At 40.2% G+C, this 144,179-nt stretch overlaps 14 gene segments (V, D, J or C); all 14 read left to right on the top strand.

The window, feature by feature from the left end:
- The window catches only part of LOC124508189 (T cell receptor alpha variable 8-6-like), a 1,303-nt gene extending 263 nt beyond the window's left edge, over positions 1 to 1,040 (top strand). The window contains 2 exon segments of the V gene segment in view: positions 1 to 38; positions 170 to 1,040. The exon segment at positions 1 to 38 is cut by the window's left edge and continues 263 nt beyond it. Coding sequence covers positions 1 to 38; positions 170 to 561 — 430 coding nt within the window.
- A 3,535-nt stretch (positions 1,041 to 4,575) lies between these two features.
- Positions 4,576 to 6,892, top strand: LOC124508190 (T cell receptor alpha variable 4-like). The segment is given in 3 exon segments: positions 4,576 to 4,753; positions 5,212 to 5,503; positions 6,689 to 6,892. Coding segments are annotated over 3 exon segments (435 nt in total).
- Positions 6,893 to 6,901: 9 nt separating this feature from the next.
- Positions 6,902 to 8,062, top strand: LOC124508289 (T cell receptor alpha variable 22-like). The segment is given in 3 exon segments: positions 6,902 to 6,983; positions 7,170 to 7,511; positions 8,004 to 8,062. Coding segments are annotated over 3 exon segments (453 nt in total).
- Positions 8,063 to 12,232: 4,170 nt separating this feature from the next.
- Positions 12,233 to 13,755, top strand: LOC124508782 (T cell receptor alpha variable 5-like). The segment is given in 2 exon segments: positions 12,233 to 12,853; positions 13,240 to 13,755. Coding segments are annotated over 2 exon segments (513 nt in total).
- A 5,796-nt stretch (positions 13,756 to 19,551) lies between these two features.
- LOC124508291 (T cell receptor alpha variable 6-like) lies at positions 19,552 to 20,239 on the top strand. The segment is given in 2 exon segments: positions 19,552 to 19,677; positions 19,869 to 20,239. Coding segments are annotated over 2 exon segments (423 nt in total).
- A 13,073-nt stretch (positions 20,240 to 33,312) lies between these two features.
- On the top strand, positions 33,313 to 34,206 carry LOC124508788 (T cell receptor alpha variable 8-3-like). The segment is given in 2 exon segments: positions 33,313 to 33,543; positions 33,670 to 34,206. Coding segments are annotated over 2 exon segments (441 nt in total).
- Positions 34,207 to 38,079: 3,873 nt separating this feature from the next.
- Positions 38,080 to 38,678, top strand: LOC124508292 (T cell receptor alpha variable 9-2-like). The segment is given in 2 exon segments: positions 38,080 to 38,204; positions 38,344 to 38,678. Coding segments are annotated over 2 exon segments (381 nt in total).
- Positions 38,679 to 44,632: 5,954 nt separating this feature from the next.
- LOC124508800 (T cell receptor alpha variable 8-3-like) lies at positions 44,633 to 45,577 on the top strand. The segment is given in 2 exon segments: positions 44,633 to 44,931; positions 45,040 to 45,577. Coding segments are annotated over 2 exon segments (387 nt in total).
- Positions 45,578 to 58,781: 13,204 nt separating this feature from the next.
- Positions 58,782 to 59,622, top strand: LOC124508785 (T cell receptor alpha variable 22-like). The segment is given in 2 exon segments: positions 58,782 to 58,937; positions 59,125 to 59,622. Coding segments are annotated over 2 exon segments (489 nt in total).
- A 5,050-nt stretch (positions 59,623 to 64,672) lies between these two features.
- On the top strand, positions 64,673 to 66,401 carry LOC124508794 (T cell receptor alpha variable 13-1-like). The segment is given in 2 exon segments: positions 64,673 to 64,898; positions 65,061 to 66,401. Coding segments are annotated over 2 exon segments (387 nt in total).
- A 24,664-nt stretch (positions 66,402 to 91,065) lies between these two features.
- On the top strand, positions 91,066 to 91,645 carry LOC124508791 (T cell receptor alpha variable 9-2-like). The segment is given in 2 exon segments: positions 91,066 to 91,185; positions 91,309 to 91,645. Coding segments are annotated over 2 exon segments (432 nt in total).
- A 15,045-nt stretch (positions 91,646 to 106,690) lies between these two features.
- LOC124508293 (T cell receptor alpha variable 9-2-like) lies at positions 106,691 to 134,411 on the top strand. The segment is given in 2 exon segments: positions 106,691 to 106,759; positions 134,077 to 134,411. Coding segments are annotated over 2 exon segments (381 nt in total).
- Positions 115,618 to 117,268, top strand: LOC124508784 (T cell receptor alpha variable 22-like). The segment is given in 2 exon segments: positions 115,618 to 115,811; positions 115,998 to 117,268. Coding segments are annotated over 2 exon segments (489 nt in total).
- Positions 134,412 to 139,831: 5,420 nt separating the features above from the next.
- Positions 139,832 to 144,179, top strand: part of LOC124508792 (T cell receptor alpha variable 8-3-like) — a 5,264-nt gene continuing 916 nt past the window's right edge. The window contains 3 exon segments of the V gene segment in view: positions 139,832 to 140,134; positions 140,243 to 140,582; positions 143,776 to 144,179. The exon segment at positions 143,776 to 144,179 is cut by the window's right edge and continues 916 nt beyond it. Of these exon segments, the coding sequence occupies positions 140,092 to 140,134; positions 140,243 to 140,582; positions 143,776 to 143,779 (387 nt within the window).

Consider the following 144,179-nt stretch of genomic DNA (forward strand, 5'->3'; position numbering starts at 1 on the left):
TGTCCCCATGCTTGTGTTTATGATACTTTTTGCCCCGAGTGAGTAAAATTCTATTTCATCTTCTTGTTCCCTACCGGTACAGTATTACAACTGGACTCTGAGGAGAGACACCTCTTCTTAATCGGTAAGTCTTTCCTGGTCTCACTGACTCAGCATATCGATGTTTCAGGAGGAACCGGAGCCCAGTCAGTGACCCAGCCTGATGTCCACATCACTGTCTCTGAAGGAGCCCCTCTGGAGCTGAGGTGCAACTACTCGTCTTCTGTTCAGGTGTATCTCTTCTGGTACGTGCAGCACCCCAACCAAGGACTCCGGCTTCTCTTGAAGTACATATCAGGGGACATCCTGGTGAAAGGCACCAAAGGTTTCGAGGCTGAATTTAGGAAGAGTGAAAAGGCCTTCCACCTGAGGAAACCCGCAGTCCAGTGGAGCGACACGGCCAAGTACTTCTGTGCTGTGAGTGACACAGTGCCTGGGACTGCAGGGGGAGCTGAACACCAACTTCTGGTGAATGTGAGGCTTCCAGTGACTCAAGGGATCAACCTGGGGCACTTTCAGTGAGACCTTATGTTCTATGGTGACAAGATGGACAGAGGGGACTAAACTGCTTAGTTCTTGTGCAGACATGGTTCTAATCTTCCAAGAGTCAGGATTCATGAGGAAAGGACAACTTATGAAAAAAACAAACAAACACAATGTCGCCAACAGACTGGAGACTGGAACTTGCTCAGAGAATCACTTTCGATGGGACAGTGGCAGGGATGGGTTTTGTGCTGCGATTGCCATTTGACTTGTGACCAGAGAGGAGAGTACTATGACAGTCTACGCTGATGGTTGTAATCCACTAGGGACACTCTAAGCTTCCCCCTAACTGAGGAACTTTCCTTAAGATCCTAGATAATTCCATCTGTGTGTGTGCCTATTTGAAAAACTGAATGGAAAGAGGAAGGTTAATATTAGAGGAAGCGACTGAGGAAAATGTGATAAAATAAAATCACCAAGCACAGGGAGAATTTTTAGTGAATGCTTCTGTCATTTACTCAGCTCTTTCATTTTAACATCATCTCAAAAAGATGGAGTTGAGATTTCCATCAATCCATCACGGGATGAGGTTGAGGAAGGTCGGGGCTATGCTAATATGACAGAGATGATTACTAGAGTGGAGTGAGAGTAGGAATCTGTTAGGGTCTAGTCAGCTGGAGGCTCCAGTAGTGAATATTTATATTTTCCTTTACCTAACTTTTGTAACTAAGAATTCCCACTCTCCTTCTTCTTCTTCTTCTTCTTCTTCTTCTTCTTCTTCTTCTTCTGGAGAGATAGAGATGGAGAGGAGGGGGGTGGCAGAGAGAGAGGCAGAGAGAATTCCAAGAAGGCTACATGTTATCAGTGCAGATTCTGGTGCAGGGCTTGATCTGAAGGCCATGAGATTATGATTTGAGCCGAAATGGAGAGTCAGACACTGAACTACCTGAGCCACCCTGGAGTCCCCAAATTTCCCTTTGTAAAAAGATACTAATCATGTTGAATTAAATTCCATTCAAATAACCTCATATAACTTCATTATTTCTGTAAAGACAATTTTTCTGAGTAAGGTCATATTCTAATTTGCTAGAGATTAAGACTCCAAGTACCCCCCCTCCTCCGTTGGTGCATGTTGGGGGGGGGGCACAGTTCAACCCATAACACCACAACCATTAACAATTACTTTCATTCTAAAGACTGATACATGGGAAAACTAGTGTTTCTTTCTCTACTTGCTTGATATCCAGTAACGTTCTCCCGAACAAGGTAATAGATAGCAACACAGAGATATCAAGTTACATTTGTTGACCTGAACAGTAAGATCATTTTTCTTGTGATTTCCTATGTTAAACATAGTTTGCATTTGTAGAACATTAAGGCTTAGAGAGAATTTTCTTATGCATACTTAATTAATCTTTTAATCTCTCTCATAGAGATGAAGAGAATAAATGCTTTGCACTAAATGCACGACTAGCAAGTCCTGAGAATCACTTACAATCCTCTTTGTCTAAATCCTCATTCGGGGTCTTTTTTTCCTTTGCATAAAATGTACTCCATAGTCCATGTGACCAAGCCCAACCACTTGCTACTCTGTTTAACAAAGATTATAATTTCCATAAATTGCTGGGTCTGAGACATACTGACTTTTGAGAAACATTTCTTCTGTCCAGGTATAGTGACCACTTGGGGTCGCTGTTGTAATTAGTTGACTCTATTTTTTACAAGGTGTTCTAGAGTCTTTAGCTTCCCCTGAAATACTTCTTTTCTCCTCCATTTGCTACTGCGGGCAAGTTGGTTATTTATTCATGACTTGTGATATCTAAAATGTTACTAGAAGTCATCCGCATTCACTAATGTTTACTTAAGGAAATGGAAAAATTGTTCACTCAGAATAAATTGGACAATTCTAGACCTAAAAGTCACCTCCTAAATATTTTCTAGTGATTTTCCATTCGCATATTATATGAGCCAAGGAATCACACCACATTAATGTGAGTATCTAGTATGTTTTGATTATTGTAGTTGGCAGATTCCATTAACATTAGGTGTTTTGGGGATTTGTCTCTTTTCCTAAATGGTGTTTGTTGTTGTTGGGTTGTATGTGCATGAGTTATTACTATTATTGAATTTATATTGGATATGTCTTGATGGAAGAGTGAATGGCATTATTTTAAAAAATCATGTGTAATAAAAGCAAAAATGAAGTCTTGGGACCTCATGAAGATAAAAAGCTTCTGCACAGCAGAGGAAATAATCAACAAAACTGAAAGGCAAGCGATGGAATGGGAGAGGATATTTGCACTGACATAGCAGATAAAGGTTAGTATCCAAAATCTATAAAGAACTTATCAAACTCAACGCCCCCCCCCCAAATAATCCAGTGTAGAAATGGGGGAAACACGTGGACAGACACTTCTCCAAAGAGGACATGCAGATGGCTAACAGACACATGAAAAGATGCTCGACATCACTCATCATCAGCGAAATACAAATCACAACCACAATGAGCTCTCACCTCACATCTGTCAGAATGGCTAAAATTAACAACGCAGGAAACAACAGATGTTGGCAAGGATGTGGAGAAAGGGGAGCACTTGGGCACTATTGGCGGGGATGCAAACTGGCGCAGCCACTCTGAACAACAGCGTGGAGATTCCTCAAAAAATTAAAAATGAAGCTGCCTTACAACCCAGCGATTGTGCTATTAGGTATTTATTCAAAAGATACAAAAATGCTGATTCGAAGGGGTGCATGCACCCCAATGTTGATAGCAGCACTGTCAGCAATAGCTAACATGTGGAAAGAGACCCAGTGTCCATTGACTGATGAATGGATAAAGATTTGATATATGTGAAAAAGTTAGTCAGAGAAAGACAAATACCATATGATTTCACTCATATGTGGAATTTAAGAAATAAAACAGATGAACATAGGGGAAGGGAAGGAAAAGTAAGATAAAAACAGAGGGAGGCAAACCAATAAGAGATTTTTAGATACAGAGAGCAAACTGAGGGTTGCTGGAGGGGTGTTGGGTGGGAGGGATGCATTAAATGGGTGACGGGTATTAAGGAGGACACTTGTTGGGATGAGCACTGGATGTTATATGTAAGTAATGAATCACTGGGTTCTACTCCTGAAACCATTCTTACACTATAAGTTGACAAACTGGGATTTAAATAAAATTAAAAAAAACATATATATGTTTTATATATATATATTTATATATATTTATTATAAAAAAAACGTATATAATCCTGCACAACTACTTTCACTGATTCAGATGAGAAGGAAGGGCATGAAGAAATTGAAGTTCAGACCAGGGAAGTTGCTCAAGGTCAAAAGATGGCAGAACTAGGACTTGAAATTAAGTCTGTCTGACTCTGAATTTGAGTGCCTTTTCTTCTTCATCACCTCACTTCCTCTCTGGTTGGGTGAATGATTTGGCATCAAATGTCCTAGGCCAGCTGGTCAGTAGGGACCAGTGAGGGGTCTCCTCCTCTGTGCAACAATTGTTAAGTGAAGTCTGAGACGCAGTTGTTAGATGTGGACTTAGTGAGATTATAAAAGGACACCAGGGTGTCAGGAGAGGGAAAGGTCCAGTTCAGACAAGCTCATGGGCTCTTTTGTGGAATAAGATTAGCATTTCCTGTTCATCTGGTTGCATAAGACGAATGGGGAGGATTCCAGGCATATAGGACCAGGTCGGGGGTCATTCTCAGCTTTATGAGTATCACACTGACTACAATCAATGGCCGCCTTCTGGGACTGTGGGAAAGTGATGTGATGGGGAATAGGGAGCCTGGTGGAATCTACCCTCTGATATATTAGCTTCCTTCAGACCAAATCTGCAAGGGGTTATACCTTCGCAAAGAACGAAAAGGAAATCGGGGTTGCTGTGCTGTTGTGCTGGAAGCTTTTACCTTTTATTCTTCTTCCTGAGGGTTCAGTTGAACCTTAGGGGGAAGCTCATCTGGGGAGGTGCTGTCGGTGCTATTGGCTTATGCTGGAGACAGCCCCAGGTGACACCTGCTGGGTACAGCCCTAGATGACAGCTGCTGGGGACAGCCCTGGGTGACAGCTGCTAGTGTGGCTCTGGCTTTCCTGCTGTGCCTCTTTTCTGGTTTGTGTCCCAGGCCAGTCTCAGACTCTGCAACAGGACCGTGACCCCAGGGCCGGGTTTAGACCTAGGATATGAGGCAGGTGACAAGAGTGACTGTGCTCTTGCTCTTGGGTGAGTTATTTTGGGATTAAAAGGAATTAGGGTGTGGCTGGGACTAGACGCTGGACTCTTTCTTGCCTGTTATCATTGCTCTTTACCTAAGATGTCAAGGACTGGCTGTGGGGTCCTGTGTTTCTCTAGGTAGAACCTCACCATTCATGCAAGGGGTGACTCAGGGCAACAAAGATGTTCTGGGTTACTGAGCCCTGGGAGATATTACCCATCCATGGGTGGGAGATATTGCCCCTGTTACATTTGTACACATGTTCCTGGGGTTCTCAAAATAAATATTTTTAAAAAGTGTCCTAAAACACAAATGGGAAGGAAATTGCATGTGTCTGCATATGGGGGGGAAGGAGGATGTGGGGGTGGATTTGACTGTGAGAGAGAACCTAGAGGTGCCGAGTTGGACCTTCAATCCACCCAGTTTCAGGATAGGAGCTAGTATTGTGTGTTGACTCCTTTTACAGGTACTTTGAGCCTCGCTAAGACCACCCAGCCCGTATTCATCGAGTCCTACGAAGGACAAGAAGTGAACATACCCTGTAACCACACCAACATCGCTACAAATGAATATATCTACTGGTACCGACAGTTCCCCAACCAGGGACTACAATTTGTTATTCAAGGATTTAAGACAAACGTGGAAAATGAAGTGGCATCCCTGTTCATCTCTGCGGACAGGACGTCCAGCACCCTGAGCCTGCCCCGGGCTGCCCTGAGAGACACTGCTGTGTATTACTGCACCGTGAGTGACTCACAGTGAGTCAGATGGGGCTGCACCTGTACGATATCCCCTGTGGGGTGGGAGGCAGAGCCCAGGGGAAGCCCCAAAGAGTTGTGCCTTCTGAACTGTTTATTGTACTTTATTGTTTCCAGAAGGCATTAGCAAATCCATGTATCATTTTTGTATTTAAAAACATTTGAGGGGCGCCTGGGTGGCGCAGTCGGTTAAGCGTCCGACTTCAGCCAGGTCACGATCTCGCGGTCCGTGAGTTCGAGCCCCGCATCAGGCTCTGGGCTGATGGCTCAGAGCCTGGAGCCTGTTTCTGATTCTGTGTCTCCCTCTCTCTCTGCCCCTCCCCCGCTCATGCTCTGTCTCTCTCTGTCAAAAATAAATAAACATTGAAAAAAAATTAAAAAAAAAAACAAAAAACATTTGAACTTACTTTTTTTGTTAGGTTTATTTTTATTTATTTGGAGAGAGAGAAAGAGTAAGCAAGAGAGGGACAGAGAGAGAGGGAGGAAGAGAGAAAGAGAGTCCCAAGCAGGCTCTGGCTGTAATCATGAAGCTTGATGCAGGGCTTAAACTCACAGACTGTGAGATCATGACCTGAGCTGAAGTCGGACTCTCAACCGACTGAGTCACCCAGGTGCCCCAATTAATTTATTTTAAAAGAGAGAGAGAGAGAGTGCACACATGCCTGCCGAGGAAGGCCAGAGAGAGAGAGAGGGAGAGAGAGAATCCCAAGCAGGCTCAGATCTGTCTGCTCAGAGTCTGACGTGGGGCTCCATCCCATAACTCTGGGATCATGCCCTGAGCTGAGATCAAGAGTGGGATGCTAAACTGACTGAGCTACGCAGGTGCCCCATTTTTTTTTTCTTTTAGAGAGAGAGAAAGAGAGAGAGTGTGTGAGTGGGAGCGAGGGGCAGAAGGATACAGAGAGAATCCCAAGCAGGCTCCACCCTGCCAGCACGGAGCCTGACTTGGGGCTTGAACCCAAGTAGTGGGAGATCATGACCTGAGCCAAAATCAAGAGTAGGATGCTCAACGGACTGAGCCACCCAAGGGTCTGAAGTCCCTATTTCTGTCTGAGTTGTCATGTCACTTTCCTTACCCTCCATTCCAACTTTCCATCTTTCCTACCTAAAACAGTTTTGAAAAAAAGGACAAAAAGGTGGGGAACGTTGGATATCTCTCTTTACTGCTTCCTCTACCCCCTCCAGCCTGAATCCTCTCCCCCAACACATTGACACCCCTGAGAAACCTTACACACGCAGCCAAGGCGGGGCCATCATTGCTGGAGTTTCCTGTAAAGAAGCAAAATGAGAAGCTGAAGCATGAGTGTGATTGGTGCTCAGTGATTCTGGAGGGACGTCGTGACTGTTGACAACACAACTTCTCTGGACCCAAGACTCTACACTCTTCAGAGTAGGGGTGAAGGCACGTCAGTGACTAGACAAGGAGTCATGAAGAGACAGTGGGGAGCCCTGCTGGGGCTTCTGTGGCTGCAGGTTTGCTGTGAGTGGGGGCGTCCCAGACGGGGGCTGGGGAGGTTCACAGCCTGCAGTGGAGGGGGAGCTGCACAGAGCTCCTGCAGGGTCTACACCCTCAGCGGGTGTTCCCGGGAATACTCTGTGGGTTTGAAAACTGCCTCAGTGGCTCTGCAGTGACTTCTTTTGTGTTTGGTTTTGTCTTTCCAAGCAGGGGTGAGAGGGATGGACGTGGAGCAGACACCTGCAGCCCTGAGCCTCCAGGAGGGAGCCAGCTCTACCCTGAGGTGCAATTTTTCCAGCTCGGTGACCAATGTGCAGTGGTTCCGACAGAACCCCGGGGGCGGCGGCCTCACCCGGCTGTTTTACATCGCTTCAGGGATGAAGCAGGATGGGAGGCTGAACTGCACGGTGAACGCTAAGGACCGGCACAGCAGCCTGCACATCAGGGCCTCCCAGCAGGAAGACTCAGCCACCTATCTGTGTGCTGTGCAGGCACAGTGCTCCCTGCTGCTCTGCAGCCTGTCCCCAAACTGCAGCTGGGCTCCCAGCCCAGGCTCCTCCACCAGGAAGCCTTCCTGTCTCAGTTTCATTTGCACAGCCTTATGTTTCGTTATTCATTTTGTCAGTCTTTTAATTGTCTATAATTATAAACTTATAATGCTAACATGGAGCTGTTAGAGATGCTAAACACAGTGGCAAGGTTCAAAGCCACGTTTAAGTAAACAGTGGAATGTCCAACTCAGGGTCAAAGCTAGAGCTTCAATGAGCAGAGACTAAATAGATTACTATGGCGTGAAGCCCACACATGTTACGTGTTGCTGCTACAACTCACCTGTTAATGTGAACACGTAGCTCAGCTTTTAGGAAGGGTAAAAAAGTGCCTGGTCTTACTTGGTCATGCTTGTATTTATGACTTTTAGTGCCTAGAGGTCCCGAATAACAAATATAATAGCAAAGCAGCTAATGTTTAGGGAACATTATGTGCAATGAGCACCACACAAACACCTTTATTACCATGTCACCTCCATAACACCTTATGATGCAGGTACTGTGTTGTCCCCACCCCCACAGTTTTACAACGAGGGTAAGAAGCTTAAAAAGTAAAAAGGTAAATGACTTCGAAAGGCAAGTTGCTAATTGGCCGACCCACTATTGGAAGAGAAGCAATGTGACTTCATCCCCCGTTCTTTTTTTAAATGTTTAGTTATTTATTTTGAGAGAGACAGAGAGAGAGCGAACATGAGTGGGAGAGGGGCAGAGAGAGAGAGAGAGGGAGAGAGAGAATCCCAAGCAGCCTCCACACTGTCAGTGAGGAGAGGAGCCTGATGTGGGGCTCAATCCCACAAACTGCAAGATCATGACCTGAGCTGAAATCAAGAGTGTGACGCTTAACCGACCCAGCCACCCAGGTGCCCCTCAGATCCCATGTTCTTTTTTTTTTTCAGATCCCATGTTCTTAATCCCTACATTCTTACTACCTTTTCAAGAACCTGTAAATCAAATTATTTAATATGATTTTAATATTATTATTTAATATTGAATTATTAATATTGATAAATATGCAGAATGTTTTCATACATGTCAATGAATAAAGAAGCATATTTTGACAATTTCTAATTAGTGACATCTAAGGTAAAGTTAGTTGTTGAGGTCCTCTATGAAGTGATGACTCCCCTATTGTTATCTGTTCTACAAAAGCACCCACTGCCATTTCCAGCAAGTCTCAGTGACCCAGGCAGCAAAAGCCAGTAGACAAATGAGACCAGACTCATGCCATGAGTAAACCTTGGCCCTATCAGCCATCGGGAATCTGCTTTCTCCCAAGAGAGAAGTAGTCAAAATTATTTCATTTGGAGTTCATTCAAACATACATTCACTCTGGACGCCTGGGTGGCTCAGTTGGTTAAGCATCTGACTTCAGTCTGGGTCATAATCTAGCTGTTCCCTAGTTTGAGCCCCACATTGGGCTCTGTGTTGACAGCTCGGAGCCTGGAGCCTGTTTCAGATTCTGTGTCTCCTTCTCGCTCTCTGCCCCTTCCCCACTCATGCTCCGTCTCTCTCTCTCAAAAATAAATACACATTAAAAAAAATTTTAAAAAGCACAAAAATCATACATTCACCCAACAAGTATTTATTCTGTAGCATGATGTGACAGGCACTCATGTGGAGGTTGAAGATATCTGATTCCACATTACAGACAAGCCTCCCATACATATGGAATTTTTATTGTACGATGGGGAGATAGGGCAAGGAAACAATTGAACAAATGACTTCAAAATATAAGTGATATTAAGAAAATAAAATGTGAAGGAGAATCGCAGTGGTCATGGAGCTTTCTGGAGTGGTGACATTTGAACTGAACCTTCAGTAATGAAAATGACAAAACACAAGGTGTTAATACCTGGGGTAAGGAAGAGTTTTCAAATGCAACAGTCGCCATTAGGCAGAAGCAAATTTGGTATATTTGTGAAAGAAGGCTGATGTTCCCAGAAGGCAGTGAGAAGGAAAGTAGTGGGTGATGTGTCAAAGAGGGAGTTAGGGGTCCAGTCGTATGTGGCCTTATACCATTATGGTTAGGTTCACATATTATTTTATATGTAATGGGAAGCATTTGAAAGGTTTTATTTTATTTTTAAAAATTTTTAGGGGCGCCTGGGTGGCGCGGTCGGTTAAGCGTCCGACTTCAGCCAGGTCACGATCTCGCGGTCCGGGAGTTCGAGCCCCGCGTCGGGCTCTGGGCTGATGGCTCAGAGCCTGGAGCCTGTTTCCGATTCTGTGTCTCCCTCTCTCTCTGCCCCTCCCCCGTTCATGCTCTGTCTCTCTCTGTCCCAAAAAAAATAAATAAACGTTGAAAAAAAATAATAAAAAAAATTTTTTTAAACATTTATTTATTTTTTGAGAGACACAGAGAGACAGAGCACAAGTAGGGGAGGGGCAGAGAGAGGGAGACACAGATTCTGAATCAGGCTCCAGGCTCTGAGCTGTCAGCACAGAGCCTGATATGGGGCTCTGACTCACGAACCTTGAGATCATAACCTGAGCTGAAGTCGGACTAAACCACCCAGGCACCCCTGAAGGGTTTTAAATAGGTGTTCTAATTTATATTTCAGAAGGATCACAGTCCATGCTCTGAGGAGTGGCTCATGGGGAAGCGTGTGGCAAGACTATGGCACAAAGACAAAAAGAGCTTCCAAGACCCAATGCAACCTGGTGGAGGCCAAGTTCTGGGAGGGGTCCTATAATATAGTCACATTTTCCTTATGTGAAGATTTCAAAAGGGAGTTATTTTAATAGCAATTGGTTAAAACCAATTTCCCATGCTAACTACCCTTATATCAGGCCTTCCCTTGTTTTAGGTGGTGTTGGAGTGGCTTCAGACATTTTTGGGACTCTGGCTAAGGTGAGATGGAGTTGAGGACACATTTAGTTTACATTAGGTGAGATATATTTATGTGATTTGTAGTGATTTCTGTGTAGAGCTAAGTTTCTGCTAATCATTCCTAGTGTAAGAATTGCTTTCAGGAATATTTCTTCTGCCTACTGTGTCCACTCTCCAAGCATTAAGACGTGAAATGGCACAAAAGTGGCTTGGACATGGGCTATGGCCCTCAGTACTTAAGTATGTGGGTAGAAGAAGAGAATCAAGGTTTGAAATATACAGAGATGTACATTGTAACTTGCCTGTTCTAGGTACCTCCTGTAAGTGGAAGGAAGCCTACAATAATTATCCTTTTGTGTCTGGTTTATTTCACTGCAGCCTGTCTTCCAGGTTCATCCATGTTGTAGCATGTGTCAGAATTTCATTCCTTTTTAAGCCTCAGTAATGTTCCGTTACATAGGTATACCACATTTTTTTATCCATTTGTCAGTTGATAGGCATTTGGGTCATTTCTGCTATTGGGCTATTATGAATAACGCTGTTATGAACATTTGTGTACAAGTTTGTAAAAATATGATTTTTAATCAGAGCCTTGAAGAATAAGAAAGAATTAGGCAAAGCTAGTTAATTCATGGGAGTGAGGATCTGGAGTATAAGAAAAGATAGGAGAAGTAGTCTGGGGCCAGACTGTGCAGATCCTTCCTTATAAGGAGTGTAGATTTTATTCTAAGTGTAACGTCAAAGCCATTGACTGAATAAAAGCTCCATAATGACATGATCTAATTAGTGTTTTAGTGCTGTCACTCTTGCTGCTATGGAAGGAATGGGTTGTAGAGAGCAAAAACAGAAAGGAGGCTACTGAGAAGACTACTGCAGTGGTTCGGGTGAGGGGGGTAATAGCCTGGATTAAGGTTATGGTGGTGAGTATTGGAATTTGTGACTGCATTCAAGATGTATTTATCAAGGGGCACCTGGGTGGTGTAGCTGGTTGAGCATCTGACTCTTGACCTCGGCCCAGGTCATGATCTCACGCTTCACTGGGCTCTGCTCTGATGGTGCAGAGTGTGCTTGGGATTCTGTCTCTCCTTCTCTCTGCCCCTCTCGGGCTTGTGCATGCGTGCTCTCTCTCAAATAAATAAAAGCTTAAAAAAAAAAAGATGTATTTGCCAAATGTTGCCAGAGGGGTGGTGGGTGAGGAAGGGGCAACATGGCAGAAGGGTAGTGGGAGATACAGGATTCCAGTTATGGAATGAGTAAGTCACGGGAATAAAACATGGCACAACGAATATGTCAATGATACTGTAGTAGAGTTGCATGGTGACAGAGGGACCTACAGTCGTGGTGAGTGCAGCATAATGCTTAAACTTGCCAAATCACTATGTTGTACACCTGCAACTAATGTAACATTGTGTGTCAACTACACACAAATAAAAACAGTTAATAAAGAAGATGTATTTATTTCTTCCATCAGATTTTTTTAAAAAATTGAGATATAATTGACATATTGCATTGTGTAAGTTTAAGATGTACAAGAGTTTGGTTTGATATGTTTATATATTGCAAAGTGATTACCACCATGTCATGTCATGTATCATTTCTTTTTCTATGGTGAGAACAATGAAGATCTAGTCTCTTAGCAATTTTGAAGTTAATCATACTGTATTTTTTATTATCATCATTGTGCTGTGCATTAGATCTCCATGACTTACGTATCTACTAGTTCTAAGTTTGTACCCTTAAACAATCTCTCCCTAGCCCCCAGCTCCTGATAAGCACCATTCAACTGTCTTTTTATGAGTTTGGTTTTTTAAGATTCTACATATAAGTGATATTATACAGCATTTGTCTTTCTCTGACATATTGCACTTGGCATAATGCTTCAGGGTCCATCCATGTAGCAAATGGCAAGCTGTCCTTCCATCTCGTGAGTGAATGATATTCCATTATATAATATACACCACATCTTCCTTATGTGTTTATATGTTCACATGTGTCTGATTTCAAGTAGACTAAGCCTGTTGAAAAAACGTGGAAAACATGTAACTTCTTCAAATTTATTTAAAATGACTCAATGCTGTGCTGAGATGAGACGGAATTCTGAAATCTACATTTACACTACGTTTTCTTTCTGTGAATCCAGTAACTTCTGACTGGAGACACACTAAGAACTTAATTTATTCAACCTATTGTTTTGTGTGTCAGTCTCCCATAGATACAGGATGAGAGGATTTGACCAGCTGGTTTAGCAGATGGGGACCCGACCACAAGATGGCAGAGCATCTCTGCTAATGTAGATATTTGAAAGGGTCCTTTTGGTTGACTCTGTAAGAGTTGGCTAAAGACAGAAGCAGATGCCTCTGTAGACAGTTTAAGAAACCACTGTGCTTTGGAGGAAATCAAGAGATAACTTGGTAACAGAAGTAGCTCTCCTGGCCGGAGACTGCCGGTCCCAATTGGAAGAAGCATGAAGACACTCATTGGACCTTTGTTCCTGTTCTTGTGGCTGCAGCTGGACTGTGAGTGGAAAGCTTTTGGGAACAGGGTGTCTTAGTAAATATTCGTTAGAAGTCTGTATGGGAGACTGGCCTCTTCCAGATTTCCTGAAGTTGCTGCAGCAAAAAAGAAATGCAGGGGCACCTGGGGTGGCTCAGTTGGTTAAGCGTCCGACCCTTGGTTTCATCTCATGGTTTGTGAATTTGAGTCTGTGTCGGGCTCTGCAATGACAGTGTGGAGCCTGCTTGGGATTCTCTCTCTCTCTCTCTCTCTCTCTCTCTCTGCGTGTCCCCACACCCCTCCGCTATCTTTCTGTCTCAAAATAAATAAATAAACATTAAAAAAAAAAAAAGGCAAACTCTGGAGAATGGCGACCTGATGCTCTTGCCTGGCTTTTCTTTTTGCACAGGTATGAGTAGAGGAGAAGAGGTAAAGCAGCACCCTTCTTTCCTGAGTGTCTGGGAGGGAGACAGCTTTGTTATCAACTGCACTTACACTGACAGTGCCTCCACCTACTTCTTTTGGTATAAACAACAGCCTGGAAAAGTCCTCCAGTTGCTTATATATACTCTTTCAAGTATGGACAAGAAACAAGAACAAAGGCTCACTGTCCTATTGAATAAGAAGGACAAACATCTCTCCCTGCAAGTCACACGCACCCATCCTGGAGACTCAGCCACCTACTTCTGTGCAGTAAGAGCACAGTGGTCCCCAAGCACCTACAGCCTGTCTCCAAACCTAAAACTGGGGTGGAAGCCTCACTCTTTTTATTTTGCCACAAGCCTTCAAGTTAGAGATTTTGCTGTATTGAATTTTAAACATATAAACATTCTAAATGATTTGAAGAGTCAGTTTCAAGTGACCCAATAAGTGTCAGAACATTGGGAATGAATACTGAAGGGAGTTAGTGATTTCTTAGTTAAATATCTTGGGGCGCGTGGGTGGCGCAGTCGGTTAAGCGTCCGACTTCAGCCAGGTCAGGATCTCGCGGTCCGTGAGTTCGAGCCCCGCGTCAGGCTCTGGGCTGATGGCTCAGAACCTGGAGCCTGTTTCTGATTCTTTGTCTCCCTCTCTCTCTGCCCCTCCCCCTGTTCATGCTCTGTCTCTCTCTGTCTCAAAAATAAATAAACGTTAAAAAAAAATTAAAAAAAATATCTAGACTTTAAGATTGACTTTATGAGTATCATTCAGAGTTCTCCTTTACCAAGGACATCTTGGTGTCAATGTCAGAGAGTGTTCTTTTTGATGGGAAGATTTTTGTCTTTTAATAATAGCACTTATTAACTTTTTGTTATTACAAAAACATTAACTCTATGTTATAAGAAGAAAATCAAAAAGATATATAAAATATAGAGTCAAAATATAATGCTATTATACAGATAAATCACGGCTAACATCTGGTATACTTTCTTCATTAAACTCTTGTTAAAAATTAGAAGCACACTAGGGGCACCTCGGTGGCTCAGTTGGTTGAGCATGTCACAGTTTTGTGGGTTCAAGCCCTGCATTGGGCTCTGTGGTGGCAGCGTGGAGCCTGCTTGGGGTTTTCTCTCTCTCTGCCCCTCCCCTGCTCACGCTGTCTCTCTCAAAAATAAATAAAAAGAAACTTAAAAAAAAACTAGAAACACACAGACTACTATTTTGACTTACTTCCACTCAATGTTATATCATAATCTGAGCATTTCACATTTGCCAAATCTTATGAAATTGAACTTTTAATGCTTTTATTAGTGATTTTATGTCATCATTTTCTTTCTTTTTTAAAATGTTTATTTATTTTTTATAGACAGAAATATTTTGATAGATAAATAATGTTTATTTATTTTTGTTTAAATTTTTATTTATTTTGAGCAGGAGAGAGAGAGGGAGAAAGGGACACACAGAATCTGAAGCAGGCTCCAGACTCTGAGCTGTCAGCACAGATCCTGATGCTCACAAACCACGAGATCACGACCTGAGCCAAAGCTGGACGCTCAACCAACTGAGCCACCCAGGTGCCCCAGTGTCACCATTGTTTCTGTAATCATTCCCTTATATTTTTGGTGAAAAATAATATTTTTCTTAACTCAGACATTACCCTTAAAACAGTTTTTTTTAAGTGTAATAGCTAACAATAACAACAACAATAATAGTAATAATTAGTATAAAGACAATGGAAAAACAAGAAATGGACTAGAATATGAAAGACTTTGAATAAAACTAAAGGGGACTTTTAAATTAATGGGGAAGAACAGGATTATCCTCAAATTATGTTGTATCAATTGTTCAGGTCAGAGGTTCTCAGACCTTCCCCAAAGCATCCCTATAGAGCAGGGAGAACAAACGTGACTTTCCTTTTTGAAATATGGATGTGAGGTGAGGGCACCGTAGCCCAAAGCAGTCTGGTGAAAGTGCAGACAGTCTCATGTTTACTTTAAAATTTATGGGTGATCATTTTTATTTTAATGCATTATGTACCCATATTAATTTTAGAGCTTAATAATTGTAAATCACTTACCAGTTTACCTATTCTCCAATTTTTCAGTAATATTAGTGCTCCCAGATGATGCATTATATTTACTACATGTTTTATCTTGAGGACAAGAGTCCTCTAATTTGAGAAGCACAGAGGTGACTATTTGAAAACAAAAGTGTTGCAAAATCATGAGGCAATCAGTAAGTGTTCGTTGAACAAATAAATGAAGTACCTCACATGATGAAATAAATTCCAGAAGTATTAAGAATTAAGTCACAGTTATTAGTAAAAAATGCAAATGCATTTGTTAATCAAGAAACTGAAGGGAGAAGAATTCTCTAAACTTAAGAGCAATGGAAGAAATCAAGGGAAAAATAGATTTGATTTGATTACATAAATATTAAAAGCTAATTTATTATATGAAAAACATGACAGAAATTATATTAAAACCACAGCTTACTATTACTTTGCTGCTAATGTGACAATAGATTAATAATATCTCTGAATAATTTCTATATGCGTAAGAAGGAACACATTGATATCGAAATAGGTAAATATTCAGCAGGTACGCTGAGGGAGCTTACACAGGAAAAAATACCATGCTTCACAAACACATGGAAAATGTTTAAGCTCACTGGTATTCACAGAAATGTAGAAAAATAACTTAAAAAAACCATTAGGGAGTTGTAGGAATAATTTAATAGCGATTTAAAGAATAGAGAACTTGAGGAGGATGCTGTGAAATAAACAGACTAGTGGGATAGTAACTTTGTAAGCTATTTCGGAAAGTAATTAAAAAAGCATGACTTCCTGGTCTAAAAACAGATTAATATCCTTGTAATTTTTTTCCTAGAAAATTTGTCTTCCGGAAAACCCTCCATGCATATGAAAATTATTATTTACAAAACTATTTGGGAAATTATTTATAGTACCCCAAAATTGAAACCCAAGATGTCTAATCTTAAAGGGAAGGGCTTAACCACCCAAATGGAATATTAGATAGTGAATAAATGGTATTTATGAAAGAGAATCTATAATGGTTATTTAAAAGTGATCACTGAAAAGAATCAAGATATAACTGGTGTGATTATTACTTAATATTGCTACTTAGTGAAAATCTGAGCAGCACAAAGGTTGGAAAGTAAGACACCAAGATATTGGTAATGTATATCCTTGCTTAATAGGATAAGTAGTGATTCTTCTCTTTTCCATATTTTCTAAAGTATAAGTCTTATTTGATTTAAGGTATCTCTAATCCATCATTTTCTGCAAATTCTCTAAAATTCCTCCCAGCTCTGAAGTGCAGTGAACCCTGGTTCAGTCACTATACCTCACAGCGAGAAGGCTGGTTGTGCAGCCTGCATTGTATTCATTCTCTTAAAAAATTTTTTTAAATGTTTATTTATTTTTTGGGGTGGAGAGGGGCAGAGAGAGAGAAGGAAACAGAATCTGAAGCAGGCTCCAGGCTCTGAGCTGTCACCACAGAGCCCGATGTGGGGCTCGAATTCATGAGCCAAGAGATCATGACTTGAGCCAAAATCAGATGCTTAAGGGACTGAGCCACCCAGGCATCCCTGAGTTCCTTCTCTTAGAGTTAAGAGTTCACATTTACTGAGTTCTCATTGTGCATGATGTATGTACAAAGTGTTTTATGGACGTCAGTTCATCTATGTCTCCTCATAACATCCTGATGATATTCTTGTTTCAAAGATAAAGAAATTGGTGCTTGAAGATGTTAAGTAGCTTGCTCAAGCTCCGTCAGAGATTAAATGTAAGGGTAGGTTTCAAAGCTGGGATGGCTTGAGTTTGGAACATACTCCACAATGCCTATCAACCTCAGTCTCCAAATTACTCTTGTGGGCAAGCAGCCAGGTTAAATGTACAGAATTTCCATAATATTACTTACTTGGCGAAAAGCCTCAGTAGGTTTTTTGCTAATAAATAACCTACAAACAAATCCAAACATTCAAAATCTTCTGTCTTCTCGACCTAAATTTTCCTTCCAGCTTCATTTCTCAGCATCCCCTAGTCCATTTTCTTCTTTCTTCTTTCCATGCATTCATTTGCCTATCTGGCTGTCCATTTATCTATCCATCATTTAGGCTACAGAATGGCCTAAATGTATCTGAGAAAGTGACTACAATATGCCCACCTTAGCATTAGCAAAGTAGAAAAGAAAGAAATTCTGATGTATGCAATCAGAGGACTGTTGTATTTAAAAATAACAATTTACCTTTCAGAGAGCTTGGTTCTGCATGAACCAGGAAACTTCCCTGATTTGAATTCCTGTTGGGTTAAAAATTTTTTTTTAATGTTTATTTATTTTTGAGACAGAGACAGAGCGTGAACAGGGGAGGGGCAGAGAGAGAGAGAGGGAGACACAGAATCCAAAACAGGCTCTAGGCTCTGAGCTGTCAGCACAGAACCCAAAATGGGGCTTGAACCCATGAACTGTGAGATCATGACCTGACCTGAGCCAAAGTCAGACACTTAACTGACTGACTGACCCAGGCACCCTGAGTTCCTGTTGGGTTTAAAGTGAGTGTTTACTTACATTAGCCCAACAAGATCAAGAAGAAAACCTTTTGAAGTCAAAGCAATAATTTTCCTGCCTGAGGGAGGCCAGTTAGGATGAAGAGAGGAGGTTCACTCCCGGATCTGAGAAAGTTCCCTAGAATTCAGCCATGCATTGTCCTGTGCCTTACATTATCTACAGCTGGTGGCAGCCTCTGGCAATTGTGGGAACATCAGAATAGCCTGACTGGGCAGTGGAATGGACACCTGGGGAAACGTGATCATTTGTCCTGTATCAAACCTTAATGCTCAAATTCCCTTTTCTGGATTGAGACTCAAAAAGCATTCTTCTAGACTTATGACTTAAAGTGTGAGCTGAGAATGAGCGGCATCGACATCGCCAGGAAACCTGTTAGAAATATAGACTATCCAGGGGTGCCTGGGTGGCTCAGTTGGTTGGGCGTCCAACTTTGGCTCAGGTCACGATCTCACAGTTTGTGGGTTCAAGCCCTGTGTAGGGCTCAGTGCTGATGGCTCAGAGCCTGGAGCCTGCTTCGGATTCTGTGTTTCCCTCTCTGTTCTTCCCCCGCTCACGCTCTGTCTCTCTCTGTCTCAAAAATAAATAAAAATTAAAAAAAAAAAAAAAAGAAATATAGACTATCCAGTCCTACCAGGGACCTAATGGTAGAGATCCTGGGCTGGCTGCCCCAAGACAGGCCACTTTGGCACCAAGATTATTTTGAGTTAAAAGGCAATCAAAACCCAGCAGATTCAGGAAAAGCTTTTTACCTCCGCCCCTACCCAATAATTGCTTAAAAAGAATTTAGATAGAGCACCTGCTCCAGGAAGAGAGTTTCCACCATAAATAACTATATTATACTATGAACTAAGTGTGATAGATGGGGAGAAACTTAACAAAGCCTGTTTGTCAAAGTCCTCTGTGTCCATTGTGGCTCAAATTGCTTACTAAATATGTACCTTTCCATCTTCCTGTGAGTTGCTTTCCTTCCCTTTGAAGTTCTGGACCCCTGCCTCTTTCTCCTTAGTTCAGAATGAGATATACACCTCATTTTGCCTGTCTTTGGAATTTCCATGTCTGTGTGGATTCCCCTTAAGTACAAAATCATATTTGATTTTCTCCTGTGAATCTGTTTCATCACCATTTGATTCCTAGTCTGGCTAGAAAGACCTTGAAGGGAACAGGATATTCTTGCTCCCCTACATAATGAAAAAGAATCTGTAGTTTAGCAAAATCCCTAGGTAATTGGTAAGCACGTGAGAAGCACTTGTCTGGAGCACATTTTATTATTGTCAAAAAGCTTCTGAACACGAGATGGCGGTGTTTACTATCTTATTGGGATCCTTTCTCAGATTTGAAACAAGTTCTCTATTTATTTATTTATTTATTTATTTATTTATTTATTTATTTTTAACGTTTATTTATTTTTGAGACAGAGAGACAGAGCATGAACAGGGGGAGGGGCAGAGAGAGAGGGAGACACAGAATCTGAAACAGGCTCCAGGCTCTGAGCTGTCAGCACAGAGCCTGACGCAGGGCTCGAAATCAAAGACCCTGAGATCATGACCTGCGCCGAAGTCAGACCCTTAACTGACCAAGCCACCCAGGCGCCCCATGAAACAAGTTCTCTTTAAAGTTGGATTAGACCAGTGTGTGTCTGCAGAGGGCTGAACAAGCTTGTCACTGATTGGGTAGGAAAGAGACTTCCTCCCATAGAAGAACCCCAGTAACACCCACCTAACTAAAGAGAATGGCTTTTTGATTGAGGAGACTGAGTCCACATATCAAGCTATAGTTGGGGAGAAGAATGGAGCTGTTCTTGGGAGCTATTTTGGTGATTTTGTGGCTTCCAGTGGACTGTGAGTTGGAGGCTTCCTGGTGATGAGAACAAAGAGATCCAGAGATCCAGGCCATGGGATGGAGAGGGAAGAGCTAGGATCCATTCTGCTTCATCTTTGGTTATATCTGGGGTTGTGGAAAGAAAATATGACTCTTAAGAGTGTAGTGTAGTGACTAAACCTCCTGTTTCTGGTATTGTGTTTCTGCCTAGGGGTAAGCAGCCAAAAGATGGAACAGAGTCCTCAGTCCCTGAACATCCAGGAGGGTGAGAAGGCCGTTCTGACCTGTAACTGCACAAATTTTTCTCCAGTGGTCTTCCAGTGGTACCGACAAGATCCGGGAAGAGGCCTTGTCTTCTTGCTACTAATACGTGAAAATGAGAGTAAAAAACAGACAGGAAGACTGAAGGCCACCTTTGATAAGACCATCAAACAGAGTTCCTTTTACATAACAGAACCCCAGCCTTCAGACTCAGCCACCTACCTCTGTGCTGCAAACACACAGCAGGGTCCTATCACCTGCTTCCTGTACCCAAACTCTGCTAACAACTCTCGCAGTCAACAGAGCTGCTGGCTGCACTGACCCCAAGGGTTTAATATGCTCCTGGCATATTAAATGGGGGTACTTGAAAAGATTAAAGGGTGTGAGAAGGAGCACTGGACTGACCATGAGGGAGTGGGGGATCCATCTCCCAGCCTGAGCACTGCTGATACCACTGTGTGACTTTAAGCAACTGGTGAGATTTGCAGGTCTCAGTTTCCTCATCGGACCATGAAGGGCTTACTTACCACAGGATTCCCAAGTCTGTCTCAGTTCTGAAATTCAGAGCCTAATTTTTCAGGAAAAATGAATATGCCCTGAAGAGTGCCAGAGAGCAAGAAAAGAGAATTTGCATGCATGCGTGTGCACACACACGTGTGTGTGTGTGTGTGTGTGTGTGTGTGTGTGTGTGTGTGTATGAGCTTAAGGACAATTAATTCTGCCCAATTTTTGTGACTAGGCCAGAACAGCATGAGACATAGAGAGGGTTAAACACATTCCTTTTAAACAGAGAATGTAGTTTCCTCTACATAAAGAACAAAAACAAACAAAATGCCCCTGTCTAAATATTTCTGAGACCCTTCTAAACTGAACTCCAAGTGATGATGATGATGACGGTAAGGATAAAAAAATTGACCTGTGTTAAATAACAAAACTGAGCCAAGTAAAATTGAAGATCTAACTGGCTTTATTAAATGATTTGTGAATCCAGAGAAGCATTCCATCCAGCATGCAGAGGAGAAAGCTCCACAGAGCTGCAGGAATGGAAAGGGTTTTAAAGGCAGAGAGAAGGCATTAAAAAAAAAAAAAAAAGAATTTATTAGCAAGGAATGCGATGTTTAGGTAAGGTCCCCTCCTAAGGGGTAAGGGGTCTTCCAGAGGATTGCCTGAAATTCCAGTTTGGCTGGTTAAAGGTACATTCCTGAAGGGGTTGAAACTGCAGTTAGGTTAGTTATTAAATCTTGATTTATTGATTTAGAGCCACAAGTAGCTCCATTATGGTCATGCAGTTTTCTTTTTCATACCTATGTTGTTTGTTATTCATTTTGTGAATGGAGGACCATACTATATTGGGCAATAGGCCATAAGTCATGAGTCTTGTAAAGATGGGTTTAGAACCTTTGTTTACTGTGTGTGTGGTATCAGTGAGTGTGTCTATGTATAACTTTTTTCTTATATAAAGAATTTTTTTCATGTTTATTTATTTTCATTTTTGAGAGAGGGAGAGAGAGCTGGGGAGGGGCAGCGAGTGAGGGAGACAGAGAATCCTAAGCAGGCTTTGCACTGTCAGCACAGAACCTGATGCATGGCTTGAACTCACAACTGTGAGGTCATGACGTGAGCCAAAATCAAGAGTTGGATACTTAACTAACTGAGCCACCCAGGCGCCCCTATGTATAACTTTTTAATAGAAGTAACTTGCACCTTATCATGCTAGGCACGGGTTCTGAGTTGAGGACTTCTCTATTTTTTTTGAACGCTGCACTTTCATTTCTATTGAAAGGGAGCAGAAAAACGTTCTAGATTTTTTTTTAAGTTTATTTATTTTGAGAGACAGAGAAAGAGAGAGAGAGGGAGAGAGTACGAGTGGGGGAGGGACAGAGACAGAGGGAGAGAGAGAATCCCAAACAGGCTCTGAGCTGTCAGCACAGAGCCTGATTTGGGGCTTGAACTCATGAACTGTGAGTTCATGACTGAGTTGAAATCAAGAGTTGGATGCCTAACCGACTGAGCCCCCCAGGGGGCCCAAGAAGATAGCACCTTAAATATGGACAACCACCATACCCTTTGTTTACTGTGCTTTGGCTGAAAACCTTCCATAATTGGCATATCCCTCACCCCCCAACATCTTTCTTTGGTCTTTAGCTGAAGATGGTATTGAAGGTGATGGTTTGGGTCTTTTCTGGGAGTTACTCAGTTTTTCTGGGTCTCTCTCACAAATACGGGAAACGTACATACCATCAAACTTCTGTTTGTTTTTCTTCTGTTGATCTGTCTTTTGTTACAGGGAAGTGGGGGGGAGGTTGTCTCAGTCAAGAACCTAGAAGATTAGAAGGAAAATTATTTTTCCTCCCCCCCTTTCATCCATATATTACCTCCTTTCTTGATCCATTTTCAGTTTATTAATTAGCAAAAGGACAGACTCTAGATGTCATGGCATATTCAGTTACTAATATTAAATAAAGAAAATTCAACCAAGTAACTTTAAAGATCTAGTGGGCTTTATGAAGTGATTCATGAATCTGGCAGCATTCCATCTAGCAAGTAAAGGAGACTTCCCAGGAATTGTATACAATGGAATGTTTTAAGAGGAAGGAGGGTGGGGCAGAAAGTTATTAGCATAAGAAAAGGATAGTTTCAGGCAAAATCACCTACTCTGGGGGGGGGGCAGGGGTTTTACGCAGATTACGTCATCTTTCTTGAGGGGACAGGTGGGGGGGGGATAAAGAGGGTCCACGTGACAGATTATCTCATTGGTGCTGACCACAAAATTCCAGATTGATTGGCTTAAAATTCCACCCATGGAGAGGTTGAAACTGCAGTTAAGTCTTAAGTTTGCTGTCCTGGATGCAGCTGACTCCACCTTGGGCCTGTGACTCTTTTTAATACTAATGATGGCAGAATTGTGGGTTTTTTGGCTGACTCAGTTTGGGGTTATGGTTGATATCTCAGTCTACTCGGAGCCACATGGAGCATTGCCATCATGGTACTATCATTATGTTGTTTGCGTGTGAGTGTAGGGAAGAGACGCTAAAAGAACAGAGGAAGAAAATGATAAAATGAGAAAAGTAGAATCTGAGAGTTAGAATGTACATTAGTAGTCATACTGTCCAAATTCTTAATTTTAATCACAATCAATATAATAGAAATAGCTAGGAACATTAGGAAGCTAGGAAATAATTGGATCTGAGTGCTGGCATCCGGGATTTTTTAGAGAGAAGAGACCTAACACAGGATTGTTAACCATGGTTAGACTTATTGAAGATTCATGAGCCTCCTGAAATTGAACATAGGTGTTGTGTTATTGAGGCATAAGTGTTATTTGGGAGGAATTTTCACTGCATTTTTAAAAGGTGTTGATGAGCCACAAAAGATCCAGAGAATTTGGATAAGAGTAAGAGTCATGTGAGGAAAGGAGGTTGAGAGAAGGATGGAGAATCAGCCAGCAGCTCAGGACAGGGATGGGGAGGGAACTAAGAAATTATTGAATGTAAAAGAATTACATTAGAATTGAGTAAATTGTTTTCTCCCACGAGGAACTGGCATACTTTCTAGTTTGTAATACATGGGAGGTTAAGTTATAATTGGCAGTACAGTATTTAAAAAGATGGGCACGGTTGGGGTGCCTGGGTGGCTCAGTTGGTTAAGTGCCAACTTCCGCTCAGGTCACGATCTCACAGCTTGTGAATTCAAGCCCCTCATTGGGCTCTGTGCTGACAGCTCTGAGCCTGGAGCTCACTTTGATTCTGTGTCTCAGTCTCTCTGTCCCTCCCCTGATCACGCTCTGTTTCTCTCTCTCTCTCAAAAATAAAATAAACATTAAAAAAAAAAAAAAAAGATGGGCACGGGAGTCTAACACATCACCGTTCAAATCCTAATGGACCAGCTATGTAGTTAGTCTTGGACAAGTGTCTCAAGCTTTCTGAGCATCAATGTCCTCTTCTGTAAAAAGCTAGTAATTAGAAGGACTTCATAAGATTATTGTTAGGATTTAGCAAAATTCCAAAAATACAGACATTTATTAAGGTCCTGATTTATTGCTTAATTTATGTTCCAATCGACTCTGATAGTAGCAAGTACACTAGTAGATTAGGTATTCAACAGATACTCGTTTTTATGGTTGTTTTTCTCATTTCCTCCAGGAAGTCCAGACTTAAACTCTCTGCTATGGGTGTTAAATTTACCCTTTCGTATTTCTATTTCATTAATCTTATTGCAAATCACCTCAAAATCTATTTAAAATAAGCCAGTATGTAAATCTGTATTTCATGACCTAGAATCTTTAACAAATATTATTGAGTACGTGCTATGTCCCATGCATATACAATATAGATATCTATACACAATAAATATTCACCAGTGAATAAATCAGGTAAAAATTTCTGCCCTAGTGGACTTGACATTCTATCAAGGCAGACAGATAATTTTTAAAAAGTGATAAATAATAAATCACATAGTATATTAGAAGATACTAAGTGCTATGGAAAGAATAATGCAGGGAATTGGAAATTGGCAACATTGAGCTGGAGTTGACTCTGGTTGTAATTTTAAATAGGAAGAAGGGACCATTGTTGTCCTCTCTGAATAAATATATGAAGGAAGTGAGGAAGGAAGCCATACAATCATTCAGGAGAGCAGCTCAGGCAGATGAAACAACTAGTGTGAAGCACTTGAGGCAGGAGCTGTCCCAGACATAGCAAGGGGGCCAGTGTGGCTGGAGGGAGGGCCACCAGTGGGAGAGGAATAAGAGATTGGATCACAAAAGTAACAAGGGCCAGACCAGGTAGGGCTTCAGGCTATGCTGTGCTGAGAATAAACTCTTGGGAGTTCAGAGCAAAAGTTACCCTATTGCCATAATCTAGGCCAGATGATGGTGGTTTGGACCAACGTGGTAGCAGTAGTGGTGCTGAGAAGTCAACAAACTCTGACTATGTTTTGAAGGTGGACCCAACAACATTTGCGGACATATTGCATGGGTATGTGAAAAAAAAAATCAAGGATGCCTCCAAAGTTTTTGACCTAAACAAATAGAAAGAAGGGCTTGCCATTAAGAGAGATGAGGAAGATTGAGTAGGCTTGTGGGCACTAGACCACAGGGAGAGGAAGATCAGTTCAGCTGTGACGTGCGAAGTTTGAGTAGTTGCCTTTTGGAAATACAAGTCTCGACCTCGGGAGAGAGGGCCAGGCTAAAGATACAAAATTGAAAGTCATCAGTCTACAAGTGGTAGCAGACACGAGCCTATGGGTATCAGAGTTCTATAAACACTGAAACATTTCTGTTTTGATTGGGATAACACTTGACAAAAAATATTTTATTTTCAGAGACAGAGAGCACAAGCAAGGGAGACAGAGAGAGAGAGAGGATCTCAAGCAGGCTCCATGCCCAGCGCAGAGACCTATTTGGGGCTTGATCTCATGACTGTGAGATCATGACCTGAGTTGAAATCAAGAGTTGCACACTTAACTGACTGAGCCACCCAGGCATCCTGAAAAATATCATTTTGAACTACTCTATGAACCAGCAATTGCACTACTAGGTATTTATCCAAAGGATATAAAAATGCTGATTTGAAGGGACACTTGTACCCCAATGTTTATAGCAGCACTATCCACAATTATATATAGCAGCTGAATTATGGAAATAGCTCAAATGTCTGTCAATTGATGAATGGATTAAGAAGATATTGTATGTATACACAATGGAATACTACTGGGAGATAGAAAAGAATGAAATCTTGCCATTTGCTACAAGGTGGATGGAACTGGAAGTTATTATGCTAAGCAAAATAAGTCAGTAAGAGAAAGACAGATATCATATGATTTTACTCATATGTGGAATTTGAGAAACTTAACAGATGATCATAAGGGAAGGGAAGGAAAAATAAGATAAAAACAGAGAGGGAGGCAAACCATAAGAAACTCTTAAATACAGAGAACAAACTGAGGGTTGCTGGGGGTAAGGTGGGAGGGGCTGGGTAAATGGGTGATAGGCATTAGGAGGGTGTTTTTTGAGATGAGCACTGGGTGTTATATATAAGTGATGAATCACTGGGTTCTAATCCTGAAGCCAAGACTACACTGTATGTTAACTAACTTGCAAATTAAAAAGAATAATAAAATTAAAGATAAATAAGTAAATAAGTAAGTAAGTAAATAAATAAATAAATAAAGCTTTATTGGAACACACACACACACACACACACACACACGCACACACAAGGAGGATATTTTGGATCATTTGAATGACTGTGATGTACTAGGGTACCGTCATGCAATTTCAATACCCTAAAGTGGGTATAATTGTGTGATGTCAACTGAGGGCCAAATATTATCATACTGCATCATACAGATGTTCTGCAGTAGTAAGAACAGAGAAAAATGGTACGAAAGTTGAGGTATTATATGTTATATGATAGTAAAGGCAAATCACATTCGGAAAAAATCAAGTAGTTGTAGCTCCAATGGCCATAAGCAGTTTTAGCATATATATAATATATTATTATGACATATATTCTAGTAACTACCTGCAATGGTTTATTATCAGAAAGAGAACTTTCTGCATCTGAAGTCTGAAGTCTGAAGACTTTAGCATTTAGTTAATCTTAAAAAATTTTTTAGTATGGTGTTTTGGAGGTGCTTCATTGCCTGGAACGAGCCATCTTGATAAGGGCTCCAAAATTAAAAATGAATTTATTTTTAAAATGGAAAAATATGACAAAATTAATGACCATGAGTCAAACAATTTTCTATCATGCTCAAAATTAAAATTAGTAAGTTAAATATAAACATCAATACAAATTTTATACTGTAAATACCCAACATTAATGACATCACTTTAATGTCCAGGGAAAACCACAAGGAGGCACTCTTTTCCTCAGATGTTTATTCCCACAGTCAGATGGTGGTTTGACACTCCTCAGCCCTACTTCTCTGGGCATATTCTGTTCTCTTTCCAGTTGGCAAGTTGCTGTAGGGCAAGAAGGTGCTCTTTCCAAAGGAGGAAGGACTCTCCAGAAGATCCCATTCAGAATCCAGAATCAGAATAGAGCAGCACCTTATGAGCTTTGGTATATTTAGGGGTACAGAGCCATTTTCTCTTCCCACAGCTCAAACAGCCATGTTTTCTGCTTTTTGCTCAATGCATGTGGTGGTCCTGCTAGTAATTCTCAGTGAGTAAGATTTCATATTTTTAAATCTATTTTTATTGTTTTTAAGTTTAATTCCAGTGTAGTTAACGTAATGTGACATTCGTTTCTGGTGTACAACATAGGGATTCAACAGTTGTATACATTACTCAGTGCTCCTGATGATGAGTGTATTCTTAATCCCCTTACCTGTTTCTCCCACTCACCTCCCCTCTGGGATTCCTTTGTTTGTTCTCTATAGTTAAGAGTCCGTTTTTCGGTTTGTCTCTCTCACTTTTTTCCCTTTGTTCATTTGTTTTTTTCTTCAATTCCACATATGAGTGAAATCATACGGTATTTGTCTGTCTCTAACTGGTTTCACTTAGCATTATACACTCTAGATCCATCCACGTTCTTTCAAATGACAAGGTTTCATTCTTTAGGGCTGAGTTATATTCCTTTGTGTACATGTACCACATCTTCCTTATCCACTCATCTATCAATGGACAATTAGGCTGTTTCCATAATTTGGCTATTGTAAATAATGCTACAATAATCATAGAGGTGCATATGTCCTTTTCAATTAGTGTTTTCATTACCTTTGGGTTACTCCCCAGTAGTGTAATTACTGGGTCATAGGGTAGTTCTATTTTAATTTTTTGAGGAATCTCCATACTGTAGTAATGACCAAAGGCACATGTGCAGGACTTGTTGGGATCTCCAGAGGATGTGGGCTGCTCTTTATGCCATCGAACCTTAGACTGCAATCATTAGATTTTGACAAACGCTCATCTCAATTCAAATTGCTGCCTATTGCTCAGAGAAGTGCAGTGTCAGGGTTAGAAGGTGGCTTATGGAGTATATCGATACTTTTTATTCCCCAGTGGAGACTCAGGGACCCAGATGGAAAGACAAGTGACCCTCTCAGAAAAGGCTTTTCTTACCGTAAAGCACTCCTGTGCTGCCACAGTGTACGTATGGTTCCCTTCTCTGGTGCGTTCACTGTCCTAGTGAAATTGTGCAGTTTTCTTGAGAGCCACAAAGGAAAATGAGATGGAAGCAACAAAGATTTTGAAGCCACAAGTGAAGGAAAAAAAACCCCTTTCACTGGGAGAAACTTTCAGTCCACATGTCAGACAGGGTAGTGTGTGGCTGTGCTGAGTGATGCCACCGGGAGAGGCTGGGGGGTGGGGGTGGGGGCGCAGCAAGCGCAAGCCCTCAGAGGACCAGTCAGGACCCATCTGCTGAGGACTGGTGTTCATGACTCATTCTGGTTTCAGAAAATTCTACTATGGTTTGACCCTCAGGTACCCTGGCAGGTATGAAGATCACCCAGATTGACTTCAAGAACACAGTGGAAAAATAGGAACTGACCAGGTCCTGAACTTAACACCCCCTTGTAGAAATGAGAAACAGGGTCTGACATCTTCCATCAAGGATCAGTGGTGGACGGAGTTAGAGTATCATGCTAAGCGAAATAAGTCGGTTAGAGAAAGACAAATACGATATGATTTCCCTCAGATGTGGAATTTAAGGAACAAAACAGATGAACATGGGGGGAAAAAGAGGCAAACCAGGAAACAGACTCTTAATGATAAAGAACAAACAGGGTTGCTGGAGGGGAGGTGGGTGGGGATGGGCTAGATGGGTGATGGACATTAAGGATTGTATTTGTTGTGATGAGCACAGGGTGTTATAGGTACGTGATGAATCACTAAATTCTACACCTGAAACTAATATACACTCTATGTTAACTAACTGGAATTTTAATAAAAACTTGAAAAAGAAAAAAAAAATCAATGACGTGATCTCTGTCTCCTCCTTCCAGACAAAGTCCAACCCTGTGACTTTGGTCAAGGGTATCCCCCCAATTAGAGATGTATATGATTTTCTCTTTAGAGACACAGCGTGAGATAGATGGGGTTGCATCTGCATAACGTCCTCCTGACACAGAGAGGGTTATTTCCTAGGGAACAGAGGAAAATACCAAATACCAAAGCAACTGGCTCTTACGGAAAGAATGAAAGGGAGGAGGGAGAAACAGTTCCCACATGTACAAGAAGAATGGAAGGAAAATTATATTTATCATAGTTTCTTTTGGTGCAAACAAAATAGCAGTCATGGACTGCTGCTCTCCAAAGAAGTGGACACAAGCACATACTGGAAGAAATGGCTCATGTCCAAATCCTGTGCACACTCCCTGCCCTCTTTTTCTCCTCCCTACTATATCTTGATTAGTCGGCTTCTTAAAGCAACCCGAGACAGAGGGGGCAGTGTCTGTATCATCTGAAGAGAAAAAACGGTTAGGTTTACATTCTTCATCAGATCACAGTTCAGGAATGGTGGTTGGGGGAAATCACGTAGCTCCCTCGACTCTTTTCCTTATCCAGAAGAGGTTAACTCTTTTTGTTATCCTCAAGGAGACTAATGAAGAAGTGGAATGTAACAGGGTGGGTAGAGGAAGAGTGGAGAAGAAAGAAAAGGGAACTTTGGATTGTATTGCATCTAGTCCTGGGGGCTCCTCACATATGGGGATCGCTTCCCTCGTATATTGCAGTCACTGGGTGAATAGTTACTTATTTATTATTTTATTTTGAGCCATAAAAAGAATTTGATTTTCAGGGAGAAGGGGCCTTGTTAGAGAGAAGACTGACAGAGGCATTCAGTGTGTCTCAGTAACTCAGGAAGTGCAGTGGAAGGCAGCTGTGAAAGATACTGAAAATGTCAATTGCAGTGAAGGGTCCTTTCCCCTTTCACTTTCTCTTTTCCTCCATTCCCTTCCAGGAGTCTTTTCTAATGTTTCCTTTTCTCACTGGCCCTCTCTGTCAGTGTTATGAATGAGCTGAAGCAATAACCCTTCTCTCATTTGAATTCTAAAATTATTAGTTCTTCCTTCTTGGTTTACAAGTTTAAAATTCCTTTTTATAGAAAAAACAATCTATGTGCCTGGTAAACAAAAAACCTGAAAGACAGCAAGAAGATATACAATAAAAAAATAAGTAAGTTTCAGAGTTTTGGTTGAACACAGTTGATTGAATATTCACGTTTCTCTCTGCAGCCTCCTGAAAGTCTACTAAAATGTTAATAAAGAATTTCAAGGGGCGCCTGGGTGGCTCAGTTGGTTGAGTGCCTGACTCTTGATTTTGGTTCAGGTTATGATCCCAGAGTCGTGGGACTGAGCTCTGTGATGGTCTCATGATGGGCTCTGTGCTGAGCATGGAGCCTGATTAAGATTCTGTCTCTCTTCCCTGCTCTGCCCTTTTCCCCTGTTTGCATACTCTCTCTCTCTTTCTCTCTAAAATAAACAAATAAGTAAAAAATAATAAAAAAAAGAATTCACAAAATATATAAGCACACAAGCACAAAGCAACCAGGAAAGATGGTGACAGCACAGGAGACATCAAGATGATGTTTCAAGGATGGAAAGCAAGTGGAGAAGAGATAAGGGGTTTGGCAGAGAGAAAATATGTGGCTGCAGTAGGAAAGCCAACAGGAGGCAGTTCTATTTATGCTGCAGCATTCTGGGAATGCCCAACAAATTGAAGCACCAATTACACTCTGGGAAAATGGTACCAGGTGTAGAGGGCAGGTGGAAAAGAAACAGAAGGATTGGAAAGACTAGACTACAAGCTACCCTCAAACATAGAAAACAATTGAAGATAGTCTCTCTGGTTGCTTTGAACCAGATAGCTTTTGGGTTAGGGAATTTCAGAGACATCTGAAGGTGGAGTGGGGTGACAAAGAGAAGGCAGGGGGGTTTTGGTGCAATTCTGTATTTCTTTTCTTTTTTTTTTTTAAGTTTTTTTTTTAAGCTTATTTATTTTGAGAGAGAGAGAGAGAGCATGCACTCGAGTAGGGGAAGGGCAGAGAGAGAGGGAGAGAGATCCTAAGCAGACTCCTCACTATCAGTACAGAGCCCAACAGGGGGCTCGAACTCATGAATCGTGAGATCATGACCTGAGCAAAGATCAAGCGTCCAGCGCTTAACTGACTGAGCCACCCACGCACTTCTGATTTTTAAAAAGGGGTTGGCAACAATATTTTTAGTTTCCAGGAGCTCTTCCTGATTGTTGAAACTTTGCTGTTGAATTTTTTTCAAGAAAAGTTAATTTAGATATTTTTGAACAGTCTTTTTCATTCTTGGAATTTTGTTTCCTTATGTGTCAGGTTTTCTGACTTTTTGTTTGGTTTTGCTTTGATATTTATCATTTGTACTGTGAAGGAAGGAAAAATTCTTTCTCTCCCCTTGAAAGTCTTCCAGCTGGACCAAGAATTAAATTTACATGAGACAGATTAGCAGGAGAAAAACCCCAGAGTTTTATTATATGCATATGGAGGTCCAACAGTTACATTGAGACTGAAAGAAATGACCAAGGGAGGCATTTATATCCTTTTTAGACAAAGAGACAATAAATCTGTGAGGCATTGACAGCAAAGGAGAAACTCCTTACCTTAGGAGCTTCAATTAGTAAGGAATTCTAAATGGAATTTGGCCTGGGCAATAGATTAGTAAAAAGTAACAAGCGTTGTTTATACAGCATCCTTGTCCATTAATTTCCTATCTCTGGTGATAAGATGTCTCTTTACCTCCTGGTATAGGAAGGGCGCCTTTCACATGGGAGATTTATTTCCAGCTTTCAGGGGGACAGAGGAGGGTCTGAGTGTCCTTTGTTTTTTTCTGTTTTCTTTTTTTAAAAGATATTATTTTTAAATAATCTCTATACCCAATGTGGGGCTCGAACTCAACCCCAAGATCAAGAGTAGCACGTTCCTCCAACTGAGGCAGCCAGGTACCCCAAGAGTGTCCTTCTTGCACAGGCTGTCTCTTCAGTAATCTTTATTTAAAATAATCAACATGCTCAAATGGTACATTTTGAGGCAGCTTACCCTTGGTGGCCCCTACATCTACTTATGGCTAATCCTCTTTGCTGTCCCTTCATACCATATGAGTGAAGGATTGTGCACCTATTAGGTACCGTTTGTGTCATTGTTTAAGTTGGTCTGGTTTTTTTTTAAGTTTATTTTTATTTATTTTGAGAGAGAGATAGAGAGCAAGAGGGCGAGGCTCAGAGAGAGGGAGACAGAATCCCAGCAGGCTTACAGCTGTCCACGCAGAGCCTGATGCGGGGCTCGAACTCACAAACTGTGAGATCATGACCTGAGCCCAAAGCAAGAGTTGGAAGCTTAACAGACTGAGCCACTCAGGAGCCCCTAAATTGGTCTGTTTTTTAATCAATTGCTTTGCAGAGAGGGTTCGGTTAAGGACTTTGAGATAGGAATATCACTCTGGATTATTCAGGTAGATCCAGTCTAATCACATGGGTAGTTAAAATCGGAGAAACTTCCCTGTACTGGTTAGAGGGAAATGGGACTCTGGAAGAATAATCAAAGATGAAGCACTGCTGGCTTTGAAGATGGAAAAAGGGACCATGAGTGAAGGAATGTGGGCAGCCTTTAGAACCTGGGAAATGTAAAAAACCAATTTTACCCCCAGAGGTTTCAGAAAAGAAGCAGTCCTGCGGATGTCTTGATTCCAGCATCCTACTATATCGGCTTCTCAGCCTGAGGCTTACTGCCAGTAAGGCTATCCAAAGCTCAGCCTGGGGACACTAATCTGATTATCTCTGCTTACAGAATGTCTCCAGGGCGCCTGGGTGACTCAGTCAGTTACTCAGACTCAGGTCATGATCTCACAGTTGGTGAGTTCCAGCCCAGCGTCAGGCTCTGTGCTGACAGCTCCAGCTCCCAGCCTGGAGCCTGCTTTGGATTCTGTGTCTCCTTCTCTCTCTGCAGCCCCCGCCCCCCCCAACTCATGCTCTGTCTCTCTCTCTCTCAAAAATAAATAAACATTAAAAAATTAAAAAAAAAAATGACTCCACAGCTACTACTGAAAGCTCTGATGCATTCTGAAGTCTGATAGTCTTACTGTATAATCAGTTTCTCTGTAAATTACTCCTCTATTTTACAGGCCCTATTATTCACAGAGACAAGGATTAATATTACCAACTACAGAAGACAATATATTATATGTTAGGGAAGAAAGAAAATCTGTTCAGTGGAAGTTTTTGATGTGTCTCTAAACAGAAGGGAAGCACAGATTAGCTTCGCAGGCTGTCTGGAGCCTCTGTCCTGTGTCTGGCCTCCAGTGGGCGATGTTGCACAAACTAGAGGTGCTGAAGCTCTCAGCACCTTCCCCTCTGCTCCTCCTCCTTGGAGCTAGGGGGCTGAAGCCTGCTTTTTGAGTTCTTTGAGGTTAAGACAAGTGAGATATTCAGAGGTCAGAAAATACTCAAGATCATCTAAGCAGTTCTTGTATTTTTACCTAAACAAGGGACTTATCTAGTTCAACCTTACTCACATCTCCTATTTCCAAGAGCTGGGTTCCACGGCCGCTTTCCTGCTTGCTCAGGGGAGATCTTCCAGAAAGAAGCCTGCCGTGTCTTCACTGCTCAGCCATGCTTCTGTTGCTCATCCCAGTACTGGGGATGCTTTTTTCCCTGAGTGAGTAATATCCTATTATGGTCCCTTGTTCTACCATAAGTAACTTTTCTTAGTCAAATTTTAGTAGAAATACTTTTCTTAGACCGAGCCTGCACTGCTTTCACTGATACAGCATTGACTTTGCAGGAGACACCAGTGCCCAGACAGTGACCCAGCTTGATGGCCATGTCACTGTCTCTGAAAAAGCTCATCTGGAGCTGAGGTGCAACTACTCCTATGGGGCAACTCCTAATCTCTTCTGGTACGTGCAGTACCCCAACCAAGGACTCCAGCTTCTCCTCAAGTACTTTTCAGGGCCACCAAATGTTCTGGTTCAAGGCATCAAAGGTTTTCAGGCTGAATTTAGGAAGAATGAAACCTCCTTCCACCTGAGGAAACACTCGGCCCACTGGAGCGACTCGGCCAAGTACTTTTGTGCTGCAAGTGACACAGTACCTTGGACTGCAGGGGGAGCTGAACACAAACCTCTTGAGGCACTAAGGAGGCTAAGTGCATCTGAAAGGTTTTGGATTCTGACATAGTAGGACACACAGTACAGAGGCCTTCAGGGACTGGCTGAGCAAGTGTGGGGCAGATCTGCTCCAACCGGTTGGATATGGGAGTTGGGACACAGCACGGGAGCATTTTACTTTTCATTCATAATTGTATCTTTCAATAAACTGAACAAGGTGAACTCCTTTCGTAGCTTATTTCCTTCTTACAAACTTACTGCCTTCCCAACTTGGTAATTTTAAGATCATTTTGTTGGAATCTTTCTTCCTGGATCCACTCTGCGCTGGTATTTCCCCTCATTTTTAGGCACCCATCTAGGAGGGAGGAGTTGATTGGGGTGGTGAGTAGCTCAGAATACAGTGTACTTATGGAGATTTTTAGCAACTTACCAGGAATGTTGCAGAAAGAATGGTGAATAACGCATATTTTTTTAGCATTTCTTCAAGGACTGTTAAGGGTACAGGAGACAATCTAGATGCCAGATTCTACTTATTTTAAAGTTAAGATCGTTTATTTTTACCAATTATAACGACAGGTTTCCATTGTTTTGATATCTTAAATTCTACAAATCTCTATCAGAAATCTTCAAAATTGGTGGGATAGTAACTTTGGCCAATTTTCTGACAAATGATGTCATTGTTTTCTTTTTTTTTTTTTTACTGTTGTTCTATTTTCAAATGGGTTTACCGTTAGAATGTTAAAAATTGTTTCTTACCGTTTGGCATTTGAAGGGGAGGAAGAAATTTTCCTGGTCCAAGCTTCTTCCAGCTGGACAGATAATTAAATTTACATGAGACATTAACAGGAGAAAAAAATCCAGAATTTTATTACTTGCCCATGGAGGCCTACTAATGAAATTGAAATCTAAAGAAATGACCAAGGCAGGCAACATTTAGAGTTTTTAGCAAATAGACAATAAATCTGTGAGGAATTGACAGGACAAGAAAAACTTAACTTCAGGAGCTTCAATTAGTGAAGAATTCTAAACTCACTGTGAGGTTTTTTAAATAAAGGCTTAAGACTTTCATGTAATAATAGAAGGCAATGTATTTATCATTAGCTTAACTCCTGCTCTTCATGTGTGGTGGTTCTTTTCATGTTCAGCCCCCTATTTTGAAAAAAGTGACAAAAATTCTAAATGACAATTATGAAATGTTATAGGGGTCATACTCCACATTCAGCTGCTATCTGGTCTAATTACTGCAGAGTTCTGATTACAAAACACAGTTCAGCTAGTGCCTCTAGGTTTACATAAGGACTGAGTTAACAGAAGTACTGCTCTGTATGCTGTCCATCAGATCTTTCTCATCCCTTTATTTTTATTTTATCTTTTTAAAGTTTATTTATTTTGAGAGAGTGAAAGAGAGAGAGAGAGAGAGCATGAGCAGGGAAGGGGCAGAGACACACAGAGAGAGAGAGAGGGAGAGACAGAGAATCCCAAGCAGGCTCTGCACTGTCAGCACAAAGTCTGACGTGGGGCTCGATCCCATGAATGATGAGATCATGACCTGAGCTGAAATCAAGAGTTTGTCACTTAACTGACCAAGCCACCCAGGTGCCCCTTCCTTATCCCTTTATAATACACTTCCCCACTTTGCTGAGGAGAAACCCAAACTACATTTCCCACAATCCCTTTCTTTTATCATCTAGTTTAAGTTCTGTAATTGAGAAGCATTTCTGCAATACTATACTTCAGAGTTTCAGGTCATCAGTCTTGCCATCTTTGCTTCATCAGATCTTCCAATATCTATATGTCTAATTCACTGTGTTAAATTTCTTTCTACTTAAAATATTTGGATTTGTTTCTGTTTTGCTGACTGACTTTTGACTAATACATTTGGGTAAATCTAGGTTACTTAAGCAGAGCTTGTGCTCTTGAAGTCAGGACGTCTGAATAAAATCTATTATTAGCTAGTAGTTAGCTTTCAGCAATTTTCATTATGATCACACAGTTCTGACACATTCCACTCAAATCTACTGCTACAATTCCTCTACGACATTCCTCTACTTATGAACTCATGGTATGGATGATAGATTTCCTCATTTTGCGACACAACAAAAGCAAGGGGCAAGGTTGACTTGAATAAGTGAAGGAAATGATGGAAGCCGAGACTGTTCGTGGGTTATTTCTACTTTGACTCCAGCTGGAGTAGGGTAGAGGCATGAGACAAAGGGCTAGGGACAAAGGAGGGAGACACTGCTTGCTCACAGAGATGTGACATGGAGTAGATGGGAAAAGGAAGAGAGAGAAGAAATTATGAACTGAAACAATATCCAGATCTAAATTTTCTACCCGAATCTGAAGCTTGTTACTACATATAGCTTGATACAGGACCATGTAGCTGCCTTCTCTGAATTCATGGAGGGGAAGTTTTCCAGGAAGTACACTGAAATAGGCTTCCATGTTCAAAGATAAATATTAATGGGACTTGACGGATAGAAGGCATCCTTTTCTCTAAGTTTGTCCTGGGAACATCTGGAGTTTTTGTTCTAAGTTGAATGGGCAATAATAGTGAGAGTAAGCAGTAATTGTTTTTGCAGCTGCGACATCAATACTACCATGAAAAGAGAACAGTTTTAAAATTCTGTGAAGAATGGAGGCGTTTTTTCCTGCTGACCCCAGAAATGCTTCACAGAGACCTCAAATGTCCTCTTAGTTCAGGGTTCCTAAAGGTTATGTTGTCAATTTGTTTGATATTGGCTCCATCACAAACCACTTGAGATTTTTAACTTCCTCAAGTCTAACTTCTAGAGATTGTGATTTTTTTAAGTGGAGAGCTCTCCAAATTTGTACTTTTGAGTTGACGACCAACTGTTTTTTTTTAATTTTAATTTAATTTTTATTTTTTAAATGTTTATTTTTGAGAGAGAGAGAAAGAGAGAGAGGGAATTCTGAGCAGGCTCCATGCTGTCAGCAAGAGTTCAACTTGTGGCTTAAACTCAGGAACCATGAGTATGACCTGAGCTGAAATCAAGAGTCGGCCGCTTAACTGACTGAGCCCCTCAGATGCCCCCTAACTGACTTGTATTTACAGAGAAGTCTCATCCTTGCTATAAAGTGTTTCTGTATATCATCAGACATGTCCCTACCAACACTAGAAGCTGAGATTGAGCTCATCCTTTTGTTTTCTGAGGCAAATCCATATTATCTGCATATCCTATCCTGTGGTAAAAGCAATTTTGTTGAACTTATATATATTATATTGGCCAATAATGTTGGTAGATGGACATATGCAGAGAGCATGCTTGAGGCAAAATTTCCACTTAAAGTTTAGTGTCAGAGCATTTCTCCTGATGTACACAGACCAATCAGATTATCTGAGAATCCTTAAAATCCCAAGGGAGAAGAAAATAATGCCAGATAGTTTTATGGATATTCAATAACTTTAATAATCATATTTCTCCAATTCAGAGTTATATATTTTTTTACTTTTTAATGTATATAAATATAAAATTTACCTTTTCCTTTTGAAAGCTTTTATTAAATTGTGTGTCTCATAATTGATGTCTTAGATGTGAAGCAATATTGTAATTCGGGTAGCAGGAATTCCTCAACCATTCATCTATTCATTTATTTGTGCACTTAAGAAATTTGTTGGCCACCTGCTAAGTGTCCAACATTGTTTTAGGTGTGAGAATAGAGTAGTGAAAAAAAGTTTAAGTTCTTCCATCCCAAATCTATTAACGACTGAATATGTGTTATTGACATTCCTCTGACTTTAACCTAAAACTTACATAATATTTCAGTGTATCACTAAGAGGCTTAAAATGGCTAAAAGAGAAAAAGTAAAATAGGATTTTTCTTGGAAACGTCTCAGTTTGGAGCTTCCATGTTAGGCAGTGTGCTGGGAAAAAACAGATTTATGAAAAATACCAACTATTCTTTAGATTTACAAAGGACCATCTTGACAGCTAACAGGTGTCATAAAAATAGAGTCAGAGGCAAAGATATAAGACTCTTGAAAGGAGAACAAGTTCATAGGTTAACATGGCTCTGAGTTTATTATCTTCCTCAGACACACACACACACACACACACACACACACACACTCATCCTCCTCCGTGAACTTAACTTTTTCTCCCACTAAGCAGTCAAGACGCAAGGACACCACAGATCTTAAAAATGAGCTCTTCTCCAGGATCACTGCTTGTGCTGTTATTAATGTTTGGTAGGTAAGATGGCACATAAAGCCTAAAAGCTTTTTCGTTCCATTATATTGGTGTCATCTTTAACTACAATTTTCTGTAAGAGGTAGAACCCAGATCATGCCTGAGGTGACCAGAACTACTATTTTGTTTTTGTTTCAGGAGGAAGCAAGGGAGATTCAGTGACCCAGATGGAAGGCCAAATGACCCTCTCAGAGCGGGCTTCTCTGACTGTGAACTGCTCTTATGAAACCACACAGTACCCTGCCCTTTTCTGGTATGTCCAGTATCCCGGAGAAGGTCCACAGCTCCTCCTGAAAGCCTCGAAAGCCAACGAGAAGGGAAGCAGCAAAGGTTTTGAAGCCACCTACCACAAAGAACCAAATTCTTTCCACTTGAAGAAATCCTCAGTGCAAGTGTCAGATTCGGCTGTGTACTACTGTGCCCTGAGGGACACAGTGACAGGGACTGCAGAGGGAGCTAAGCGTAAACTCTGAGCAAAACAGGGGCCCAGATGCTGAGCGTCTGAGCTTATCATCCACTCTGGTTTAGGAAACAGGAGAGAGTCTACTGTGTTGTCACCCACTGTTCACCCCAGGTGCTTTTGTTGGTGTGACAGTCATCCAAATTAACTCCGAGAACACAGCGGAAAAACAAGAAGTGAACAGGCCTTCAATGGTGAGAGCCAAAACCAAGTCTGTCACCATAGTTCTTCAATCATGGCTGAAATTTGTGCTTTTGAAAGTATAAAATTAGGATCAATGTAATGGTCTATGTGTTCATCCTTGCATGAAATTCTAGCCCTTCGACCTTGTTCCAGGTCATCCAGGGAATTATATTTAAAGACACACCCATAACAGATGAGGTTGCAAATGCCTTAAGTCTCCCCGACAAGCTGGGGCAAAAAAGAATGATTTCTAGGGAAGCTGCAGCCCAAGAAACAATAGATTCTTTTCCCCCCTTTTATTTATTGTTTAATTTACATCCAAGTTAGTTAGCATATGGTGCAACAATGATTTCAGAAGTAGATTCCTTAATGCCCCTTACCCATTTACACCATCCTCCCTCCCACAACCCCTCCAGCAACCCACTGTTTGTTCTCTAGATTTAAGAGTCTTTTATGAGAAACAATAGATTCTTAAAGGAATAAAGAAAAATAAGAAATAAAGGAGGAGCAGAGAGTCCTACATGTGACCCCCACATGTGGAAAGAGAAGTTGTAACATTTCTTACATTATCTTTTCAGGAAATTCACATGGCAGACTTAAACTGATGTTCTCCATGCAGATTAAAGTCAAATTGTTATATTTGTTGCAATTGGAATAGTGCCTGCACCATAGTAAAACCTCTTCAAATATTTGCTAAATTAACAAATGAGTAAGAAAACTCATTACTGCTACCACAAAAAAACTACTGATTTTTTTCATTAATCAATCTATTCAACAAAGAATAATACATAGAACAGACAAAATTTGCTGCCCTTTGTTAGGTTATATCCTGAGGGATCACTCCTTTTACCGTTATTTTAAGCCCTTTATGTGCATCATACCATGTAATTCTCTCAGAAATTGTTATATCTATAACTATGCTCCTTGTATACATGAGGATCCTGAGGCACAAAGAATTTAAGTCACTTATCCATAATCTCAAAGGTTGTTAGTAGCAAAGCCAGAACTCAAATGCAGGTTCTCCAAGCATATGTCTTAAGTTTTAATATAAAATACTTATGTACTCTATATTATATATATATACATATATATTATATCTAAATACACATATATATGTATATATATAGTACTCTGTATTACATACATAGTACTCTATATATTATATATATGTACTCTATATTATATATACACTATATTATATATAGTAGTACATATATATGTACTACTATGTTATATATATATATATATCATAGATCACTCTATATTATATAAAGATGTACATAGATCACATTGCCAGTTGTAAGGAGAAGATTGAACAAGAAGTTAATCAGAAGTTTTGAGCAACTGTAGATCTGACTGAAGAAGGTCTTGTTGGCTTTTCTCCTCACACATGCATCCTGACTCTTTGAGTAGATATAATATATGCAGCAGAGCCAAGTCTGGTCTCTGATGAGCAGGGCAGTGGTAGACTGGAGTCTCCCTATCATGTGGCAGAAAAGGATGGAGGGTAGAGAAGCTAGATTTGGAGGCAGGCTTGGGCAGTATACTTGGAGGAAAGATGGAGACACATCTGAGCACCTCCTGAGTGTTTTCTGGCTTCATTTTTGTTGCAAAATAGTAGAGAGTTTTAATGAGTTTAATACAAAAGGGTCCAAGACACATTTTCCTTAGGATTTGGGACATTGGAGTAGGAAGAAGGAGGAAAAGTTTTTTTTTTCCTTTAAAAAATGTATTTAAATTCTAGTTAGTTAACCTACAGTGTGATATAGGTTTCAGGAGTAGAACAATGATTCATCTTACATACAACGCCCAGTGATCATCACAAGTGTCCTCCTAGAGTTAATTTTTAGTTCATCGGGATTCGTGTTGGGAATTGTAGAAGGGACACAAATCGGTAAGCGTAAAGGCTAGATGACCAATCTCTTAGGTACGGCATTTATCTTTTGCTAATCTAGAATTGAAGTACAATAAACTGTACATATATGAAGTGTACAATTTGATCAGTTTCAATTTATGTATATGCCACAATCAAGGTAATGAACCTTTCCATCATCCCCAATGGGTGTCTCTCTCCCTCTACCTGTGACCTCAGAAAATCATCTTCTCTCTGTTGCTGTGCATTACTTTCATAGATTTAGGTACTGCATGCATACTATTTTATTACTGTTTTTCTGTTTTATTATTGTTTTTCATGACCTATCTTTATTTTTTGGTTCTCTCTTCTCTTTTTTTTCCTCTTTTGGATTACTTGAATACTTTCTAATATTCCGTTTTATATATTGGCTGTTAGCTATATCTCTTTGCATGTTTTGAGTGTTTGTTCTAGAGATTACAATGTATATACCTATTATTCAGAGACTACTGAGAGTTAATAATATACTGTTTCATGTAAAATGTTGAAATCTTGCACTATATAGCTCTTTATCCACCAGTGTTGAAGTTTGTTATAGTTGTTCATACTTATCACATTTATACACATTGAAAACCTTACCACTGAATGTTATAATATTTGCTTGAAATAGCTGTATGCATTTTAAAACTTAAAGAAAAATAAATCTATATTTTTTGGTTGTTCTTCAACTGAAACCATCTTTATTTCACCTTTATTTCAGAAAGGTTTTTCCACCAGATCTGTAATTTTGTGTTGATAGTTGTTGTTGTTCTGTGCCTTCAAGATGCTGTTTCACTGTCTGCGTGTTTTGTGATGAGAAATCCATGGTCATTAAAATAATTGCTCTCTAATATAATGTACAATGTCTTGCTTCCTTTTCTAGCTGCAATATATATATACATATATACATAAAGACTGGATGACCAATCTTAGGTATGGCATTTGCCTTTTGCTAATCTATAATTGAAGTTCAATAAAATGCACATACTTGAAGTATATATAAATATAATATATATGTATATGTATTCTCTAGCCAATGTTATATGTATGTTATTTCACATATATTATACACATTATTATATAATTTTTGCTTGTCAATAGTTCAGTTATGATGTGTTTAGGTGCAATTTTCTTTGGTTTTATCCTGTTCAGAGTTTGCCAAGATTCTTGAATTTTTATATTTATGTTCTTCATCAAATTTGGCAAGTTTTTGGCGATTCCCTTTTCAAGCATGTTTTCTGCTCTAATCTCTTTATCCTCTCCTTCTGGGGCTCTACTGACGTATATTTTAGACTTTTTGATATTGTTGCACAGGTCTTCAGGGTTGTGTCCATTTTTATTTCAATTTTTTTTTCTTGTTCTGAAGTTTTGATCAGGGTTTCTTGACTTTGGCACTATTAACATTTTAGGTCAAATAACTTTTTATTGTGGGAGGAGGCTGTCCTCCCTAATTGTCGGATTTCTAGAAATATGCCTAGCTTCCACCCACTAGGTGCCACTAGTACTCTACCCCCCCCCCCCAAATTGTGGCAACCAAAAGTGTGCCCAGATTTAAGGAATGTCTCCTTCGGGGAGGAAGAGTCATCCTTCATTGGTAGTCATTGAGTTAGATAATTTCTACTGATCTGTTTTCAAGTTCACTTACTCTTTCACTGTCCTCTTCATTTTGCTATTGAGCCCTTACTGTGGGATTTTATTTCATGTATTGTATTTTCCAGTCCTAAAATTCCCATTTGCTTCTTTTTGTCATTTCTGTTTCTTTGTTGAGAATGCCCATTTTATCATTCATTTCAAATGTGTTTCCTTTTACTTCAGGGAATACAGTTTAAAAAGTTGCTTTCACTTCTTTGTCTACTGGTTCCAGCATCTTAGTCATCTTGACATTTGCAGTTGTAGATTATCTTTCACTTAGATATTGGTCAATGTTTCTGGTTCTTTGTATGCTGAATAATTTTGGAATGCATCTTTTTTCACCCTTTTTTTAAATTTAAATTTTAGTTAACATACAGTGCAATATTGCTTTCAGGAGTAGAATTCAGTGATTCATCACTTACATACAACACCCAGTGCTCATCACAAGTGCCCTCCTTAAATACCCATCACCCATTTAGCCTACTCCCCACCTCCCTCCCTCCATCAACCCTTTGTGCTCTAACCTTAAGAGTCTCTTGTGGTTTGTTTTCCTCTCTTCTCTTCCCCTCCTCCCATATGTTCGTCTGTTTGTTTCTTAAAATCCACATATGAGTGAAATCATATGGTATTTATCTTTCTTTGATGGACTTATTTCACTTAGCATAATGCATTCTAGCTCCATCCATGTCATTGCAAATGACAAGATTTCATTCTTTTTTTATGGCTGAGTAATATTCCATTGTGTGTGTGTGTGTGTGTGTGTGTGTGTGTGTGTGTGTGTATCACGTCTTCTTTATCCACTCCTTAGAGGATAGACATTTGGGCTGTCTCCAGAATTTGGTTATTGTTGATAGTGCTGCTATAAATATTTGGGTGCATGTGAACCCTCCCCCCAGCAAAACAACATTTTTGTATCCTTTGGATAAATTCCTAGTAGTGCAATTGCTGGGTCATAGGGTAGTTCTATTTTTAATTTTTTTGAGGAAACTCCATACTGTTCTTCAGAGTGGCTATACCAGTTTGTGTTCCCACCAACAGTGCAAAAGCGTTCCTCTTTCTCCATATCCTAGCCAACATCTGCTGTCTCCTGAGCTGTTCATTTTAGCCATCTGACAGATATGAAGTGATGTCTCACAGTGGTTTTGGTTTCTATTTCTCTGATGATGAGTGATGTTGAGCATCTTTTCACGTATCTGTTAGCCAATTGGATGTCTTCTTTGGAAACATGTCTATTCATGTCTTTGACCCATTTAACTGGGTTATTGTTTATTGGGTGTTAAGTTTCATAAATTCTTTATAGATTTTGGATACTAACCCTTTATCAGATATGTTGTTTGCAAATATCTTCTTCCATTCTGTAGGCTTTTAGTTTTGTTGATTGTTTCCTTTGCTGTGCAGAAGGTTTTTATCTTGATGAGGTCCCAATAGTTCACGTTTGTTTTTGTTTCCCTTGCCTTTGGCAATGTGTCTAGTAAGAAGTTGCTGTTGCTGAGGTCAGAGAGATGCTGCCTGTGTTGTCCTCTAGAATTTTGATGGTTTCCTGTCTCACATTTAGGTCTTTCACCCATTTTGAATTTATTTTTGTGTGTAGTGTAAGAAAGTGGTCTATTTCGTTCCTCTGCATGTCGCCATTCAGTTTTCCCAACATCATATGTTGAAGAGATTGTCTTTTTTTCCCGTTGGATATTATTTCCTGCTTTGTTGAAGATGAGTTGACCATATAGTTGTGAGTCCATTTCTGGGTTTTCTATTGTGTTCCATTGATCTGCATGTTGGTTTTTGTACCAATACCAATACCAAGCTGTCTTGGTGACTATAGCTTTGTAACATAGCTTGAAATCCCAAATAGTGATGCCTCCAGTTTTGTTCTTCTTTTTCCAGGGTTGCTTGGGCCATTTGGGGTCTTTTGTGGTTCCATACAAATTTCAGGATTTTTTGTTCCAGATCTGTGAAAAATGCTGGTGGTATTTTGATAAGGGTTGAATGCATCTTAAACATTTTAAAAGTTGGGTTGCAACTTGAATTCCGAGTCTGATATATTTAAAAAAAACCCTGATTTTTCAGTGAAATTACTTGTTAGTCTACTTTTATATGACACCTCATTTCTAACAGACTCCAGGAAGAATACACCATGATAGGTTTGGGAAGGAAGAAATATATTGTGCAGAACTTTTCATACCTCAGAAAACAGAAGGAACACATAAACTAGTTCTTGGAGGGGCCTCCAGGGGACGATGCTGCACAAACTAGAGATCTTGTTGTCAACATCATCTGCTCACGCCCTCCCCCCTGCAGCTGGCTGAGCTCTTTGCAGACAGAGACAGGGACAAGAATCATCCGTCAGAAAGCTCCAGGCTCATCTCAGCAGCTTTTGCATTTTTATCTCAGCAAGGAACCTGTCCAAATTTACTTTCTCCACCCTTCTTATGTCCGAGGGCTTGGTTTCCTCAGCCAGTTTCCTGTCTGCTCAGGGGAGATTTTCCTGAGAAGAGCCCACTGCCTTTCTACTGCTCGGCCATGTTCCTGTTGCTCATCTTAACACTGGGGATATTTGCCCCGCGTGAGTAAAATTTCATATTAGTCTATAGTTCTACAGATTCAGCTGGAAATACTGACTTTTCATTGTGAAGTGTGCACTGCTTTCACTGACACAACACTGATTTTGCAGGAGACACTGGAGCCCAGTCAGTGACGCAGCCTGATGTCCATGTCACTGTCTCTGAAGGAGCCCCTCTGGAGCTGAGGTGCAACTATTCCTCAAGTGGAACTCCTTATCTCTTCTGGTACATGCAGCACCCCAACCAAGGACTCCAGTTTCTACTGAAGTACTTTTCAGGGGACACCCTGGTTAAAGGCATCAAAGGTTTTGAGGCTGAATTTAAGAACCATGAAACCACCTTCCACCTGAGGAAATCCCGAGCCCTTGGCAGCGATGCGGCCAAGTACTTCTGTGCTGTGCGTGACACAGTGTCTGGGACTGCAGGGGGAGCTGAACACAAACCACCATGGTAGGGGAGTTTTTGGAGACTGACGGTCTCTTCCTGTGGTATTATCAGAGATCTCTTGCTGTATGATGCCAAATGAGGCAAATAGAGCTGAGCAGACTCAGATATTTCTATATAATTCTACAACTCCATGTCTGATAAACTTAATTTAGCAGGTTTTTGGTCTTTGTAGAAACTACATGATAATAAATAGTATTACAGAATGATGGAGGAGATAGTGTTCTGATCATACAATACCAAGATGCTCAAAGACTGGCCTTGAGGTTGACTGCCTACAAGGTTAACTATATGAGTTTTCATTTATCATTTCTTCTGTCAGCCAACCCAGAAAACAAAACATGAACTCCGCAAGTTCTTTCCCTGAAAAGTTTGCCTGCTTGTTTCTCTATTCATTCACAGATCATTTTCTTGGAATTCGCACCCCCCCCAACCTCTTCCCCCCACCCCCACCCCACAGATCTCACTGTGCTGGTCAGAATGTGTCAGAATATTTTGAGTGTCAGTTCCTCATTTAAAAGGGATTCTGGAAAATTATTGGTCAGTTTTTGGAGATTGATTAGAATTGTGAAAGGTTTAGAAAACTGTCATGGTCATGTTAACTTTGGGAACTATTTAAAATAGTGCAGGAACCTGAAGATTTTAGCCCATCAGTGTTTATCCAAAGATTTTGTCACACTTGTAAAAGTAGCCTCCTATTCATTTGGTTATTTATTTACTTACTTACTTATTTATTTATTTAATTTTATTTATTTATTCATTCATTTATTTTAATTTATTTTTTATTTTTTAATTTTTTAATGTTTATTTTTGAGACAGAGAGAGACAGAGCACAAGAGAGGGAGGTCAGAGAGAGAGGGAGTCACAGAATCTGAAACAGGCTCCAGGCTCTGAGCTGTCAGCACAGAACCCGATGTGGGACTCAAACCAACGAACCGTGAAATCATGACTGTTAGGATGTCCTTGGAACCACAGTAGAGGGGACGGCCATCTTGCCAGCGCAACCCAATGAAAAGCCCCTAGTAGCTGCCAGAACGAATTGGAGGTCACGACCGGACACGGAAAAGGCCCACCCGGACCTAAACCTGGAACCACTGCAGCTTAAAAACCCCACCCCACCACACCTGGGGGAGACTTCCCTGACTCCTCTCTCTCTCTCTCTGAGTCACGGAACCTCGCCCAAGACCTTAGTTCCCAAATAAAGCCTTTGACTGCTAAAATTTTTTAGCCTCTCACTCCTATCTTTACCCTGACTTACGCCTGACCCTAACATTTGGTGCCAAAACCCGGGGGCAGGTAGTAGCTCGCCTCCCTTTGCTGAGCTCCCTCCTTGCCAAGCCAGAGGCCAACCACCCTACTCTCAAGCGCCTACAGGAGCCAGTAAGTAGGACAGACCCCTCCTTCCCTCCTCCAACTATGGCTGACACCCACAAGAGACATCTGGCAAGTCAGTCTCCTTTCCTCTGCATGCCACAAGGCCCACATGCCACAAGGCCCGCACGGGGAAAGGCCCCTTATTGCAGCGCGAGGGACACGCCAATGGCAAGTAACCAGTCTAAACCTCCTCGATCTCTTACCCTCCCCCAATGTCTGTTAAAAAACTTCCGGCTCCTGGGCTTACAAGGCGAACTTCTGGTTGTAACCGACTCATCCGCCTTTGCACTGTAGTCTGGCCTCAGTACAAATTAGATAATGATCCTCAATGGCCTCCCGAGGGGTCTTTACAATACCAAATCTTAACTGATCTGGACAATTTCTGCTATTGGCTGGGAAAATGGGGAGAAATACCCTACCTCATGGCCTTTTGGGACCTCAGGTCTAGCCCCAACCTATGTTCCTCCTGCCCCTTTGCATGCATGCTCCTTGCCCGCCCACACCCCACCCCCCCACGACCCCACCTCACCAACTTCCCGATCTCCGAGGAGATCTCCGACCTCGACCTCCGACCCGTTAGAGGATCTAGCCACGCTGCCCACCGGGCCTCGCCCCCCTCCATACTCCCAACCCCCAGCCGCCCCGCCCTCCCCTCCCATATCATCCCAAACTCGTGCTCACGCCCCTCCCAGCGAACAGACCCCAGCGGCCATCTTTTCTCTCCGTGAGGTGGCAGGACCTGAAGGCCTAGTTCGCGTTCACGTCCCCTTCTCCCTCCAAGACTTAACCGCCATTGAAAAGCGGCTAGGGTCATTCTCGGCTGACCCCACCCAATACACTAAGGAATTCCAATACCTTGCCCAAGCCTACAGTCTCACATGGCATGACATCCATGTAATCCTCACCTCTACCCTCACCCCTGAGGAGAGGGAGCACATCCAGGCCGCAGCCAGGGAACATGCAGACCAAACCCACATGACCGACCCCACTGTGCCTGTAGGGGCCGATGCTGTCCCGGCGGCCGACCCCAACTGGAACTACCAACGTGCAGGCAATGGTCACCGGCACTGGGACCAGATGATCCAGTGCCTACTAGCAGGCATGAGGGCAACCTCAAACAAATCAGTAAATTTTAACAAACTTCAAGAAATATGCAGGACCCCGATGAAAACCCCGCAGCCTTCCTTAGCCGGCTCACAGAGGCACTTACCCAGTATACCAGACTAGACCCTACCACCCCCGCTGGGGCCACAGTATTGGCCACCTATTTTATTTCCCAATCAGCCCCTGATATTCAAAAAAAAACTAAAAAAGGCCGAAGATGGTCCTCAAACCCCTATGGCTGACCTGGTAAAGATGGCTTTTAAAGTTTTTAATGGCCGAGAGGAAGCTCAAGAACAACGGCGACAGGCCGGTCTCCAACAAAAGGTACAATTACAGACCCAAGCCTTGGTCTTGGGTGACCAAGAGGCTGACCCTGAGGCCAGCCACAATAAAGCCCTCCGGACCACGGCCCCCTCCGGGGCCATGCTTTAAATGTGGCCAAGAAGGCCATTGGTCTCGTCAGTGTCCCCATCCCAAAAAGCCTACTAGTCCATGCCCATTGTGCCAGCAAATGGGCCATTGGAAATCCGATTGTCCTCACCCAGGGGACGACAGACTCGCAACGCCCCCACGTGGCGAGGCTTCACCCCGATTGAACTCTGCCTTCCAACTGCTGGAGATGGAGGATGACGAGTGACGAGGCCCAGACTCAGTAACTCCAGTGACCCATGCTGAGCCCAGGGTAAAACTCCAGGTAGCGGGTAAGTCCATCTCCTTTCTGTTGGACTCGGGGGCTACCTATTCCGTCCTGCCGAGCTATTCCAGCCCCACCACGCCGTCCTCCGTTTCGGTCATGGGCATAAATGTCACCCCCTCCGTTCACCCATGCACACCGGTACTCACCTGCTGCCTGGAAGGCTTCCACTTCTCCCACTCCTTCCTAGTCATCCCCTCCTGCCCCGTCCCCCGTTGGGCCGAGACATCCTCAATAAATTAGAAGCCTCAGCCACCTCCCTATCCGCCTTACAAAGGCAGATCAACTCCCTAGCACAGGTCACTCTACAAAACCGACGAGCCCTAGATCTCCTGACAGCAGAAAAAGGGGGAACATGCCTGTTCCTGAGGGAGGAATGTTGCTACTACCTCAATGAATCAGGCCTTAGTTGAAACCAATATAGAACACCTAAAGGAAATCCAAAAACCTCTATCCGCCCGCCCAGGATCCTCAGACCCCCTAACCTCCTGGTGGCAATCACCCCTCCTAACTTGGCTCCTCACCGTAGTCACCCCACTAGTTGCTATCTGTATACTTATGCTCTTACCTTGTTTTCTCCGTTTCGTACAAAAACAAATTCATGAAGTTTCCCAGGTGGTCCAGCCATATTCCCACATTCCAACCTCAGACCCCACATACCATGACGTCGCCCTTACACCCGCAGGAAGCAACCAGATCAGATCCGTCGCCCATTATCACCAATAAGAGGTTGGAATGTTAGGATGTCCTTGGAACCACAGTAGAGGGGACGGCCATCTTGCCAGCGCAACGCAATGAAAAGCCCCCAGCAGCGCACCAGAATGAATTGGAGGTCAACCAATCACCGAGCGACAGCACGACCTGACGTGAAAAAGGCCCACCTGGACCTAAACCCGGAACCACTGCAGCTTAAAAACCCCACCCCACCACACCTGGGGGAGACTTCCCTGACTTCTCTCTCTCTCTCTCTCTCTCTCTCTCTCTCTCTCTCTCTCGATGAGTCACGGAACCTCGCCCAAGACCTTAGTTCCCAAATAAAGCCTTTGACTGCTAAAATTTTTTAGCCTCTGACTCCTATCTTTACCCTGCCTTACGCCTGACTCTAACAATGACCTGAGCCGAACTCAGACACTCAACTGCCTGAGCCATCCAGGTGCTCCTATTTTTATTTTTGAAAGAGAGAGAGCATGAGCAGGGAAGGTGCTGAGAGAGAGGAGAGAATGAATCTTAAGTAGGCTCTGCACTGTCAGCGTGGAGCCAGACATGGGGCTACAATCTGTGAATCGTGAGATCATGACTTGAGTGGAAAACAAGAGTTGGATGCTCTACCAACTGAGCCACCCAGACACCTCAACTTTTGTAAGTTAAATTCTACAAATTTACAACCAGAATGGTGTGGATATAATCTCTTTTGCTGTGTCCAGCAATGGACCTTTTTTTTTCCTCAATGCTTTCAGCCTGTTCTTGTTTGATTTCATTGTTGGAATATGAGAAAGTGATTCTTTTTAAAAAATTTTAATTAATTCCTTTTTAACTCTTTTTTAATGTTTATTTATTTTTGAGAGAGAGAGACAGAGTGAGAGCAGGGGAGGGTCAGAGAGAGAGGGAGACAGAGAATCCGAAGCAGACTCCAGGCTCTGAGCTGTCAGCACAGAGCCCAATGCAGAGCTTGAACTCATGAACTGTGAGATCATGACCTGAGCTAAAGTCGAACACTTAACTGACTGAAGCCACCCAGGCGCCCCTACAGATTGATTCTTACATGTTAACATCATTCTAATTAATTATGTAGTAAATTTAGCAATGCCAACTCTGCTACAAATATTGATAAGAATTGCAGAGAAGATAGGGGTCGCTGGACCCAGGATAAACTTATAACTCAGTATAAGCCTGTTTTGTGTAGGATGGAAAGAGTTGTGTAAGAAGGGTTTACGGTCCTTGTGTTCTTGAAGTCTTGGAGATAACAAATACTCTGCAGAGAGGGGAGAAGGAGAAAGAGGGAGCTTTCAGACTGCTTCTTGGCTTACTCTGTCATGTAGAAAAAGATAAGTGCCCAGGAGCCCTCAAAATATAGACAGACTAAGTAGATGGTCACCAAGGGTACATCAGGAGATCAACAGTAATTTTTAGGACTTGGTGATATGGTTATATGTAATAAATGTGTTTGAGTGATTGCTTGAAGGCATAAGGAATGTAAATGGAGGTGTTAGCGACAAAACCTGGAATAAAAAAAGTGTATTCATTTAATGGCCTTCTCTCTGTCCCTTTTTATTTTTGGACCGTAATCTCTCCTACCTCTATTTTCAGGTGACTCGCTGTTATCAGCTCAACTACATTGCCCAAAGGGACTGTGGTGGGCACTTTATGCAGATTAGTAGGAGAAGAATTACCTATTTCTTTTGATTCTGAATTCAAGCTGAGTTTGAAAAGAAAAATAGGGGCGCCTGGGTGGCTCAGTCGGTTAAGCGTCCGACTTCAGCTCAGGTCACGATCTCACGGTCTGTGAGTTCGAGCCCCGCATCGGGCTCTGGGCTGATGATGGCCCAGAGCCTGGAGCCTGCTTCCGATTCTGTGTCTCCCTCTCTCTCTGCCCCTCCCCTGTTCATGCTCTGCCTCTCTCTGTCTCAAAAATAAATAAACGTTAAAAAAAAAAAAAAAGAAAAGAAAAATAGGTTTCACACCAAGGACCCTGAGCAGTTGGGAGATCATACCCCCACCTCCCCAACCCTAATTCTGCCTGAAAAATCAAAGCCTGCCTCTCTCCCTCCCTCCTTCCCTTTTTCCCTTTTATTAATAGTTTGTTATTTATTTATATGAGTGTATGTGATACTTATGAGGAACTTTCTACAATAAAGAATTATATTAAGAATAAAGTGGGAATGCTGAGGTATTTTAGCAATCAAGCTAATAATTCTGACTTTTCATGTAATTAGCTAGTCTTACCACATACCTCACCACTCAGAAGTGGCTGGCCTAATTGAAAGACAGAATATCTTACTGAAGACTGAGTTACAATGCCAGTTGGGAGATACACCCTGACTGATGAGACTTTGTTAGTAGAAATTAACATGTGCTTCAAATCAGAGAAGTTTGTGTTACTTTATGTGTTACTGTCTTTCACATAGCCAGAATCCATGGGTCCTGGAATCAAAAGGTAGATGTGGGAGTGGCTTTTGTCACTATTGCAGCTAACAACCCACTATCAGACTTTGATATTCCCATCTTGGCAAGTTTATGCTATGTATATTTGGAGAACTTAGTCTTTTTTTTTTTTTTTAATTTTTTTTTTTCAACGTTTATTTATTTTTGGGACAGAGAGAGACAGAGCATGAACGGGGGAGGGGCAGAGAGAGAGGGAGACACAGAATCGGAAACAGGCTCCAGGCTCTGAGCCATCAGCCCAGAGCCCGACGCGGGGCTCGAACTCACGGACCGCGAGATCGTGACCTGGCTGAAGTCGGACGCTTAACCGACTGCGCCACCCAGGCGCCCCTGGAGAACTTAGTCTTAAGAGATGAATTCTTCTGCCAGGAGACAAAAAAATTGCTCTACTCAATGGATGATAAAAGTAACTTCTGGACATTTTGAGCTCAGTCATTGAACCAACATGAAGAAAAGTATCTCTTGGCTGAAGTGGTTTATCCTGATTAAGAAGATATTGGGTTGCTTCTACACAACGGAAGCAAGAAAAACTATGTTTGAAGCCTCTTAGTAATTTCATGCCCCATGGTAAAGTTTAATGGAAAACTACAGCCACCCAAACCAAATTGGCTGAGGTGGGGGAAATATAGGGTAGAGATTCATGAAGGAAGCCACAGATATCAATTATAGCCTTGTAGCTAATTACAGAAGCAAAGTTCTAGTACTTTGAAAAATGGAAGTATAATTAACATGTCAGATTAGTTTCATATGTACAACATATGGATTCAACAATTCTATACATCATTCAAAGCTCACCATGTGAAGTGTAGTCAAAGTCATAGTATTTTCCATATTTTGTATTTGCTTGTTGTCTATGTGGGCTTATTTGTATGTGTGACACCTTTCCTTCTACTCTCCTTCTCACTTTCATTTTAATATACAAGTTATTGGAAATTAACTTCACATTTTAGCGTATCGGTAACAGAATATTTTAGAGGGGCTCTAAATCTGAAGTTATTAATATCATCAGTGGTGGCACAATTGTAACCAGGCATCTCATTTCGAGGAAGGGGTGAGAAATTATCACTTGCTAAGAAGGATAGCAGTATCTTGAAGGAGGTAAAAATATTGAGTTGTTTTCTTGTTATATGTGTTTCAAATATGTGTAGAAGGTTACATATAGAAGCTGAGTAGTCAAAGGGGTGAGATCGATTTATTGACTCTCAGCTTCAATTCATCTTTTGGTTGCTCTTAAAAATAGAGTTGGGCCCTTCAAATATTTTCTTTGCCAGTTGGCACAACGTTAGATTTTTTTTTCAGTAGAGAGTGCAGGGAAAGAGATTTGCCTCCTGGTCTGTGTTCCCTCTGGCAAGCTCCTGCAGCATGGGGGCGTCTCCAGGGACCAGCCCATGCCAGCACCCGCACCAGCTTCCTGCAGGGAAGTCAGTGTTCATCAGCACCCAGGGGATAGCAGCTTCCCTTAGCACCCCCATTTTTAGGTGGGTTTGTAGAAGAGTGCCTCCCATAAGACATGTTCTTGTGAACGTCTTTTCCCAGCATTCCAAAGGATGGCTTTCTGGCATGTCCTAAAGGGTAGATATCCAGCAAGTTCCACTGTTACAGCACCATAATGACTTCTCTGCCATCCAGTGAGCCACAAGTGTGTCTTCTCCAAAGTTTGAGTCTCAGCCCTGGAGTGGATGGGAACCTCTTTCTGCATATTGTATCCCAGTCGTGGGAGCAGTGGCTACACTTTATATCCCCTATTCCTGTAGGATTCCTCTTTCCTTCCTACTAGCCATTCCCTTTTTACTCCAATATTCCGTTGTAGTTAATAATTCTTTTAAGTTTCCCCTAGTCAATTTATTGTGCAGTTTCTCTCTCCTGAATGGACCACTTTTGTTCATTCACCAGGACACTCAAGCAGCTGGAGAGCATCCCCCATTTTCTCTTCCCCAACTCTGCCTGAGACGTCAAAGCAGATTTGACTTCTTTATTGTTTTATATGATTATTATGTAAATATGAGAAACTTTCTATGATAAAGGATTATATAAAGAGGAGTTTGGAAATACCATATGAGTTATGTGAGTTATCAGTGAACGTAATTTCAGTTTTTCACATTTTGTCCATATTTGACACAAAATTTCATTATACCACAGAAGTGAATTCTAATCAACTTTTGACAACGTTTTACTTTAGCTTAAAACACAAATGGGTATTCATTCACTAATGAGAATGTGTCTGCAGATTGTAATTCCAAATCACCTTCTTCTGTGTAATTTCCTTATTACATCCTTATTTCTGATTTTTTTCTGTCTTTAAAATAGGATGGGAAGGCAAAGATAGTTTTAAAACAGTCTGAAGACAGAATACTCCATTTACCTGAGCAGGATTTCATGTGTCCCTTTCCAGTCACCACCCCCCCCCGAATACAATGATTACTATTGGTATCACCATAGATTAATTTACCTGTTTAGAACTTTAAATCAGGGAAATCATATGGTAGGGACTCTTTTATACCTGGTTTCTTTCATTAAACATGATTCACCCATGTTCTTGTGTGTATCATTCATAGTCATTCTATACTTTCTACTCTGAGTATCCTATTATATGAATATATCACAATTTGTTTATCCATTCATCTGTATCCACCACTGGCTGGACACAAGATCTATTAAGGATGAAATCTTTAATTCCATTCATAAAGTTTCAAGGAACAGACTACCCTCACATTTTATATTCTGTTGGTGAAAGAGTAGGATGTGTCTCTAAAATATTTTAGCCAATGGAGCACCTGGGTGGCTCAGTCGGTTAAGCATCAGCTTTGGCTCAGGTCATGATCTTGTGGTCTGTGGGTTCGGGTCGGGCTCTGTGCTGACAGCTCAGAGCCTGGAGCCTGCTTTGGATTCTGTGTCCCTGTCCCCCTCTCTGCCAGCCCCCATTCGTGCTCTGACTCACTCTGTCTCTCAAAAATAAATAAATGTTAAAAAATTTAAAAAAAAATTCTAGCCAAAACATATATCTTACATACCTTTATTTAAAGACCCGTGTCTGGGCACCTGGCAGATTCAGTTGGTGGAGTATGCAACTCTTGATCGTGGGGCTGTAAGTTCAAGGCCTGTGTTAGGGGTACAGATTACTTAAAAAAAAAGACCCATGTCTAACATTCATTTTGGTATTTAATATGCCACTACTTTTGCCAATAAAAACCTAATATCCATCATGCTCTGTTATTTAGCAATGTTTCAGGTATTGCTCAAGACATGGATAGCTGAATCGTAGTTTCCTGTGCCATGGCTTTCCATCACAATGCAAGCTGATACCCCCTCTGCAAATTGTTTTCTTGATGAGGGCCATTGCCTCTCTGTAGAGTTGAAGCTTAATTTAAGTGGCACACATATATGATATCTTATTGTCTGTGTTGAAAAAGTTTTAAGGTAAATGGTACATCCTAACACTTTGATATACATTTGACCCTTAAGCAACGTGGGGAAGAAGGGAGTGTGTGGCTGCTGTCCCCGTGCACAGCATCCCTGCCCTTCCCTCTGCCTGGAGTCATTTTCATTTACTAGCCTCACGGCTTATTCCTTCACTTTTCCTAGTTTCAGCACCTTGAGAAACATGTAAATAAAGAAGAATGTTCAGAAGGGCTTATTGTTGTATTATATTTCATAATAAAAAAGTCAACACTTAACACTTCATCAATAGAAGAAGGGATGTATAAATGGTGGTATATTCATAACATGGAAAACAACGCGACAGAAGGATGTATGTGTGTTAACATAATAAGACATCCAAGATTTATTATTGAGTTTAGTTTCCTTCTTTCTTTTTGAAAAAATGTTTATTTATTTTTGAGAGAGTGCAAGTGGGAGAGGGGCAGAGGATCTGAAGTGGGCTCTGCACTGATAGCAGTGAGCCCAAGGTGGGGCTTGAACTCATGAATTGAAGATCATGACTTGAGCCGAAGCTGGATGCTCTACCAACTGAGACACCCAGTACCCAAGGTTCTTTCTGTTTATTTTTTATTTATTTTTTACTTTTTAAAAAGTTTTTTAAATGTTTTATTTATTTTTGAGACAGAGAGAGACAGAGCATGAACAGGGGAGGGGCAGAGAGAGAGGGAGACACAGAATCCGAAGCAGGCTCCAGGCTCCAAGCTGTCAGCACAGAGCCTGATGCGGGACTGGAACTCACAGACTGCGAGATCCTGACCTGAGCCAAAGTTGGATGCTTAACTGACTGAGCCACCCAGGCGCCCCAGTTCTTTCTGTTTTTAAGAGAGAGCAAGAAAGTGGGGGAGAAGGGCAGAGTGTGTGTGTGAGAGAGAAAGTCTTAGGCAGACTCCATGCTCAGCATGGAGCTTGAAATGGGGATGGGTCCTAAGATCATGACCTGAGCTGAAATAAAGAGTTGGACGCTCAATCGACTGAGCCATCCAGACACCCCTATTATTGAGGTTATAAAGTTACAGAAAGATATGCACAATATATGTCATTTTGTATTAAAAGCCTGTAAATAAAACTACACTTATAGTTTCTGTGGATTCATGTATTGGTACATGTGTGTAAATCTACAGTAAAACACCTGGAAGCATCAAGTCAAATTGGTGAATAATAAAAAGGTAAGAATTGAGAGTTGTAGTCAAAGGGGATTTTAGTCCTTATGTAATGTTTCATTCCTGTAGTAATTCACATATTCATGAAATCTCTTTTTTGAGAGAGGGAGAGGGTGCAAGTGAGCTGGGGGCAGAAAGAGAGAGAGAGAGACAGAGACAGAGACAGAAGGAGAGAGAGAGGAGGGAGACAGGGAGAGAGAAGCAGAGCCTGCTCAAAGTGGGGCAAATGCTACCTGATGCGGGGCTGGAACTCAGAAACTGTGAGATCATGACCTGAGCCAGAGTCAGATGCTTAATGACTGAGCCACCCAGGTGCCCATGAATTCTTGTTCTTAATATTAATAACAATAAGGTAACAACTAATAACCTATAAAGGTTTATATTTTCCTCCATTCCTCTCATCAAAAAGGAGGAAAATAGAGAATAATCGCCTTCTTCATAAACTTTGTCCAACCACCCCACATGTAAGTATTTCTTTTTAGTTCATACTCCTCTTAGGGTCCTATTCTTTGACTCTACTCTAGTTATGTGTATTTTGTCTTCCCCAGTAGATTGGAATCTACTGTCTCATCCCTTTTACATATTCCTAACACCTGGTGAATTCCCTCATTTATGGTAAAACTTCAGCAAATGTTTATGCAAGTCTTTTGAGCCATGTAAAACAAATCAAATAACAGAAGATGAGAATTGCCAAATTATTTTATGACATTGACCTCCATTAAATTCCATTTTAAAAGTAGGATTTGGGGGCGCCTGGGTGGCTCAGTCGGTTAAGCGGCCGACTTCGGCTCAGGTCATGATCTCGCGGATCGTGAGTTCAAGCCCCGCGTCGGGCTCTGTGCTGACAACTCAGAGCCTGGAGCCTGTTTCAGGTTCTGTGTCTCCCTCTCTCTGACCCTCCCCCGTTCATGCTCTGTCTCTGTCTCAAAAATAAATAAACGTTAAAAAAAAAATTAAAAAAAAAAAAGTAGGATTTGGTTCACTTTTAATAGCCAGTCAGTCTAAGCAGTTACTTTGTTTTCTGATCATCTGCTTCATCAGGAAGCATAGAATGAATGGGGCTGGAGGTGGGTGCCTGCTGAATTGCGTGGTCTGAAGTGGTCTTTGTGGACTGTGTTGGGCCACTAGGGGGCACTCTAGGCTTTACAAAAAAAAACAACAAGATTTTTTTTTTTTTTTTTCTGATGGTAGAAGAGACAAGAACAGAAAACATGTAAGTCAATCAAATTATAGATAGCAAAGGTGGGGAGGGGGAAGGCGCAAACGTGCTTGTGTAAAGTTGACCTCAGGTGTTCAGTTCTGCTATTCCATATAAACTTCAAGAGGTTGTAGGCTATATCTCTATACACCACTGTGGGGGTGATTCTCTGAGCATAGTATGGAAATAATATTTCTGGGCACGCATGAGGTAGCTCAACAGAAAATGTCCCATGATGTGTTTACAATTTTCAAATTGTTTTGAGTAAAATCCTCCCAAACCACTGACTTAGAAATTATTTCAGTATTATACCTTTTCATATATCTTGGCTGGGAATGGAAGGAAGAAGAATGGAGAGAAGAAAACAGAATAAAAATAAGGAGAAAAATCAAAGGAAAGGGAGATGACAGAATTTACTCTGACCAGTACTGTTTGGCCTGCCCAGAATCAGCTTTGTGGGTAAGCAAGGTGCCCATGATTTGCACAGGAAAGGTAGAGAGGTGGAAATTAAATCAGGGTAGACATTATGCAGACATCCTATTTTTTACCAACCAAATTCTGGTTGGAATCATTGTCTTTTTTTAAAAAAGGTTATTTACTTATTTTGAGAGAGAGAGAGAGAGAGAGAGAGAGAGAGAGAGGAAACAGGACAGGGGCAGAGGAAGAGGGAGAGAAAGAATCCCAACCAAGCAGGCTCCACGCTCAGTGAGAAGCCCCACACTGGTCTTGAGCTCACAAATCATGAGATCATGACCTGACTCAAAATCAAGAGTCAGATGCTTAACCGACTGAGCCACCCAGTGCCCCTTGGAATCATTTTCCGTGGAGGTGGTGACTATATGTCTTGGATTCTAGATCTCTCTGATTTCAAGAAATTGTATTTGCTTCTGCAATACAAAATGCATGCTATCAGCTAGTTTTCCTTTGTCAGATTTTTCTTATAACTGAATTCTCACATTGTCCAACTATGCAATTTGGGAAATGGGGTCACTCTTCTCTATGATTTCCAAGGTTCTGTGTAACTCACTGAGACACTGACTCTTCTAGAAATATCATTCACCTTTCCTCAGTCACTAACCTACAAATTTCTCACATAACATGTTTTAAGAAAAAAAAAAGCCCTTATGAGTGCATATATTGGAAATACCGTCCCTACCTCCCTGCAACGTTGACAAGCACAGTTTTGGACAGATTACTCTGCAGTCTCCCTGGGCCGCTGTGGGTGGAGTCTCAGTCCCGGGACTGACAGGGTTCAGGTGTGATTGGTGCTCAGTGATTCTGGAGGGACGTGGTGACTGTTGACAATACAAACTTCTGCGGACCCAAGACTCTACACTCTTCAGAGTAGGGGTGAAGGCACATCAGCGACCAGACAAGGAGTCATGAAGAGACAGCGGGGAGCCCTGCTGGGGCTTCTGTGGCTGCAGGTTTGCTGTGAGTGGGGGCGTCCCAGACGGGGGCTGGGGAGGTTCACAGCCCGCAGTGGAGGGGGAGCTGGCACAGAGCTCCTGCAGGGTCTACACCCTCAGCAGGTGTTCCCAGGAATACTTTATGGGTTTGAAAACTGCCTCAGTGGCTCTGCAGTGACTTCTTTTGTGTTTGGTTTTGTCTTTCCAAGCAGGGGTGAGAGGGATGGACGTGGAGCAGACACCTGCAGCCCTGAGCCTCCAGGAGGAAGCCAGCTCTACCCTGAGGTGCAATTTTTCCAGCTCGGTGACCAATGTGCAGTGGTTCCGACAGAACCCCGGGGGCGGCGGCCTCACCCGGCTGTTTTACATCGCTTCAGGGATGAAGCAGGATGGGAGGTTGAACTGCACGGTGAACACTAAGGACCGGCACAGCAGCCTGCACATCAGGGCCTCCCAGCAGGAAGACTCAGCCACCTATCTGTGTGCGGTGGAGGCACAGTGCTCCCTGCTGCTCTGCAGCCTGTCCCCAAACTGCAGCTGGGCTCCCAGCCCAGCCTCCTCCACCAGGAAGCCTTCCTTGTGCAGCTGCATTTGCACAGCGTGCTTGGGACCATCTGGGGCTTTGCAGGCTCAAAGCTGGTGGCGGTAAATCTTGCCAATAAATTGTTTCAAAATGAAAGTGTGTGTGTGCACATTGCATAAAGCATATCGGAGGGATGTTAGTTCTTAAAATGTTTAGAATCTCTGGTTTTGGAACTTGCTGCCACATGGGAAAGCAAAGATCCGTAGGCTTTGAAATAGAAATTTAAGATAAAGATAAGAGCTTCAATGGAGAAGAATAACATTTTCATATGAAGTTTGAACTTATCCAATGAACCCATTATTAACACAGAAGATAATTTGAAATTAATTTTCTTGTAACTTAAGATGTAGTAAGATGCATAGACCAGCATTCTGAATTATATACAAATCATGAAGTCACTTTTTAGTTTCATACACACCTTTCAAAAGTTACAGAAAACGTTAGAGAAAACAATAAAATTCTGCTGTGTAAATTTACATTTAAAATTAAATTCAGATTTACATGAAACTGAATGGTATTCAGAGTTAAATAATATATAGAGAAATTTTTCCCCTAGAAGCATCAGCTCTAGATTTACGTTATTTATATTTCAACTAATTTATCATATATCTATGCTTTTTTGTCATAGCATGTAAAATACTTTTTAAGGTCTGTAATATCAGTTGCAACGACAGAAATATTCTTCTCAAAATTAAAAATTATCAGAAATTCTGTCTGTAGCATTATAGTTACCAACAATGATACTGCTTTCAATTATATTGATTAAAGTGAAGTTACTAAGAGTATAAATTTTGAGAACCTAATAAATTAATTTGGAGTAAAGCAAGGCAGAAAAATATTATTATTGTCAAGATATTACACTACCAAAGTATTATTCTATTTTTAGTGTTTGATATATTTAATAGTTTTGATATATTTATTATATTAACCTATTTTAATAGATTAATATACATTGGATTCTTTTTTTAATGTTTATATTGAGAGAGAGAGAGTGAATGGGAGATGGATAAAAGGATAGAGAGAGAGAGAAAGAATGAGAGAGAATCCCAGGCAGGCTCCACGCTCAATTTTGAGCCTAACTTGGGGCTCAATCTCACCACTGTGAGATCATGACTTGAGCCAAAATCAGAGACAGAGGCTTAACCAACTGAGCCACCCAGGCTCCCCATGCATTTGAGTCTTAAGAAATAGAAATATTTTTGGTTTTTGGGTATCTTACAATACACTTTCATACATTTTATATTATAAGAGACAAAATAACTTTATAGCAATATGTAGCTACCATTTACTGTGTTTTTAAATATCAATTAAGAGTAGTTTCATTGGGGAAGAAAAAGTATTGGGATACCATCCCACTACACAGATCCACTTCCAAGATGTGAAGATAATGCTGCAATATACTTTAACTGAAAATATTAATCTTGTGACAAATGTGATTGATATTATTTAAATTAAAAAAATATACTACCACAATATTATTGTATATTGTATTTGTATTATGGAAACTTTTTTTCTTTTTTTTTTTTAATTTTTTTTTTAACGTTTATTTATTTTTGAGACAGAGAGAGACAGAGCATGAACAGGGGAGGGGCAGAGAGAGAGGGAGACACAGAATCGGAAACAGGCTCCAGGCTCTGAGCCATCAGCCCAGAGCCCGACGCAGGGCTCGAACTCATGGACCGCGAGATCGTGACCTGAGCTGAAGTCAGACGCTTAACCCACTGAGCCACCCAGGCGCCCCTGGAAACTTTTTTTATTTAGCAGATTTTCTAACAATGTTTTTGCATATTGTAAATTTATGTTTTTGCTTATGTATTATTATAAGTTCTATTGTGTTTTATAAGTAGAAAGATTTTTAAAAATATTTACTTATTTTGGAAGAGAGTGAAAAAGAGAGCATAAGTGGGGGGAGGAGCAGAGGGAGAGGGAGAGAGAGAGAGAGAGGGAGAGAATCCCAAACAGGCTCCATGACCAGCACAGAGCCCAATCAGGGTGCAATTTGGGGCTGCATCCTTCAACCGTGAGGTCATGACCTGAGCCCAAATCAAGATGCTTAACTGACTCAGCTACCCAGGCACCCTTGAGCCACCAAGGCACCCTGATAAGCAAGAAGATTTTTTTAAAGAGAGCTTTCTTTATATTTTATTACATAATGTAATACTTTTTCCTGTTTTTGAAACATGGGGCCACAAATTTTCTGTTTCATTGTGTGCCACCAATTACATAGCCAGCTCTGCCTGGGAAGTTTGAACACCCAAGTTAAACTGGAATAAGGGAACTAGAAGCCAGAAAGCAATCAGGCTGTATGAGAAAGTATTTGTTGCTTTACATACGTGTGAGTAAGCTCATCCACTATGGAGCCAACCCCATCTCACTGCCTATGGTAAATTAAAGAAATATATTTTTTTAATGTTTATTATTTTTTAGAGAGAGAGAGAGAGGCAGAGAGCAAGCAGGGAAGGGGCAGAGAGAGAGGAAGACACAGAATCGGAAGCAGGCTCCAAGCTCTGAGCTGTCAGCACAGAGCCTGATGTGGGGCTCAAACTCACAGACTGCGAGATCATGACCTGAGCTGTAGTCGGCCGCCCAACTGACTGATCCACCCAGGCGCCCCTGCCTGTGGTAAATTTTATACAGAGTGAGTAAAGTTCCATTTTATTCCATTTTTTCCTACAGATTGAGATCCTCCCTGAACTGTCTTTGGTCTCCCAGAAGAAAAGAAAACCCAGAGAGGATCTTATCCTGAAGACTCTGTCTCTGTTTCTGATGAGGCCCTAGGATTGGTTAGGAGCAACCTCAGACCCACAAGATCACATGTGGTTGTGGAAATGGGCTTGGGGTTCCACAACGTAGGCCATTTCTCCCCATTCTCACACCGGTCCACATGGCTCACAGCCAGTCCTCAAAATATTTGCTTTGTTACATAGTATAAAAGAAATTTAGAGCTGGCAGAGTCCTTAGAAAGGCTTTAGTCCACTTCATTTTACAAAACAGAGGCTGTATCCAAGATGACACTATGGAACAATTAGGTGGTCAATAAGCTGGGAAAGAAACTGGGTTTCCTCACTTCCTCTTTGGCATTCTCGCCCCTGCCTCCTTGCTGCAGGGCCATCCTGCTGGGTAAAGAGATTGTGTCTAATGCAAGCCCAGCCACTTAGATCTCTGCAGTTTGGGTCTGGGAGAGCCGTGGTCCAATCAGTTTAATCGCCTGAATGGAGAGTTGCAATTTGTATAAATGTCTGACACCTTGGGCAGGAAAGAGGACTCAGGCTGAACCACTGTTATTCTACCAGCAAACTCATCTCCCACTCACTGGTTTCCGGAAGAGGAAGCCAAAGGTGTTGGTGTCATGCTAACATCTACATGTAACTCTAAGGACTTTCCTAAAAATAGCAGATATATGTATATCCCAGGTGGACATCTCTTGAAGGCAAGAGGTGAATATAGAGCATTATTAATACATTGTTATGAAATGTAATCACTGCTATCGGGAGACTACGGGGGAACATTGTCCTCATGCAGCTGGCCATCCATGAAGGTATTAGAAAAAGCCTTTCCAGGTCAACACTTTTTGATGATGAGTCAGGCAATATTCAATGAAATAATCATGGGGCTATGAATTTTGCCCAGGGGATGATTATACTTGTGCTACAGCTCATATATAGGACATTATGCTAAATAGAGCATACTCATACTATAACGTTCAATTCTGGATAACATAACTCAAAAGGGAAAATATTGACTTAAAGTATATGTCTCCAAGAAGAGAGAAATTCACCCAAAGAAGGATTTGGGAATTCTTTCTATGGAGGATGGATGAGTAAATAGAGGAGGATTCTTAAAATAGAGAAAATTTACATATGAAAACACACACAAATATATTTACCAAGAAACTAACATGTTGATTTTGATTCTTCATGGGAGTTGTCCCTAAAGTTTTAAGGGTGTCAAATGTGGATGAGGATTATATTTATCCTGAAAAACTCCAGAGGACTAGTGAGTACAATTTCAGGAAAAGGGCTTCCACTTAATGTAGGTGAGGCAGTCTTGATTTCTCAGGGATCAGTTCTCAGGATCAGTAGGCTGATTGTACTCTGCCTCTGGGCAGCCATGACAATATTTAGGCTTCTGTAGATTGTCTTTCTTACAGAAAATCTACAGGACTAAAAACTTTACCAATATCTTGGGGGAAATTCTCCATGGCAGTGGAGTTTGAGAGAAAAATGACAGAGTATGGAATCTGAACCAGCAGTGGTTCAGCTTGGCCAAGGCAGCAGAAATCTATGCCAGCAGAGTTGGCTTACACTTTAGAGGAACCTCCACTAAGGATTTGAGTCACTTACTGCATTTAGGACCTGGAAACCCTTTTGATATCAGAAAATAAAAACATCTGTAGAATAAATTTACATATAGCTACATGTTTTGAAACTGAAGCCCCATGTATTGTGAGAATTTCTATTCTTTCCCCCAATACTTTGCAGTATATAATCCACGTAGCAATAGGAGTAGATTTCTTATGGCATGTCAGATTTCCCATGACAAATCAACCAAGTCTATGGGTCAAATTCCTTCCTAACTCATGGACTTGTCCCCCTGCTCTTTTATCATTGACATTTTTATGACAGTCATATTAACTGATGAAGATTCCGCATTTTGACTGCTGGTAATGTCACTTCCCTGGAGATTGCCAGGTCACAAGCAAGACCAGCTCAGAGGAGCAGAGTCTGAGATAAGAGAATTTGAAATATTTATTCTTTGGCTTACATGTTCCTTTTAGGAAGCTTTTTCTCCATAACAGACAAATGAGGCTGGTAGATTTGGCAGAAAGGGAAGGTTTTCTATGTTCTTTGTTTAAGAGAGTGAATCATGATTCCTTCCTCGTTTCAAACATGTACACGAGGCCCATCATTGAATAAACGGCAACAGGATCTACTCTTTTGAACTTAACAGTGACTCAGTAGTATGCAGAGGTATAAATCTTAATGTTTACATTCTTCCTGTGCGTCTAGTCTCTGGTCTAGGATGTAATTTGTTTGACGTATTGCTGCCATTATGCGTCTGAGTCCCTCAGAGGCTCGGGGTAGGGGAAGAAGGTTTTCCCCAGTGAGTTCAGTACAGACGTGACCACAGGAGGGTGCACCTGAGCTGCCGCAGACCAGGCGGAGGGTCCATGGTAGAGTATCTGCATGAGTAGGTCTGGCAGAAGCACAGTCGTCTTCTTATTGGCTGGTGGACACGTGGGAAACCACTCTGACTGATGCAGGAAAGAAGGGCGGGCCGGTACTAGAAGTAGCTGTGCTGGCTGGAGGTGGCAAGTCTGAAAGTGATCGTAATTGTAATTGGGAGGAACCATGAGGACATCCGAGGGGGCTTTCATCATGCTCTTGTGGCTGCCGCTGCACTGTGAGTTGAGTGTTTATGAGAAACAGAGTAATGAGTGGATAGTCTTCAGCAGTCAAGACTGGCTTTACTCAGGTTTCCTCCAGGTAGTGGAGAAAAGGGGAATTCTGAAGCATAATAACGCAAAAACTACTCTCCTTTCTCTGACCTTTTCTTTCTGCACAGGGCTCAGCCGAGGAGAGAATGTGGAGCAGAGTCCTTCCACACTGAGTGTCCAGGAGGGAAACAGCTGTGTTATCACCTGTAGTTACTCAGACAGTGCCTCATACTACTTCCCTTGGTATAAGCAAGAACTTGGAAAAGGTCCCCAGCTCATTATAGACATTCGTTCAAGTGTGGCCAAAAAAGAAGACCAAAGACTCACTGTGTTACTGAATAAGACGGCCAAGCATCTGTCCCTGCACATCGCAGCCGCCCAGCCTGCAGACTCAGCTGTCTACTTCTGTGCAGCAAGTGCACATTGCGTCCCAGACACCTGCTGCCTGCACCCAAACCTGTGACTGAGCAACCCCTGTCCTTTGACACAGAACTTCAAGTAGATCGTTTGTGCTATTGTTTGCCTGCAGGTGGAAGCAAATGTGTTAGACATTAAAGCATAACTGAAGACAACTGGGATCGAGATGACCCAGACAGGGTTAGAACATTTCGTTGAATCATTGCTGCTTATTGGATTTTTGAAGGGAGTTAGTAAGGTTTTATTTTGCAATTCAGGTTTAAAGCTGATTTACATTTGCTGTTCAGACTCCTGTCATACAAACAACTTCTTGGTAAATTGTCACATTCCTGTCATGCATTAGCTTTCAACTCTTATCTTTCCAGTACTGCAGATGTTGCTTTTGTTCTGTTTTAAAACATTGTGTGCTAAATATAGAAAATATGTAAAAAGCAAAGTGTGAAATTGATAATTGTGTACCCAGCTAATTTATTTTCAATGTTTCATTTACTCTCTTCTTAAATCCTAATGTAATTTGGATTCTGATTTTTTCCACTCAATGTTATATCCTGAATTGAGCATTCTCCTCTAACACCTGAGTTTTAATAGCTCCATGAGAGATTTTCAAGGGTCACAGTTATAATTTTAACTTCCTTACTCTTCTCTCTTTCTGGCATATTTGACAGTCCTTTCTGTGTGTTCTGATTATTTTCTTGTTGAGATAATGTGTCTTGGGATTTTCTTGAAAGCCCAGTGATGGTGTGTATTTTATGTGTGTTTGACGGAAATTAAAAGCAGAAGTGTTTTAGTCAAGAATTTGAGTGGAGAATTAGATTCTTCAAAATTTTGTTAGTATGTGTTTATATCTATACTCAAATAATTTAGAAGGGAAAGTTGTATCCTTTAATCATTTTTATATAGCACAAACTGTTTTACATAGTTGATCATCAGTAGATGTTTATTAATGAAAGAAGGAAAAGGTGAATTCTGCTATTTATTTAGAATTTTTATTTAAGCTTTGTGATTACATTAAATTTATAACTTGTGAAGAATAAACTCCTAAAAGTCTTTGGTTATTGAAGAATATAGTATTTACCTGTTTATCTATGTGTTTTTCAATAAAGCTCCATTGTTTTAAGGAAAAGAAACTTATTCCCAGACACTTAATTTTTATTGTTCCTCATGACTGAAATCTTTGTGAGATATGTGGGAATTTTTGTCATATACATTCATCATGCACCTTACTTAAGTCTTACTAGTGGATTGCAGAAGGCATTTATATTAACATTTATTGTGTAGATAACTTGCTTCATGTTTTGATGGAATTAAACATTATTTGTGCAGGTGTTTTTAAGGTAATTCTTTTAGTGTTGAGGATAGAATCAATGTAAGGAAAGAATTTGCATAAATAGTTAATTCCCTAATTCTCCCAACCCTGCTCAAGGGCAGGGTATTTTCAAGATATCTCATATTCTTCCTAAAGATGGATATAATTGGTGATTTGGTATGGTGAGAATGATCCCTCTTGGCTGAGTTATGGTGGTCCGTTATAAGCTAACTGGTTTGTTGTTGTAGGGAAAGTCATTAGGTTAAATTAGGTTTAAAATATCTGAATAAGAAAGGTCAGTATTGTAGCCCAACATCTCAGTCAGCTTGGATTATTTGATTATATGGTTATACACCAGCTCCTGTGCAGTAGAAGGAAGGCGACTCTCGATTGGTCCATTTCCTCCAAGCCTGATAAGGAGTCAGAGGGAAGGGCAGTTTATATTTTACTGTTTTCTTTCTTCTTAAACTGAGTTAGAAGAGAGAAAGGGTGCAGTTATTCTTAGCTCAACTGCTTTCTCATACTTAGGCGAGAATGTATTCAACAGAAGAAAAGAAAAAGCTAGTCAGAGTGCAGAGTCAGTTCATAACTTAGATTCAAACATATTCAGGCTTTAAACCTTCATCGTGGTTGGCGGATTTGTTTCGTACTGCTTCTGGACAATTATCACAGGCTCAGGGCCTAAAACAACAGAAATTCTTTCTGCCATTGTTCTGAAGACCAGAAGTTGAGTTAGTTTCTCCAGGATGATATCATGATGCCAATAAGCTGTACCCTCTCCAGACGCTCTAGGGGAGACATTTTTCCTTGCCTCTTACAGCTTTGGTTGCTGCCTGCATTTTTGGCCTGTGACCACTTCACTCTAACCTCTGCTTCCATGGTTTTGTTGATTTCTCTTTTTCCTGTCTTCAAGCCTCCCTCTGCTTCCTCTTAAAAGTACACGTGTGACTACATTTAAGCCATATAAACCAGGATTATCTCTTCATCTGTGGACTCTTAATCATATCTTCAAGGTTTTGATATATTTTTTGTTTTTGTCCCCTCCTTTTTCACCTGACATTGTTAAATTTATTGTTCCTTATTTTGCCTATCACAGTTGGCAAAGCTAGTGCTTTCTTTGCCAACTGAGAAAATAATTCACAAGTTAGGCAGACTCCAATCATGAAAATAGAAACCACTGCAGTTATTTTATTTTTTTAGTATTTAAAAATTTTATTATATAAATTATATAAAAAACTTACTCTGTGGGGTACAGTTATATCTGTGAATATTGAATTAAATGTTTTTTAAAGTTTGTTTACTGACTTTGAGAGATAGTGAGTACAAGTAGGGGAAGAGCAGTGAGAAGGAGAGACAGAATCCCAAGCAGGCTCTGCACCATCAGTGCTCAGCCCAATGCAGGGCTCAGACTCACACCGTGTGAGATCATGACCTGAGCCGAGATCAAGAGTCAGACATGTAACCGACTGTGCCACCCAGGTGCCTCCTAATTTTAAAGTATACTTTAGATTCATCTAAGCATCATACAATCATGATACAGAATGACTTCATTGCTCCAGCCAAATCCCTTGTTCTGTAACTTTCTAATCACACTCTCTCCCATCCATAACTTTTTGCACACCTAGTTTGTTCTTTCATATTTTTATCTTGTGAGAGTATCATATGAATGGAACCAGGCAATACATAGTCTTTTGATAATTCTGCGTCTTAATGGGAGGAAGTTCCTGCCACAGGCACCTGTATGATCTCTGCCTCTGAAGCCCCTCTGTTTTCTATCCCTGATTTTTTGAACTTGTAAGTTATTATAAGAAATAACTCATCATTTCAAGTGTTTGGACTCTTTTAGAAATTAAATTTCTAGTTCCAGAAAGGAAACAGTATAGCCATTAATAATAGAGAAGTTCAATGGAGTGTTGGACCAACTCATGTATTCAGGTTAATACATTGTTCTTTATAGAAGTCTAGTTATATGAACTCTATTCTAGAATTTTCTGACATTTTAAGACAAATTTTATTGATTAAAAATCATTTTAGTCATACTATTTTGGGCATTTTTTTTTTTTTTGGCTTTTCCAGGAGTTGACGTGAAGTAACATATCCAACAAATTTATTTACCTTTGTTGCACTGATTATGGCTTTGCAGAGCTGAACTATAGCATTAGGATGGGTATTGTCTCGAATAAAGGCCATATTCAAGTTATTTTATTAGTAAGAGAACAAAGTCAGGCAATTCTGAAATATAAAGTTTATCATTAAAGTGGGAATATATTTCTAAAAGGACAGAGACAAAAGAATGGAAAGAAGAGCATGAGAATCAGTGATGTCAAACATCAAAGAGAATTCTCTTCTAAATGGCCTTGGCTGGTGTTGTCTTCTTTGTGCGATAAAGTTTGTTTGAAGTTTCTTGGGTCGGCACTCAGTTCTGTGAATGGTCTGCTTCTGCTGATTCTCTCAAGAACCTCAGTTTAAGATTCCTAATATGAGCAACATTTTCCATTTCGTCTATGAAGGATCCATGAGGTCATAAGAGTTGGTAAATGTGTAACCAAGGATCCGTTTTTAGTAATTTATCTGCTGAACTGGTAATAAAAAGTGCCTAATAAGGTCATTTTATACATTTCATTGGGAGTCTTTCCTGAGATTTTTGTTCAGAACTGATTAAATTAAAGTCCAGAGAGCATCTGCCTGGGATGAAAGGAAGAGTGTGAAGGGTTTATTGATCGAGTTCTGTTTGTGAAGGTTGGACTATGTGTGGGTTGGGACATCTGAGCTACATGGGCTGCAGTGAGCAGTTTATGTAAAGACAGCACAGGACTTCGTGAGGGAAGGATGCAGGGCCTGAGGGCTAAGGCTAACATGTACCAGGCCACACTAGTTCCAGGGTGTCTGCTATAGTAACCCATCTCAGTTTTTTTTTTTTTAAATTTATGTATTTATTTTGAGACAGAGAGATAGAGGGTAAGCAAGCCAGCAGAGAGAGGGAGAGACAGAATCGCAAGCAGGCTCAGAGCTGTCACACAGAGCCCAAGGTGGGGGGGCGGTGGAAGGGGCTCAAACTCACAGACTGTGAGATCATGACCTGAGCGGAGATCAAGAGTTAGATGCTTAACTGACTGAACCACCCAGGCACTCCCCACCCCCCATTTCACTTTTAACATTCCATTTGTTGTTCCACTATAAGAGAAGATTGGAGGTGGGGATGATAGTAGAGGTGAATTTTCTGTGTGAGGGCAAACCTTACCTAATTGTCCCTGAGAAACTTGCTCTGCTATAGAGAAATTAACAGAAACGGCACAGGTAGTAAACACAAAGTCCACTTGATATTTAACCCTTTTTTTGTGATTGCTGTGATTTTCTGATAGGAGAGTGCTCAATCCATGTCATAAATGAAATGCTGTAACTAGTACACACTCATGGCTCCTGGAGGAAATGCAATTGTGTAAGTTCCTTATGGAGATACTCAAATGCTTCCTTGGGACAGAATTCCAGACCATATTCCAGCTTTCCAGATTTTATGGGATTTTTCTGGTTCCAAGACAGGCATGAACAGTCCCATGTTGATCGTCCTAGAGAGTTTCCGCAGCAGTGTTTGTTTTATGTTGCAACCAATTGTCCCTTCTGTGATGCGTGGTCTCTGCAGAGTTTTACAAGTGTTCGGTGGAGATCATTTGGCTCCACCACGCAGCTGTCCTGGCTTTGCTATATCTTGTTCTCATGGATCCAGCAAGTCAAACATTTTTAGATTCTTTACAAAATTGGTGCCAAGTTTTCTACATCTAAGATGGAATTGTTGAACTTTTCCATGGATTTGTCTTTTTGTGTTGTAAGAGGTGCTTGCATAAGAACCTTGGTTAGAAAAGTGTGTTCAGTACAATGACTGCATCAGTTTTCCTAGCTCCTACAGTGTGTTTTGATTAAAGACTTTGTCTTTATGACAAAATTATTTTAATGTTTATTTATTTTTGAGAGGAGAGAGAGACCGTGAGATAATGACCTGTGCCAAAGTTCAACGCTCAACCGACCAAGCCACCCAGGTGCCACTATGACAGTTTTTGAATAGCATGAAGACATCCAATACTTCATGTATTTGCTGTCCCTTTCTGAAGGTTGCATGAGAGGGTTAAGAAATGTTAAAAAGTTAAGAAACCTCATTGTCTTCATAGTATTTGGAAGCTGTGAAGGACATTAAAAGCATATTCACTGACACTGACTACATAAGTTTTTGTAAATTGACATGCCCTAGAAATATCTACTAGTTCAGCCACTAGAATTAATATCGCTTCTGCTAAATGATGGGATTTTATAAAGGAGTCTGGGGTGGTCATTGCATGACAAGTGTGGTATTGTCTCTTTCAATGTTTAAGATAAGATGATTAAAAATCTATTGATTCAGAATCTGGTCTAAGAGGCTGCAAAAGATTAAACCTGGACATGGACACTTCTTGGGTGACAGAAGCACAATCATGAGACTCCCTTCATTGGGAAATGTGTTAGAGTTGAATAATAGAAGGATTTCGAAATTAACAATATTTCACATTTACTCAGCCAGCTGGTAGAAAAATGTTAGGTGTTTTCAGAGAGTTATAGTCTATCTCTTAGCAGGACAGTTGTACTGTATGTGGTTCCATCATATTTCATGGAGACTGTAGTACAAACTCTGAAGATGCTTCAACCAACTTAGCTGAGGCAACAATGATTTTGAGATGAGGATGTTAAGCCTTGGCTACTCTTTCAGGAGACAGACAATGATGGGCAATAGATCTTTGCAGTTTGCCATGATGTTGAGGAATATCCCTAGGGCACACACTTCCTTTTTTTTTTTTTTTTTATTGCCGGAAGCCAAGCTATCCAACTAGCCTGATGGGAGGGCCAGGGCAGTGGACGGATCAGGACTGCATGGCTGCCCACCGAAAGTGAAGCTTCTTGTACTCCTGCTTTTATGTAATTTAGCCTTAGCATTGGTCAGGGCAGCCCCCCTACCAGTGAAAGTACCTGGGGATTTGTCGGTTGGGGAATTGCCCACGATAGGCCCCCTGGGTAAAGAACCATCGAGGAAAGAAATAAGATTCTGCAGAGAAATTATAAGGCCCTACATCTAGCCGCCACCCCCTACAAAGACTCCTCTACCTAACGGAAAGATAGCCCCATATATTTCCCAGCCAAGGAGGGGATAAATGCGTTCAAAATCCTCACTCCAGCAACAAAGGAATGTATCCATGGATACAAGTTACTCCAACCCCTAGGCCCACTTGGCCCCCCAGGAGGCATTCCAGATGATGATTGGACCTGGTGGGTTAAGGTACAGAATGGTTCATTAGTTCCTAGGTATACATTGTCTCTCTGGGAGCACATAAGGTGTGGGTTCCCAGGGCCCTCTTGGCTCCCTCCCGGCACCCCAGACCAAAGTGAATACTTTTGTTCCTTGTACTGCAAATGCTTCAAAGAAACATTTAAGAAGTCATGTCCTGGAGGGAGGAGCCAAGATGGCGGAAGAGCATGGAAGCTTTTTGTATGTCTCGTGTCCGTGAAATACAGCCAGACCAACACTAAACCATCCTACACACCTAGAAAACCGATTAGAAGATTAACACAACAATCTGCACAACCTGAACCACAGAATTCAGCAGGTACGTGACACAAAGAGCTGAACTTGGGGAGCAAGAAGCCCCAAAAGGTAGGGAACCACTTTTGCAGATGGAGAGAGGACAGAGACTGGGGAGGGGGGGAGAATACGGGAAAAGCACCCCTCCCCAAAAGCAGGTGGAGAGAAAGTGGACAATTGGAAACGGCCACAGGGACTAAACTAAAAAGGGAGAAAGGAGAAAGGAGAGGGTTTAAATTCCATTAAGAATGTAAACAAGGGGAGCACAAAGGCTGAAACTCCGTATCTCCATACCTGGTGGTGCTCTGGTGGGAAGGGCGAATCCCCAGGAACAGAGTGGGGTCTGGGAGGTTCTCGCGGGCCACACCGGGAAAAGCGGTTCCACTGCTGGAAGGACGTTTGGTAGAGACGGTTGAAGCCACCTGGTCTCAGCAGACCCCAGAAAACAGCCACATTCGCTGGTGCTGGAACAAGGTCGTTAAGGTGAAGCCTGGTGCCAGATGTGTGTTGCGATTTTCCATGGTCCCTGAAACGCTGAGGCTACACTGTCTCGCGAGTTTTGGGGGTGGCAGGCTGGCACCTGGCCCAGTCTTGGGGCACCGGCAACAGCAGGGTCCAGTGGGCATTCCTGGGTACAGCTGACGTTTGGCCATCACTCATTCGGCCATCTCTTGGTGAGACCCTCCTGCAGAGGGGCAGAGTGGGTCAAAGCCACAGTCCTTCAGAAGTAAGGGGCCACGGAAAACAGCCGCATCTGAGACAAAACTCGGGAGAGAGGTACTGCCTGGGGCCTGGTCACAGAGAGTGGAAAAGTGGGGAGTGGACGAGAGCTGAAGACAGAGGACCGGTGCGTGACTGCTGATCCGGGAGAACAGACTGGGTGGCTGGGTGGCGCCATTTTTCACCACTTCCGCGCGTGCACATGCGCACTGAACAGCACCGCAACAATCCACCCGCGTAGGCTAGCAGCTCCATCTAGGGGAGAACAGAGCTGTTATACCGAGCCCTGCCCAACTGGACCAACTTCGCTCTTCAAGAACACAAACCTCACCGCTGGCGTAATTTATGGACTATAAAGAGCTACATGGACTGACCTCTAGGGGAAAACGAAGCAATCTCAGTCCTACTTCAATCTGTTAGCAGGTCATCTATTCAAACTTTTTTTCTCTCTTTCTCCTTTTTCTCTTTTACAATTCTTTTCCTTTTCTTGAATACAGAAAGAGAAAAAACTCATTTTTATTTTCAATTTTTATTTAAAATATGTGTCTTTAATTTTTATTACTATATTTTTTACTTTTGTGTAAATTTTTTCAAATTCTACTTTACTTCCATCATTTAATTTTAGTCTACTTCAGTGTACTCACCTTTTCAAATTTTCAATTTCCTTTTTCTTTTTGTTTTTTCTTTTTAATTTCTTTTCTTTTACTTGAATGCAGAAAGAGAAAAATTTCATTTTTACTTTCAATTTCTTTTAAAAATATTTTTAATTTTTTTTACTATATTTTTGGCTTTTATGTAAATTTTTTCGAATTCTATCTTACTCCCATCATTTTATTCAGTCTACTACAGTGTACACATTTTTCAAATTTTCAAATGATTTCTTTCTTTTTGTCTTTTTTCTTTTTTAATCTTTTTTCTCTTTTTCATTTCTTTTTTCTTAAATACAGAAAAATAAAAATTTCATATTTCTTTTTAATTTTTATTAAAAATATTTTTGTATATTTTTCTACTACATTCTCTACTTTTGTGTATTTGAGTCTACTTTAGTGTATTCATTTTTTTCAAATTCTCAAACGATTTTTTTCTCTCCCCCCCTTTTTTTTGTTTCTTTTTATTTGTTTGTTTGTTTCTCTAATCTGTCAAACCACTTTCTACACCAAGATCAAAACAAACCTAGGATCTAGCATCATCTATTCAATTTTTGTGTGGGTGTGTTTTCAATTTTTAATTTTAATATTTTTTTAATTTTAATTTTCTTTTTAATTTCAATTTTTCTACCTCATTAATTCCTTTTCTCCCTTCAAAATGATGAAACGAAGGAATTCACCCCAAAAGAAAGAGCACAAAGAAACGACAGCCAGGGATTTAACCAACACAGATACAATAAGATGTCTGAACGAGAATTTAGAATCACGATAATAAGAATACTAGCTGGAGTCGAAAATAGATTAGAATCCCTTTCTGCAGAGATTAAAGAAGTAAAAAATAGCCATAATGAAATAAAAATGCTATAACTGAACTGCAATCATGGATGGATCCAGCAGCGGCAAGGATGGACAAGGCAGAACAGAAAATCAGTGATATAGAGGACAAACTTATTGAGAATAACAAAGCAGAAAAAAAGAGGGAGATGAAGGCAAAAGAGCATGATTTAAGATATAGAGAAATCATTGACTCATTAAAAAGGAACAACATCACAATCATAGGGGTCCCAGAGGAGGAAGAGAGAGAAATAGGGGTAGAAGGGTTATGTGAGCAAATCATAGCAGAAAACTTTCTAACCTGGGAAAAGACACAGACATCAAAATCCAGGAAGCACAGAGGACTGCCATTAGATTCAACAAAAACCGACCACCAACAAGGCATATCATAGTCAAATTCACAAAATACTCAGGCAAGGAAAGAATCATGAAAGCAGAAAGGGAAAAAAAGTCCCTAATCTACAAGGGAAGACAGATCATGTTTGCAGCAGACCTATCCACAGAAACCTGGCAGGCCAGAAAGGAGTGGCAGGATATATTCAGTGTGCTGAATCAGAAAAATATGCAGCCAAGAATTCTTTACCAGCAAGGCTGTCAATCAAAATAGAAGGAGAGATAAAAAGTTTCCCTGACAAACAAAAATTAAAGGAGTTTGTGACCACTAAACCAGCCCTGCAAGAAATATTAAAGGGGACTCTCTGAGGGGACAAAATATGAAAATATATATATATATATATATATATATATATATATATAATTAAATAAATACCAAAAGCAACAAAAGGTTAGAAAGGACCAGAGAATGCCACCAGAAACTCCAACTCTACAAGCATCATAATGGCAATAAATTCATATCTTTCAGTACTCACTCTAAACGTCAATGAACTCAATGCTCCAATCAAAAGACCGAGGGTAACAGAATGGATAAGAAAACAAGACCCATCGATATGCTGTTTACAAGAGACTCACTTGAGACCTAAAGACACCTACAGATTGAAAATAAGGGGATGGAGACCCATCTATCATGCTAATGGTCAACAAAAGAAAGCCGGAGTATCCATACTTATATCAGACAATCTAGACTTTAAAATAAAGATGGTATCGAGAGATGCAGAAGGGCATTATATCATAATCAAGGGGTCTATAGACCAAGAAGACATAACAATTGTAAACATTTATGCATCAAATGTGAAAGCACCAAAATATATAAATTGATTAATCACAAATATCAAGAAACTCATCGACAGTAATACCATAATAGTAGGAGACTTCAACACCCCACTCACAGCAATGGGCAGATCATCTAATCAAAAAATCAACAAGGAAACAATGGCTTTGAATGACACATTGGACCAGATGGACTGAACAGATATATTCAGAACATTTCATCCTGAAGCAGCAGAATATACATTCTTCTCCAGTGCACATGGAACGTTCTCCAGAATAGACCATACACTGGGACACAAATCAGCCCTAAGTAAGTACAAAAAGATCAAGATCATATGTACATATTTTCAGACCACAATGCTATGAAACTCAAAATCAACCACAAGAAAAAATTAGGAAAGGAAACAAATACTTGGAGACTGAAGAACATCCTACTAAAGAAGGAATGGGCTAAACAAGCAGTTAAAGAAGAAATTAAAAAGCATATGGAAGTCAATGAAAATGATAACACCACAACCCAAAACCTCTAGGATGCAGCAAAGGTGGTCAGAGGAGGAAAGTATATAGCAATCCAGGCCTTCCTAAAGAAGGAAGAAAGATCTCAGATACACAACCTAACCTTACACCTTAAGGAGCTGGAAAAAGAACAGCAAGTAAAACCCAAAACCAGCAGAAGACAGGAAATAATAAAGATTATTCTTCTTGGTCAAGAAGAAAAAGGAAAGGACCCCACCCCCCCCAAAAAAAATAAAGTCAAGAATGAAAGAGGAGAGATCACAACCAACACAACAGAAATAAAAACAATAATAAGAGAATATTATGAGCAATTATATGCTAATAAAATGGGCAATCTGGAAGACGTGGACAAATTCCTAGAAACATATACACTACCAAAACTGAAAGAGGAAGAAATAGAAAATTTGAACAGACCCATAACCAGTAAGGAAATCAAATTAGTCATCAAAAGTCTGCCAAAAAACAAGAGTCCAGGGCCAGATGGCTTTCCAGGGGAATTCTACCAAACATTTAAGGAGGAGTTAACACCTATTCTCTTGAAACTGTTCCAAAAAATAGAAATGGAAGGAAAACTTCCAAACTCTTTCTATGAAGCCAGCGTTACCCTGATTCCCAAAGCAGACAGAGACCCCACTAAAAGGGAGAACTATAGACCAATTTCCCTGATGAACATGGATGCAAAAATCCTCAACAAGATATTAGCCAACCGGATCCAACAATACATTAAAAAAATTATTCACCACGACCAAGCAGGATTTATACTTGGGATGCAGGCAGGGGTGGTTCAATATCCAGAAAATAACTAACGTGATTCATCACATCAATAAAAGAAAGGACAGGAACCATATGATCCTCTCAATAGATGCAGAGAAAGCATTTGACAAAATACAGCATCCTTTCTTGTTAAAAACCCTCAAGACAGTAGGGACAGAAGGATCATACCTCGAGATCATAAAAGCCACATATGAATGACCCAATGCTAATATCATCCTCAATGGGGAAAAACTGAGAGCTTTTCCCCCAAGGTCAGGAACAAGACAGGGATGTCCACTCTTGCCACTGTTATTCAACATAGTATTGGAAGTCTTAGCCTCTGCAATCCGACAACACAGAGAAATAAAAGGCATCCAAATCGGCCAGAAGGAGGTCAAACTGTCACTCTTTGCAGATGACATGACATGCTACATGGAAAACCCTAAAGTTTCCAGCAGAAAACTGCTAGAACTGATTCATGAATTCAGCAAAGTTGCAGGGTATAAAAGCAACGCAAAGAAATTGGTTGCTTTTCTATCCACCAACAAGCAACAGAAAGAGAAATCAAGGAATCGATCCCATTTACAGTTGCACAAAAAACCATAAAATAGCTAGGAATAAATCTAACCAAAGAGGTGAAATATGTATACACTGAAAACTATAGAAAGCTGATGAAAGAAATTGAAGAAGACACCAAAAAATGGAAAAACATTCCATGCTCCTGGATAAGAAGAACAAATATTGTTAAAATGTCGATACTACCCAAAGCAATCTTCATATTCAGTGCAATCCCTATCAAAATAACACCAGCATTCTTCACAGAGCTAGAACAAATAATCCTAAAATTTGTATGGAAACAGAAAAGACCCTGAATAGCCAAAGCAATCTTGAAAAAGAAAACCAAAGCAGGAGGCATCACAATCCCAGACTTCAAGCTATACTACAAAGTTGTAATCGTCAAGACAGTAAGGTACTGGCAGAAAAACAGACACTTAGATCAATGGAATAGAATAGAGAACCCAGAAATGGACCCACAAACGTATGGGCAACTAATCTTTGACAAAGCAGGAAAGGATATCCAATGGAATAAATGCAGTCTCTTCAGCATGTGGTGCTGGGAAAACAGGACAGCGACATGCAGAAGAATGAACCTGGACCATTTTCTTACACCAGACACAAAAATAAACTCAAAGTGGATGAAAGACCTCAATGTAAGACAGGAAGCCATCAAAATCCTCGAGGAGAAAGCAGGCAAAAACCTCTTTGATCTTGCCCGCAGCAACTTCTTACTCAACACGTCTCCAGAGGCAAGGGAAACAAAAGCAAAAATGAACTACTGGGACCTCATCAAAATATGAAGCTTCTGAACAGCGAAGGAAATGATCAGCAAAACTAAAAGGCAACCGACAGAATGGGAGAAGATATTTGCAAACGACATATCAGATAAAGGGTTAGTATCCAAAATCTATAAAGAACTGATCAAACTCAACACCCAAAAACCAAATAATCCCATGAAGAAATGGGCAAAAGACACGAATAGACACTTCTCAAAAGAAGACATCTATATGGCCAACCGACACATGAAAAAATGCTCCACATCACTCATCATCAGGGAAATACAAATTAAAACCACAAGGAGATACCACCTTACACCTGTCAGAATGGCTAACATCAACAACTCAGGCAACAACAGATGTTGGTGAGGATATGGAGAAAGATTATCTCTTTTGCATTGTTGGTGGGAATGTAAGCTAGGGCAGCCACTCTGGAAAACAGTATGGAGGTTCCTCAAAAAACTAAAAATAGAACTACCCTATGACCCAGCAATTGCACTACTAGGCATTTATCCACGGGATATAGGTGTGCTTTTTTGAAGGGACACATGCACCCCCATGTTTATAGCAGCACTATCGACAATAGCCAAAGTGTGGAAAGAGCCCAAATGTCCATCGATGGATGAATGGCTAAAGAAGATGTGGTATATATATACAACAGAGTATTACTTGGCAATCAAAAAGAATGAAATCTTGCCATTTGCAACTACGTGGATGGAACTGGAGGGTATTATGCTAAGTGAAATTAGAGAAAGACAAAAAAAAATATGACTTCACTCATATGAGGACTTTAAGAGACAAAACAGAGGAATGTAAGGGAAGGGAAACAAAAATAATATAAAGACAGGGCGGGGGACAAAACAAAATAGATTCATAAATATGGAGAACAAACTGAGGGTTTTGGAGGGGTTGTGGGAGGGGGGATGGGCTAAATGGGTAAGGGTCATTAAGGAATCTACTGAAATCATTGCTTCACTATATACTAACTAATTTGGATGTAAATTTTAAAAAATAAAAAATAAAGTTTAAAAAATATAGATGATATTAATCATGAAAATAGAAAAAAAAAGAAGTCATATCCCTATAAACGTTCCACTTGATGTTTTGAGAGCTAGGTGACTTTTCATGAAAATAGCAAAGCAAACGCTTTATGAACTATAAATAAACGCAGATACATAATGAAAGTAGTATGAAGTAATTAATCAATAAGCAAAAGGCAGGAGGGGACGTTACAAAGAAATAACCATGAGTTTCCTCAATGGATGATTACACAAAGGAACGTTTTTAGAATTAGGTAAAGCCGAGAAACATAGATGATACACGCTACCATGAAATTGCTAACAAATATAATGCCACGCTTGCCACAATAAAGCAGTCAGTCTAACACACTGCTGTTGTCTGTGTCCATTTGTTATTTTCACTGACGCCGTTCATCCTTCGGGAACCCCTGGACGTGCTGGGGCTGGACCCTGGCATTTTTTTTTTTTTTTTTAGGGAAAGAGAGAGAGAACACATGCATGAGTGAGAGAGGGGCAGAGAGATAGAGAGAAAGAGAGAGAGAGAGAGAGGGAGAGTTTCTCAAGCAGTCTGCACTCTCAGTGCGGAGTTCAATGTGGGGCTAAATCCCATGACCATGGGATCATGACCTGAGCTGCAATCAAGAGTGGGATGCTTAACTGACTGAGCCACCCAGGAGCCCCACAACCTTATTTTTACTGTACACACACAGAGAATTTTTATTACAATCAAATATTGTATGACTAGCAGTCCTGTGGAGGTGTATGGGGTCACCTAGGTTTATTCTCTTCAGAATTGAGCATAGAAAGTATCAAGCTTACTGTAGTTCAACTGAGGTAATAAAAAAATATAAATTCAAACGTGGATAACCTAATGACCAAACTCTGATGTCTATTCTGAACTTTCTGAACAGAGCTGAGCTGTCAAAACTAAACAGTGAAGAAAAGGAGACCTCAGTGACAGGATCTATTGTCTGAGGGCTTCAGTCTAAAAGCTTCAGCAACGAGTGACTAGATTTTTCTCTTTGGGCCTCAACATAGGGATGTGAACAGGTATGAACATATCATAGTTAGATCATCAATCCTCATTTCAGTGTTAAATTTTACAAATTCATTTTCAGATGGAATTATTTCCAAGTTGAGAGTTGCTTAATGCGAAAGGATGTTTGGGCAGTGAGACTCTCAGCTGGTACAGGGAGAAGTGTGACATGACCCACACAATGTGCTACCCCAGGAAACCCCTGTTTCCTGTTCTGGGGCAGCAGCAGCACATACCCAGCCATCCTTCCCTCACCTGGCAGGCTCCCCTCACAGTGCCCAGCCCTGAAATTGAAGTAGACAGTTCCCATCTAGTGGAAGATCTCAAACATGTTGCTGTCCAGGCTTCTGAAGGTGGTCATGGCTTTAATGTGGTAAGTAGGAATGGCTCCTGTGGAAACGTCCCTCTCCAGTGACCTAAAAACAGGGGAGATTGCAGTGTCTTGTGCATACCTTGGTGGGGGGTGGGATAGTATCATATAAAATAGGACTTCTTTGTGCCACATCTTAAACCTCTGATTCCATGTTTTTTCCTTTAGGATCCAGTATTTCCCAGAAGGCAAATCAAGCCCAACCAGCAATGTTATTGCAGGAGAAGGTGGCTGTCATCCTGGAATGCACATATGACCCCGGTGATCTAAGTTATAGTCTATTGTGGTACAAGTAGCCCAGCAGCGGGGAGATGATTTTCCTTGTTCTTCAGGATTCTTAGAAGCAACAAAGTGCCACAGAAGGTTGCTTGTCATTGAATTTCCAGAAAACAAGAAAATCCATTCATCATGTCATCTCAGTTTCACAGCTGGAAGACTCCCCAGTGTATTTCTCTGCACTGATGGAGTCTACAGTAAGAGGCGTGTTGGGGGGAGGTACCCAAACCCCAGGGCTCTTGTTGATACATCCACCTGCTGTAGGGTTCAAGGCATGGAATTTCTGACCCACACAGGAAGTGGCTAGGGCTGTGGCAGCTCAGGTGTAGGCTAGAGGGAAAACCTGACTCTGAAAAAGTACTTCTAGGTAAGAATTATCATGATTAAAAATCATCCTTATTCCTGAATCATTGCCTGTATTATGAACATACAAAAAAATATATATTCCTTTTTATGAGAGAGAGAGAGAGCATGGGTGAGTGGGGTAGGGAGAGAGAAAGTCTTTTAGACAGACTACAGGCCAGCATAGAGCCTGATTTCATCAACTGTGAAATCATGACCTGAGCCAAAGTCAAGAGTCAGACGCTTAACAGACTAAGCCACCTAGGAACCCCGCACATAAAAAATTTTGGACAAAGATTGCAGAGAAAGAACAGCCACATCACATCTTTGCCATTGGATTATTAGATTGTGTTAGTGAATTGGCTACAAAAGTTCAAAAACATTTGACTGAGAAATCAGTAAAAATTTGTTTGAACTGCCCGGTTTTCAGATCAATTTGTTCAGTAGATATTTATTGAGTGTATATTCTGTATGGTCAGAAAAATTATCCTCTACCCTCTATGGGTTCCTGACTGTGTGTAAGAATTAAAGTGACAGTAGACAGATTAACAAGAGGAAAGCGTACAAATTTTATTGAATTTTTTCACATTCATGGGAGCCTTCAGAAGAAAATGAAGACCTGAAGTGACTAGAACAGGAAGCTTTATATCTTTAAAATAAGAAACAAAAAGTTTGTGAAGAATTGGCAAGACAATAGTTTGGACTGGTGGTAGTTCAACCAGGGGCTGGTAGACATTATCTTCCTTAACTAGGAACATGAGGATTAATTTAACACAGTTTGCTGATTTTCTGGTACCATCTTTGGGCTGGTTAAGACTCTGTCTGCAGCAAAAGAGAATTTATTTCCTACCTTAAGGCAGAGAAAGAGGAGAGGGGCTTTTCTGAGTTTATTGGTGCTTAATTGCCTTCAGTTCAAAGTAATTTTTATGTGATGGAGGCGTATTTTGGGGTAACGTATCTGCTTTCCTGTAATCATGCCCCAGGCATTGTGTTCAATAAGGAAGGTTATGAAATCTCTCCATGTGTTTCCTCTTTTTATATATCATGCTGTTTAATACTATTTAATGACCTAGTCTAGGTTTGTTTGCTGTGAGTCAGTGGTACTCACGTTCACTTTCTGAAGTGTCTACCCTGCGGCAAACTTTGTGCCAGCACTCATTCCACCTTATTAACACCTCTGCACAAATGAGCTCAAATCCCAGAGTGAACGTTTACCTGCCTCCCACCAGTCTTCTCCACAAATGATCAGTGATTAGTGGGTCTTTGAGGGTCATGTCTTTGAGGGTCATGTCTCAAACAGAGACACAAGCCTCTTTATTTGTAGGTAAATGAGGCATCCTGTTTTCCTACTATGAATCACCATCATGTATCTTATGAAATTCCTCTTTTCATTGTTTCCACATGCTTTATTTAGTCCCATTGATCTATTGTCTCTTTCTTTTTTTTTTTTTAATTTTTTTTTTCAACGTTTATTTATTTTTGGGACAGAGAGAGACAGAGCATGAACGGGGGAGGGGCAGAGAGAGAGGGAGACACAGAATCGGAAGCAGGCTCCAGGCTCCGAGCCATCAGCCCAGAGCCTGACGCGGGGCTCGAACTCACGGACCGCGAGATCGTGACCTGGCTGAAATCGGACGCTTAACCGACTGCGCCACCCAGGCGCCCCTCTATTGTCTCTTTCTATACCAACCTGAGAAGAGAGTTTTACAGAAACCTTTATTACCGGTGAGGGTCAATCACTCATCACTATTTCTGTTTTTTTGCAAGAATTTGGGGGTGGGGGCGGGTAAGTTTTACAGTATCAGTGAAATCTTGCCCTTTGCAACCATGTGGATGGAACTAGAATGTATTATGCTAAGTGAAGTAAGTCAGTCAGAGAAAGACAGATATAATGTGATTTTACTCACATGGAATTTGAGAAACAAAACAGATAACCATAGGGGAAGGGAAGGAAAAATAAAAACAGAGGGAGGCAAATCATAACAGATTCTTAAATAAAGACAACAAACTGAGGGTTGCTGGAGGGGTGGTGGGTGGGGGGATGGGTTAAATGGGCAATGGATGTTAAGAAGGGCACTTTTGGGAATGAGCATTGGGTGTCATATGTAAGAGATTAATCACTAGGTTCTACCCCCGAAGGCATGACAACACTGTAAGTTAACTAATTTGAATTTAAAGTAAAAAAAAGTCAAAAATTCTGTCCCGTTTTCCTTCTGCTCAATATCCCTCCATTAAAAGAAACAAAGCAACAAAAGTGAAAACATGAAAACCAGAAAGCTGGGATTTCACATAAATGACTATGTTAACATTTAAAGTATCCGTTTCCTATTTTTTAAAGTCAGGAAAATGCTATTTTTCTCAGTAGATAAAAGGACTTTTAATGTTTTTCATTCTATTTTGAAGTTTCTTACCTTTATCTTCAAATGAATTTCTCCCTCTAGATTCCTACATATTCATCTGTATATGTGTATTTATTTGAATTTTCTATTTTGTATTCATTTTTAGTGGTGTTCCAAGTACAAAAAAGGTTATTTGAAAATTGCCATGGTCATACAGCTAAGAATTTCTAACTTTCAAAGTACTGATGATTTGCAATGTATTCTCATTATCTAGACCATGAACTTGATTTTACAGAGGTAGCCTAAACTTAATCCAACATCTATGAAAGATAGCACAGTAAAAGCCATTCACTCTTGAATAGAGATGCAAATATTTAAATTAACAAATTACAACTGAAGGCAGTGTGTTAACAGAACAATGTAGGTTGATTTTTAATAAAAGTTATTTATTCATTTAGATACATCCATTTATTCAGAAAAAGCCATTGAGTGCCTACTGTGTGACACATTTTCTGCTAAGAGCATATTCCATTTAATAGCCTTATTAACATCTCTAGCATGGAAAAGCTCATTTCTTATAAAGTAGGCTTATCTAACCCCTACCAGCCTTATCCATAAAATGGTCAGTAATAGTGAGTACTAGGGGTATACTGTGAAGGGGCCAAGTTTGAATTCTTTCTTTTCTCTGCTCTTGTCCTTCACCACTCTTCAAAAGCATTTAAGGCCATCAAGTGGCTCATTTTGTACATCTGCAGGCGTGCTATGCTCAATGTTCTACAATCCAAACTCTTCATTCTTTCCTATTTCCTCCTCCACGTGTAACCCCATATTCTCAGTGTCCTAACATTTGAATGGTAATGGTTGATTGATAGGTGATCTTGCACCATACCTCCCTCTTATATTTGCATTTGTTAACCAGATATGTAGAATAGAAATCTTAAAAATAAGCATGTGTTTAATTTTTATTACACTTAAAATTATTTTTTTCTATTTTATTTATTTTTTAAAAAATATTTATTTATTTTTGAGAGAGAGAGAGAGAGAGAGTGAGTAGGGGAGGAGCAGAGAGGGAGGGAGACAGATATCAAAGCAGGCTACTTGCTATCAGCACAGAGCCAGATATGGGGTTTGAACCCACAAAATATGAGATCAGGACCTGAGCCGAAGTCTGACGCTTAACTGACTGAGCCACCCAGCACTCCAGTTTTTTTTTTCTTTTCTTTTTTTTAGAGAGAGAGAGAGAGTGCAAAGGGAGGAATGGGGCAGAGGGAGAGAGAGAGAGAGAGAGAGAGAGAGAGAGAATCTTAAGCAAGCTCTACACTCAGCACCAAGTCGATGTGGGGTTTGATCCCTTGACCCTGGAATCATGACCTGAGCTGAAATCAAGAGTCGGATGCTCAATTGACTGAGCTACCCAGGCACTCCAATGAACATATTTTTTATATTAAAAATATTTTAATTGTGATAAAATGCACCTAAGATTCAATTGGCCATCTTAATAATTTTTAGGCGTAGAGGTCAGTGATATTAAGTGCATTCACATTGCTATACAGCCATCACCACCATCCATCTCCAGGACACTTTTCATCTCACAAAACTGAAACTCTTTACCCATAAATAATAACTCTCCATTTCTCCTTTCCCCTCAGCCACCCTTCTACTTTCTGTCTTCATAAATTTGACTTACATACTTTACATATGTGGAGTCATACAGTATTTAACTTTTTGTGACTGACTTATTTCATGTAGCATAATGTCCTCAAGGTTCATTTATGTTGTACCATGTTGTCAGAATCTCTTTCTTTAGAAGGCTGAATAATATTGTATCTAATTGCATCTAATACCACATTTTATTTACATTTCATCTGCTGATGGGTACTTGAATTGCTTCTACCCGCTGGCTATTGTGAATAATGTTGCTATAAACGTGGGCATCCAAATATCTCAGTAATTGCAGTGTATCCTCAAATGCTTTCAAATTTGGTTGGCCTGTCCCAGAAATGGAATTGGTGGATCATACAGTAATTTGATATATATATTCCCAAGGAACTGCCATACTGTTTTACCCAGAAGCTGCATTTTGCATTCTCACCAACAGTAAACAAGGATTCCAATTTCTTCACATCTTTGTCATCGCTTGTTATTATTATTATTTTTAACAGTAAACATCCAAATGGGTGTGAGGTGGTATCTGATTGTGGTTTTGATTTGCATTCCCCTAATGAGTAGTGATGTTTCGCATCATTTGATATGCTAATTGGCCATTTGTACATCTTAAGAGGAATGGCTTTTCAAGTCCTTTACCTTTGTTTAAATTAGGTTGTTTGGTTTCTTGTTGAGATGTAAGTGCTCCTTTCATATTTTGGATGTTAACCCCTCATCAGATATATGATTTGCAAATGTTTTCTTCAATTTCCTAGGTGGCCTTTTCATTCTGTTAATTGTATCATTTGATGCACAGAAGTTTTAAATTTTGCTATAGTCAGATTTATCTATTCTTCTTTTGTATCTTCTGCTTTTGGTGTAAAATGATGAAATTATTGCAAAATCCCATGTCATAAAGATCTTCGTGCACGTTTTTTTCTAAGAGCCTTTGGTTTCAGTTTCACATTTAGGCCCTTTATTCATTTTGTGTTGATTTTTGTATATGGTGTAAGGTTAGGGTCCCATTCATCTTTTTTGTGATGTGGATCTGAAATTTTCCCATCACCACTTGTTGAATACACTGTCCTTTAACAATGAAATGGCCTTGGAACCCTTGTTGAAAGTCATTAGACCATGTATGCAAGGATTTATTTCTGAGTTCTCTATTCTATTTCATTGATCTATATGTCTGTCTTTATGCTAATGCAACACTGTTTGGATTACTGTAGTTTTGTATCAAGTGTTGCAGTCACGATGTATAGGGCCTCCAGCTTTATTCTTCTTTTTGAAGATTGTTTTGACTATTTGGGGTCCCTTGAGATGCCCTATGAATTTCTGGGTTGATTTTTATATTTCTGCAAAAAAGGACCTTTAGGATTTTGATAGGAATTGCATTAAATGTGTAGACCACTTTCTGTAGTATTGACATATTAACAATATTAAGTCTCCCAATCCATGAACACAGATGTCTTCCCATTTTTTGTGTCATATTTAATTACTCATAGCAATGTTTTGTAATTTTAAGCATACATTCTTTAGTCCCTGTGGTTAATTTTATTCCTAAATACATTACTATTTAAAACATTTTTTTAATGTTTATTTATTTTTGAGAGAGAGAGAGAGAGAAAGAGAGAGAACGAGTGGGAGAGGGGCAGAAAGAGAGGGAGACACAGAATCCAAAGCAGGCTGAAGGTTTTGAGCTGTCAGCACAGAGCCCAATGTGGGGCTGTAACCCACAGACCGTGGGATCATGACCTGAGCCAAAATCTGACATTTAAGTGACTGATCCACCCAGGCAACCCTATTATTTTTTATCTTATTGAAAATGGAAATGTTTTCCTAATTTCCTTTTTGGATTATTTTGTTACTGGATGGAAGTGCAATGGAGTTTTGCGTGTTGTTTTTGTATCCTGCAATTGTGCTGAATTCATTTATTAGTTCTAAGGGGAATGTTCCTCAGACTGGAATTTCAGGTGTTGGGACAGTTGAGTTGGGAACAAGAGATTTGTTCCATGCACTCATGTAGGCCCCAAATCTTCAAGCATGCATAGGAGTATTAACTCCATAATAGAATCATTTTATATCTTTAATACATCAGTGCCCTTCAAAATGTAGTTTAAAAGTTGAGACATGAAAGCATGACGTCTTTGTAAGAATAAGTATTCTAATGTATGATAGTGTGCCGAATAAGATACAGAATTTGTAGTTGGATGATGAGTCTTTAAAGCATTGTTTAGCTAGTAATTGAAAATACTTAGCCAGGAGAAAATTTGGTCTGTTTTATTTACATATATTTTTATTTGAGGATAGTTGACACGTTACATTAGTTTCAGGCATACAACATAGTGATTTGACAAGTTTAAACATTGTGCTGTGCTCACCACAAGTGTAGCTACCATCTGTCACCATATCATTGACTCTATTCCTTATGCTGTGCTTTTATTATTGTGGCTTGTTCATTCAGTAACTGGAGGCCTGTATCTTCTGCTCATCTTCACTCATTTGGCCCATGCCCAGCCCCCTCCCCTTTGGCAACCATCAATTTCTTCTTTGCATTTATGAGTCTATAACAGCTTTACTTTTAACAGCCCCCAAATGGGACTAACAGAAATGTACACCAACAGGTGAATATATGAACAAGTTCTTTTATATCTCTGTAATAGAATACTACTCAGCAACAAAAAGGAACCAACTTTTGATACTTATAGCCATGGAAAAATTTCAAAATAACTATGCTAAGAAGGCAGACAAAAGAGTACGCATGATTCCATTTATACAAAATTATAAATTATGCAAAATGATTCATGACAGAAATGTTGCCTGAAATGGGGGTGGGAGAGGGAAAGGGATTACAAAGAGACATGAGGAAACTTTTGGGGTGATCATATGTCCTCGATTGTGGTGATGGCTTCACAGGTATATGTATATATAATATCTTAAGTCTTATAACATTGTTCACTTTAAATTGATGTGGTTTATTTTTTATGTCAGTTATACATCAATAAATCCATTAAAAATCCAAACTGAACAGATGTCCTTTTTCAGTGTTGTACAAGTCTTCTGGTGTCACTCAAAATGCAAAATACTTTTCCTCTAGGTTTTTGATGGCCTAATGCTGGAAGCCGAGCTATCCCAGCCTGAGTGGCAGGGCCCGGGCTGTGGATTGGTGACTGCAGGGCGGCCCGCCAACAGTGAAGCTTCTTCTACTCCTGCTTTTAGTAATTTGGCCTTAATAAAGTACCTGGGGTATTGTCTGTTGGGGAATTGCCCCCGGCAGGCCCCCTGGGAGAAGAACCATTAGGAAAGAAATAAGGTTCCGCAAGAAATTGTGCGGCCTTACGGTTAGCCCTTGCCATCCCCTATGGAGACTCCTCTACTTGCAGGAAGGATAGCCTCATACATTTGCTAGCAAAGGAGGCTGATAAAGGAGAGACATATGGATCTGAAAGCCTCACTCTGGCAACTAAGGAGTGTATCTCTGGGCACAGGTGACTTTAACCCCTAGGCCCACCTGGCCCCCCAGAGGCATTCCAGATGATGACTGGACCTAGTTGGTTAAGCTACAGAATGGTTCATTGGTTCCTAGGTGCATTGTCTCTCTGAGAATGTGTGAGGCATGGGTTCCTAAGGCCTTTTCGGCCCCTTTCTGGCACCCCAGACCGAGGCAAACACATTGTTCTTCTGGCCTCATGTGGTTAGGAGGTCATGTCCCTGTAACTGTTCCTCTTGAGGTGTTGAGAAAAGGAGGGCCTTTCATGAGAACAGCAAAGGAAATGCTTTGTAGATTATAGATAAACGCAGATGCATAATGGAATAATGTAAGAAATTAATCAATAATCCAAGGGTATGTGGGAAAATTAGGGGATAATCGTCATGTTATTTCTTAAAAGTTGATTACACATAGGAACATTTTCAAAATTAGGTAATGTTAGAAAAACATAGATGACATATGTTATAAGGAAATCACTAGCATATATAATGCCATGTTTGCTACAATAAATCGGCCAGTTCAACACACTGCTGTTGTCTGCGTCCATTTTTATTTTTGTTTTTTATTTTAGTTTTATTTTCACCAATGCCGTCCATCCTTTGGGAACCCCTGGACCCTCTGGAGCTGGACTCTGGCAGCCTAAAACTGCTTTTTTTTTTTTTTTAAGTGTAGATAATGACTTTCTTCATCAATGTGCTATACTCTTTATTTTCAAACCAGCATCATCCCAGCCTATCTGGCATCCTCCCTGCATATCTGAATAGAAGTTGATAGCTGCTTGTCTCAAATTCCTTCCAGCATAGTTTTGAGGCAGGTTCTGACAATGTTATTTGGAAGGCAGAGGAGAAGGGAAGGAACGTGTGAACTCAAACAATAGCCAGGCTTGAATTCCTTACTTCCCTCTGTCTGGGAAACCGTTCCTATGTTGTCTTTGGACTCATGAAGCTCCTTGATGTGAATCCGTGGAGAGTGGCTCCAGAAAACAGCCTGAGCTAAGCTTCCATCTATGTATCTGGAGATAAATGTTTACAGGGCTTTATAGAAGATGTGTCCCTCTCCGGAAGTTTCCCTGATAATCCTCAGAGGTTTTTGTTTTATTTTATAAAATGAACAGTCCTAAAATGGGAGCTGAAGAAGCGTTTGTTTTGCCTTTGGTACATCATAGAAAAAACCAGTTTGTAAAAATTTGTATAGCCTTGGGGGCATTTTCCCCTGCTGACCCCAGAGCTTTCTCTTTGATCTTTGACCACCCTGTTGGCCTGAGGGCAGTTACCACAAAAGAAATCTTGTAAACTGGTATGGGACCAGCTGCAACATAACTGTGGTGGGGAGCTTTAAAAATTAGAAACTTGTGGGTCTCAATCCTGCAAAAAAGGAGTCATGGAGTTAGTGGTGGGATCGTAGAATCTATAGTTTTAAATCAGTGGCACATTGTTTCTATCAGCTATTGTATGAATATCAGCTGTTATGTCTTTGATAATTTGAAAATCTGGGAAGAGGAGAATCCTAAGTTATGCTCCAAGATTTTGATGCAAAACCACATCTTCAGGGTTACCTACCCTGTGGAAGAAATACACCTGATTAAAGTTTGGCAACAAAATGATACACACAGACAACAGTGGAAAGCATACTTGAGGTTATATGGCCACTAAGTGTATAAGATTAGTACTTGCTGCTTCATTCACATATGCTGGTTACGTTATGTTGGAGTCATTGAAATGGTGAAATAAGGCATTGATCTCAGATAATTTTTATAGGGATCGGTAACTGCAATTATGATATTTTCCTGACTAGGATTCATATTTTTCACTTTTTAAATGATTTTGAATGCAAGGATATTTGACTATTGACAAGATAATGTGATTTTTTATTCCCAAAAAGCTTTTATTAAAAAGATTGCATTCCTTACAATTGGTATAATTTAGGATTAAGGAAATACTGTATTCTAGTCAGAGTGAGTCCTCAAAGGCTTTTTACTTATTATTTTTGTGTCATTTAACAAATATGTAGTGAGCATGGATGGAATGAAGGATAGTCTCTGGTCTACATGAATCAACAGTGAATTGACTATTATTACCTCCTCTGATATCAATTCAAAACCTTTTTCTGACATTCTACTGGATTACAGGCTGACTCTGAATGGGTATATGAAAATATAAAAAGCTCTCTTAAAATGCTCAAGAAAATAGCTACAGAAATATCCTAGGATGCTGGGTTAAAGAACTTCCAGGTCAGGTAGACATTAATGCATTTCAGTCCCCATCCAGCAGGGGGTGCAGCTTCCTAACACAAACACCTTTCCTGAGAAATATGGGCTTCCACTGATCATTGCTCTGTCTCTCCAATGCTTCTTCCTGCTACGAATGAAGCACATTATCTACGTGACACTCTAGAGATGAACTCTTCTCCAGGCTTCGTGACTGTGGTACTCTTGATGCTTGGTAAGTAAAATGCCTCTTAAAATTTGGATTCTTTCTTCTGTTCTGTCAGCAAAACATGTAAGTATAAATTTATCCAGGACGTTTATGTCCAAGGTAACACAGGTCTCTTTTCTTTTTTCCCAGGACAAACCCACGGAGACTCAGTGACCCAGATGGAAGGCCCAGTGACCCTCTCCGAAGGGGAGCCCCTGACTATAAACTGTACTTATTCAACAACAGTGTCCCCCAATCTTTTCTGGTATGTCCAGTATCCTGGAAAAGGTCCACAGCTCCTCCTGAAAGCCTTTAGGGACAAGGAGAAGGGAAGTCACAAAGGTTTTGAAGCCACCTACGACGGAAAATCCAAATCCTTCCACTTGGAGAAATCCTCAGTGCAAGCGTCAGATTCGGCTGTGTACTACTGTGCTGCGAGTGACACAGTGACAGGGACTGCAGGGGGAGCTGAGCGCAAACTCTGAGCAGAACAGGGGCCCAGATGCTGAATGTCTCTGATCTACTTTGGTTCCAGCACAGTGTATGATGGTTTGCCCCTCAGTGTCTGCTTGATACAAAAGTCATACAAGTGGCTAGAGCATGGGAACCAGAAGGAACATTCCCCAAACCCAGCTGTTCATTAGTGCAATGAGAAATTCCAGTAGTTCCTCAGTCAGGACCTAAGTAATTTCAAGGTGAAACCACATAACATTGAAGTGGTGTCTTGCTCACCCTGCAGTGAAAGTCCAGCCCCACAAGTTGCTGAGGCCCCCCCCGTGGGTATTCCTGTGTCTCATGACACATGGAGAGAGCCAGTGTGTGCCCAAGAAGGTGGTGTCTGTCCCATGTCTTCCGGACAGAGGATGGGCAGGAGAGGTGATGGGAGAGCTGCAGCCCAAAACCAGGTTTGAATAGAGAAAGAAGGGGAGGGAAGAAAGGAGGGGAACATATGGAAGTGAGCAATGAAAAGAGAGACAAGGAACCTCAGTCCAGGTTTCTCTTCTAGACAGTAGACACAGGCTGATATTCAAAATGAAGGGAGGGGGCAAAAACATAACTGAGGAAATGACTCCTGTCCAGACCGGTTAGGTAGATCATTTGGCTTTCAAACAGTAATAAGTGAGATGATTTTCAGTGCCCACGAATTACAGTGAGAGAAAATGCTTTTGGTCTGATTTTTCTTTTTCTTTTGAAGTTTATTGACTTATTTTGAGAGAGAGAGAGAGAGAGAGAGAGAGAGAGAGAGAGATGGAAGGGCAGAGACCAGACAGAGGGAAAGAGAAAATCCCAAACAGCCTCCATGCTGTCAGCACAGAGCCCAACGAGGGGCTGAAGTCACGAACTGTGAGATCATGACCTGAGATGAAATCAAGAGTCAAAGGCTTAACTGATGAAACCACCCAGGCATCCCCAGAGATGGTTTATCACAAAAAAGTTTCGGAAATAGTATGAATGCAAGCCTTTTTTAAGTTTTGAACTTTTTTAAAGTTTATTTATTGAGAGAGAGAGAGACAGAGAGAGAATGTGTGTGAGCAGGTTGGGGCAGACAGAGGGAATTCCAGTGAGAATCCCAAGCAGAGAATCCCAAGCAGGCTTCACTCTGCCAGCACAGAGTCCGACTCAGGGCTCCATCCCGCAAACTGTGATATCATGACCTGAGCCATGATCAGGAGCCAGACACTTGACCAAGTCAACCACCCAGATGCCCCTGCTGTCCCTTTCTAATAGGATGTATGAAAGGGTTAAGAAAAGTTAGGAAAGTAAGAAACCTCATTTGCTTCATAGTATTTGTAAGCTGTTGATCTACAGTAAAAACATATTGACTGACACTGACTACATCATTTTTTGAAGCTTTTTTAAAAAGTTATTAAAAATCTATTAATTCAGGGGCGCCTGGGTGGGGCAGTCGGTTAAGCGTCCGACTTCAGCCAGGTCACGATCTCGCAGTCTGTGAGTTCGAGCCCTGTGTCAGGCTCTGGGCTGATGGCTCAGAGCCTGGAGCCTGTTTCCGATTCTGTGTCTCCCTCTCTCTCTGCCCCTCCCCCGTTCATGCTCTGTCTCTCTCTGTCCCAAAAATAAATAAACGTTGAAAAAAAAAATAAAAAAAAAAAATAAAAAAAAATAAAAATCTATTAATTCAGAGGGAGCCAAGATGGTGGAACAGCATGGAAGTTTTTGTGTGTCTCACATCCACGAAATACAGCCAGAACAACGTTAAACCATCCTGCACACCTAGAAAACTGATCTGAGGATTAAAACAACAATCTGCACAACGTGAACCACAGAATTCAGCAGGTACGTGGCGCGTAGAGGTGAACTCGGGGAGAGAGAAGCTGGCGGTGGACAGGTTGCTGCCTTTGCAGGTGGAGAGAGGACGGAGACTAGGGGGAGGGGGAGAATACGGGAAAAGCACCCCTCCCCAAAAGTGGAAAATTGGAAAGAGCTGCAGGGACTAAACTAAAAAGGGAGAAAGGAGAAAGGAGAGGGTTTAAATTCCATTAAGAATGTAAACAAGGGGAGCGCAAAGGCTGCAACTCCGTATCTCCATACCTGGTGGTGCTCTGGTGGGAAGGGCGAATCCCCAGGAACAGAGTGGGGTCCAGGAGGTTCTCGCGGGCCACATGGGGAAAAGCGGTTCCACTGCTGGAAAGACGTTTGGTAGAGACGGTTGAAGCCACCTGGTCCCAGCAGACCCCAGAAAACGGCCACATTCGCTGGTGCTGGAACAAGGTCGTTAAGGATGAAGCCTGGTGCCAGATGTGTGTTGCGATTTTCAGTGGTCCCTGAAAAGCTGCTGCTACACTATCTCGCGAACTTTTTCTGGGGCGGCTGGCACCTGGCCCAGTCTTGGGGCACCGGCAGCAGCAGGGTCCAGCAAGCATTCCTGGGTGCATCCGACATTTGGACATTGCTCGGTGAGACCCTCCTACAGAGGGGCGGAACTGGTCAAAGCCACAGTCCTTCGGAAGTAAGGGGCCGGGTAAAACAGCCGCATCTGAGACAAAACTCAGGAGAGAGGTACCGCCTGGGGCCTGGTCACGGAGAGTGGAAAAGCCAGGAGTGGAGGAAAGCTAAAGACAGAGGATGGGTGCGCGATTGCTGATTGGAGAGAACGGAGGTCCCATACTAGAGAGTGGATAGTAGGGTGACTCCATTTTCACTGTTCCTGCGCATGCGCGTACGCACCTACGAGCGCTGCAACAATCCATACCAGTAGGCTAGTGGCGCCATCTAGTGGAGAACGGAGCTGTTACACTGAGCACCGCCCAACTGGGCCAACCTCGCTCTTCAAGAACACAAGTCTTACCGCCTACAGAGTTTATGGACCTTTAATAAAGCTATATTGTCTGACTTCTAGGGGAAAAGGAAACAATTTCAGTCCTATTTCAATCTGTAGGCAGGTCCATCTATTCAATTTTCTTTCTTTCTTTTTCTCTTTCACACTATTCTTTTTCTTGAATACAGAAAGAGAAAAAATTCATTTTTATTTTTGATTTTTATTAAAAATATTTTTCTTAAAATTTTTATTGTATTTTTTACTTCTGTGTAAATTTTTTCAAATTCTTACTTCCATCATTCTATTTTAGTCTACTTCAGTGTATTCATCTTTTCAAATTTTCAAACAAATTTCTTGTTTTCTTTTTTCTTTTTTCTCTTTTTCATTTCTTTCCTTTTTTGTGAATGCAGAAAGTGAAAAACTTCATTTTTACTTTGAATTTATATTAAAAATATTTTTCTTTAAAATTTTTTACTATATTCTTTGCTTTTATGTAAATTTTTCAAGTTCTATTTTACTTCCATCATGTTATTTTAGTCTACTACAGTGTATTCACTTTTTCAAATTTTCAAATAATTTCTTTTTTTCTCTCTTTTTCATTTCTTTTCTTTTTCTTGAATACAGAAAGAAAAATAATTCATTTTAATTTTTAATTTTTATTAGAAATATTTATCTTTAAATTTTTTCCTACTATATTCTTTACTTTTGTGTAAATTTTTTCAAAATCTATTTTACTTCCATCATCTCATTTTACTCTATTTCAGTGTATTCATTTTTTCAAATTCTCAAACGATTTCCTTTTTTTTCTTTCCTCGCTTTTTTTTCTCTAATCTGTCAAACCACTTTCAACACCCAGACCAAAACACACCTAGGATCTAGCATCATTTACTCGATTTTTGTGTGTGTGTGATTTTAGTTTTTTAATTTTAATATTTCTTTAATTTTATTTTTTTAATCTTAATTTTTCTACCTCATTAATTCCTTTTCTCCCTTCAAAATGATGACACGAAGGAATTCACCCCAAAAGAAAGAGCATGAAGAAACGACAGCCAGGGATTTAACCAACAGATACAACAAGATGTCTGAAACAGAATTTAGAATCACAGTAATAAGAATACTAGCTGGAGTCGAAAATAGATTAGAATCCCTTTCTGCAGAGATAAAAGAAGTAAAAAATAGCCAGAATGAAATTAAAAATGTTATAACTGAACCGCAATCATGGATGGATGCAGCGGTGCAAGGATGGATGAGGCAGAACAGAAAATCAGTGATATAGAGGACAAACTTACAGAGAATAACGAAGCAGAGAAAAAGAGGGAGATGAAGGCAAAAGAGCACGATTTAAGAATTAGAGCTATCAGGGACTCATTAAAAAGGAACAACATCACAATCATAGGGTCCCCAGAGGAGGAAGAGAGAGAAATAGGGGTAGAAGGGTTATGTGAGCAAATCATAGCAGAAAACTTTCCTAACCTGGGAAAAGACACAGACATCAAAATCCAGGAAGCACAGAGGACTGCCATTAGATTCAACAAAAACCGACCACCAACAAGGCATATCATAGTCGAATTCACAAAATACTCAGGCAAGGAGAGAATCATGAAAGCAGAAAGGGAAAAGAAGTCCCTAACCTACAAGGGAAGACAGATCATGTTTGCAGCAGACCTATCCACAGAAACCTGGCAGGCCAGAAAGGAGTGGCAGGATATATTCAGTGTGCTGAATCAGAAAAATATGCAGCCAAGAATTCTTTATCCAGCAAGGCTGTCAATCAAAATAGAAGGAGAGATAAAAGGTTTCCCTGACAAACAAAAATTAAAGGAGTTGTGACCCCTAAACCAGCCCTACAAGAAATATTAAAAGGGGCTCTCTGAGGGGACAAAAGATGAAAAGTTATATATATAAATAAATAAATACCAAAAGCAACAAAAGATTAGAAAGGACCAGAGAACACCACCAGAAACTCCAACTCTACAAGCATCATAATGGCAATAAATTCATATCTTTCGGTACTCACTCTAATCATCAATGAACTCAATACTCCAATCAAAAGACCTAGGGTAACAGAATGGATAAGAAAACAAGACCCATCGATATGCTGTTTACAAGAGACCCACTTGAGACCTAAAGACACCTACAGATTGAAAATAAGGGGATGGAGACCCATCTATCATGCTAATGGTCAACAAAAGAAAGCCGGATTAGCCACACTTATATCAGACAATCTAGACTTTAAAATAAAGACGGTATCAAGAGATGCAGAAGGGCATTATATCATGATCAAGGGGTCTATTCACCAAGAAGACCTAACGATTGTAAACATTTATGCACCAAATGTAAAAGCACCCAAATATATAAATCGATTAACCACAAACATAAGAAACTCATCGACAGTAGTACCATAATAGTAGGAGACTTCAACACCCCACTCACAGCAATGGACAGATCTCTAATCAAAAAATCAACAAGGAAACAATGGCTTTGAATGACACATTGGACCAGATGGACTGAACAGATATATTCAGAACATGTCATCCTGAAGCAGCAGAATATACATTCTTCTCCAGTGCACATGGAACGTTCTCCAGATTAGACCATATACTGGGACACAAATCAGCCCTAAGTAAGTACAAAAAGATCAAGATCATACGTACATATTTTCAGACCACAATGCTATGAAACTCAAAATCAACCACAAGAAAAAATTTGGAAAAGAAAAAATACTTGGAGACTGAAGAACATCCTATGAAAGAATGAATGTGTGGGGCCCTGGGTGGCTCAGTCAGTTAAGCGTCCGACTTCAGCTCAGGTCACAATCTCACGGTCCATGAGTTCGAGCCCTGTGTCGGGCTCTGGGCTGATGGCTCTGAGCCTGGAGCCTGCTTCCGATTCTGTGTCTCCCTATCTTTCTGCCCTTCCCCCATTCGTGCTCTGTCTCTCTCTGTCTCAAAAATAAGTAAACGTTAAAAAAATTTTTTTAAATAAAAAAAAGTATGAATGCACTAACCAAGCAGTTAAAGAGGAAATTAAAAAGCATATGGAAGTCAATGAAAATGATAACACCACAACTCAAAACCTATGGGATGCAGCAAAGGCAGTCATAAGAGAAAAGTACACAGCAATCCAGGCCTTCCTAAAGAAGGAAGAAAGATCTCAGATACACAACCTAACCTTACACCTTAAGGAGCTGGAAAAAGAACAGCAAATAAAATCCAAAACCAGCAGAAGACAGGAAATAATAAAGATTAGAGCAGAAATTAATGCTATTGAAACCAAAAAACAAAACAAAAAACAAAAAACAAAAAACAAAAAAACCCAGTAGAACAGATCAATGAAACCAGAAGCTGGTTCTTGGAAAGAATTAATAAAATTGATAAACCACTAGCCAGTTTGGTCAAGAAGAAAAAGGAAAGGACCCCCCCCCAAAAAAAATAAAATCAAGAATGAAAGAGGAGAGATCACAACCAACACAACAGAAATAAAAACAATAATAAGAGAATATTATGAGCAATTATATGCCAATAAAATGGGCAATCTGGAAGACATGGACAAATTCCTAAAAACATATACACACCAAAACTGAAAGAGGAAGAAATAGAAAATTTGAACAGACCCATAACCAGTAAGGAAATCAAATTAGTCATCAAAAGTCTGCCAAAAAACAAGAGTCCAGGGCCAGATGGCTTTCCAGGGGAATTCTACCAAACATTTAAGGAGGAGTTAACACCTATTCTCTTGAAACTGTTCCAAAAAATAGAAATGGAAGGAAAACTTCCAAACTCTTTCTATGAAGCCAGCGTTACCCTGATTCCCAAAGCAGACAGAGACCCCACTAAAAGGGAGAACTATAGACCAATTTCCCTGATGAACATGGATGCAAAAATCCTCAACAAGATATTAGCCAACCGGATCCAACAATACATTAAAAAAATTATTCACCACGACCAAGCAGGATTTATACTTGGGATGCAGGCAGGGGTGGTTCAATATCCAGAAAATAACTAACGTGATTCATCACATCAATAAAAGAAAGGACAGGAACCATATGATCCTCTCAATAGATGCAGAGAAAGCATTTGACAAAATACAGCATCCTTTCTTGTTAAAAACCCTCAAGACAGTAGGGATAGAAGGATCATACCTCGAGATCATAAAAGCCATATATGAACGACCCAATGCTAATATCATCCTCAATGGGGAAAAACTGAGAGCTTTCCCCCCAAGGTCAGGAACAAGACAGGGATGTCCACTCTTGCCACTGTTATTCAACATAGTATTGGAAGTCTTAGCCTCTGCAATCCGACAACACAAAGAAATAAAAGGCATCCAAATCGGCCAGAAGGAGGTCAAACTGTCACTCTTTGCAGATGACATGACATGCTACATGGAAAACCCTAAAGTTTCCAGCAGAAAACTGCTAGAACTGATTCATGAATTCAGCAAAGTTGCAGGGTATAAAAGCAACGCAAAGAAATTGGTTGCTTTTCTATCCACCAACAAGCAACAGAAAGAGAAATCAAGGAATCGATCCCATTTACAGTTGCACAAAAAACCATAAAATAGCTAGGAATAAATCTAACCAAAGAGGTGAAATATGTATACACTGAAAACTATAGAAAGCTGATGAAAGAAATTGAAGAAGACACCAAAAAATGGAAAAACATTCCATGCTCCTGGATAAGAAGAACAAATATTGTTAAAATGTCGATACTACCCAAAGCAAACTGAATTTATATTCAGCACAATCCCTATCAAAATAACACCAGCATTCTTCACAGAGCTAGAACAAACAATCCTAAAATTTGTATGGAACCAGAAAAGACTCCGAATAGCTAAAGCAATCTTGAAAAAGAAAACCAAAGCAGGAGGCATCAGAATCCCAGACTTCAAGCTATGCTACAAAGTTGTAATCATCAAGACACTATGATTCTGCACAAGAACAGACACTCAGATCAATAGAACAGAATAGAGAATCCAGAAATGGACCCACAAACGTATGGGCAACTAATCTTTGACAAAGCAGGAAAGAATATCCAATGGAATAAATACAGTCTCTTCAGCATGTGGTGCTGGGAAAACAGGACAGCGACATGCAGAAGAATGAACCTGGACCACTTTCTTACACCATACCCATAAACTCAAAGTGGATGAAAGACCTCAATGTAAGACAGGAAGCCATCAAAATCCTCAAGGAGAAAGCAGGCAAAAACCTCTTTGATCTTGCCCGCAGCAACTTCTTACTCAACATGTCTCCGGACATGTTAATTCAGAATCTGGCTAAGAGTGTCCAAAAGATTTATCCTGGATATGGACACTTCTTGAATGACAGAAGCATGATCATTTGATTCCTTCATTGAGAAATGTATTAGAGTTGAATAATAGGAGGAGAAAATTGTTGTTGTTGTTGTTTTTAACTCAGACACAGGTTTATCTGACACCGAAATCCATTCTCTTGACCACTTTTCACTATGGACTTCTTGGAGACATATTTTTTTTCTTTTTAAAGCTAATCCAAGTTAGTTAACAAATAGTGTAATAATAATTTCATGACTAGAATTTAGTGATTCATCACTTACATAAAACACCCAGTGTTCATCCCAACATGTGCCCTCCTTACTGCCCCTTACCCCTTTAGCCCCCCACCCCAAACCCCACCAGCAACCCTCAGTTTGTTCTCTGTATTTAAATCTTTTATGGTTTATATCCCTCTCTGTTTTTATATTATTTTTGCTTCCCTTCCCCTATGTTCATCTGTTTTGTATTTTAAATTCCACATAATAGTGATACCGTATGATATTTGTCTTTCTCTGACAGACTTATTTTGCTTAGCATAATACACTCTAGTTCCATCCACATTGTTGCAAACCACATGATTTCCTTCTTTTTTATCGCTGAGTAATATTTCCTTGTATATATATATACCACATCTTCTTTATCCATTCATCTATCAATGGACATTTGGGCTCTTTCCATACTTTGGCAATTGTCAATATTGCTGTTATAAATATTGGGGTGCATGTGCCCCTTTGAGTCAGTCTTCCTGTATCCAATACTACTACTAAGTATTGGATAAATACCTAGTAGTGCAATTGCTGGGTCATAGGGTAGTTCTATTTTTAATTTTTTGAGGAACCTCCATACTGTTTTCCAGAGTGGCCGCACCAGTTTGCATTCTATTCTGTGCTTCTTGAACAGAGCTGAGCTGTCAAAACTACAGTGAAGAGAAGAGACCTCAATGACAGGATCTATTGTCTGAGGGCTTTAGTCTAAACTCTTCAGGAAAGAGTCATTAGATCTTTCTGCTTTTGTCCCCACCAAAGGACCATGAACAGATACTGATAGAGAAGAGATATACTGACATAACAATAGGTAGACTGAAAGAGACATAGTGGTTAGTCTAAACACTTTGTCTTCTTATCATAATATGATGTATTTCTATGTTAGGTGATAGAACATAGCGTGAACATACATGATTCTTAATCTTATGTTGTTTTCATAATCCATCACAGGTAGTATTTTTAAGTGAGTGCCATCCACCCACTTTCATCACAGACGCCATGAATGAACGTATCACAGTTAAACCATCAAGCCTCATTTCAGTGTTAAATTTTACAAGTTCTTTTTCAGACGGAATTGTTTCCAAGTTAAGAGTCGCTTAATGCGAAAGGATGTTTGGGCAGTGAGACTCTCAGCTGGTACAGGGAGAAGTGTGACGTGACCCACACAACGTGCTACCCCAGGAAACCCCTGTTTCCTGTTCTGGGGCGGCAGCAGCACATACCCAGCCATCCTTCCCTCACCTGGCAGGCTCCACTCACAGTGCCCAGCCCTGACATTGAAGTAGACAGTTCCCATCTAGTGGAAGATCTCAAACATGTTGCTGTCCAGCCTTCTGAAGGTAGCTGGGTAGTGACTGACCCTTTGGAAATGTGCCTCCTCTATGATCTTAAAATACTGAGATATTTGTGGGTACTGTGGGAAGGAGGGAAGGTAATGTGTAAAATAGAATTTCTTTGTGCCACATCACCTACTCTGATTCCATGTTTTTTCCTTCGGGATTCAGTATTTCCCAGAAGGCAACTCAAGTCCAACCAGCAATGTTACTGCAGAAGGTGGCTGTCATTCTGGAATGCACATATGACCCCAGTGATCTAAGTTATAGTCTATTGTGGTACAAGCAGTCCAGCGGCGGGCAGATGACTTACCTTGTTTGTCAGGATTCTTAGAGTCAACAAAATGCCACAGAAGTTTGCTTGTCACTGAATTTTCAAAGACAGGAAATCCCATATCTTGTCATCTCAGCTTCATAGCTGGAGGACTCCCCAGTGTATTTCTCTGCACTGACGGTGTCTACAGTAAGAGGAGTGTTGGAGGGAGGTACCCAAACCCCAGGGCTCTTATTGATACATCCACCTGCTGTAGGGTCCAAAGCAAATTGCTGACCCACACAGGAAGTGGCTAAGGTTGTGGCAGCTCAGGTGTAGGGTTAGAGGGAAAACCTGACTCTAAGAAAATAACTCTCTAGGTAAGAATTATTGTGCATCAAAAACATCCTTACCCCTGAAAATTTGTGTTGAAAGTGTTTATTGATCACTAAAATAGTCATGATAAACAATTTGCCATTTTGTAATTATATTCAGCTAGAAGAACTGGCTAAAGAAATTTGTAAACATGCGACTCAAAAATCAGCTAAAATGTGTATGAGGTGTTGGATTTTCATATCAATTTTGTTCAGTAAGTACGTACTGAGTATATATTGTGTTTCAGGCACTGTTTAGTAGAATAAGGAAGGCTGTGAAATGTCTCTGTGGTTTTCCTTTTTTGCTTTATATTATGATGTTTTGTACTATTGAATTAATTCTTTTAATTAGGTTTGTTTCCTGTGAGTCAACTGTACTTACGTGCATTTCCAAGGTGCCTACTCTGTGACATGTGTCTGCACTGTTGTTCATCCCATCTTATTAACACTGCCAGCATCAATGTCCTCAATTTGCATTCTGGAGGTTTGCCTGCTTCCCAACAGTCTTACCCACAAGGTCAGTAGTTAGTGGCTTTTGGGGGACCCTGTGAAGTGGCAGACTGTGAATTATCCTCCTTGTTGGGTTCCTGCCTTTCACTTCAACACTCCTTCACAAGCATTTTTTTTGCCAACACGTGGCTCAGTTTGCACACTTCTGAGCCTTGCTTGTTTGATCAGTGTTTCACAATCCAAAGTCCTCATTCTCTCCATTTTCTTCCTTCCACCTCTAAACCTATTTCCCCAGTGCTTTCAGATTCGAGTGGTAATGGATGACGGATGTGTAGGGTAGAAATCTTAACAAGAACCTCTTACATTTTTTTTTCATTAAATAATTTTACCATTGTAACATAGATTTTTACCGTTTTAACCATTTGTAAGCATACAATTCTATGGTACTAAATACATTTTCATTATTGCTCAACCAGCACCACCATTCATTTCCACAATTCCAGAATTTTCATTGTGACGAACTGAATGTTTGTATTCATTAAACAATAGCTCTCCATTACCCTATCCTTCCAGTCCTTGGGAACTACCATTCTGGTTTCTCTTTCCATGGGTTTGACTAGTTCAGATACCTCATAGAAGTGGAATTATGCAGTATTGGTCATTTTGTGATATTTCGTTTGACATAATGTCCTCAGGGGTCATCCACTTTGCAGCCTGTGTCAGATTTTTTTTTTTCCTTTTTAAGGTTGAGTAATGTACCGGTGTCTGTACGTGCCACATATTGTTTATCCATATGCATCTGTGGATGTTCTTTGGGATTGCTTGCGCCTTTTGGTGGAAACGTGAATTTATAAGCAGCTCAGTATTTTGGGTTTATAGCCAAATTCTTTGAATTTTTGAATATATACCAGAAGTGGGATTGCTGGATCATAAGGCGATTTTATTTGAACATTTTTGAGAAACATGTGTACTGGTTAATTGGAACAACTACACTCTAGACTGTGTTATCATAAGCAAGTTTCAAGCAACAGAGAAAGGGAGTGATTACTAGTCATGAAGGACGTTCTCGTATATTGGTGGGTCACAAAACCTCTGCTACCATGCACTGCTTCAATCATGTGTCTAATAATTGCTCTGAATGAAATGGTGAGGCCCTACACAGGGGTCAGCTCCTGAATAGCAGTTTGGGTATCTATTAATAATAGGTTTTCTTTCCTTTTTTGGTAAAAGAGCCAAATATGCAATCATTTAGTTCTTCTTTATCAGTTCCACTTGCATCAATAAAGAACCTGTTAAAGAACGTCTTAAAATATTTGAAAGGCGTAGGGAGAAGTCATTTTGCCACCCTCTCGTGTTTCTCTTAAATTTTCTATGACAGCGATCTATAGTGGCAAAAACAGGGAACAGGTTTTTGCTGTCTTCGAGCACTGTGTTCAAAACTGTTAGCTCAGCCATGAACTTTGGTACTTTTGAGACTCGTTTCATTGTTTGTAAAACAGGAGAGTGATATCTTCTTTAATATTTTGTTGTGACAATTTATCAATAATGTATCCAAGATGATTGACAAGTAGCAGATGACCAATTTATGAGAGTAATCTCAACAGGTACAGATAAAGCATTTTTATAAAATCCGTATCAATTCCTGATTGAACCCCACAGCAAATTAGAAAGTAAAGGGAATTTTCTCAACCTAAAAAAGGGGCTCTACAAAAAACCTACATCAAATGTCAGACTTGATGGTGAAAACCTAAATGCTTTCTCTTTAGTTTCAGAAGTAAGGGAAGAATTTTGGCTCTCACCACTTGTATTTAATATTGAACTAGAAGTTCTAGCCAATTTAATAAGGAACATGGAAGAAGCAAAAGCCATACAGTTTGGAAAGGAAGAAGTGAATTTATCTTTATTAGAATAATCATCTGAGCATAAAATGCAAGGGAATCTACAAAGAAGCTACTAGAAAAAATTGGTTTAACAAAGCCAAATATACACCTACCATATAATCCAGCTATTCTACTCCCTGTTATTGACCCAAGAGAAATGAAAGCATATGTCAATAAGAAATCATATACACAGGGCACCTGGGTGGCTCAGCCGGTTGAGTGTCTGACTCTTGATTTCTGCTCAGGTCATTATCAGTTGTGATATGGAGCCCTGTGCTGGGCTCAGCATGCTGAGTGTGGAGCCTGCTTGGGATTCTCTCTCTCTGCCTCTTTATGCTCCACACTACTGTGTTTTCATTCTCTCACTCTCTCTAAAAATAAATTAAAAGAAAACATTAAAAAATCATATACACAAAGGTTCATAGCAGCTTTATTTGTAACAGCTTCCCTGGAGCTAATCTGAAGGCAGCAGGTGAATAGACAAACTGTTTCATAGGCCTATGATGGGATACTACACAGCAACAAAAAGCAAAAACCTCCTGACAGTTATAACCATGGAAGAATCTCAAAATAATTATGTGGAAGAATATTAAAATAATTGTGCTGAGAAGCAGCCAGACAAAGGAGTACATGTGATTCCACTCATACAGTATTATGAAATATGCCAACTGATTCATGACAGAAGTGTTGCGTGGAATGCAGGAGGGAGAGGGTTGAAAGAAGGATTACAGAGACATGAGGCAAATTTTGAGATGATGCATATGTTCATTACCTCCATTGTGGTCATGGCTTCACAAATACACACATATGTCAAATCCTATAGAATTGTTTTCTTTAAATTTGTACAGTTTATTTTTATGAAAATTATACATTAATAAAGCCATAAAGATGCAAATTTACTATGTATCTTCCCTCCATGTTGTGCAAGTCTTCTTGTGTGACCCCAGATGCAAAATATTTCCCCTGTAGGTTTTCACTGGCCTAAAATTATGCTTTGTAAAAACTTATGGATGATGACTTTCTGAATCCATGTGGTATACTGCTTATTTTGAAACCAGCATCATCCCAACCTATCTGGCAATCTCCCTGTGTATCTGAATAGAGGTTTAATGCTGTTTGTCCCAAATTCCTTCTAGCAGAGTTTTGAGGCAGGTTCGGACAGTGTGATTCGGAAGGTGGAGGAGCAGCGAAGGGACGTGTGAACACAGAAAGTATCCAGGACTGAATTTCTTACTTCCCTCTGCATCTGGGAAACCAGTACCATGTTGTCTCTGGACTCATGAAGCTCCTTGATGTGAATCCGTGGAGAGTGGCCTCCAGAGAACAGCCTGAGCTAAGCTTCCGTCTATGTGTCTAGAGATAAATGTTTTCAGGGCTTTAGAGAAGATGTGTCCCTCTCCAGAACTTTATCCTGATAATCCTCATTCCTTACCTTTGGGAGAAAAATAGTTGACTAATGGTTATCACGAAAATGTGATAAATGCTAATGTATAGCATCTTTGAGGCTAAAACTTGTTAATAGTATAGGATTAGTAATTGTTGCCTAATTCACATAATAGTCACCTTATACATATAAGACTCAACAAAGCAGTGAGAGAATGAGATAAGAATCTCAGATCATTCAATAGGAATTCGACAACTTCATTTATGATGTTTCTTCTGTCTAGAATTCACACTTTTTAACTTTTTAATGTTTTTGAAAATGAAGAATACTTGACTAAAATATTTGACTATAAAATAGTGTGACTTTTCTTCTGAAAAGCTTTTATTAAGAAGACAGTATTCCTTACAACTGGTATTATTTTAGGACCAAGAAACACTGTATTTCAATTAAAGGCCATTTGTTCATTATTTCTGTTTAAGAAATACTTAGTGAGTGTTTAGAAAAGGACAGTAAGTGTTCTAAATATTGGGGTACAGTGCTGAAAAACACAGAAGCACTCAGTAATGAGTTGACTTCTTATTACTTTCTGTGTATTCAAACCCAACTGTTTTCTGGCAGTCAGTGGATTATAGGCTGGCCCACAGTGGATACGTGAAAACATAAAGTACTGTATTTAATGCTTTAGAGACTGTTATCCTCTCAGCTACAGAAACGCGCTGGGATGTTCTGTTAAAGAACTTCCACATCAGGTAGTGTCCTAAGAAGAAAGTAGACCTGAGAGGTCAGGATTGCTGCTGTTCAGATTTCCAAGTGCCACCTGAAGACTGCCATGTGCCTCAAAAAGTCAGGGACAAAGACATCTTGCTGACTCTGGGAGGACTCTGGCCACCATGCATCCCGTTTCAGTCCCCGTCCAGCAGGGGGTGCAGCTTCCTAACACAAACACCTTTCCTGAGAAATGTGGGCTTCCACTGATCATTGCTCTGTCTCTCCAATGCTTCTTCCTGCTACGAATGAAGCACATTATCTACGTGACACTCTAGAGATGAACTCTTCTCCAGGCTTTGTGACTGTGGTACTCTTGATGCTTGGTAAGTAAAATGCCTCTTAGTATTTGGATTGTTTCATCTATTGTGACAGCAAAACCTATAACTATAATTTTATCCAGGAGATTTATGCCCAAGGTAACACAGGTCTCTTTTCTTTTTCCCCAGGACGAACCCATGGAGACTCAGTGACCCAGATGGAAGGCCCAGTGACCCTCTCCGAAGGGGAGCCCCTGACTATAAACTGTACTTATTCAACAGCAGTGTCCCCCACTCTTTTCTGGTATGTCCAGTATCCTGGAGAAGGTCCACGGCTCCTCCTGAAAGCCTTGAGGGACAAGGAGAAGGGAAGTCACAAAGGTTTTGAAGCCACCCTACAAAGCAAATCCAAAACCTTCCACTTGGAGAAATCCTCAGTGCAAGCGTCAGATTCGGCTGTGTACTACTGTGCTGCGAGTGACACAGTGACAGGGACTGCAGAGGGAGCTGAGCGCAAACTCTGAGCAGAACAGGGGCCCAGATGCTGAATGTCTCTGATCTACTTTGGTTCCAGCACAGTGTATGATGGTTTGCCCCTCAGTGTCTGCTTGATACAAAAGTCATACAAGTGGCTAGAGCATGGGAACCAGAAGGAACATTCCCCAAACCCAGCTGTTCATTAGTGCAATGAGAAATTCCAGTAGTTCCTCAGTCAGGACCTAAGTAATTTCAAGGTGAAACCACATAACATTGAAGTGGTGTCTTGCTCACCCTGCAGTGAAAGTCCAGCCCCACAAGCTGCTGAGGCCCCCCTGGTGGGTATTGCTGTGTCCAATGACACACTGAGAGAGCCAGGGTGTGCCCGAGAAGGTGGTGTCTGTCCCATGTCTTCCGGACAGAGGATGGGCAGGAGAGGTGATGGGAGAACTGCAGCCCAAAACCAGGTTTGAATAGAGAAAGAAGGGGAGGGAAGAAAGGAGGGGAACATATATAAGTGAGGAATGAAAAGAGAGACAAAGGATCTTTGTCCTGGTTTCTTTTCTAGTAAAACAGATGGTAGACACAGGCTGATATTCAAAATGAAGGGAGGGGACAGACACATGATTGAGGAAATGACTCCTGTCCTGGCGGTTCAGTAGATCAGCTGGCTTTGGAACGTAAGAACTCGAGTGAGAGGTTTTCAGTGCCCAAGAATTACAGTAAGAGAAAATTCTCTTGGACTGACCTTTTATAATAATACAGATGGATAGGTGACACTGGCAGGGACATCCTATAGATTTCTCTAATTCCTCTCACAGAGGAGGAAAAATAATGGCTTTGGGAGAAGGTATGGGAGGAAGAGAAGTAGTGAAAAGAATAATAGAAAAAGCAATCTCTGTCTTTCCTGCAAATATACTGACAGAATTTGCCAAAAACCCCTATTCTTTAATTATTTTCTCCTTATCTGTAAATTTTCTGAATGATATATGATCAGAATATTAAATCACTTCCTTGTATATTAGCTATATATTCTTGGTTTAATTTTTTATTTGATTGGTTTAAAATGTAAATTTTATTTTCAAATCTCTATAAATATCTATGGATGTTAAAATATATTTTAAATAATTCAAAAGGGTATATACTAAGAGTTTTTCTCAGACATTTGGTAAACGGGGTAGAGCAGGGGTGCTGGGTGGCTCAGTCGGTAGAGTATGCTACTCTTGATCTTGGGATTGTAAGTTTGAATCCCATGTTGTACTTAGAGATTACCTAAAAATAAAATTTAAAAACAATTTGCATGCAATTTTTGTGCTGATAGAAGTTTTCCAGTCATTTGGATAAACACTAATGACTGTAATTGTTAGATCATACGGTAGGAGTTTGTGCAGTTATGTAAATAACTTCTACACTTGTGTTCCAACGTGGCTGAGTTCCCATCAGCCATGGAACAGATTTCCTGTTGCCCCTTGTGGGTGTTACAATAAAAAACAAACAGACCAGCCTTGATAATTTCCAGGGCAGACAAAACCAGTTTAGTTATACAAATAAAGCTTAATTTAGTTTTTTTTGCAAGACTAACTAGACCTGCATCATTTTTGGCTGTGCCTCTGGAAATCATAAGCAAAACTGCAACAATAAACCTTTACCAATTACTACTTTGGTGAAATTCATTGGATTTACCTGGGTGATTTCTACGTTTTTGATACCTGCATTGGTGTTGTTAGTGTTTCGGATTTTGGCCATTCTAAAGGATGAAGCCTGTGGTGTCGAATTAAAAAAAAAATTATTTGTATTGTGTAAAGAACACTTAACATAAGATATAGCTTCTTAAAATTTTAAGTGTACAAAACATGATTGTTGGTTATGGATACAATGTTGTACACCAAATCTCTATTCTTTCATCTTGCTCATTGATTAGCAACTTCCAATTACCCCTTCCCCAGAGCCCATGGCAACATCTTCTTTGTTCACTCTTTAATTCTATGAACTTGACTATACCACATTTAAATGGAATCATACATTATTTGTCTTACTGTGACTGGCTTATCTCAGTCAGCTTAATGTCCTCAAGATTCATTCATGATGGGGCACCTGAATGGCTCAGTTGGTTCAGCATTCCCCTCTTGATTTCATCTCAGAACATGATCTCAGGGTCATGGGGTTGTGAGATCAGGCCGAGTCAGGCTCCATGCTGGGTGTGGGTCCTGCTTAATATTCTCTTTCCCTCTCCCCTGCTAGTGTGATCTTACTCATTGTCTCTCTCAAAAAAAAAATTCATCCATGTTGTTGCATATTGCAGAATCCCCTCCCCCTTTTTAAGGCCGAACAGTACTCCATTTTATGTATATGCCACATTTTCTTTACCCATTTATCTGTTGTTGTGCATTCAAGTTGTTTCCACGTCTTGCTTATTGTGAACAGTGCTGCCGTGAACATAGGAGTGCCTAATTTCTCTTTGAGATCCTTTCAATTTCTTTGTGATAAATACTCAGAAGTGCGATTACTGGATCATATGGTAGTGCTATTTTTAACTTTTTAAAGAACCTGTATCCTGTTTTCCATGCTTATACCATTTTGCATTCCCACCAACAGTGTGCAAATGCTCCAATCTCTTATCATCCTCGACAACACCTGTATTTTGTGTTTTGGATAACAGCCATCAATTTTTTTAATGTATAAATCCTGAATGATATCAAGGAATTTATTTTAAATGTAGTGGCAAATACATTGACATAGTTATCATCAAAAAGGAACTAGAGAATTACACATGTTTCAAGTATGTGCTTTTTTTCTGCCACTTTTAAGTAGTGGCCAGTACCAATATTTTAAATACTGAAATACTTAATCGTATGGTCCTGTTCACCTAATTGCATGACTGTGTCAGATGATATTTCACTGGGGTTTTGATTTAGGTTTTCCTGCTGACTAGTGACATTGAGTATTTTTTCACATACTTGTTGTCCATTTGAATGTCTTCTTTAAAGAAATGTCTATCCTAGTCCTTAGTCCATTCTGTTTTGGCTTATTCATTTTTCTAAAAAATGTTTATTGTAGGAGTTTCCTATATTGTTTAGATATTAACTCCTTTTCATATATGTGGTTTGCAAATATTTTCTCCCACTCCTTAGGATGACTCTTGATGTTGTTGATTGTTGCCCTTGCCGTGCTGAGTTTTTCAGTTTGATGTAGTCCCCCTTGTTATTATTATTTTTTTAATGTGTATTTATTTTTGAGAGAGAGAGAGAGACAGAGTATAAGTGGGAGAGGGGCAGAGTGAGAGGGAGAAAAAGAATCAGAAGCAGCTTCCAGGCTGTGAGCTGTCAGCACAGAGCCCGACACCAGGCTCGAACTCACAAGCCATAAGGTCATGACCTGAGGAGAAGTCAGATGCCCAACCAATTGAGCCACCCAGGTGCCCGCCCCCCCACCCCCGGCCGTTGATTTTTGCTTTTGTTCCCTGTGATTTTGGTGTCATATCATTGCCAAAATCACTTTTCTTCTATATTTTCTCTTCAGAAAAATAACTCTTAGTTTGTGACTTTTTCTGTTGTTTTGCTTTTTTCTGCTGTAGTCTTTGTTATTTCCTTCTGCAGATTGTGGGTTTCCTTTATTCTGTTTTAGTTCCTTGAGCTGTAAATTAGTTTATTTATTGGGAATCTTTTATAGTTAATTATACCCCCATACTAAATTCCTTGGGTATGAGGGAACACTTTTATTTAGGAATGCACTACAGCTTGTATATGAAAGATCAACTGTTAACATGTTTAAGATATTTTATATATGTAGGTCTGACTCCAAGATTGCTTTTTCTGGTACATTTCACTTAATAGGATACTGAAATAGACCCTTCTAGTAAATAAATATGAGGTGCATAAAAAAGACAGTTGAAGCCTCCCTTGATTCAAATTTGCCCTTGATTTCTTGTGCAGAGAACGATTATACACAATTTTGATGATGATGTCTCAACTTCTCTTAAAGTGGTTTAAGAGGAATTTGAAATGTGCATTTTTCAATAGTCCATAAAGCATTCCCAACTGTGAAAGAATGGAGATTGGAGGGACCACTGATGAAAATGTAAAAGCTATTATTCACACTTGACTTTTTCATCCTGTGCTCTATCAGGATATGGAATTTCCTTAATTTTACTTTCCTCCTTTTCTATAAATCTCAATTTCTTTTTGGTATTTCATCTCTCCTGATTTTCTTCTTGTTCTGTTCTCATTTCTATTTTAATATTAATGTTTTTTTTTCAAATTTTTAATGTTTATTTTTTTTTGAGAGAGAGAGAGAGAGAGGGAGAGGGAGAGAGTGCGAGTGGGGTTGAGGAGCACAGAGAGAGGGAGACACAGAATCCGAAGCAGGCTCCAGGCTCTGAGCTGTCACCACAGAACCGATGCGGGGCTCGAACTCACGGACTGCGAGATCATGACCCGAACCGAAGTTGGAGGCTTAACCGACTGAGCCACCCAGGCACCCCTTAATGTTTTTAAGGTCTGTCTTTTCTTTCTTAGATATTACCTTTGTAGGAGTTGTTAGTTTGCTCGCTAGGTGTTCTCTTAGACATCTTGGGCTGCATCTTTGGCAGAATGACATCCCTTGGGATATCTCTATTGGGTGCAGTGGGTTTAGTGAGTGAAGAGGGGGCTTTAGTCTTTGCACAAGGGAGCAGCAGGAAAATGCCCTCCTATCCGCTTGCCTTTCTCTGTTGTTTCCTTTTAGGTTTGTCTCTTAATCAACATGGAGAAAGAGTTTTAATTTTGACTCAGTCCAATAATTTCTTTTTATCTATGATCTGATTACTGATATATTTGGACTCATTTCTAATATTTTGGTTGTGCTCCATATGCTTTTGTTTCTTTCTTTTCTTTGCTAGACTATCTTCTGTTGCGCTTGTAGAATTTTTTTCCCTGTTCTAATGACAAGTATACTTAACTTTTGTGAGTGTGTGTGTACATTTTTTATGTCTAATTTTATTCTATAACATGTTTTCTTTGTATCTACTGCTGCTTCTCCTTGGGTGTGCTTTTTCTCTTGCTGATTTCCTATATTTAGAAAAACCCAGTGCATGGCTAGAGCAAACTGTACAGTATCTACATATCAGGACAGTAATTTCAGAAAGAGCTTATCGAATGAGCTGATAAACGACAGGTGCAATGCACCTTAAGAAAAACTAATAGCAAAAGAAAACCATGCAACACAATAACACAACTTTCTTCTGCCGGAAGTAATTTTCACCTACTAGCTTCATGGATTTTCCTCCATTCTTCCTAGTCTCTGTTCCTCCTAGAAAAACTTGTGCTCATGTGAGGAATGCTTAAAAAGGTTCATTTAGCGTAGTATTTCATAGATTAAAAAAATTCATTTTAACTAGTAATCAATAGCAAAATGGATGCATAAATGGAAGTATATGCCCAATATGGAATCTAATGGAACAGAAGGATGTATATGTGTTTGTGTAATAAGATCTACAAGATTTAGTAGTGATTTTATAAAGCAAGCTACAGAAAGGTACACCTAAAATGTGTCTTTGTATTATAATAAAATATAAATAAATTAACTACATATGTCCTGGTTATTGAAATCTGGTAAAACACCTAGAAACATCAACTCCAAAGTGTACAAGATGTAGAAAGATTTAGGGTAACAAAGATGAAGTTTCAGAATAGGTAGCGATAGCCAAAAAACTTTACTCTAAATATAATGTTTTATTACTCTTAATAATTCATATATTCACCAATTCCTCCTATTGTTAGAAGTAATAAAAAGTCTTAGAAGCCATCAGAAATGTTTATTCATAGTCTCTCTATTCTTGTCAGCAAAAGGGGGAAAGGAGAGAATGATCCCTTTCTTTAGAAGATTTTGTCCAACCACCCAAAGTTGAAGCATTTCTTCCTCCTCTGTGATCACATACTTTTTAGTGATCACATACTTTCTTCCTCCCTGTGATCACAGGGTTTTACTCTTTGACTCTATTACGGATAGTTATGTATATTTTTGTCTTCCCTGTGGACTGTAAACTAGTATGTTATCTACTTTTATTTATTCTTTTAAAATTAAATAATTAATTCCTATCTTTTAAATTCCAGGTAGTTAACATAAAGTGTTTTGTTAACTTCTGGTGTACAGTATAGTGATTCAAGACTTACCTACAGTTTCTAGGTGCTCACAAGGACAAGAGCACTCTTAATCCCCTTGACCTTGTTAACCCCTCCCTCAGCTCTCTCCTTTTAGGTAACCACAAGTTTGTTCTCTTTAATTAGGAGTCTACTTATTGACTTATTTCTCCTTCTGTCTTAATTTTTCCCTTTGCTTATTTCATTTGTTTCTTAAATTCCATGTGAATGAAAGCATATGGTATTTGTCTTTCTCTGACTGACCTGTACCCCTTAGCTAGCCCTCTCTAGCTCCATCTATGTTGCGGCAAATGGTAAGATTTCATTGTTTTTTTTATGGCAGAATGATATTCCATTACACTTTTATATCTTTTTTTTTTTTTGACTTAAATTCAAGTTAGTTAACATATAGTAGAATACTGGTTTCAGAAGTAGAATTTAGTGATTCATCACTTACATATAACACCCAGTGCTCATCCCAACAAATGTCCTCCCTAATGCCCATCACCCACTTAGCCCATTCCCTCCACCCAAACCTCTCCAGCAACCCTCAGCTTGTTCTCTGTATTTAAGAGTCTTTTATGGTTTGCCCCCTCTCTGTTTTTATGTTATTTTTCCTTCCCTTCCCCTGTGTTCATCTGTTTTCTTTCTTAAATTCCACAAACAAGTGAAATCATAGGGTATTTGTCTTTCTCTGACTGACTTATTTCGCTTAGCATAATACACTCTAGTTCCATCCATGTTGTTGCAAATGGCAAGATTTCATTCTTTTTGATCACTGAGTAATATTCCATTGTGTATATACATATATACCACATGTTCTTTATCCATTCATCAGTCAATGGACATTGGGGCTCTTTCCAGAATTTGGCTACTTTTGATAGTGCTGCCATAAACATTGGGGTGCATGTGCCCCTTTGAATCAGCATTTTTGCTTCCTTTGAATAAGTACCTAGTAGAGCAACTGCTCAGTCATAGGGTATTTCTATTTAAAAATTTTTGAGGAACCTCCATACTGTTTTCCAGAGTGGCTGGACCAGTTTGCATTCTTACCAATAGTGCAAACGGGTTCCCCTTTCTCTGCATCCTCACCAATATCTGTTGTTTCCTGCATTGTATGTGCTTTTATATATTCTTAAGATATAGTAAATTGCCCCATTGAAACTAAAATCCATAAATATTTATGGATTTATTTTGAACTAACGTAAATAAATCAAATAATTAGCAAGAATTGAAACTTACCAAATTATTTGCTGATATTAATTTCCATGAAATTTCATAAAAGTAGTCTTTTATGCAGTTCTCTTCTTTTCTGAACATCTGTATTTCCTTCATCAGGAAGCATGGGATGAACGGGGCTGGGGATCTGTGTCTGCTGAGTTGCTTTGTTATAAAGTGATCTTGGATGACGGTTTCGGTCCACCAGGGGGCACTCTAGGTTTTACAAGAAACAAAGACTTTCTGATGGTACAAGGGTTGAACAGTTATAGGGAGAACAGAAATCCTGTGAGCCAGTCAAATTATAGATAGCAAAGGTGGGGGGGGGGAGGAGGGGAACAGTGTTTGTATAAAGTTCATTTCAGGTTTTTAGTTCTGCCATTGTATATACACTTCAGATCTGGAGTCCATATCTCCATAAATGCACTATGAAGATAATTCTTGGAGCACAGGTACCAGGATAGGAATATTTTGGGGCATCGAAGTCATGGAAACTCAACAGAAAACATCCCATTACTTGTCTTCAATTTTTTAATTGTTATGAATAAAATTCCCCACACCCACTGACAAAGAAAACTATTTCAATATGCCTAAATATCCTACCTTTTCATATATCTCACCTGACAGTGAAGTGAACAAGAATGAATAGAAGAAAAGAGATAAAAATAAGGAACAAAAACAGAAGGAAAGGAAGATGACAGTATTTACTTTGACCAGCAACATGTGGCCTGGCCAGAATCAGCTGTGTGGGTGAAACAGGTGTCCACAAGTTGCACAGGAGAGGTAGATAGGTGGAAATTACATCAGAGTGGACATTATGCAGACATCCATATTTTTTTACCAACTGAATTCTGGTTGGAATAATTTTCTATTTCGACTGTCTTGGTCTCTAGAACTCTCCTGATCTCAAGAAATTGTATTTACTCCTACAATACACAATGCATGCTATCAGATAGTTTTTCTTTATCAGTATTTTTATACAACTGAATTTTCACATTGTCCAACTATACAGTTTGGGGAATGGAGTCATTCTTCAAGGTTGTGTAATTCACTGAGACACTGACTCTTCTAGAAATATCATTCACCCACGCGGTGGGTGGAGTCTCAGTCCCGGGACTGACAGGGTTCAGGCGTGATTGGTGCTCAGTGATTCTGGAGGGACGTGGTGACTGTTGACAACACAACTTCTGCGGACCCAAGACTCTACACTCTTCAGAGTAGGGGTGAAGGCACGTCAGCGACTAGACAAGGAGTCATGAAGAGACAGCGGGGAGCCCTGCTGGGGCTTCTGTGGCTGCAGGTTTGCTGTGAGTGGGGGCGTCCCAGATGGGGGCGGGGGAGGTTCATAGCCCGCAGTGGAGGGGGAGCTGCACAGAGCTCCTGCAGGGTCTACACCCTCAGCAGGTGTTCCCGGGAATACTTTATGGGTTTGAAAACTGCCTCAGTGGCTCTGCAGTGACTTCTTTTGTGTTTGGTTTTGTCTTTCCAAGCAGGGGTGAGAGGGATGGACGTGGAGCAGACACCTGCAGCCCTGAGCCTCCAGGAAGGAGCCAGCTCTACCCTGAGGTGCAATTTTTCCAGCTCGGTGAACAACGTGCAGTGGTTCCGACAGAACCCCGGGGGCGGCGGCCTCACCCGGCTGTTTTACATAGTTTCAGGGATGAAGCAGGATGGGAGGTTGAACTGCACGGTGAACACTAAGGACCGGCACAGCAGCCTGCACATCAGGGCCTCCCAGCAGGAAGACTCAGCCACCTATCTGTGTGCGGTGCAGGCACAGTGCTCCCTGCTGCTCTGCAGCCTGTCCCCAAACTGCAGCTGGGCTCCCAGCCCAGCCTCCTCCACCAGGAAGCCTTCCTTGTGCAGCTGCATTTGCACAGCGTGCTTGGGACCATCTGGGGCTTTGCAGGCTCAAAGCTGGTGGCGGTAAACCTTGCTAATAAATTGTTTCAAAATGAAAGTGTATATGTGCACATTGCATAAAGCATATTGGAGGGATGTTAGTTCTTAAAATGTTTAGAATCTCTGATTTTGGAAATTGTTGCCACATGGGAAAGCAAAGATCCTTAGGTTTTGAAATAGAAATTTAAGATAAAGATAAGAGCTTCAATGGAGAAGAATAACATTTTCATGTGAAGTTTTAACTGACTCAATGTCTGATTTTTAACACAGAAGATAATCTGAAATTAAAATTTCTCATAACTTAAGACATGGTAAGATATATAGACCAGCATTCTGAAAGCTAATGTGTTAGACATAAAAATGTAACATAAGACTATTGGGATTGAGATGACCCAGACAGGGTTAGAACATTTTGTTGAATGATTGCTGCTTATTGGATTTTTGAAAGGAGTTAATAATATTTTATTTTGAAATTCAGGTTTTAAAGCTGACTTTACATTTGCTGTTCAGACTCCTGTCATACAAACAACTCCTTGGTAAATTATCACATTCCTATCATAGATTAGTTTTCAACTCTTGTCTTTCCAATACTGCAGATGTTATTTTTGACTTGTTACAAAACAGTGCATGTTAAATATAGAAAATATGTAATAACCAAAGTTTGAAATTGATAATTGTGTACCCAGCCAATTTATTATTGTTTGTTTTGCTCTCTTCTTAAATTCTAATATAACTTGGATTCTGATTCTTTTCACTCAATGTTATATCCTGAATTGAGTCTTGTCCTCTAACACCTGCTTTTAAATAGCTCAGTATGGGGCGCCTGGGTGGCGCAGTCGGTTAAGCGTCCGACTTCAGCCAGGTCACGATCTCACGGTCCGTGAGTTCGAGCCCCACGTCGGGCTCTGGGCTGATGGCTCAGAGCCTGGAGCCTGCTTCCGATTCTGTGTCTCCCTCTCTCTCTGCGCCTCCCCCGTTCATGCTCTGTCTCTCTCTGTCCCAAAAATAAATAAACGTTGAAAAAAAAATTTTTAAATAGCTCAGTGAGAGATTTAAAGAAGTCACTATATTTTTAATTTTCTTCTATCTTTTGCAAAATTTGGCAGTCCTCTTTCTATGTGTTCTGATTATTTTCTTACATTTTTTTTTAATGTTTGTTTATTTTTGAGAGAGAGACAGAACATAAGTGGGGGAGGAGCAGAGAGAGAGGGAGACAGAATCCAAAGCAGGCTCCAGGCTCTGAGCTGTCAGCACAGAGCCCGATGCAGGGCTCCAGCCCACTAACTGTGAGATCATGACCTGAGCCGAAGTCAGATGCTTAACCAACTGAGCCACCCAGGAACCCCTGATTATTTTCTTTTTGAGATAATGTGACCTGTGATTTCCTTGAGAGTCTAGTGAGGGTATGTATTTTATGTGTATTTGAGGGAAATTAAAAGTAGAGGTGATTTATTCAAGAATATGACTGAGAATTAGATGCTTTTCAAAATTGTGTTAGTACGTTTTCACATCTACACTCATATAATTTAGAAGGGAAAGTTGTATCTTTCAATCATTATTATATAGCACAAACTTGTTTACATAGTTGATCATCAGTAGATGTTTATTAAAGAAAGGAAAGGTGAATTCTGCTATATATTTAGAATTTTTATTTAAGCTTGTGAGTAAATTAAATATATAAGTTGATGTGTGAAGAATAAACACTTAACAGCCTATATTTGGTTATTGAAGAACATAGTATTTTCTTCTGTTGACCTATGTATTTTTCAATAAAGCTCAATTGTTTTAAGGAAAAAAAAACTTCTTCCTAGACATTTAATTTTTATTGTTCCTTATGATTGGAATCCTTTTTCCTGGGATATGTGGGAAAAGTTTTCATATACATTTATATAAATGCACCTTACTTAAGTCTTCCTAGTGGATTGCAGAAGACATTTAGATTAGCGTTTATTATAGAGATAGCCAGCTACAAATTTCCCTGTCTCATCTCCATGTTTTGACTGAATTAAACAATCCTTGTGCAGGTTTTTTTTATAAAGGTAATTCTTTTAGTGTTGAAGATTGAATCATTGTAAAGAAAGAATTTGCATAAATAATTATTTTCCTTATTCTTCCACCCCTGGTCAAAGGCAGGCTATTTTCTCTACTCTTACCCCCCCCCCACCTTGTATTATATCAAAAATAAATAAACATTAAAAAAAAATTAAAAAAAGGGAATTCTTTCAGTGTTGAAGATAGAATCAATATAAGGAAAGAATTTGCATAAATAATTATTTTCCTAATTCTCCCACCCCGGCTCAATGGCAGGCTAATTTTTAAGACATCTCATATTCTTCCCAAAGATGGATACAATTGGTGGTTTGGTATGATGAGAATGATCCCTCTTGGCTGAGTTATGGTGGTCAGTTATAAGCTAACTGGTTTGTTGTTGTAGGGAAAGTCATTAGGTTAAATTAGGTTTAAAATATTTGAATAAGAAAAGTTGGTATTATAGCCCAACGCCTCAATCAGCTTTTATTATTTGATTATTTGGTTATACCGTTGGCTCCTGTGCAGAAGGAAGGCAACTCTTGATTGTTCCATGTCCTCCAAGCCTGATAAGGAGTCAGAGGGAAGCACAGCTTATATTTTACTGTTTTCTTCCTTCTTAAACCGAATTAGAAGAGAGAGAAGGTGCAGTTACTATTAGCTCAACTGCTTTCTCAAACTTAAGTGAGAACGTATCCAACGGAAGAAAAAACACTAGCCAGAGTATGCAGAGTCAGTTCATAGCGTAGATCCAGACACATTCAGGCTTTAAAGCTTCATCATGGTTGGCAGATTTGTTGCCACTGTCTCTGGACAGTTTATCACAGGCTTTATCACAGAAATTCTTTCTTCTGTTGTTCTGAAGGCCAGAAGTTGAATTAATTTCATGGGGCTGATATCATGATGCCAGCAAGGCTGTACCCCCTCTAGAGGCTCTAGGGAGAAACTGTTCTTTGCGTCTTCTTGCTTTGGCTGCTGCCTGCATTTTTTGGCTTGTGACCACATCGCTCTAACCTCTGCTTCCATGGTTTCATTGATTTCTCCTGTCTGCAAACCTCCCTCCACTTCCTCTTAAAAGTATGCATGTGACTCCATTCGGCCCAGGATTCTCTCTCCATCTGAGGATCCTTAACTTAATCATACCTTCAAGGTTTCTATTTCTATTTTGTTTTTCTTTCTCTCCATTTCACCTGATATTTATTTATTTATTTATTTATTTATTTATTTATTTACCATTATTTTGCCCCTTACAGTCAGCATGGTTGCTGCTGTCTTTTCTAAACTGAGGAAATAATATACGTATTAAGAGGCCAGTTGAAAAGTAGAAACCACATCAATTATTTTATTTTCTCAGTGTTTTAGATTTTTATTAAGGAAAATCTATAGAAAGTGGACCATTTTTATTTAGAGTCATATCTATGAATATTGAAATTTAACATGTGATATAGATTCATCTGAGCATTATACAATCATGATACAGAACGACTTCATTGCTCCAGCCAAATCCCTTGTTCTGTAACTTTCTAATCACACTGACTCCCATCCATAACTTTTTGCACACCTTGTTTGTTCTTTGATATTTTTATCTTAAAGGAATGTCATATGAATAGAACCAGACAATGCATAGTCTTTTGGTAACGGCATCTTAGTGAGAAGAAGCTTGTGCCATGGTCACCTGCATGATTTCTGCCTCTTCCTTACTCTCGGTGTTTCCTATCCCTGATTTTTTTTTTTTTTTGAGAAAAATAATCTTTTTATTTGTTCTTTTTTTTTTGAGAGAGAGAGAGAGGTTGCAAGTGAGTGAGGGGCAGAGAGAGGGGGGGGGAGAGAGAGAGAGAGACTCCCATGAGGGCCAGAGAGAGAAAGGAGAGGGAGGAGAGAAAGAGAGAAGCAGAGATCACCCAAAGCAGGGCTCGAGCTCATCATAAGCTGGGCATGAGTTCACCCAATGTGGGACTCAAACTCATGAACAGTGAGATCACGACCTGAGCTGAAGTCAGATGCTTAACTGACTGAGCCACCCGGGCACCCTATCTCTGATTTTTTTTTTAGCTTTTAGTTATTTTTATAAAAATAACTCATAATTTAGGGGCGCCTGGGTGGCGCAGTCGGTTGGGCGTCCGACTTCAGCCAGGTCACGATCTCGCGGTCCGGGAGTTCGAGCCCCGCGTCGGGCTCTGGGCTGATGGCTCAGAGCCTGGAGCCTGTTTCCGATTCTGTGTCTCCCTCTCTCTCTGCCCCTCCCCCGTTCATGCTCTGTCTCTCTCTGTCCCCAAAATAAATAAACGTTGAAAAAAAATTTTTTTTTAAAAATAACTCATAATTTCAAGTGTTTAGACTCTTTTAGAGATTTAATTCATAGTCCTAGAAGAAGAACACTACAACCATTAATAATGGAATGGTTCAGGGGTGCCTGGGTGGCGCAGTCGGTTAAGTGTCCGACTTCAGCCAGGTCACGATCTCGTGGTCCGTGAGTTCGAGCCCCGCGTCAGGCTCTGGGCTGATGGCTCAGAGCCTGGAGCCTGTTTCTGATTCTCTGTCTCCCTCTCTCTCTGCCCCTTCCCCGTTCATGCTCTGTCTCTCTCTGTCCCCAAAAAAATAAATAAACGTTGAAAAAAAAATTTAATAATGGAATGGTTCAAGGGCGTGTTAGACCAACTCATATTTTCAAGTTGAGACATGTTATTTATACAAATGTAATTATATCTATTCTAGTCTAAATTTTTCCAACATTTTAAGACATATTTTATTGATTAAAATTCGCTGTCCTCATACTAGTTGGGGTATGTTTATTATTTGGCTTTTCTAGGAGTTGACATAATATAACACGTCCAACAAGTTTTTACCTTTGTTTCAATAACCGTGGCTTTGCAGAGCTGAGTTATAGCATCAGGATGGGTATTGTCTCAGGTAAAGGCTATACTCAAACAAGTTATTTTATTAGTAAGAGAACAAAGGTAATTCAGAAATTATAACATTTATCATTAAAGTGGGAATATATTTCTAAAAGGACAAAGACACAAAAGAATGAAAAGAAAAGTATGAGAATCAGTGGTGCCAACCATCAAAGAGAATTCTCTTCTAAATGGGCTTGGACGGAGTTGTCTGTTTTGTGCAATAATATGTTTGTTTCAAGTTTCTTGGGTCAGCACTCACTTCTGTGAATGGTCTGCTTCTGCTGATTCTCTCAAGAACCTCAGTTTAAGATTTCTGATATGAGCAACATTTTCCATTCTTGTCAATGAAGGATCCATAATGTCATAAGAGTTGGTAGTGTGCAACCAAGGATCCATTTCTAGTAGTTTATCTACTGAACTGGTAATAAATAATACCTAATAAGGTCATTTCACATGACTCCATGGACATCTTCCTCTGGGATTTTGTTCAGATATGATTAAATGAAAGGCCAGAGAACAATCTGGGCCTGGGATGAAAGGAAAGTGTGAAGGGTTTATAGATCGAGTTCTGTTTGTGAAGGTTGGACTATGTGTGGGTTGGGACATCTGAGCTACATGGGCTGCAGTGAGCAGTTTATGTAAGGACAGCACAGGACTTCGTGAGGGAAGGATGCAGGGCCTGAGGGCTAAGGCTAACATGTACCAGGCCACACTTGTTCCAGGGTGTCTGCTATAGTAACCCATTTCAGTTTCTTTTTAAGTTTATGTATTTATTTTGAGAGAGAGAGATAGAGGGTAAGCAAGCCAGCAGAGAGAGGGAGAGACAGAATCGCAAGCAGGCTCAGAGCTGTTAGCACAGAGCCCAAGGTGGGGGGCGGTGGAGGGGGCTTGAACTCACAAACTGTGAGATCATGACTTGAGCCAAGATCAAGAGTCAGATGATTAATGACTGAGCCACCCAGGCACCCCCCATTTCACTTTTAACATTCCATTTGTTGTTCCACTATAAGAGAAGATTGGGGGTGGGGGTGATAGTAGAGGTGAATTTTCTGTGTGAGGGCAAACCTTACCTAATTGTCCCAGAGAAACTTGCTCTGCTTATAGAGAAATTAACAGAAACGGCACAGGTAGTAAACACAAAGTCCACTTGATATTTAGCTCTCTTTTTTGTGATTGCTGTGATTTTCTGATAGGAGAGTGCTCAATCCATGTCATAAATGAAATGCTAGTACACACTCATGGCTCCTGGAGGAAATGCAATTGTGTAAGTTCCTTATGGAGATACTCAAATGCTTCCTTGGGACAGAATTCCAGACTATATTCCAGCTTTCCAGATTTTATGGGATTTTGTTGGTTCCAAGACACAAACAGGCACGAACAGCCCCATGTTGATCATCCTAGAGAGTTTCCGCAGCAGTGTTTGTTTCATGTCGCAACCAATTGTCCCTTCTGTGATGCGTGGTCTCTGCAGAGTTTTACAAGTGTTCGGTGCGGATCATTTGGCTCCACCAGGCAGCTGTCCTAGGTTTGATATATCTTGTTCTCATGGATGCAACAAATCATCATTTTCAGTGATTCTTTACAAAATTGAGGCCACGGTTGCGACATCTAAAGTGGAATTACTGAACTTTTCCGTGGATTTGTCTTTATGCTCTGGCAGAAGCGTTTGCATAAGAACCTTGGTCAGAAAGGTGTGTTCAGTACGATGACCTCATTTTCCCGTAGCTTCTGCAGTGTCTTTTGTATTATGAGACATTGTTCATGACAAAAAGTTTTTGACTAGCATGAAGACATCCAGTAATTCATGTATTTGCTGTCCCTTTCTAATAAAATGCATGAGAGGCTTAAGGAAAGTTAGAACATTAAGGAACTTCATCGTCTTTATAGTATTTGGAAGCTGGGAACTGCATTAAAAATATATTGACTAACACTGACTAGGTAAGTTTTTGTAAATTGACATGCCCTAGAAATATCCACTAGTTCAGCCACTTGAATTAATGTTTTTGCTAAGTGATTGGATTTTATAAAGGAGTCTGGAGTGGTAATTGCATGGCCAGTCTGGTATTGTTCCTTTCAGTGTTTAAGATAAGATTATTAAAAATCTATTAATTCAGAAACTGGTCTAAGAGTGTCCAAAAGATTAATCCTGGATAAGGATATTTCTTGAACAACAGAAGCACAATCATGAGATTCCTTTCATTGAGAAATGTGTTAGAGTTGAGTAGGAGGAGGAGAAATTAATAATATTTCACATTTACTCATCCAGCTGGTAGAAAAATGTTAGGTGTTTCCAGAGAGTTATAGTCTATCACTTAGCAGGACAGTTGTACTGTATGTGGTTCCATCATATTTCATGGAGACTGCAGTACAAACTCTGAAGATGTAGCTGAAGATACAAGGACTTTGAGACAAGGATGTTAAGCCTTGGCTACTGTATCAGGAGATCGACCCTAATAGACACTAGATATTTGTTATTTGTCATGATGTTGAGGAATATCCTGAGGGCACAACCTTCCTTTTTATAATTTTAGGGAGAGTGAGACCGGGCGTGTGGGAGCGGCAGAGGGAGAGAGAGACAGAGACAGAGAGACAGAGAATCTCAAGCAGCCTCCACGGGGAGCCCAAAGTGGGGCTCAAATTTATGACTCTGGGATCTTGACATGATCCGAAATCAAGATCGCATGCTCAACAGACTGAGCCAGTCAGGGACCCCATAACCTTACTTTTAATGCACACACACAGAGAACGTGTATTTACAATCAAATATCATATGACTAGCAATCCTGTGGAGGTGTATGCGGCCACCTATGTTTAGCCTCCTCAGAACTGAGAATAGAAGGTATCAAGTGCACTGTTGTTCAACTGGGGTAATAAAAAAATATAAGTTCAGAGGTTGTCTAACCTAATGACCAAACTCTGATGTCTATTCTGGGCTTTCTAAACAGAGCTGAGTTGTCAAAACTAAACAGTGAAGAGAAGGAGACTTCAGTGGCGGGATCTATTATCTGAGGGCTTCAGTCTAAACTCTTCAGCAAAGAGTGACTAGATTTTTCTGCTTTTGGCCCCAACAGGGAGACATGAACAGATACTGATAGAGAAGAGAAATACTGACATAACAACAGGTAGACTGAAAGAGCTACAGTGATTAGTCTAAACACTTTGCCTTCTTATCATAACGTGATTTATTTCTACATTAGGTTTTAAAACATAGAGGGTGCATACATGATTCTTAATCTTATGTTGTTTTCATAATCCATCACAGGTAGTATTTTTAAGTGAGTGCCATCCACCCACTTTCATCACAGACGCCATGAATGAACGTATCACAGTTAAACCATCAAGCCTCATTTCAGTGTTAAATTTTACAAGTTCTTTTTCAGACGGAATTGTTTCCAAGTTAAGAGTTGCTTAATGCGAAAGGATGTTTGGGCAGTGAGACTCTCAGCTGGTACAGGGAGAAGTGTGATGTGACCCACACAACGTGCTACCCCAGGAAACCCCTGTTTCCTGTTCTGGGGCAGCAGCAGTACATACCCAGCCATCCTTCCCTCACCTGGCAGGCTCCCCTCACAGTGCCCAGCCCTGAAATTGAAGTAGACAGTTCCCATCTAAGTGGAAGAACTCAAACATATTGCTGTCCAGCCTTCTGAGAGTGGTCATGGCCTCATTGTGGTAGGTAGGAATGGCCCTTGTAGAAACGTGCCTCCTCAATGACCTTAAAACTGGGGAGATAGGCACTGTGGTATGGGTACCTTGGGAGAGAGGGATAGTAGCGTGTAAAATACAATTTCCTTGTGCCACATCCCTTACCCTGAAACCTCTGATTCCTTGTTTTTTCCTTCAGGATCCAATATTGCCCAGAAGGTAACTCAAGCCCCACCAGCAATGTTAATGCAGGAGAAGGGGGCTGTCATCCTGGAATGCACATGTGACCCAGGTGATCTAAGTTATAGTCTATTGTGGTACAAGCTGTCCAGCAGCAGGAAGATGGTTTTCCTTGTTTGTCAGGATTCTTATAGTCAACAAAATGCCACAGAAGGTCGTTACTCATTGAATTTCCAGAAGACAAGAAAATCCATCCATCTTGCCATCTCTGCTTCATAGCTAGAGGACTCCCCAGTGTATTTCTCTGCACTGACGGAGTCTACAGTGAGAAGCGTGTTGGAGGAAGGTGTCCAAACCCCAGGGCTCTTGTTGATACATCCACATGCTATAGGGTCCAAGGCAGGGAATTGCTGACCCACACTGGAAGTGGCTAGGCCTGTGGCAGCTCAGGTGTAGGGTTAGAAGGAAACCTGACTCTAAGAAAGTATCTCTAGGTAAGTATTATGATGCATCAAAAACATCCTTATCCCTGAATCATTGCCTTATGTGTGATAATACAAAAAAACATTTTTTTTTAAGGGAGAGAGAGAGAGAGCCCGAGCAGGGGAGGGGTGGGGAGAGAGAGACAGAGACAGAGAGAAAGAGAGAGAATCTTAATCCGGCTCTAGGGCCAGGGTGGACCTTGATGGGAGGCTCCATTTCAACACACTGAGATCATGACCTGAACCAAAATCAAGAGTCAGATGCTTAACAGACTGAGCCTCCTAGGAATACTGGACATACACAAGTTTTGACCAAATATTGGAGAGAAAGAACAGCCACATCATGTCTTTGCCATTGGATTACTGTATTTTGCTAGTGAATTGGCTAAAAAACTTCCAAAAGTTTTGACTGAAAAATCAGTAAAAATTTGTTTGAACTGCCAGGTTTTCAGCTCAATTCATTCAATAGATATATTTATTGAGTATATATTATGTATGGGAGGACAAATTCTCTTCCACCCTCTTTGGCTTCCTGACTGTGTGTAAGAGTTAAAGTGACAGTAGGCAGATTATACAGTAGTATACAAATTTTATTGAATTTTTTCACATTCATGGGAGCCTTCACAAGAAAATGAAGACCTGAAGAAGCGATTAGAGCAGGAAGCTTTATATCTTTTAGATGAAGAAACAATAAGTTTGTGAGGAATTGGCAAGACAATGCGGTTTGGACTAGCGGTAGTTCAACCAGGTGTGCTAGTCCTTACCTTCCTTAACTAGGAACGTAAGGATTAGTTTAACACAGTTTATTTGCAGATTCTCTGGTACCATCTCTGGACTGGTAAGAGTCTGTCTCCAATAAAGAGGAGAATTTATTTCCTGCCTTTAGGCAGAAAAACGGCAGGGTTGAGGTGCTTTTCTGAGTTTACTGGTTCTTAATTGCCTTCATTTCAAAATAATTAAAAAAAATTTTTAATATTTATTTTTGAGAGAGAGAGAGAGAGAGAGAGAGAGAGAGAGAGAGAGAGAGAGAGGAGGGGCAGAGAGAGAGAGGGAGACACAGAATCAGAAACAGTGATTGTCAGCACAGAGCCAGGGGGCTCGAACTCATGAACTGCGAGATCATGACCTGAGCTGAAGTGGGACACTTAACCAACTGAGCCACCCAGGCACCTCAATTCAAAATAATTTTTATGTGATGGAGGCGTATTTTGGGGTAACGTATCTGCTTTCCTGTAATCATGACCCAGGCATTGTGTTCAATAAGGAAGGTTATGAAATCTCTCCATGTGTTTCCTCTTTTTATATATCATGCTGTTTAATACTATTTAATGACCTAGTCTAGGTTTGTTTGCTGTGAGTCAGTGGTACTTACGTTCACTTTCTGAAGTGTCTACCCTGTGGCAAACTTTGTGCCAGCACTCATTCCACCTTATTAACACCTCTGCACAAATGAGCTCAAATCCCATAGTACCATAGAAGACTGCCTCCCACCAGTCTTCTCCACAAATGATCAGTGATTAGTGGGTCTTTGAGGGTCATGTAGAAGTGTCTCCAACAGAGAAACAAGCCTCTTTATTTGTACGTAAATAAGGCATCCTGTTTTCCTACTATGAATCACCATCATGTATCATATGAAATTCCTCTTTTCATTGTTTCCACATGCTTTATTTAGTCCCATTGATCTATTGTCTCTTTCTATACCAACCTGAGAAGAGAGTTTTACAGAAACCTTTATTACTGGTGAGGGTCAATCACTCATCACTATTTCTGTTTTCCAAGTATTTTTTTGGGGGGGTGCATAATTTTTATAGTATCAATGTAATTTTTCAATATAAATGTCAAAAATTATGTCCTGTTTTACTTCTGCTCATTATCCCTCCATTAAAGAATCAAAGAAACAAAAATGAAAACAAGAAAGTTGGAATTGCACTTAACAACCACGTTAACATTTAAAGTATCTGTTTCCTATTTTTTAATCCAAAAAATGCTATCTTTCTCAATTGATAAAGGACTTGTAATGTTTTTCATTCTATTTTGAAGTTTCTTACCTTTATCTTCAAATGAATTTCTCCCTCTAGATTCCTACATTTTCATCTGTGTATGATAATTATTTGAATTTTCTTCTTAACATTCATTTTTAGTTGGTGTTCCAAGTACAAAAAAGGCTATTTAAAAATCGCCATGGTATATAGCTAAGAGTTTCTAACTTTCAAAGTATTGATGTTTTGCAGGGTATTCTTATTGTCTAGACCATGAATTTGATTTTTATAGAGATAGCCTAACCTTAATCCAACATCTATAAGATAGCACAGTAAAAGCCATTCACTCTTGAATAGAGATGCATATATTCAAATTAAGAAAGTACAAGTGGAGGCAGTATATTAACAGAATAATGCAGGTTGATTTTTAATAAAAGTTGTTACTTATTCATATATATATATATAATATACATATATATATTTATATACATGTATATATGTTTATATACATATATATATATATATATATATATATATATATATCCAGAAAAGTCATGAGTGCCTACTCTGTACACATTTTCTGTCTAGAACACATTCCATTTAATGGCCTTATTACCATCTCTAGCATGGAAAAATTCAAATCTTAAAAGGTAGGCTTATCTAACCCTACCAGCCTTATCCATAAAATGGTCAGTAATAGTGAGTACTAGGGGTATACTGTGATGGTGCCAAGTTTGAATTCTTTCTTTTCTCTGTTCTTGTCCTTTACCACACCTCAAAAGCATTTAAGGCCAAGTGGCTCATTTTGTGTGTCCGCAGGCCTGCTATGCTCAATGTTCTACAATCCAAACTCTTCATTCTTTCCTATTTCCTCCTCGGCATGTAACCCCATGTTCTCAGTTGTCCTAACATTTGAATGGTAATGGTTGATTGATAGGTGATCTTGTACCATGCCTCCCTCTTATATTTGCATTTGGAAAACAGATGTATAGAGTAGAAATCTTAATAATAAGCGTGTGTTTAATTTTTATGAATTTTCAAAAGTTTATTATTTTTTGTGTTTTAGAGACAGAGAGAGAGAGAGCAAGCTTGCAAAAGCAGGTGAGAGCGGCAGAGGGAAAGAGAGACAGAATCTTAAGCAGACTCCATGCTCTCATGGAGCCCAATAGGAGGCTTGATCTCATGACCCTGGGATCATGACCTGAGCCAAAATCAGGTTGACCTGAGCTCAATGAACTGAGGCACCGAGTAACCCCAATAAGCATTTTTTAAATCAAAAAATATTTTCATTGTGATGCACCTAACATTCCATTTACCATGTGAATAATTTTTAAGTGTACAGTTCAGTGATATGAAGTGCATTCACATTTTTATACAGCCATCAGCACCATCCATCTCCAGGACACTTTTCATCTTGCAGAACGGAAACTCTTTACTCATTAAATAATGACTCCCTATTTCTCCTTTCCTCTCAGCCCCTGGAAACATTCTAGTTCTTGTCTCTATGGATTGGACTACTCTACATACCTCATGTACATGGAGTCATACAGTATTTGACTTTTTGTGACTGGCTTATTTCATTTAGCATAATGGCCTCAGGGTTCATCTATGTCGTCCCATGTTGTCAGAATTTCTTTCTTTTGAAGGGTGAGTAATATTCCATTGTATCTAATACCACATTTTGTTTACCCATTCATCTGCTGATAGGCACTTGAATTGCTTCCACTTGCTGGCTATTGTGAATAATGTTGCTATAAATGTGGGCATGTAAAAATTTCAGTAATTGCAGTATATTCCCAAGTGCTTTCAATTTTGGTTGGTCTGTGCCAAAATGGAATCGGCGGATCATACGGTAATTTGATCTGTATTTTTTGAGGAACTGCTATAATGTTTTACCCAGAAGCTGCATTTTACATTCTCACCAACAGTAAACAAGGATTCCAGTTTTTCATATCTTTGTCATCACCTGTTATTTTTTTCTTTTAACTGTAGCCATCCTTACTACTGTAAGGTGGTATCTGATTGTGGTTTTGCATTCCCCTAATGAGTAGTGATGTTTAGCATCTTTTGATGTACTAATTGGTCATTTGTATATCTTAGGGTTTACCTTTGTTTAAATTAGGTTGTTTGGTTTCTTGTTGTTGAGATTTAAGTGCTCCTTTCATATTTTGGATGTTAACCCCTCATCAGATATATGATTTGCAAATGCTTTCTTCAGTTTCACAGGTGGCCTGTTCATCCTGTTGATCGTATCCTTTGATGCACAGACATTTTAAATTTTGCTATAGTCCAATTGCATCTTCTGCTTTGGTGTAAAATCGTGAAATTATTGCAAAATCCCATGTCATAAAGATCTTCCTTCACGTTTTTTTCTAAGAGTCTTTGGTTTCAGTTTCATATTTAGGCCCTTTATTCATTTTGTGTTGATTTTTTGTATATGGTGTAAGGTTAGGGTCCCATTTATCTTTTTCGTGATGTGGATCTGAAATTTTCCCATCACCACTTGTTGAAAACACTGTCCTTTCACAATGACGTGGTCTTGGAACCCTTGTTGAAAGTCATCTGACCATGTATGCAAGGATTTATTTCCGCACTCCCTATTCTATTTCATTGGTCTATATGTCTGTCTTAATGCCAACACAACACTGTTTGGATTACTGTAGTTTTGTATCAAATGTTGCAGTCAAGAAGTGTAGGACCTTATTCTTCTTTTTCAGCGTTATTCTTCTTTTTCTAGATTGTTTTGACTATATGGGGTCCCTTGAGACGCCTTAGGAATCTCTGGTGGATTTTTCTATTTCTGCAAAACGGACCTTTGGGATTTTGACAGGAATTGCATTAACTGTATAGATCATTTTCTGTAGTATTGACATATTAACAATATTAAGTCTTCCAATCCATGAACACAGATGTCTTCCCATTTCTTTGTGTCTTCTTTAATTACTCTTAGCAGTGTCTTATAATTTTCAGCATACATTCTTTAGTCCCTGTAGTTAATTTTATTCCCAAGCATTTTATTATTTTTGATGCTATTGTAAATGGAAATATTTTCTTTTTTTAAATTATTATTAATGTTTATTTTTGAGAGAGGAAAAAGAGAGAGACAGAGAGAGAGAGGGAGATAGAGAACAAGTGAGGAAGTGGCAGAGAGAGAGGGACACAGAATCTGAAGCAGGCTGCAGGCTCTGAGCTGTTAGCACAGAGCCCGACATGGGGCTCAAACCCACAAACCATGAGATCATGACTTGAGCTGAAGTTGGACACTTAACTGACTGAGCCACCCAGGTATCCCTTAAATGGAAATGTTTTCTTAATTTCCTTTTGGATGATTTATTGTTAGTGGATGGAAGTGCAATGGAGTTTTGTGTGTTGGTTTTGTATCCTGCAATTGTGCTGAATTCATTTATTAGTTCTAAGGGGAATGTTCTTTAGAGTGGAATTTCAGGTGCTGAAATTGAGTTGAGAATAAGGAATTTGTTCCATGCATTCATGTAGGCCCCAAATCTTCAAGCATGCATAGGAATATTAACCTCATAATGGAATCACTTTATATCTTTAATACATCAGTGCCTTACAAAATGTAGTTTAAAAGAGACATGAAAGTATAACGTCTTTGTGAGAATAAATATTCTAATGTATGATGATGGTGTGCTGAATAAGATAAAGAATTTGTAATTGCATGATGAGTTTTTAATGCTCTGTTTAGCTAGTAATTGAGAACACTCAGCTAGAAGAAAACAAGGTCTGTCCTATTTGTATATATTTTTATTTGAGGATAGTTGACACACATTATATTAGTTCCAGGCATACAACATAGTGATTTGACAAGTCTAAACATTTTGCTGTATTCACAAGTGTAGCTAGCATCTGTTACCATACAAAACACTATTACAATATCATTGACTCTATTCCTTATGCTCTGCCTTTTATCATCGTGATTTATTCATTCCATAAGTGGAAGCCTGTATCTTCCACTCACATTCACACATTTTGCCCATTCCCCACCCCCTCCCCTCTAGCAACCATCAGTTTGTTGTTTGCATTTGTGAGTCTCCAGCAGCTTTATTTTTAACAGCCCCCAAATGGGACTAACCGAAATGTACATTAGTAGGTGAATAAATGAACAAATTCTTTTATATCTCTGTAATAGAATGCTACTTAGCAACAAAAAGGAACAAACTTTTGATACTTACAACCATGGAAGAATTTCAGAATAACTATGCTGAGGAGAAGGCAGACAAAAGAGTACATGTGATTCTGCTTATGCAAAATTATAAATTATGTGAACTATTCATGACAGAAGTGTTGCCTGAAATGGGGGTGGGAGAGGGTTGAGAGACGGATTGCAAAGAGACATGAGGAAGCTTTTGAGGATGATGCATATGTTCATTACTTTGACTGTGGTGATGGCTTCACAAATATATATATATATATTTATATGTTAAATCTTATAAAAATGCTCACTTTAAATTGGTGCAGTTTATGTTTATGTCAGTTACAAATCAATAAAGCCATGAAAAATCCAAATTTAAGAGATCTCTGTTCTCAATGTTGTACAAGTCTTCTGGTGTCACTCAAAATGCGAAACACTTTTCCTCTAGGTTCTCATTGACTTAAACTGGTTTTTTTTTTTTTGATAGTGTAGATAATGACTTTCTGCATCCACGTGCTATCCTGCTTATTTTCAAACCAGTGTCATCTCAGTCTACCTGGCATTCTCCCTGCCATACCTGTATAGAAGTTGATAGCTGTTTGTCCCAAATTCCTTCCTAGCATAGTTTTGAGGCCGGTTGTGACAATTTGACTTGGAAAGTGGAGAGGAAGGGAAGGGACACGTGAACCAAAACAATATCCACTCTTGAATTTCTTACTCCCCTCTGCATGTGGGAAACCACTACATTGTTGTCTCTGGACTCATGAAGCTCCTTGATGTGAATCCATGGACAGTGGCTTTCAACAGTGTGAGCTAAGCTTCTGTCTCTGTGTTTAGAGATACATGTGTACAGAGCTACAGAAGATGTGTCCCTCTCCAGAACTTTATCTTGATAATCCTGATCCCTTACCTTGTGGGGAGAAATTATTTCATTCAAGGTTGGCAAGAAAATGTAACAAATGGATGGCAGTCAGAAGCATCTTTGAGCCTAAAACTTGTTAATGGTATAGGTTTAGTATTTGTTGCCTATTTCACATTTAACAGCCACCTTATATTTACATCAACAAACAGTGAGAGAATGAGAATCTCCGATCATTCAATAGGGATTCAACAACTTCATTTATGACGTTTCTTCTGTCTAGAACTCACATATTCACTTTTTACTGGTTTGGAAAACCAGGAATATTTGACTATTAAAATATTTGTTTACAAAATAGGGTGACTTTTCTTCTGAAAGCTTTTGTTAAGAAGATAGTAATCCTTACAATTGGTATTATTTTAGGACCAAGAAATACTATATTTCAGATAAAGGCCACATGTTCATTATTTCTGTTTAAGAAATATTTAGTAAGTATTGGGGTGCCTGGGTGGCTCAGTCGGTTAAACATCCGACTTTGGTTCAGGTCAGGATCTCGCGGTCCGTGAGTTCGAGCCCCGCGTCGGGCTCTGTGCTGACAGCTCAGAACCCGGAGCCTGCTTCAGATTCTGTGTCTCCCTCTCTCTCTGTCCCTCCCCTGCTCACACTCTATCTCTGTCTCTGTCTCTCTCTCTCAAAAGTAAATAAACATTAAAAAAATATTTAGTGAATATTAAAAAAGGACAGCCACTGTTCTAACATTGGGGTACAGTGTTGAAAAACACAGAACCACTCAGTAATGACTTGACTTCTTATTACTTTCTCTGTATTCAATCCCAGCCATGTTCTGGCAGTCAGTGGATTATAGGCTGGCCCACAGTGGATACGTGAAAACATAAAGTACTGTATTTAATGCTTTAGAGACTGTTATCCTCTCAGCTACAGAAACACTCTGGGATGTTCTGTTAAAGAACTTCCACATCAGGTAGTGTCCTAAGAAGAAAGTAGACCTGAGAGGTCAGGATTGCTGCTGTTCAGATTTCCAAGTGCCACCTGAAGACTGACATGTGCCTCATAAAGTCAGGGACAAAGACATCTTGCTGACTCTGGGAGGACTCTGGCCACCATGCACCCTTTTTCAGTCCCCGTCCAGCAGGGGGTGCAGCTTCCTAACACAAACACCTTTCCTGAGAAATGTGGGCTTCCACTGATCATTGCTCTGTCTCTCCAATGCTTCTTCTTGCTACGAATGAAGCACATTATCTAGGTGACACTCTAGAGATGAACTCTTCTCCAGGCTTCGTGACTGTGGTACTCTTGTTGCTTGGTAAGTAAAATGCCTCTTAAAATTTGGATTCTTTCTTCTGTTCTGTCAGCAAAACATATAAGTATAAATTTATCCAGGATGTTTATGTCCAAGGTAACACAGGTCTCTTTTCTTTTTTCCCAGGACAAACCCACGGAGACTCAGTGACCCAGATGGAAGGCCCAGTGACCCTCTCCGAAGGGGAGTACCTGACTATAAACTGTACTTATTCAACAACAGGGACCCCCACTCTTTTCTGGTATGTCCAGTATCCCGGAGAAGGTCCACAGCTCCTCCTGAAAGCCTTGAGGGACACGGAGAAGGGAAGTCACAAAGGTTTTGAAGCCACCTACGACGGAAAATCCAAAACCTTCCACTTGGAGAAATCCTCAGTGCAAGTGTCAGATTTGGCTGTGTACTACTGTGCCCTGATGGACACAGTGACAGAGTTTGCAGGGGGAGCTGAGCGCAAACTCTGAGCAGAACAGGGCCCAGATGCTGAGCATCTCTGACTGATCCACTCTGGTTCCAGCACAGTGTATGGTGGTTTGTTCCTCAGTGTCTGCTTGATACAAAAGTCATACAAATGGCTAGAGCATAGAAACCAGAAGGTGCTGAGGTCCAGCCCCAGCAGGTCCAGGGGTTCCCGAAGGATGAACGGCATTGGCGAAATAACAAATGGACACAGACAACAGCAGTGCGTTAGACTGGCTGCTTTATTGTGGCAAACGTGTCATTATATTTGTTAGCAATTTCCTGGTAGCGTGCATCGTCTATGTTTCTCGGCATTACCTAATTCTAAAAATGTTCCTTTGTGTAAGCACCCATTAAGGAACATTCTGTTTATTTTCCTGTTATGTTCCCTCCTGCCCTTTTGGTTATAGATTAATTTCTTCATATTACTTTCATTATGTATCTACGTTTATTTATAGTCTATAAAACATTTGCTTTGCTATTTTCATGAAAGGTCATCTAGCGCTCAACACCTCAAGTGGAACGTTTACAGGGACATGACTTCTTTTTTATTTATTTTTTTAATTTTTTAAAAAACTTTTTTTAAATGTTTATTTATTTTTGAGACAGAGAGACAGAGCATGAATGGGGGAGGGTCAGAGAGAGGGAGACACAGAATCTGAAGCAGGCTCCAGGCTCTCAGCTGTCAGCACAGAGCCCGATGCGGGGCTCGAACTCACGGACCGTGAGATCATGACCTGAGCTGAAGTCAGACGCTTAACCGACTGAGCCACCAAGGTGCCCCCAAAATAAAATACTTAGAAAAAATAATGGTTGATTAAAAATACACATTTATCTCTTGATTTTCTCTAAAACTCTATTCAAGAGATGGTAAAAACATCCCACAGAGCAGAAAACCACAAAACCAAACAGAAACAGAAAAGAAGCTGTCAGCAGACCGTGATGCCAACAAATTTTAGAGAATGAGCAGTATAGGCAGAAATGCAAACTTGTGTGAGAGACTTGATGAAGAAGAAAACGAGGCCCAGGGCAGAAATACCTCTGTGTGTGCTGGGCCCTCCGGGAAGGCCGAGGGAAAAGAAACCCCACATATTTTTGAATATTTTGAGTAACTGAGGAGGAGGATGTTGTCTGTGTTGGTACATGCGTGTATGCCTGCATGCACACACGTGTGTGTGTGTGTGTGTGTGTGTGTGTGTGTGTGTGTGTACTGATCGTATTGGCGCACAGGGAAGGAAAATAAGTGGACCGCGAGAGAAAATTCATAAGGAACAGAAGAGCCATGCACTCCACGGCCGTTTATAACAAGCAATGATCACTTTCTAAACTAGCAGAAAACTGGAAGTTGATTTTTGAGGAATTGAAAAGAGCACATAAAAAATTTCCTTCCAAATCTGTGTTATAAGCTTTCTGATTTTTGCTTATCAGTTATGCTTTCTTTTACTTAAAAAATTTTTTCCCTTCCTCCCTCTAACCCCACTGTAACCACTGATCTTTTTACTGTCCCCATAGTTTTGTCTTTTTCAGAATGTCATATAGTAGGTATCAAACAGCATGCAGCCTTTTCAGATTGGCTTCTTGCACCTAGAAATATGCATTTAACTTTCCTCCCATCTTTTCATGGCTGATGGCTCATTTCTCTTTTTTTTCATATTTCTTTAATAATTTCAAACAATGATTTTTAGAATTAGAGTAAATCCATATACTCGTGTATCTATGTTGCTAAATTGGATTGAACTTGGTCTATGATATTTTTACCTATGAAAATAAGTATTTCCTTCAGTGATAATGATAATTTCAGAATGTTTTGTGTTATGGACTGGATGTGTTCTGCCAAAATTCATACGTTGAAGCTCTAGCCCCCGGTGTGATGGTATTAGGAGATGTGGCCTAAAATGAACAAATCAGGAGACTATAGATGCTGGAGAGGATGTGGAGAAACGGGAACCCTCTTGCACTGTTGGTGGGAATGCAAATTGGTGCAGCCGCTCTGGAAAGCAGTGTGGAGGTTCCTCAGAAAATTAAAAATAGACCTACCCTATGACCCAGCAATAGCACTGCTAGGAATTTATCCAAGGGATACAGGAGTACTAATGCATAGGGGCACTTGTACCCCAATGTTCATAGCAGCACTCTCAACAATAGCCAAATTATGGAAAGAGCCTAAATGTCCATCAACTGATGAATGGATAAAGAAATTGTGGTTTATATACACAATGGAATACTACGTGGCAATGAGAAAAAATGAAATATGGCCTTTTGTAGCAACGTGGATGGAACTGGAGAGTGTGATGCTAAGTGAAATAAGCCATACAGAGAAAGACAGATACCATATGGTTTCACTCTTATGTGGATCCTGAGAAACTTAACAGGAACCCATGGGGGAGGGGAAGGAAAAAAAAAAAAAAAAGAGGTTAGAGTGGGAGAGAGCCAAAGCATAAGAGACTGTTAAAAACTGAGAACAAACTGAGGGTTGATGGGGGGTGGGAGGGAGGTGAGGGTGGGTGATGGGTATTGAGGAGGGCACCTTTTGGGATGAGCACTGGGTGTTGTATGGAAACCAATTTGTCAATAAATTTCATATATATATATAAAAAAAAAGGAGACGTGGCCTTTGGGAGGTAATTAGATTTAGATAGGGTCATGAAAATGGGACTTCCATGATGGGATTAGTGTCCTTATAAAAAGAGGAAGAGATACGAGAGCCTCTTCTCACCACCAACTGAAGGGGTCCATCTATAAGCCCTAAGGAAGGAGTTCACCAGGAACTAATCTGCCAGCAGTTTGATCTTGGACTTCCCAGCTTTCAGAACGGTGAGTAACAAATATCTGTTGTTTAAGCAACACAGTCTATGGTATTATGTTACAGCAGTCCTAGATGACTAAGGCATTCTGATAAAACAAACTTTTTTCCAAATATTTCTTAAATAGTTTAAATTACTGTAAAGATATTTTAATTCATATACCACTGGCTGAAAAATCCTTTATTCTGTGGGAATCTTAAGGCTGACCTTTATTTCCTTAGACTTCTGTTTTTAAAGTTATTTAGACATTAGGTGACAGCTCATTTCTTTTTAGCACTAAGTTTCCATTGTTTGGACATACCATAGTGTATTTACCCATTCTTCTACTGAAGGACACCGTGGTTAGTCAAGCGAGCCAGTCATATTATACAGATAGCGAAGTTGGGGTGGGCAGAAGAGGAACAGTGTGTAAAGTTCATCTCAGGTTTTCAATTCTGCCATTCCATATAAACTTCAGCAGACATCTAGAGTCTATAGCTCTATAAATCCATAATGAAGATAATTCTTTGAGCACAGGTACCAGGATAGGAATATTTCTGGGCATTATAACCATGGAAACTGAACATAAAATATCCCATTATCTGCTTTCAATTTTTTGACTGTTATGATTAAAATTCCCTAGTCCAACTGATAAGAAAATTATTTCAATACCCCCACTATCCTACCTTTTCATATATCTTGGCTGAGAGTAGAGTGAACAAGAATGAAGAGAAGAGATAAAAATAAGGAACAAAAATATAGTGCGATATTTACTTTGATTGGCAACATGGGGCCTGGCCAGAATCAGCTGTGTGGGTGAGAGGGGGGCCAAAAATTGCACAGGAAAGGTACAGAGCTGGAAATTAAATCAGAGTGAATGTTTTGTAGACATCCTATTTTTTACCAACTAAATTCTGGTTGGAATCATTTTCTATTTTGTCTTTGTTTCTAGAACTTTCCTGATATCAAGAAACTGTATTTACTTCTGTAATACACTAGTTTTTCTTTATTAGTATTTTTATACAACTGAATTTTTACATTGTCTGCCAAACTATTCAATTTGGGGAATGGAGCCACTCTTCAAGGATGTGTAATTCATTGAGAAACTGACTCTTCCAGAAATATCATTCATCCTTCCTCAGTCACAAACCCACAAATGTCTTAGATAACATGTTTTAAGAAAAAAAAAAACCTTATACAGTCATGTATTGGAAATATCTCCCCTACCTCCTGCACTGTTGGCAAGCACAATTTTGGAGAGATTACTGTGCACAAAGATTACTGTGTATGTGCTCCTTCAAATCTGTATTTTTGTATTCTTTGGGGAAATACCTAACAGTGCAATTGCTGGATCATAGGGTAGTTCTAATTTTAGTTTCTTGAGAAACCTCCATACTGTTCTCCAGAGTGGCTGCACCAGTTTGCAGCCAGCAGTGCAAAAGAGTCCCCCTTTCTCCACATCCTCTCCAGCATCAGTTGTTTCTTGTGTTGTTAATTTTAGCCATTCGGACAGGTGTGAGGTGTATCTCATCATAGTTTTGGTTTATATTTTTCTGATGATGAGTAATGTTGAGCATCTTTTCATGTGTCTGTTAGCCATCTGGGTTTCTTCTTTGGAAAAGTGTCTGTTCATGTCTTCTGCCCATTTCTTAAGTGAGTTATTTGTTTTTCCAGTGTTGAACTTGATAAGTTCTTCATAGATTTGGATAGTAACCCTTTATCAGATGTATCGTTTGCAATATCTTCTCCAATTCCAGAGGCTGCCTTTTAGTTTTGTTGATTGTTTCCTTCACTGTGCACGTTTTTATCTTGATGAAGTACCAATAGTTCATGTTTGCTTTTGTTTCCCTTGCCTTCGACAACATGTTAGTAAGAAGTTACTGTGGCTGAAGTCAAAGAGGTTGCTGCCTCCATTCTCCTCTAGGATTTTGATGGTTTCCTGTCTCAAATTTAGGTCTTTCATCCATTTTGAATTTATTTTTGTGTATGGTATAAGAAAGTGGTCCAGTTTCATTCTTCTGCATGTTGCCTTCCAGTTTTCCCAACACCATATGTTGAAGAGACCTTTTTTTCAATTGGATATTCGTTCCTGCTTTGTTGAAGATGAATTAACCATATAGTTGTGGGTCCATTTCTGGGTATTCTGTTGTGTTCCATTGATCTGCGTGTTTGTTTTTGTACCAATACCATACTATCTTGATGACAACAGCTTTGTAAGATAGCCTGAAATCCAGAATCGCAATGCTTCCAGTTTTCTTTTTCTTTTTCAGGATTGCTTTGGCCATTCAGGGTCTTTCGTGGTTCCATGCAAATTTTAGTATTGTTTGGTGTAGCTCTGCGAAAAATGCTGGTGGTATTTTGATGGAGATTGAATTCATCTTAAACATTTTAAGTGTTGTGTTGTAACTTGAATTCTGAGTCTGATATATTTTTTAAAAACTGATTTCTCAGTGAAACTCATTAGTCTACTTTTATATGACACCTCATTTCTAACAGACTCTGGGAAGAATACACCATCATAGGTTTGGGAAGGAAGAAATATATTGTGCAGAACTTTTCATACCTCAGAAAACAGAAGGAACACATAAATTAGTTCTTGGAGGAGCCTCCAGGGGACGATGCTGCACAAACTAGAGATCTTGTTGCTCAACATCATCTGCTCACGCCCTCCCCCCTGCAGCTGGCTGAGCTCTTTGCAGACAGAGACAGGGACAAGAATCATCCGTCAGAAAGCTCCAGGCTCATCTCAGCAGCTTTTGCATTTTTATCTCAGCAAGGAACCTGTCCAAATTTACTTTCTCCACCCTTCTTATGTCTGAGGGCTTGGTTTCCTCAGCCAGTTTCTTGTCTGCTCAGGGGGAGATTTTCCTGAGAAGAGCCACTACCTTTCTACTGCTCGGCCATGTTCCTGTTGCTTATCTCAACACTGGGGATATTTGCCCTGCGTGAGTAAAATTTCATATTAGTCTATAGTTCTACAGATTCAACTGGAAATACTGACTTTTCATTGTGAAGTGTGCACTGCTTTCACTGATACAACACTGATTTTGCAGGAGACACTGGAGCCCAGTCAGTGACGCAGCCTGATGTCCATGTCACTGTCTCTGAAGGAGCCCCTCTGGAGCTGAGGTGCAACTATTCCTCAAGTGGAACTCCTTATCTCTTCTGGTACATGCAGCACCCCAACCAAGGACTCCAGTTTCTACTGAAGTACTTTTCAGGAGACACCCTGGTTAAAGGCATCAAAGGTTTTGAGGCTGAATTTAAGAACCATGAAACCACCTTCCACCTGAGGAAATCCCGAGCCCTTGGCAGCGATGCGGCCAAGTACTTCTGTGCTGTGCGTGACACAGTGTCTGGGACTGCAGGGGGAGCTGAACACAAACCACCATGGTAGGGGAGTTTTTGGAGACTGACGGTCTCTTCCTGTGGTATTATCAGAGATCTCTTGCTGTATGATGCCAAATGAGGCAAATAGAGCTGAGCAGACTCAGATATTTCTATATAATTCTATAACTCCATGTCTGATAAACTTAATTTAGCAGGTTTTTGGTCTTTGTAGAAACTATATGATAATAAATAGTATTACAGAATGATGGAGAAGATAGTGTTCTGATCATATAATACCAGGATGCTTAAAGACTGGCCTTGAGGTTGATTGCCTACGAGGTTAACTATATGAGTTTTCATTTATCATTTCTTCTGTCAGCCAACCCAGAAAACAAAACATGAACCCCTCATGTTCTTTCCCTGAAAAGTTTGCCTGCTTGTTTCTTTCATCATTCACAGATCATCTTCTTGGAATTTTTTTCCCCCTAGATCTTACTGTGTTGGTCAGAATGTGTCAGAATATTATCTTTGAGTGTCAATTCCTTTATTTAAGAGGGACTCTGAAAAATTTTAATGTATTTACTTACTTACTTACTTAATTTTAGGGGGTGGGGCATGAACAGGAGAGGGGCAGAGAGATGGAGAGACAGAATGCTAAGCAGGCTCCATATTATCAGTGCAGAGCCCATTGCGGGGCTGGAACTCACAAAGCGTGAGATCATGACCTGAGTTGAAATCAAGAGTTGGACATTCAACCAACTGAGCCACCCAGGCACCCCTTCTTTTAGTAATTTAAATTCTACAAATCTTCACCAGAAATTTTTGGATATAATCTCTTTTGCTGCTTCCAGCTATGGACATTTTTTTTTTCTTCTTGCTTTTTCTCCTGTTCTTGTTTGATTTCATAGTTGGAATATTAGAGTTTGAATCTTATATGTTAACAACATTATAATTAATGATGTAGTAATTTTAACAATGCCAAACTCTGCTAGAAATATTGATAAGAATTGCAGTGAATACTAGGTGTCACTGGACCCAGTATAAACTTATAACCCAGTATAAAATTGTTTTGTGTTAGGATGGAAAGAACTGTGTAAGAAGTTTTATGGCCCTTGTGTTCTTGAAGTCTTAGAGATAACAAATACTCTGCAGAAAGGGGAGAAAGATAAAGAGGAAGCTTTCTAGCTGCTTCTTGGTTTATTCTATAATGTGTGAAAAGTGCCCAGCAGCCCTCAAAATATAGAGAGACTAAGTAGATCATCACTGACGATACATCAGAAGATCAACGGTAATTTTTAGGATGTGGTGATATGGTTATGTGTAATAAATGTGTTTGAGTGATTGCTGGAAGGGTACAAGGAAAGTAAATGCTGGTGTTGGAGACATAAAATCTGGAATAAGGAATTTGTATTCCTTTAATGTCCTTCTCCTTCCCTCCTTCCCTTTTTATTTTTGGACCATAATCTCTCTACCTCTATTTTCAGGTGACACTATCATCAGCTCAAGTACATTGCCCAAAGGGACTGTGGTGGGCCCTTTTTTCAGATTAGTAGGAGAAGGAGAATTACTAATGTTTTTGATTCTGAACTCAAAGTGAGTTTGAAGAAAAATAGGATTTATATCAAGGACCCTGAGCAGTTGGGAGATCATACCCCCACCTTCCCAACCCTAACTCTACCTGAAAAATCAAAGTACCCTGTCCTTATCTCTCCCTTTCTGCTTTTATTATTAGTTATTTATTTATATGATTATGTATTTTTTTATGTTTATTAATTTTTGAGAGAAAGAGACAGAGCATGAGTGGGAGTGGGGCAGAAAGGGAGAGAGACACAGAATTCGAAGCAGGCTCCAGGCTCTGAGCTGTCAGCACAGAGCCCAATGTGGAGCTTGAACTCATGAGCCATGAGATCATGACCTGAGCCGAAGTTGGATGCTTAACCGACTGAGCCACCCAGGCGCCCCAGGTTACATATGATTTTTATGAGGAAATTTCTACAATAAAGAATTATATTAAGAATAATGTGGGAATCCTGAGTTATTTTATCAATCAAACTAATAATTCTGACTTTTCATGTAATTAGCCAGTCTTACCCCATACCTCACCACTCAGAAGTGGCTGGCCTAAATGAAAGACATAATATCTTACTGAAGACTGAGTTACAATGCCAGTTGGGAGATACACCCTGACTGATGAGACTTTGTTAGTAGAAATTAACATGTGCTTCAAATCAGAGAAATTTATGTTACTTTATGCATTACTGTCTTTCACATAGTCAGAATTCATGGGCCCTGGAATCAAAACATAGATGTGGAAGTGGCTTCTCTTACTATTACAGCTAATAACCCACTATCAGACTTTGAGATTTCCATACTGGCAACTTTATGCTATGTGGATTTGGAGATCTTAGTCTTTAGGGAAGAATTCTTCTGCCAGGAGACAAAAAAAAAAAAAATCTCTCTACTCAATGGATGATAAGTATAACTCCTGGATATTTTGAGCTTCTCAGTCATTGAACCATAGAGAAAATATCTATTGGCTGGAGTGGTTGATCTTGATTAACAAGAAGATATTGGGTTGCTTCTACACAATGGAAGCAAGAATACTATGTTTGGAGCCTGTTAGTACTTTCATGCTCAGTGGTGAAGCTTAATGGAAAACTATAGTTACCCAAACAAAACTGGTTGAGGGCAAGGGAAATATAAAGTAGAGATTGATTAAGGAAGCAATAGATGTCAGTCATAGCCTTGTGACCAATTACAGAAACAAAGTTGTAGTACTTTTAAATTTATTTTTTTAATGTTTATTTATTTTTGAGACAGAGAGAGACAGAGCATGAATGGGGGAGGGGCAGAGAGAGAGGGAGACACAGAATTGGAAGCACGCTCCAGGCACAGAGCCCGACACAGGGCTCAAACTCACGGACCCTGAGATCGTGACCTGAGCCGAAGTTGGAAGCTCAACCGACTGAGCCACCCAGGCGCCCCAAAGTTGTAGTACTTTTAAAAAGTGAAGTATAATGAACATATAATGTTATATTAGTTTCATATATACAACATATGGATTCAACAATTCTATACATCATTCAAAGCTCACCATGTGAAGTATAGGCAAAGTCATAGTACTTTTGCATATTTTGTATTTTCTTGTTATATATGTATGCTTACTTGTATGTGCTAAATCTTTCCTGCTACTATCTTTCCCATTTTCATTTTATATACAACCTTTTGGAAATTAACTTTACACTTTAACTTATAGGTAACAGAATTTTTTAGAGGAGCTCTGAATCTGAAGAGTTATTAATATCATCAGTGATGGCACAATTGTATCCAGGCATCTCCTCATTTTGGGGAAAGGGGGAGAAGTTTTTTTCACTTGCCAAGGATAGCAGTATCCTGAAGGAGGTAAAAATATTGAATTGTTTTGTTGTTACATGTGTTTCAAACATGTGTAGAAGTTTACATATAGAAGCTGAGTATTCAAAGGGATGGGAGAGATTTATTAACTCTCAGCTCCAAATTCATCTTTTGCTTGTTCTTAAAAATAGATTTGGTCCCTTCAAATATTTTCTTTGCCAGTTGGTGCAACTTTAAAATTTTCAGTAGCAAGTGCAGGAAGAGAGGGACTTGCCTCCTTGTCTGTGTTCCCTCTGGCAAGCTCCT

Source organism: Lynx rufus, unplaced genomic scaffold (genome assembly GCF_022079265.1).
Source record: "Lynx rufus isolate CCGP_SWC_20201006 ecotype Redwood Valley unplaced genomic scaffold, mLynRuf1.p SCAF_13, whole genome shotgun sequence".
In the NCBI taxonomy this organism is placed as follows: Eukaryota; Metazoa; Chordata; class Mammalia; order Carnivora; family Felidae; genus Lynx; species Lynx rufus.